The sequence below is a fragment of the Adiantum capillus-veneris genome, chromosome 24 (assembly GCF_014529385.1).
Source record: "Adiantum capillus-veneris isolate H3 chromosome 24, ASM1452938v2, whole genome shotgun sequence".
NCBI classification, from domain to species: Eukaryota; Viridiplantae; Streptophyta; class Polypodiopsida; order Polypodiales; family Pteridaceae; genus Adiantum; species Adiantum capillus-veneris.
Genome location: NC_140954.1, coordinates 29,402,565 through 29,546,743, shown reverse-complemented (window position 1 = coordinate 29,546,743; position 144,179 = coordinate 29,402,565). Strand labels below are relative to the sequence as shown.

The 144,179-nt window shown below is 42.4% G+C and overlaps 1 protein-coding gene across 7 annotated transcripts; it reads right to left on the bottom strand.

Annotated features, from left to right (window-relative positions):
• Positions 1-71,203: 71,203 nt before the first annotated feature.
• On the bottom strand, positions 71,204-135,777 carry LOC147426146 (dentin sialophosphoprotein-like protein). Of its 7 annotated transcripts, none has more exons than XM_086498491.1 (11): positions 134,657-135,777; positions 106,271-106,494; positions 106,126-106,184; positions 105,975-106,049; positions 105,562-105,881; positions 104,573-104,647; positions 101,796-104,473; positions 101,637-101,714; positions 99,986-100,100; positions 75,944-76,045; positions 71,204-71,842 (listed from the first exon to the last, which is right to left on the bottom strand). In XM_086498491.1, the coding sequence occupies exons 1-11, from the start codon at positions 134,990-134,992 to the stop codon at positions 71,741-71,743; spliced, it is 4,164 nt and encodes a 1,387-aa protein (XP_086354617.1). In that variant the 5' UTR covers positions 134,993-135,777; the 3' UTR covers positions 71,204-71,740. The 7 variants fall into 7 exon arrangements, with proteins under 7 accessions (XP_086354617.1, XP_086354618.1, XP_086354623.1 ...); XM_086498492.1 differs by having other exon boundaries at positions 75,976-76,045; XM_086498497.1 differs by lacking the exon at positions 134,657-135,777 and adding an exon at positions 106,719-107,084.
• Between the last annotated feature and the right edge of the window lie 8,402 nt (positions 135,778-144,179).

Genomic DNA, 144,179 nt, shown 5'->3' with positions numbered 1-144,179 from the left:
GCGTATATGCTATGGGAGTCAGGAGCTAAGTGTAAAGGGTTTTACAGACTCAGATTATGCAGGTGACTTAGACAACCGAAGGTCTACGTCAGGGTATGTCTTTACATTGGTTGGTGGAGCAGTATCATGGCGTTCTAGATTACAAGATTGTGTTACTCAGTCTACTACAGAGGTTGAATATGTTGCAGCATCAGAGGCATGCAAATAATCAATTTGGCTTGATCGACTAGTAACAGATTTGGGAATCAAAGAAGAGATGCCTGTGTTATATTGTGATAGTCAGAGTGCTATACAATTGGCTCGCAATCCAGTTTATCACTCAAAGACAAAGCATGTGGATGTGAAGTATCATTTCATCAGGGAAATGCTCGAGGATAAGCAAATTCAGCTTGTCAAAGTTCACACCACAGAAAATCCTACTGATCTACTTACAAAAGGACTTCCCTCAGAGAGCTTTGCGCATTTTCGCAAGTAGTTAGGTGTAGGGTAGTACATCACTTCTCTACACCTCTTGTATATTAGCTTGTATAGTAGCTTCTCTCACACTTAAAGTACCACATTGGACTTTAAGTGGGAGGTTGTTGGGTTATAAAGCCCAATGTGGTCGCCCAGGTAAGTGGGCGGGCCGCTAGGTATGTACACATATTCTTTTGTAAAAACCTAATAAGAACTCACTATGCTATACACATTACAACAGAGCGAGTTCACCATATTGTCGTGCTCTTCTTCTCGCACTCTCTCTTGCGTCGCACTTCCGCTCGTACTCCTTCACAGGAGACTAGAGCTCGTAAGGGCAAGGAAAAAGTATACGAGGGGAAAGAGAAGCCTGAAATTAGCAAAAAAAGAAGGTGTTACAGGATTAAGCAAACGGATTTCCAGCTTGGGTGCGACCATCCAGAGTATGATTTGGTGAGTGATGTCCAAAGTCAAAGAGCTAATATTACTTTTGACCATTGTTGGCATTGAACCCAACATTGAGGCGACAGTGGTTGACTAGCATTAACACCAGGCTACCAAGGGATAAGGGCAATGTGTAGGGAGTGCAAAATATGGCACTCAGTGTCGGTAGCCCGACACATGTTCTTCCTTTGGTGGATGGGTCAATGAGAAAAGGATGCAGGTTCAAGCCTATATAGATGGTGGAGCACAAGTTTGTGTCATGACGAAAGCTGCAATAAGGGAAACATGTGTTAAAGCGGTAGCCAAGTCGAATGTGCGCATGAGGATGGCTAACCATATTAAAGCTAGGTGTTTGGGTGTGGCCTAGGACGTAAGAGTGAAAGTGATGGGCATAAAGTGCCTAATCGACTTCTTTGGGATGAAAGCTGGGGATAACGCATATCTTATCATCTTGGGTAGGCTGTGGCTATTGGCAATAGGTGCCAAACAAGATTAGGAAAGTAGGGCGTTTACCTTGCCTGATAAAGAGAAAGGAAGACAGGTGGTGCTTGATTTGAAGACCAAGGAAAGCCATTTCCATACCATGGCGGCGAGAGACGAGGATGACACAACCAGCTATGAGTACGAGACTGAAATGGCCTATGATGAAGGCTATATAGATACATAGCAAGAAGAAAGCGAGGATGATATTCTCAAGATTGATGCTGACTCATTTGGGGTCACTGTGGAAGAACCTTCTGCAAAAGAGGAGGTGCAAGCATAGGTGCATGCCATAGGTACTGAAGACGTGATCAATATGGTAAGTGGAGACTTGACCAAGAAGGAGAAAGAAAGCTATGTCCAGTTGTGTGCATCCTTTTCGAACTTATTTGCAAAGGAGTATAAAGATTTGTGAGGAGTCACGGGTGTTGAGCACAAAATAATCCTCAAGGAAGGATACAAGCCTAAGACACACAAGCTAAGGAGATTGGGTGAAATTCAAAAGGAAGCCCTTTGGCAGGAGATCAATCAATTATTGGATGCAAGTATTATATACCCCGTGAAGGAATCAGAGTGGGTTTTCCCGGTGGTCATCACTCCTAAAAAGAATGGGAGATGGCAGGTGTGTGTCGATTATAAACCATTGAATGCTGCGACCAAGAGGAATCACTACCCATTGCCGTTTCATGATGAGATTTTGGATCAGGTGGCTGGCCATGAAACGTATTCCATTATGAATGGGTTTTCAAGTTACTTTCAAATAGGGATTGCTCTTGAAGACCAACTGAAGATGACATTCATATCTCCATGGGGTTGCTTTGCATATCGGCGGATGCCTTTTGGGCTAGTAAATGCCTATGCTACCTTTCAAGACTAGATGAACAAGGTTTTGGGTCCCTATCTGGGTAGGTTCATTAGGGTTTTCATGTACGACATTGGATGTTATAGCTCAAGGGCGGATCATTTGTCAAAGCTGCAAAACTGTGTTTTCAGAGGCTGGATGAAGAGGGAGGTCAGTTGAACCCCAGGAAGTGTAGATTAGCACAACCCCGAGCATCATTGTTGGGCCACGTGGTGTCACAAAATGGGATTGAAGCAGATCCAAAAAAGGTCAAGGCTCTAGTCTTGATGGAGCCTCCTCCCACTGCACAGGCTTTGGTGTCGTTCATGCACAGGCTAAAGTATCTGTCGAGGTTTTTTTGGATGTTGTCGCAGTATGTATACCCCCTTCAAAAAAGAGGGCATAGCAAGTGCATGGTTTTGAATGGGATGAAGAGGCTCAAGTAGCTTTTGAAAGAGTGAAAGAAATCTTGTGTCAACTGCCTATGGTGTGTCCTCCCAATCATGAAAATGATTTTTATGTTGCCATGATGGTAGGCACCATAGCCATTGGGGAAATACAATTGCAAAAGGTGGAAGAAGCTATAAACATCTTTATTTTGAAAGTAGGGTGGTAAGTCCCGGGGAGGCGACCTACACTGAAGTGGAACAGTGGGTCATGGACTTATTTTTTGCATGTAGGAAGTTCAAGGTGTATGTCATCGTTGTGCGAAAGTTTTTTGTGCTGACAGCCAACAATTTATTGCCAGAGGTAGTGTTGCACTTGAAGCCAGAGAAGCCGATCATGAAATGGGTGATAGAACTACAGGAGTTCAAGTTTGAATTAAAATTGACCATACAAGTCGATCTCACCTAGCGGATATTCTAGTCAACAAGTCCGTTGATTTGCCAATCTATCCCAAGGTGGTGCAGGATGAAACCAAGGAGGAGCCTGACTTAGCAAAAACTTTTACCATGTGGTTTGATGGAGCATACAAGAGGGTAATACAGAAGGCAGGTGGAGGTGTGGTGATACGAGATTCGCACGACAAGGTGATCTTTTCAAAAGCCTATGACTTGGAGGATGTTCATACCAATAATGAGGCATAGTATCTCATCCTCAATTTAGGTTTGAAACAGTGTGTTAAGCTTGGTATCTCGAGGTTGGTGGTGAAAGGTGATGCACTAGTCATCAAGCAGTTGTTGGGCCAATGGTAGGTTACACGGGATTCATTAAAGCATTGGTTCGATGCCATCAAAAAGTTGCTAAAGTTTTTTGAGGAGGTTTAGTTCAAGCATGTTAGAAGAGAGCAGATCGACTTGCAAGCAGCAAGCTACAAGTGCAAATTACAGGTATATATGTGGCCCCAGCCACCTATAATGGTCGTGAGACCTTGAAAGAAATTGAAGACTTTTTGAGCAGCGTTCAGTGCTCCGAAAGATTGTCGAAGCTACAAAAGTGGAGGATAGTACAGAAGTCTTGCAAGTTTACACTGATAGGGGAGGATCTTATGACCTATGGACGGGATGAAGTGCTGTGAAGGGTACTTTATAAGGAAGAAATCGGTATGGTGCTGCAACAATGTCATGAGGAAAGTGGGCATTAGGGTAAATACCAGGTTTTATTTCAAATCTTGAAAGTAGGTTTTTGGTGGCCATCAGTAGTACATGATGATGTGTATTATTGGTGCACAACTTGCCATGCATGCCAGACTATTGGGTGAGAGGAGCCCACGCTATGGGCACCCGTTCACTGCTCACCTTTAATTGACAAGTGTCTTGTCAGGTTCGCATCCTGCATCATTGATACCTGTGTATTCCATTCACCCGTTAATTTTCATCGATACCATTATGATTGCTTGTATGCATAGTGTGACAAGTAGCATTCCATGTATGGCAGGCATCTATATCCTGTAGACATTCATATTGTCTATTCTAACTATGTTAACTAGTATACAAAGTTTGTTAACCACCATGATCAATATGCTAACTAGCATACAAAATATGCTAACAAAGAAGTGTGAATATAGTGTGTATACTAACTAGCAAAGAATGTATGCTAATTAGCATACATATAATGTTAATTAGCAAAATTGTGTGTATGCTAATGGTATGCTTATTCCTGATGGTGTGCTAATTAGCACACATGGTATGATTATTAGCATACATAGTTGTATGCTAATTAGCATACCATGTATGCTAGCATAGATGGTATGCTAACTAGAAGATAAGTTATGCTAATTAACATAACATCTCTGCTAATTAGCATACCATCTTTGCTGGTTAGCATACTGTGCACGCTAACTGAAATACACATTATGATAACTAGCAAAGAGGTATGCTAACCAGCATACACATTATGCTAGCTAGCTCAGAATGTATGCTAACTAGCATAGAGGTATGCTAAGAAGCATACACATTATGCTAGCTAGCAAAGAAGGTATTAGTAACTAAAATTTGAATGCTTGTTAGCATGCACCAAATGCTAGCTAGCATACAAGGTATGCTAGTTAGCATACTGAGTATGCTAATGATCATATCTTATTTTCTAGTTATCATACTTGCATGCTAGCCATCATCCACAATGTTCTAATTAGCATAAAAAGTATGCTAGTTAGCATATTATATATGCTAATTAGCATACCTTGTTAGCTAGTTAGCACATAGCATATTAAATATGCTAATTAGCATACCTTGTTAGCTAATTAGAATATTTAATATGCTGTGTGCTAACTAGCTAACAAGGTATGCTAATTAGCATATATAATATGATGTGTGCTAACTAGCTAACAAGGTATGCTAATTAGCATATATAATATGCTAACTAGCATACTTTTTATGCTAATTAAAACATTGTGTATGATGGCTAGCATGCAAGTATGATAACTAGAAAATAAGGTATGCTAATTAGCATACTTTTTATGCTAGCATACTTGCATGCTAGCCATCATACACAGTGTTCTAATTAGCATAAAAAGTATGATAATTAGCATATTAAATATGCTAATTAGCATACCATGTGTTAGTTAGCACACTATGTGTGTGCTAACTAGCAAACAAGGTATGCTAATTAGCATATTAAATATGCTAATTATAAGCATACCTTGTTTGCTGGTTAGCACTCTTTGCACTAATTAGCATACTTTGTTTGTTTGTTAACTAGCATAGACGGTATGCTCATTAGCATACACAATTGCTAACTAGCATACAGAAAATGCCAACTAGTATTCACAATATGTTAGCTAGGATAACTAGCCGTGCTAACTAGCATACACAATATGCTTACCACCATAACAATGTATGCTAGTTATATCTCATAGTATGCTAACTAGCATAACTAGGTTTGCCAACTACCATACACAATATGCTAGCCACCACACCCACTAAGGTAACTAGCATACCTTCTATGCTAACTAGCATACACAGGGCTAGTGTAGGAATCGAGGTTGGATAACTGTTCCTTAACATTATCTTATGAAAACTCTGTGTGATTGGAGGTCCTTTTTTTGTGACCTTACCACACCATTCAGTCGGTATCCTCTACTAGTAGGTGGAAGCTCTACATTTGATCCCCAGGGAGCATGCATCAACAAAGCAGATTAGGTGATAGGTAAGCTCACATGGAATTTTGACCATTGCACTAATTTTGTGTATTTCTAGTGGCAAACCATAGCCAGTACACTCGTTGCTTGTTGTCCCATCGTGTACCCCTCCTATAAACTATGTAAAAGTGTCCATAGCTATCTTGCATATGGCAGTGGGGATGAAGGAGCCTTGTATCATGCTACTTATCTGCATGAGCAGATGCAATTGACTATCATAGGAGTGCACTTCCGCTTCCTGCACCTCCACATTAATCTAAAAACCAATCAAAACAGAAGCATGGTAAGTACATAGGATAGTTGTGCACATATTCAAAATATAAGGTTCAATCACAAAAACTATCAGCACTTACATGAAGATAGGTTATGTCAATATCAACAGCAGTGGGGGTGTCCTCACTGTGAGGAAACCCCAAACCATCCGGTGTCTCTTTCAGTGTCTTGATCTTTACCTTGAGCTCTATTTGTCTCCTTGCATCCACACTATCGGTGAGGCCTAAACACCGCAATTCATTCTGAGCATCATGAAGCTTTTGTCTCATAGCAAGTACTACAGGGCTGACCATATCATGGCTTGATTTCAGAACCCTCGCAGCTTCAAGCTCTTGACCCGCATTCTTGAGCTGATGTTTAGCATCCTGCAGTTGATTTTTGATATGGTCACTTGCACTCATGATGTGCTGCAAATCAGAGAGTCCAAAATATGAGAGGCTTGCTATCACTTTGTGAGAGCTGTTAATACAGAGGGGTGTTGCCTTGGTAGCAGAAACAACATTTGGATCATGGCCAACGCAATCGCCCTTTGTTTCCGTGGAGCCCTCCTCTGTTTTTTTTACTTGAGGGGTGGGTATTACGCACCCTCCACTTTTCAACATGGGCATTGTAGTATCCTTTTTCTCGAAGGTCCTGCAAATACTGGGACAACAAACTCAGCCCAATTGAATTGAATGATTGAGCCACTTGCAATTGCCACTGGACTGGATTTTTTTACAAAACCCTTCGCAAAAGCCGAATTAATTTCCATGTTGGTGGGGGCCTTTTGGTACACCCAGTAGTGCAGCTAAAGTACTTGCTTGTACATGTCACTAAGAATGCTACAGCATTTGAAGAGATATTTGCTGCGATCCTTTGCCTCTCTGAATACACTTAACCACTCCACATCTATAATCTGCTACCACTTCACCAATTTGGGGTCGACACCGTCCATGGAGAGGCCATGGACAACATTAAATCTTCTGTTGTTACACAAAATTTTTCCTGCAGTGGGATGTTTAGCTTGGGATCTTTCCATTGGCCTGCACACCACACAGGATTATAAGATTAAAACCTTACAGAACTCCACTAAAATAGGGTTGTCAAGTAATTTCTACATACGAAATTGTGCGGGCTCTCCTTAGATGCAGTAATCTAAGCATGCACCTTGAATGCCTAAGGCAATGCACAAGCACCTGACCAGTGCAAGGGAATCCACAACAAGATTGCAGCCAGGGGCTACTGCAAAAACAAGCATATAAGCTGAATGCATAGTCCTCTATGTTGATTGCAGCATATGCTTAGCAACACAATTTTCTCATGGGTGAAAGGATTCACTAACAGATTAGTAGTCGGGGACTGTTGGAGAAATGTGTCATGCTTTGCTTGATTTACAACTTCCAAATGTGGCCCCCTCATTGAAGAGAGAGAGAGAGAGAGAGAGAGAGAGAGAGAGAGAGAGAGAGAGAGAGAGAGAGAGAGAGAGAGAGAGAGAGAGAGAGAGAGAGTACTTGAGTCTTGCTTCCCCTTCTTTGCATGCATGTACTTTGACATTGGGGATCCTTGGGAATTAGAAGCCTTCAATCTTTTGCAGGGTGGATGAGAATCAACAGAACCTTTGCCCTTGACTTCCTTCTTGGTGGAGTACTGTCAAGAGAGCTATCAGAGGTGGTTGGCTCTAGTGGTGAGCTATCCTCCACTTGGGTTGACTGTTGGCCTCTGACTGCAAACTTGCGTGCCGCTCACAATCGCCTTCCTCCCTCTCTTTGACCTATGGCCCCTGTGCCATGCTTCCCTCCATGCATCATGACTACACCACTACCTCAACGTAACGACTGAGCTTAAATGTTTGAGATTTTAAATATATTACGATTCATTTTTTTGAAGTCCAATAGTCACGTTTTTTCAAGTGTGTGGGCCCCCATCATGAACTATACAAAGTGTATCATGTGTTATGCTTACAAGATGTGATTTTTGGTATACGTTAACTAGCACAAAAAGCGTGACACGTTAACATGATTTCACCCATACTTGAAATCTCACAAGAAGAGTATATTCACAAGGTATTTCAATGTTTTAATATGCAAGCGGGGAAAGCATTGAGTACCCCAATGGATACATACAAAAAAGCAAGCATGATTGTCCCAAATTGGATCTTAAAAAGGCAGAGATGAAAAAGGTGATGTATTCTTGGGTAGTTGACAGTCTCATGTTTGCCATGGTTAGCACATGGCCATACATTGCATATGAAGTGGGAGTGGTCACCAGGTATATGGAAAATCCAGATAGAAAGCATTGGGAAGCAACGAAGCACATCTTGAGATACATCAAGGGCTTAGATAGCAAGTGCTTATGCTTTGCGAATAGTGATGCATCCATAGTTGGATACATTGATTCAGATTATGCGGGTTGTATGGACACTAGGTGATCCAAATCTGGTTACATTTTCTTGTTTGTTGGAGTGGCAATTACTTGGAGATCATGTCTCCAAAATTGTACGTTGCCTTCCACCACTGAGGCAGAGTATGTTGCAGTTTCCAATTCCAGTAAGGAAGCTGTGTGGTTATCTCGTTTAATGGTAGACCTTGGTATACACTAGACTCCAATCCTACATTGCAATAGTCGGAGTGTGATTGCATTAGCAAAGAACCCCGTGTTTCACTCCAAGTCAAAACACATAGAGGTCAAGTATCATGTGGTACGGGATATTTTGGCTAGCACAAACGCATTGTGTTAGCCAAAGTTCACAGGGATGAAAACCCAACAGATGCTCTAACAAAGAGCTTAGCCTCATAGCAGTTTTCACATCTCATAGAGATGATGGGCATAGGGTGAAGCTATGGTCATGCTTCATGGTTGTACACTTGTACATAATAGTCACTTGGGCCACATTGGCCTTCAAGTGGGAGACTGTTAGATTTCAAGCTCGTGGCCGATTTGACCGGGCACCCACCCATTCATTCTATTCTTTTGGTTATAATGGAAATAAGAAGAGTGAGTACATTGGCCCACTAAGCTCCACCAAACAGGTTCTTCTTCTCCTTCCCCCTTATCTCCTTACCTCTCTTGCATCTCTCTCCACAGGGAGGGTACCCATAGTAGCCCCCCCACACCTACTTGGCAGCCTATCAACACCCCTCTTCACCTCATGGTCGGGTCCTAAAGCAACAATTCCATCCGAATCTTCTGAAATCTCAGAAATGACACGGATTTCAAAGAAAAATTATTTGTTTATGAAGCAAGCAACCTATTGCACACAAAATTTTTGACCTTTGTTTTGAGCGTCAATCAACCAAAGCGAACAAGTACACAATACCATATTATACACTAATCAAAGTGATTATTGCAAAATCAATGTGATTATTCTTGGTGAGTTCTTGGAACCAATTTAGCAAAGTGTCCATTGCTTCTAGTAATTTTGCAAGATTTCTCAGTTTTTATGCTCAAAATTGACACCGTATTTTTTGGCAAGTGTTTCAAAATTGATGAAGTAATTAACAAGTCTAATTAGGGGCTACTGTGGTGATTTTAGTAGATACGATTGGCTTTCATCTAGCATCTTTGCAACAAGGTACTCCGTCTTTTCTTGCTATCACAACACATAGTCACCATGGATTCAGATGTCAATATGTTCATTACATATTTGATTTTGAGTAGAACACACCTAACCCTCCCGATGCTTCCACGTGACCATATACTCTCATGGATGGTACAAGCATGGCTACGGGAGTGGAAGATGGTTATGAATTGCTTGATATTCAATAATTTAGAGCACTTAAAGCATGCATGTATATCATAGAGAATAATCTTGCACAATTTAATGCCAACATCATCGAATTGTCTGATATGTTTGCACACTAGAGGGCAAGACCTACAAGTGGTGGATGTCACTCAAGGAGAATGTCAGCATACCACAATCATGGGTAGCCTTCGAGGATGTGTTTAGAAAGGAGTTTTTGCCCAAAAATTAAAAGAAAAAGGTTGGTCTACATGGGATAAGTGTTCTATGAATCCGCATAAAATATTGTTGGAATATATCTCGCACTATCAGGATGTCATTATAAAGATAGATGGTTTGATGATTTCTAGCAAGTGTGTGGGTTTATTTGTGGGTTGAAACCCAAGCTTAGGAAGAATTTCAAAACCTAGGATCCCAAGACGCTTGAGGAGGCCATAGTGCAAGCTCACATCCACGATGATCTTGGCGATAAGACACATCATAGTAATCACATGTGTGACACCATACATGCTAATGCACGTGTATTTGGGTGTGAAGCATTCTCTCACGTGCCAAAAGCGCTTAGACAAAAGCTGGACCCCAAAACACACAAGTGCATCTTCATTGGATATGGTGTAGATAGAGAGATGGGGTATCGTCTCTAGCACCCGGAATCTAAGAATTTTATATGCAGCTCATAGGTGATATTCAATGAGTCTAAGATACATAGATAGCCAGTGAAAGACATTGAGTATTGCAGATTACGATTTGAGGATGCTGCCTCACCACCACTTACATAGAATGTTGGATGTGTTAGTGATGCACCCTCCACTAGTACGCACACACATGATGCTCCAGAGAGAGAGGAATCGAGCAGTTAGACACTTCAGAGATCTACTGATACATCTCATACCTTGAGCGTTTTGAGCCAAGATTGGACTATTTGCGGTGAGCCCACTTTCTACAAAGAGGCCATTCAAATGGATGATAGTGTGAAGTGCGAAGAGGCTATGCAATTTGAGTATAACTCAATCTTAGAAAATGAAACTTGAGAATTGACAGAAAGTAAATAGACATTGCCATGCAAATGGGTGTACAAGAAGAAGAATACCATAGATGATGTCGAGCCTAAGTACAAGGCTAGATTGGTTGCTAAAGGGTTCAAACAACAAACAAAAGTCATAGACTTCGATGAAATCTTTTCTCCCGTGGTCAAGATGACTGCACTACATCTTGTGCTTGGTCTAGTAGCCATCGAGGACATGGAATTGGTCCAAATGGATGTGAATGGGGATCTTGAAGAGGATGTCTACATGAAACAACCAAAAGGTTTTGTGATAAATCCTGAGAAGCCAACACGGGTATGAAAACTTGCACTTTGTGGGCATCTAGATGTATACGTGAACGCATAGAGGTTCTTATGGGTGGTCAACTCTCTTGCATTGGGTTATGCACACTTGTAGAAGATATATTGATCCCCATTTGCAAACCTATACAAGCCCTCATCAGATTAATCCATAATCACTCTCATGGATTCATTGGTTTTGATGAATCTCACGTTTGGTTTGTTGATTAGAGGATACCTCTCCAAGCTAGGTATTCTCACAATCCAACTGTTACTGGCATCAAAATATTTCTTACATTTTTCATGTGGAGTAGAAAAACCTGGTGGTGAATGATTTGTCATGGTTAAGGCTCACTTAAAACTCTCAAAATATTCTCTAAGAAGTCCTCTTTGGATTAGTGCAACTTATCCCTTTTTGCCCCTGGTTAGATCTCTCAAAAGATAGGTCTTTGTGGTCCTTGGGTCTCTGGAAACTGGTTTTGGGTACCCTAGAAGTTTAGAATTAGGAATCATGAAAAGTTTTAGCTGTAAAACCAAAAAAAATTATTAGAGCATATCATATATTTTTTGTCTTCACCAGGCCCTTACAGATAGCGTTTCCAAATGCAAATCGGAAGGGCCCAGGTAAAAGGTAGACAATGTGCAAAGCATAGGAAATGTTTCTCATTTTCACCAGCCCTTTGCATAGCGTTTCGAAACGCAAGTCGGAAGAGCCCGGGTAAAAGGCAAACAATCTTCACATTGAGGAGCTCATGATTGCAAGCCATAACTACCAGAAACTAGAGACCTTGCTGGAGGCGGCTTCAAGGTAGCTACAACTAGAGAGAATGAGAAGGCGGCTTCAGCTGGTTGAGAAGGTCTAGCAGGAGAGGGGAGGAGTTCGCCAGAGGAGACGATGTTGGGGCGGACTGGGCTGGGAACTTGAGCGAGTGATGTGGAGGTTGAGATCTAGCAAGGTGGTGATGACAAATCGGGGAGCAAATGTGCAGATCATTAGGCATCTCATTGAGTTGCAATACCGCATGTCAAGGGGGGTGGTTTCTAAGGTGAAAATAAGCATTCCGCTGCCCGCAGCAAAGCAGCTCGTGGATGGGGCGAGTCGCCATTGGGCTCGGCAGGCAGCAAGGGCACCATGGGAAATGCTAATCCGCAGGGGGAGGAGGGGGGTTTCTGAACGGTGCTGGCAAACCAGGGGCCGTTGACTTCTGAGCAGCATATAACAAATTCGTGATAGAGGAAGGCATAGAGATGAGAGAGAGAGAGAGAGAGAGAGAGAGAGAGATAGATAGATAGATAGAGAGAGAGAGAGTTTCCTCAAAACCTAGAAATTTCATTTAAAGAAGAAACAAACTTTTTGAAGGGTGGATTCAGACCACTCACGGGTAGCTGTGCATTGAGCTGGCTCTTTCCCTCTCAAATTCACAGTGCAATTTTTGGCACCTTTGGAAAAGCAAGCAACAAGAAGATCAGATGGCTGGTACGACTTGTGGTCCTAGGATAAACAACATATCCTCGCATTGCCTGTTGCAAGGCACATGGAAGCTGGCTGCATCCCGGTGTTTGAGGCCGCCCGTAGGAGAGGTGAGTTTCCCTCTTTCCAAGCAACTCATGTTTTGCCACATCCTCACAGTGCTCCTATTCCTGATGCTCAGATGATTGAACCCAACCTAATGCTTCAACATGTAGAAACAACTTGACAAGTGCTTGACGAGTGATCAAGATCTACTCCACTATTCTTGAGTCAAATCACAAGAAACATAGACAAGGACCAAGGACTCTTGAGAACAAAAAGATCAAAGAACAAGTGGAGAAACAGATGCAGCAGCCAAGTATTTTGGTGTTTTGAACATTTGTTATAATAAAAAGATACACCAAATACTTGTTCACCAAATCCTTCCACCTTTTTGCAAGGGAATTTTAATTTCAAACAAGAAAAAGGAAATAAATTTTGGTTTTGTGGAGAGAGAGAGAGAGAGAGAGAGAGAGAGAGAGAGAGAGAGAGAGAGAGAGAGAGAGAGAGAGAGAGAGAGAGAGAGAGAGCTATATCTCTCTTTAATCATCTCCTGCTTCTCTCAATTTGTTTTCGTGTACCCTCTCCTACCTCTCTCAAATTCATTGGCACTAATTACCTTATGAAGGCCATCATCAGTTCTCTCCTTATTGGCAATAATGTCACAATCGAGTGGCAAAGACAATAGAATGAACAGACCCATTTTGACAATAAAGTTGTTACATGACAAAAATATATACTAGGTAAACTTAAAAATGCTTTAGGCTATATTGTACTCTAAAAGGCTGCCATTTCAGGAATCCTCAAAGTGAATTTTTTAAAATGGTAGTAGCCTTTGAGACGGAGAGGAGAAGCTTATAAATACAATGTATAAAAAATGCAAGAGAGTGCAGAAACATTTTCATGGGGTTCAAAACAGTTGGATCATGCATAGTCCATTAAAATGGATATCTCTAGGGTTGCAATTGACTCATTCATTTTGGTTTTTTCTACCTATAAAATGTTTTCAATGACTATGAAATTTTGAGAGTGTACTTGACTTCTTACCCTTGCTCGCTTTTAGCTGCTCATACTTTGCTCATTAAATGATAGCACCATGGGCATGATGTTGTCGCTCAAATTTCATTTGTTTCTGCTCTTGTTGTTTCCTCTTTCTTACTCTCTCATATTACCTGATTACAAAAAGAGCTGGATCTTGGGAGTTGTAATTCTTTGCCTGTAGTGGCTCTCTTCTGCTTTTTCCTAAGAACTGTAGACGTGCATAATATATTACTTACTTAAAATCACTTAAATGTATAGCTTTCAACACTTGATGCTGTAATACACACATACTATGAACAAATGACCTCACAAAACTATAGATGTGACCAACAAAACCAATGAATTCATTTGGAATGGGTGGGCTACACATAAGATTTGCTTACCATCACATTACAATACGGCTCCATTTCCAACATTGGAGCTAGTGGCAATAATGTTGGTTGCTGGTTCTCCATATCTGTAGGTCTGTGTCAGAATGAGAGAAAGAGCTCAGCTTTGACAACTCATCTCTGAGGCAGGATGCCCGGCGCAAGGAACAAACGAGAGAGAGAGAGAGAGAGAGAGAGAGAGAGAGAGAGAGAGAGAGAGAGAGAGAGAGAGAGAGAGAGAGAGAGAGAGAGAGACTCCACATGTCGTCTTCAGTAATTGAATACAAAAGCACATGAGGAGGGAAAATAATTTTTTTATGGAACATTTGAAATTCAAAGGACTTGCCCATGGTAGATAAGTATGGTCGAGAGTACAAACTTGTTGATCCAATGGAGTTAGAACAATATAGATACATGGGTACTTACTTCCAGCCAAAAACGATGCCAGAGCACATATCAAAGAATATCCCACCAATATTTTCTCCAAGATGAAAGGAGAGAACAAGAGACATCTTTCCAAGAGACCACAAATTTGTTAGATTGGTGACTGGAGCACAACAGTTAAGACCATATAAACTGGCCCAATATGCCAAAAAAAAGCACAATGGGTCAAGGGATCCATATGCTCATGTCTCACTCTTCAAACAAGTTTTGAGAGCTAAACAAATTGCAAATTTTCATACTGTAGTACAAGGGATTTGGGTTGACATTGCAAGGAGCAGCCTTGACTTGGTTGTGACCACTAAACAGAGATGATTTTTTGAACATAGCAAAACTCTTGCAAGAATTTATAGAGAAGTTCTTGAAAAAGGGAATCAAGTACAACACGGTGTCACAGATATACACTTTCAAACAAAAAACAAATGAGAGATTGAAGGACACTTTGCTTTGCTTCAAATAGTACATACAGAGATGTCCTGCACGAGAGTTACCACAAGATGAGAGATTATCAGTTTTCTTTATTGAGGGCTTGAGGAACAAGACTCTAAAAAAGGACCTACATTTGAAAGGATGCATGACTTTCAAGAAAGTTGTTGCAAACCCTACAAAGAGGTGACATATGACGTAGAAAATGTGACTAGTAGTGTCTCATCTCCAAAGAGAGAATCCACAACAAAGCTACATGTTCAAAATCCTACAGAACCAAACATTGATCAAATGGGCAAGGAGGTGATTAGAATAATAAGCCAGGGCTACAGTCAGAAACTAAATGTACACAACCTCAATTGAGGAGATGTGAGACTTGTGGAGGGGATCATCCCACTCCATGGTGTAGCACTCAATTGAATCTACAACTTGTGCTAGGGAAAAAACCGCCTCTTTTGAATAATGGTAGAGTGGTAGTCTACTACACTCGCCCAACATATGTGCCACAACCCATGAAAAACCAATACTCCATGATGTATCACCAGCTATGCAACAAGAAGGTCCATGCTATGAATGTGGAGGTGACCATTGGGCATGAGGTTGCCCAAACAACGGTCAAAAAATAGAAATTGGATTTTGTGGAGAGATAATCTACTCCACCACTGTGCTAAGAATGTAGACTACAAGAGGAAAGGAACAACGAACATTGTAGGCGGGTTCCCTTAGTCAAGTAAATCCGAGGTAGAACCCACAATTCATTTAAAAGTGATGACTCAAGCTCAAGCTCAAGAAATTGCCAAATAAAAGCAATCGAGGAACCCATATTGCCACCTCAAAAAGAAATCGAGAACATATCGGTGAGAATTGGAAGAAGATCATGGAAAGCCAAAAGGGACAAAATGAAAGCAAAGAGGCTAAATGAGAAAACAACATTGGAAACAAAAATACACCAAACAAAGTAACTGCTTAGACGAGAGCAATAGAGCAAGAAAAATGCAAAGGGACCTGAAGAGTCAAAGACTGACTCAGGTGGTTTGGTCTTGGTCAAGAAAGTGAATGAGCACTTAGACGCAATATTGCAAGCATATGCTGCAAGGCTTAAAAACAACCAAAATTAGGAGAAAAGATTGTTGACCTACCCGCATCCAAAAGATGAATCTAGGAGAATGGAAGTATACAAGAGACTTGTAGAAACCGCTTAAGCCATACTCCAGTCAGAAATACCAAAAACTTCTGAACCAATAACGCAGGAATTGAGAATAGAAAACACAAGAAAAGATAAGGAAACCAACACATGTAAAGACAAAAAAATTCAGGGATTTGTGATCAATGTGGAAAATATCACTTATATGAAAATTGAACTCAAAATCCAGACAAAAAAATCAAACCCAAAACAACAAACAAATGACCACAAAGGTAGTGGCAAACACAACAGATGAAGGAAGATCTTTAGAGATGTAGCCGATTCCTAAAGTGGATGAGACATGGCCACAATAATTATGGGAGATGATCAAAAACCAAAAATATAGTAGTGCTACTTTACCTCAGCACCTATCCCTGATATCAACATGGAACATGAATTTTTCCAAGGAGATATACAATCTCTATAAGGGGATGTTGGGTCTGAGGCATCTGAAGAGAGCAAACCGCGCTCTCTACAAACTTTTCCATCTTTCGTAAGAGAACTCAAAACAAAATTTGACATTAGACATAAGAAAGCCACACCAAAATTCACGGATAAAAAGAGCTTACATAAATTGATGTCTTCTCCTATGCAATGTACACTTTCTCTCTCAAAGTTGCTGAAAGTTAGACCACATTATGGGGCCAAATGTGCAAACACCTGGAAAAGATGGGGTTGAAAACCTCTTCACATGACCAACTTGCAGATGAAAAAATGGGTAGAACTTCACCTAAGAAAACAGACAAAACTGATACCAGTGAATAAGCTGGGTGACCATTGCGAAGGAGAAGAAGGAAACACCACATTACCATTTGAGTACAAGGGAGTAAAAACGATAACCACACTTGATAGTGGGGTTGGAATAGCCATTTCTATGAAGGGAATCTAGAAGAAATGGGAAAGACTAGCTCTCAAAAACAGTGCAAGCAAGGAGAGAGGGAGTGACCTTACGGTAGAAACGAGGCGGTTGAGCAAAGGTGATGGCGGGCACCCTCTTCACGGTGATGCAAGATTCTTGCAACGACTGAAAAACAGAGGTGAGTGACACACCGTTGCATTCATGAGCTTCCTTGCACACGGGTTGCATGTTTGTAGCCTTAATGGCTCACATGCTGTTAGCAGCAAGCTAACTCGGATACCATTTTTTGGAGCTCTCATTGTAAAAACGTTTAGCTTGCTGTTAGCAGCAAGCTAACTCGGATACCATTTTTTGGAGCTCTCATTGTAAAAACGTTTAGCTTGCTGTTAGCAGCAAGCTAACTCGGATACCATTTTTTGGAGCTCTCATTGTAAAAACGTTTATTATTTTGATGAATCAGAAATATTGTAACTCCTACTTTCCAAATAAACTTTGTACTTGATGAGCCGGGACTACAAGCTTCCAGATTGTATCAACCTGTTTTTAGTTAGAGCTCCTAGATTATTAGTTTTGACCACCAAAAACCTTGGCTAAGATATAAAAGCCATTTTTTGTAAGTTTTTGGATAATAGAAACACAGTATGAGCTAACGGCGCTCACTTCTCTCCTTCTCGCACTTCCTACTCCCTCCTTGGTTGTCCATTGCAATCGCGTTTGTTGCTTTGCAACCGCAGGTAAGAGCTCTATGCATTGATGTAAGCATTTCACGGTATTTCATAGCTTTTGGCATCGTCGATCCGCGGCCTAATTTCATCATAAGTAGAATTTTACACTTCAAAATAAAAAACTAAGTATAGGCGAGGTATTGGGGTATCATTGCTAAGCATTTAGATGCATTCTGGGTCAAAAACAACTAGATAAAAAATTCACTGTTTTTAATAATCGTGATTTTTGCACTTGAACTAAAGTGAGATTTGAGACCATAAGCATGTATGCTTAGGTCTTATAAACATGTCCTAGAAGTTTTGTGACGTTTGGATGTCGTTTGATGCTATAACGGATGTGATTTGTTTGCCGATGAGCGATTAGCTTTTGGTGATTTCCGTCATCTAAGTGTAGCTTGAGTTAAATGCGAGTTGTTTGTTGTTTTCCAAGAGATTGAAAACCTCTTGTAGCCTCTATGCACTAGTCAAGTCCGCTTCGTCCCATGGATTGATAATTATATTCATGGTTCTCGCTACGTTTGCAATAAGATAGGGTGAGGTTAGACACCCGTCCCACATTTGGCGCCGCTGCTGGGGATTGAAGAGACCTAAAATAGGGAAAAACACGAGCGTCTTGTGAAGTTATCCTTTAACTTCTTTAGGATCTCTTAGAGTCAAAAATTTATTTTTAAAACCGCATAGCTTAAGATTGTCGTCTTTTGCTGTGTAGAGGTAGCTTGGAAGTAAGTAGTACTTGCTAAGTACCTTTAGGATTGTAGGATTGTAGAATTAGATTAGGATTTTGAGAATGATTGATGGACAAGACAAGTCTTAAGATCAAGGCTCGGAAAACCATAAAAAACAAGAAAATGAGTGTTTGTGGACACTTTTCACAACCCCATTGCTGTAGAATCTAGGAGTAGGGTAAGTAGAATCCGAAGTGGATTTCAAGACATTGCTCTCTCCAAAAGAATCAATTGTGATTTGTTATGTGAAGTTGCAAAATTTCAGGTCTAAGGCTAGAAATAGCACGAGAAGACTGTCAACCACTCAATCCGACTGGACAGTATGCTTTAAAAGTTGTAAGAAACAGTGGGTAAGCTCAAGGACACATTGAGGTAAAAATTTCAAGAGTTTACAAAAACTTAGATTATTTACTTATTCTTGGAGTTCAAAAAAGTGTTCATTTTAGGCTTAAAGTAAATAATCGCGATTATTAACTTTCAGCTCAAAAGTAACCAAGGTTGATACCAGAGACTCTATGCATGTGTACAAACAACTTTTGTAAAGGCCCATAGAATTTGGATCACCAAATTGACCAAAAACTAGGAAAAAACTAAATTTTGTACTGACTTTCGAGAACTTGAGTGTAAATTGAGAAAATTTTGGTTCAAACTCAATGAAACTTGACTTGTAGGCTTATATTGATGTGATAAACATGTGTACATGCTCAGTGATAAAAAAGATGCAAAATTTTGCCAGAAGTAAATATTTGTGATACTTTACTACTGTATTATTTTTCAACCTTTATGACCAAGTCAGCATACCACTAGCTTTAGCATGTTATATTAAGTCCACAATTTGGTAAGATTTGGATCATTGGATTGAAAATTGTGGCCAAAATTGCAAAGTTAGTCTGCAGATACAAAATTGATGACCATTTGAACAAAATTTATCCAAACTTGATGAAACTTGGCTAGGGAGCTTAAGTTAAGCTGCTTGACAGATCTGTGTCAAGATTTTTGCAAAAGCTTGCAAAAAACTAGTAGGAGTAAATAATCGCGATTATTTACATATGCTACAAAAATTTATATTCTTGCGCATTTGAGTATACCACAAGGTCAAGCATGTCAAGTAGACCACACAAATTAATTTTGGTGAAATTTGGATCATAAAAGTGATACTTAAGCCACATTCTTGAAAACTAACTCTGCGAACAAGAAACAGTTGATAACTTGAATAAATTTTGTTCAAACTTAGTGAAACTTGTCTAGAGATCTTAACAAGTTGCATACTTGGCAAATCAAGCCAAAAAGTGCAAAAAACTAAGAAAGGTAAATAATCGCAATTATTTACTACTGCTACACAGAGACACTATTTTTGACTTTTGAACTTGTACATTGTTAGACCAACATAATACAAGGCCACCGGGCAATTTTGGGTTCAATCGGATCCAAATTAGTACATGTTCACTCAGTTTCTAGGTTGCAGATTAGTCCTTTGGCTTTTTGCAAAAGTGGAATATGAAAGTCTCAAATGCTAACTCACTTAGCTCGATTTGAAGTGATACACATAGACCAGTCACAATAGTTAGCAAAAATTGTACAGTCTTTGTGAAAGAATAGCTAACTTGATTAAAACTGATACACGAATCAGGTTGCCGACAAGGAATTGGAAGCTTGACAGAAATTGACAACAAGTCAATTTGACGGTAAGTACTCTATCCAGGGCTTCACAAGTCTATATGAACCTTAGATCTAGTCGTATACTAGGAAATCAAGGCATATTTGGAGAGACCACTAGTAGAGTATCCACTGAAGAAAGTGTGAATCAAGGAAATCCCTTGCACACTATCCTTGAAGAAGTCTTAGACACTTTTTCAGAATCAATATATGAAATTTCTTCCTGTTCGACTCATTCAGAAACTGGAACGACAGTGCGTTATAAGCATATACTCTCTTTTGATAAGACTAATTGCCATGGAGCTCAGGTTTACCTGGATCCTAATGAAGAGTATGCTATTCGCATTGACGACCATGGCATAGAGTTTGAAGAGGAAATCAGGGCAAACAAACAAGAAAAAATGTACATGGATAAAAACGGAACTCAGTATTTATGAGTTGAAAACCCTAATGTGATAGACAAATGGGAGTTAGAGGTAAATACCATAATTCCATATATGGCAACAAAATAAGGACCACTGACTTTAGAATTCGAGGGATACGATCAAGTTGATTTGAAGCCTTTGAAATGGCTTAGTACGGATAATCCTAGGATCGGAGTCTATTGTTGGGAGGATAGAAACGTCAAAGATCTGCTATGGACTTCTCATGCCAAATCATGAAAGCTAACGCCCATGAAGATCATTTATTTTCTTCAAAATCAAAGACAAGGGATCGACAAATCTACAACCTACCTATTTAGGGATTGTTATAACAATAACTTTGTTATGATGACTCCTGAGGAGGTGGAACATACCAAATATCAAGGGTACTCCATAAGGGATTGGATATTGGGCCAAGGACCAGAAACTATTCACGAGAAGAACTCCATGAGAGATCTTTTGAGAGTAATGTTAAGAAACTAGAAACCACCTCATCACAAATAAAATTGGGTGACACTAAAGCCAGTCCAGGGATACATGAGTCACTATTTCCAACAGACTGGTTTGAAGGACCGGAATAGGACCAACTGCCAGGAGTATGGGAGTTGAATCAAATAGACATGTCAGACCAGCTGATTTTCAGAAATGGGTCAAAAAATACAGTGAATCTGGGGATCCATATGACCACTTAGCAAGCTTTAAGCAAGTGCTAAAAGCAGAACACATATTTGATTTCCATACTCAATTCAAGGGATTTGGAATGACATTAGAAGGAAAAGCACTGACATGGTTCCAAAATATTCCACCAAGGCCAATCATGGACTTGAATACATTAGGTCAAGGATTTGTCTACATGTTCCAAGACGGGGATCAAACATAATGCGGTAGCTCAAATCTATAGCTTCAAACAGAAACAAGGTGATTCTGTTAGGGATTGTGCAGCTACAATGAAACAATACATCGCAAGATGCCACGAGTTAGAGATACTTGCTGAAGAAAGACTAGTATCATTGTTTCTAGAGGGACTGCTAAACAAAGAACTTCATGCTATACTGTATAGCAAGAAGCATATGACCCTAGAGGAGTGTTTGTCAGATGCTATTGACTTAGGAGACAATTGTGATGTTTTCAGTGAAGAAGATGTCCCTAAGGATAACTAAAGCAAGAAAACGACATCCATCAAACCAGCACAAGTGGGAACGGCTGCTGCAGCACCGCTTTCAGCCATATAAGACATGCTCAACAGGATGAATGACATGATGGAGAACATACAAAAAGCACCTATGGGGGGACCAGGACAAGGGATACCTCAATAGGGACAACCAATTAGGCCGCAAAAATGGTGTGCAATCAACGAAAACTGGACCAACCATGAGACCAATGAGTGTTATTACCGACCAAAGTATGATGGGAATGTTCAATACCTGCCTATGAGGCCACAAGGACAACCCATGTACAGATATTAACCTAATAAGGCCCAAGTTCAAAGACCACCAATGGGTATGGAAAGACCTCAACCCGTGTTGGGTCAACAACCTCCATATCTTGGACATAATGCAGTGCCTATAAAGTACATGCATTCAGAGGGATTCATAGATGAACAAGCACTAGTGCATGTTACACCCTATGCTAAGCCTAGTCCATCTACCATAATGGTAGAAGGAGATTGGTATAATTCACATCCACCACTAATGGAAGAACCTGTGACTTATACTACACCAGAGCTTGCACCAATGTACTATGTAGATAATCAAGGTGTTAGACCTCCTATGGTAAGAACCATGATTAACTTTCATAAGTGTGGTGCAGATGATCATTGGAAAAATGAATGCCCAGAGCCTGATAAGAACCTTAAGCCAGTTGAAGCTTATTGCATACAATGTGCAAAAAGGGAGGACACTTCCTTGAAGACTGTCCAAAAAATCCTTTAAACAAGGGTAAAACAGTAGTGAACGTAGTCCAAGTGATACGTAGTAGCTCATCGGAGAGTGAACCGATCGTTCCAATGAAGGTAATCACCAGAGCCCATGCTAAGAAAAAGAAACATAGCTTCTCTTATGATTCGGAGAATACTAAAATTTACTCTCAAAAGACCAAGAGAAGCAGAAACAAAAGGTATGAGATGAGGAAACAAAATCAACGGGCTGAAATCGAGGAGAAAGCAAAAAAACTATTCCAGGAAAAAGTGAAACAAACTGGAAATGAAATCAAGGAAACCACTGTAAAATCTGGAGGATCAATTTTGGTAGACAAAATTTTTGAGCCAATTAATGCAACCTTGGAAGCTTACAAAGCGGGACTTAAAGCAGGCCAAAACATGGAAAACAAATGGAAAAACTATCCTTCTCCAGACATGGAAGTAGCTAAGCTTGAAGCTTATCAAAATCTGGTAAGAATTACTCAAGAGATACTGGAAAAACAAAAACCAAAGCTCGAAAGTATGGCAAAATCTGAAGAGCTTGTGGTAGGAACAATATAATGAGAAATCAAAAGAGGTGGTAGAACCCCACCTTGAAACAAAAGAGCCAGAACTTATGGTGTTGGACAACGAAGATGCCTTAGACAAAATTCCATTCATAGAAGAAGACTGACAGGACACTTATGGAAAAAAGTTAGAGAGATTAACGATGGGAGCCTAACTCTGAAGTCAGCTCCTATAGAAGAAGTTTGGTTAGACAACCTACCTCCTGATATGGACATAGATGTAAGATCCTTGTATGGGGATTGTGGCTCTGAAGCTTCAGGAATGTCTAAACCATTGACTTTAAAAACATTAACCTCTTACTTGGGAGATAATGAAGATGAATCCATAGTGTGTAAAACCACTTAGGTAAAAAGAGCGGAACAGACCCTAGAGGTAGACAACATCCATTCAATCATGTCTACACTCATTCAATGCAGTCTTACTTTCGGAGAACTGTTAAAAATTAGACCATATTTATGAAATGGTACCCAGAAAACTCTAGAGAAGGTGGGGATAACAGGGCTAATCACAAAAAATTTGGAAAAATTGAAACATGAGATGGATAACAAAGAGATATGATATGTTCCAATGAGAAAAGTCGGAGAATACTACAAAGAGGAAGAAGGAAACACAACCCTTCTAGTGAGATATAATGATATTGAAACTATGGCAATACTAGATAGTGAAGCAGGCATAGCCATAGCCATGAAAGCAGTATGGGAATCATGGGGACAACCAGCCATTAGAAAAACTCGAACAAAATTGCAATTGGCTGATGGACACATCGAAAGACCCTTAGGACTGCTTGAAAAAGTGATAGTTAATTCCTCTGGGATTGAATATCAACACATTTTTGCCATAGTAGACTTGAAAAGAAACTCAATTACGAAATCATATTGGGAAGACCTTTCATGCGATAGTTTCAACTCATCAAAGATTGGGGAAACAATTATTTGTACTTGAAGCAAGTGGGATCAATACAAGGTTTAATCTTAAAGATCACACTTCTAGAGATGTCATAAAAACACCCATACAAGAATTTGATTCAGTCTCTTTGGTTGAAACTAAGCTTCCATTTTGGTTGAACAATGACACACCTATTTGGATGTGCGGAGCCTCAAAAAACGGGAGCTTAAAAAGAGAAGAATGTATCTTAGAAAGGGATTGCACAGATGAAGCCTATGTACCTTTCCGGACCATTTGTTTGAGCCATTTGAGTGGACTCAAATTTTAGCAACAATGGATGTATGTGTAAATACGTCTATGCCTACTCAATTATGCAATTAGGACGGCTATGATATAATTCCCATACAAATGATCTCAACCCTTTACATTGAAGACAAAATTCAAGAATCCAAGGACTTAATGGAAGCTCAACAAGTCTTTTTAGACCACTACTATGATGCAACATATGAGTTAGAAGAACAATCAGCTACCTCAGATGATTCGGGGTCAGAAAAAGAACATGTGAGAGCTAAACTACTCACGAAAAGAGGGGAGGAAAAGTTTTTTGACTTTCCAAACCAGAAACCGAGAAGACAGAAATGGTATAGACAAAAAAGGGACACCAGAAACTTGAAAACTAGACTTATGCCATGAGTTTCCAGTAGAACGCAGTTCCTGATGCAGATAGATGGACATGATTATGTCAAAGATAAAATCACTGGTAGATATCCTTTAAACAAAGAGCAAAAAATATCATTTTTTTTTAGAAAAGCGAAAAAGGAAACTCAAGCAAAACCTAAATACTAGGACAAGGATTCAACCATGACACGAGTTGAACGGAGAAAGAAATATCAAGAGTTGAAAAAAGCTCTAAAGGAGATATATACAACTGAAATGGAAACCATTGAGGAGGATGGTAGAGATGTAATGAGTGTTCCATCCTATTACAAGAAATATACTCTTCAAGATCAAAACATCATAGTTGAACAACCTGTCAGGGAACTACGAAAACAGGGCAAGTCCTACAAAGAACTTGAAACGCAAAAAAGATCGATTCAGACGAACCAGTAGAAGAGCCTAGACCTACGCACATTGCAAATGACCTAACAGAAGAAGAAGAAGAGCTTTTGTTAAGCTTACTAAAAGAATACCAAGATATCTTTGCTTGGTCTTATAAGGATCTCAAGGGTGTTGATCCAAAAATCTGTCAACATACCATACGCGTGAGATATGATGCAAAACCAAGCAGACAAAGGCCATACACTTATAATGAAACATTTGCCAGGAAGATCAAAGAAGAGATAGAAAAGCTAAAGGAATACGAATTCATTTATGAAATTAAACACACAGATAGGGTGTCTCCAATTGTGGTAGTACCCAAGAAAAATGGGAAATTAAAAGTGTGTGTTAATCGCAAGAAATTGAATGCAGCTACCATTAGAGACAACTTTCCTCTTTCCATCACTGAGCATGTTTTAGAATGAGTTTCAGGAAAATAATCTTATAGCTTTTTAGATGGATTTTCGGGATACAATCAACTTTTGGTTGATCCCAAAGATCAGCGTAAACTTGCCTTTGCAACATAATGGGGTATTTTTGCCTATTGGGTTATGCCTTTTGGGTTAACTAATGCTCTTGCCACCTGTCAAAGATTAATGAGCCATGCTTTTAAAGAATATCTTCAGAATTTCTTGGAAGTATATATGGATGATCTATGTATACATTCATCAATCTGAGTTGATAATTTTGAACACCTCAAAAAGGTATTCGAAAAATGTAAACTTTATAGGATTTGCTTAAATCCTAAAAAGTGCACATTCATGGGCAGATAAGGAAAAATTCTTGGACATATAGTGTCTTAAAATGGCATAGCTATAGATATGGATAAACTTCATATTATTGTTAATTTTTCTAGACCGACAATAGTCAAAGGGATTCAAGCCTTCATGGGACATTGTGGATATTATAGGCAGTTCATTTACATGTACGTTATAATTGCAAAACCCATGTACAACTTGATTACACGCTTTGAATGGACTGATCAGTGTGAAGAATCGTTTATGAAGCTTAAGAAACCTCTCACCTCAGCTCCAATATTGAAAGCACCAGATTGGAATAAGATATTCCACATACATGTAGATGCTTCTAATTTTGCCATCGAGTGTATCCTAGCTCAACCAGGAGACGGAAAAATTGATTTTTATATTTCTTATGCTAGCCGACAGTTGAATATGGTAGAGAAAAACTACACCACCATTGAAAGGGAAGGACTAGGAATAATCTATGGTGTGAAAAAGTATAGACATTATCTATTAGCTAACAAATTTGTGTTCTGTGTGGACCACCAAGCCTTATTGTACTTGGTCAACAAGCCTGACAACACAGGAAGAATAGTGAGATGGTTCATCATTCTTTTAGAACTTGATTTCACTGCAGTTGTGAGAAAGGAAACCACTCATTAAAGAGCAGATCATTTGTCAAGGATTGCTTCAGGAGAACCACCTAAGGGAGTAGGTGATGATCTACCAAATGCGTATCTATTCTCCTTTGAAATGATACCTCGATGGTCGGAAAACATGGTATTCTTGATGACCATAGCTCAAGTGGATTTGCAAATACCGGTTTTTTTAATAGATTTCTTAATTCTTGGATTTTCATTTTGCTTTTCTAGCGCATTTTGTTATTTTCTTTGATTTTTTCAATAAACAGGTCAAAAAATAATAATAAATAGCAAATGAGCTCAGATGGAAAAACTGAAGATACGCTGATGATCAGAAAGACAAAGCGGACAGGCCTTAAAAATTTCAATCAAATCAGCAGATGGAAACGAGAAGCTAAATTAGGCGGCCAAGGCCTACTTTTGCAGAATTCTTGCAGAATGAGCTACAGGAATTTGATTGAGGAAATTTTTGAGGCTAACATAGTTTCACGGCCTAGTAGGACTAACAGGGGAATTAGGGGAAAAATGGTTCGGGAAGCCCGAGTATAGATATCCAAGGTAGTCTAAAATCACCTCATTTCCACTTGTCACCCTTGAAGAGAGAGCTTTCGACCTTCTTCGCGTGAGATTTTCGGAGTCCACAGTTGTTCGTTTACAGCGCCGTCTCACACGAGACATGAGGGGTAAGTTCTCTATGTATCAATGATCTATTATGTATGGCTAGCAGCTAGTTTAAACCCAAGGAAAAAACCCTAGAAATCGAGCAGTGTACGAAGTCGTACGACCAAAAATTGACCATAGCAGCCTGTCAGCTCAACCAAATCGGACAAGACTTGAACTGTAGCATGCCCCTATATAATAGAACATTTCTATATCACCAGCTGACCATTCGGTAGGGGTAGAGGGGGGTCCCAAGTAGAAAAGCTAGGTTTTTGGCAGATGCCAGAATTGGATTTTGACTCCACAGACAGCTTATAGACTGGGTCTATACACAAGGTATATGGTTGGTTTCATGAAAACAATCAAGGCAAGCTCTCAAAAAGAAGAAAACCGCTCGAAGGCTACAAAGCATCAAATTTGACATATGAAGTCAAACTGACTCCAAATGGGCCAAAACTGGATGAGTAGCTTCAGGACTATGTAGAGGCCATGTAAAATTGGTGATTTCAGAGTCGACAAAGCAAGAAGTAATGCTGACACGAAAAAACTTTACCAAATTCAATTTAGGACTTGTTTTAGGTGTATTGAATATGTTTAGGTCAAAATTTGTCAAGTTTAGCAAAAAGAGTTGACTGTTGTAAATAATCGTGATTATTTACTTTTGCAATTTTTTGGCTTGAAAATGGTACCATCACTTCACCTATCATTTGTACACACCTATTACATGCCCCATTTCAAGTATGAGCCAAAATGATCAATGACAACTTGGAAAATTGTCAAAAAACGACAAGAAGTCCTTCCAATCCAAATTTTGAGTTATCTGTCACATTTTTTGATCCAAATCACCCGATATCTCATACACAAGGTCTACATCATGCCTAGAACCAATTTGCAACAAAAAATGTTCATTTGATGGGAAAAAAGTAAATAATCGCCATTATTTACTTTCTTGCCAAAATGGGGGGAAATTGCAATTTTGGCCTAATGGGACCAAAGCACATGATGACCCAATGCCACTGACCAAATTTGAGCTAATTTGGATCTCAAAATCCCAAAATCCCTTTATATCTATTGTTTCAGAGATGAAAAGCGTAAATTTGGCACCATTTCCACCCTGTGGACTCAAATGAGCCCACACTTCACTTAAAGTACCCAGATGATATATATTTTGAGCCTATGATGCCAAAAATGCAAAAAGTTGGAAAAATACCTCAACTGTAAATAATCGCGATTATTTACTTTTGTTGCAAATTTTTGTTTGGATTTTATGAAGTTGATCTTTTCATGTTTTTATGCATCTATGCATGTTCAAAAATTGACTTGAAGAAAACTGGACTCAATTTGTTAGCAATTCAGTCTCAAGGGCATTTCAGAGCGGAAATTGCAAAAAAAAAAAAAACTTTGGCACTGACTTCCCCTAACAGGAGCAATGCAAGCCGTGGAGAAGGACAAGAAAAGGGTATCCCAAAAAGAGAAGCTGCAAGAGATGCCACCCTACCAACTGGTCCCAAGTTTAATAAAGAATGCCATGGCAACATACTTGTCCAGAGAACAGCTTGATGAAAACAACACCACAGTTTTCACATGCAGGTTCAAGAGTGAAGAAGGACACCAAGTAGAGCTACAATTACTGTTGGGGTATAAAGCCCAATGTGGTCGCCCAGGTAAGTGGGCGGGCCTCCAGGTATGTACACATATTCTTTTGTAAAAACCTAATAAGAACTCACTATGCTCTACACATTACAATAGAGCGAGTTCACCATATCGTCGTGCTCTTCTTCTCGCACTCTCTCTCGCGTCGCACTTCCGCTCGTACTCCTTCAACTGGTATCAGAGCTCAGATCGAGGCTCGGGGCAGCACGGCAGGAGGCTAGAGTCACCAACTCAGATTGGAGTGAAATTCGACAGCCGAAGACACGGCCCCAAATCTCGTGGGTGAGCTCGAAGGGCTCGGTGTTGTCAGAATTTCATTCTGAGGTCATCTCGGCCACTGTTCGGCTTCGACAAAGGTCTACGCAGGCCATTTTTGACTACGTGGTCTCGACGAGTGCAGATCCGACTCTGCAAATTTGGGGTTTTCGGCCTACGACTGCAGGTGCTGAGGATATCGACACTCCCAGAGTGTTGATTTGTAGCTGTCTACACATCGAAGGACGGCTCACAGTTCTTGGAGGCGTGTCACATACGACACGGGTGTATCTACACATAGACTGTAGGCGACATCCACTAGTTCATCAGGTAGCTTGTGTTTGCTGCTTGATATTCCAGATTTCATCCTGACATTGCAGGTACTTCCACATGGGATGTATTGTCAGAGATGATGTATGTCTGTTGAGGGTTTGTTGGCTGTGAGTCACGCAGCAAACAACCGCCGCAACGGTTATAGCATACAGTGGGAAATTTGTGGATGTATGACTTTGTGGGAAGTCTATGTACTGTCAGATTTACTGCAGCCTTTGTTGAGGGTCGAGTGAGGTTTTATTGAGCTGGGGGATTCTCGAATGTTGAGATCCTTTCGGTGATACAGGTCTTGGAGCGATCCCTCGAGCACCCTTAGATAGGCAGCTAGGATGTATTGACTGTGAGTTAGACATTTGGGATTGCATCTTTGCTTTACTGCCGTTGAGGCATTGTCGTAGTCTATGCTTACAGGACAGTGACAGAACATTCAGAGACAGTACAGGTGCAGGACAGGTTTACCCACAGCTTACAGTGTCAGAGAGACAGTGTTTTTGAGCTGTTTTTTTGGTCTGTTTTTTAGTACACTAGAGCCATTTTACAAAGGAGACTCTGCCAAAATTTATGCAGAATCTGAAGCTTTCTTGGTTCATTTGATAGGTTGATATTGGTTCAGAGGTCAGTTTACAGGGGAAACTCTGCCGAAATTTTCCTAGGAAAGTAAACTACTGTGAAGTGTAGCTATGGCTGGATCACAGGACACTACTCTTTACAATATCAAGAAGCTGGATGGAACCAATTTCCCATTGTGGAAGAAGCAGATTTGGCACGTGTTGGTACAAAAGAAGCAGATAAAACCTATAAAGCTCAAAGGGATAAAACCGGAAGATATGGACGAAGATGAATGGAGCGAAATGGATGAATTGGCACTTTCTACCATTATGCTGACTTTGGCAGAAAGCGTTTACTTCAATGTAGCAGACGAGATGTCGGCTTATCAAGCATGGTTAAAGCTGAGTGATCTTTATGAGAAGCAGAGTGTAGCTTCACAGGTATATTGGCTTAAGAAGCTTGTTGACTTGAAGATGAAAGAAGGGACACCTATGTCCAATCATCTGAATGAATTCAACACAATCTATAGTCAGTTGTCAGCTCAAGGTGTCAAGTTTGATGAACCTGTTAGAGCTATGTTCTTGTTGATCACATTGCCGAAAAGTTGGGACACTTTTCGCACAGCTTTGAGTAATTCTGCACCTCCAGATGGTTTGAGCATAGCAGCTCTAGAAGGCAGTCTGCTTACTGAAGAAACCAATAGAAAGACAATGGACAAAGGCAAAGGAACAGCCTTAGTTGTCAGGGGAAGGACCAAAGAAAAGTACAAAGGTGGAAAGAGGAATCAGTCTTGTAGCAAGTCCCGCAGTGCTAAAGGCAAGAGTGACATAGAATGCTACCATTGTGGCAAGAAGGGTCACATGAAAAGAGACTGCAGAGAATGGAAAGCAGAAAAAGGCAAAGAGAAAGCTGAAGACCATGGTGAGAAGAACAAGTCCTGATTGAAGATTCAAGAAATAAATGTGACAAACATTGTTGTAGAGGATGACAGTCTAGTGTCAGGAGACATCTACTTCTTGAAGAATACAATGGACTCAGCTCTTCTTACAGCATCTGATGGAAATGAACTGAGTGACTGGATTATAGACTCAGGGGCATCACTTCATGTGTCTCCAAACAAGGAGTGTTTTACTTCTTATGTGACCACTAAAGATCATGTTCGGCTAGGCAATGGACAGACATGTGAGCTCTTAGGTGTTGGAGATGTTCAATTGAAGTTTCAGAATGGCTCTTCTTTCACGCTGAAGAATGTGAGACATGCTCGCGCAATTACAAAGAGCTTGATCATCACAGGTTTACTTGATTATTCTGGCTACGTCACCACTTTTGGACAGAACATGTGGAAGATATCCAAAGGTTCTATGACAGTAGCACATGGAGTAAAGTCTGGAGGACTTTACATGATTTATGTATCAAATGTCTCTAAAAATGTAATCAATGTAACCGAGCAGTCGAACGTTTCTTTGTGGCATAGCCGGTTAGGACATATGTCCAAGAAGGGAATGGAAATCTTGTCTCGTTCTGGTTATTTGCCTGGCTTTTCATTTAATGATTTTGAATTCTGTGAACATTGTCTGTATGGTAAGCAAACACAGCAGCCACATAAGCATAGAAGCAGTAGAAGAGATACACAATTGGCACTTGTTGATAGTGATTTGTGTGGACCTATGCCTAACCTATCTCTAGGGGGAGATTCTTACTTTATGACATTTATAGATGATTACTCGAGGAAAGTATGGGTTTACTTTCTCAAGCACAAGGATGAAGCGTTTAGTGTTTTCTAAACGTTTGTGACACTTGTGGAGAATCAGAGTGGCAAGAAGCTTAAATGCTTATGCACTGACAATGGTGGAGAGTATGTTTCAAAGGCCTTTCAGGACTTTTGTGAGTCAAAAGGTATAAAACGTGAACTAACTGCTCCTTACAATCCTCCTCAAAATGGTGTTGCTGAGAGGATGAATAGGACCATACAAGAGAAGGTCAGAAGTATGTTGTCTAATGCACAACTGCCAAATGGGTTTTGGGCTGAAGCTGTATCAACAGCTGTTCATCTTGTAAATAGATCTCCTAGCAAGGTTTTGCAGAAGGATTCAGTGCCAGAGATGGTATGGTCATGCAAAATGCCCTCATACAAGCATCTTAGAGTCTTTGGCTGTGAGGCATATACTCACGTTCCAAAGGAATTTAGGAACAAACTTGAGCCAAAGAGTAGAAAGTGCATCTTTCTAGGCTATGGTAATTCTGGTGAGATGGGGTACAGACTTTGGGATCCCGAATCTAGAAAGGTTGTCTGCAGCAATGATGTTCACTTTAATGAATCCAAATATCATTCTAAACCAGAGAGGGTTGAGGAGATTAGAAGAGTTGTCGTCCAAGAAGATGGACCTGCACGTGCAAGACAAAATGTCAGGGCTCAAGAGGAGCAAGGACAGGATAGAGTGGAACCACAGGTTGTGGCTGAGCCTGAACCACCTATTGTGCATAGATCTGGACGTATCACGCGACCTCCTGATAGGTTTGTTCCATCTATGAACTATGTCATGTTGACTGATTGCAATGAGCCTTCATGTTACAAGGAAGCAGTGCAAATGAAGGACTCCGGGAATTGGCAATTGGCCATGCAGTCAGAGATGACAGATCTGCATAAAAACAAGACATGGAAGCTAGTTAAATTACCACAGGGCAAAAAGGCTCTACCTTGTAAATGCGTTTATAGGTATAAGATCACCGCTCATGATAGTCAGCCAAAGTACAAAGCAAGGCTTGTTGCCAAGGGCTTTAAGCAAGAACAAGGCATTGACTTTGATGAAGTCTTCTCTCCGGTGGTCAAGATGACTACATTGAGATGCTTTCTTGCATTGGTTGCCATATTAGATTTTGTGTTGCACCAAATGGATGTCAAGACAGTGTTCTTGCATGGTGATTTAGATGTGGAAATTTACATGCAGCAGCCAAAAGGGTTTGTTGAGAAAGGCAACGAAGATTAGGTATGCCAGTTGTTAAAGAGTCTTTATGGCTTAAAACTATCACCGAGGGCATGGTACCATAAATTCCACAAGTTTATGCTTTCTCAAGGCTACAAACTAAGTAAGTTCGATCACTGTCTATATACAAAGAAGGCTAAGGATGGTAGTTGGCTGATCCTTATTTTGTATGTGGATGACATGTTGATTGCTGGCAAGCACTTGGAAGAAATTTCAGCTTTGAAGTCAAAGATGGCAAAATTGTTTGACATGAAAGACATGGGTGAGGCAAGTCATATACTTGGTATGCGCATTAAGAGAGACAGATCAAAGAAGTTGATTTGGTTATCTCAAACAAAGTATATTGACAAGGTTTTGCAACGTTTCAATATGGAGAAGGGAAAGGCATTGAGTGTTCCATTGCCACCATATCTGAAACTTAGCAAACAAGATTGTCCTGTGTCTGAGGAAGAACAGGCTGAAATGGATAAGATTCCATATGCGTCTGCAGTGGGTTGTTTGATGTATGCAATGATTGCTACTCGCCCAGACATTGCATTTGCAGTGGGAGTAGTAAGCCGATACATGTCAAACCCAGGCAAGAAACATTGGGAGGCAGTGAAAGGAATATTGAGATACCTGAAAGCTACAAAGAGTATGCGTATATGCTATGGGAGTCAGGAGCTAAGTGTAAAGGGTTTTACAGACTCAGATTATGTAGGTGACTTAGACAACCGAAGGTCTACGTCAGGGTATGTCTTTACATTGGCTGGTGGAGCAGTATCATGGCGTTCTAGATTACAAGATTGTATTACTCAGTCTACTACAGAGGCTGAATATGTTGCAGCATCAGAGGCATGCAAAGAATCAATTTGGCTTAATTGACTAGTAACAGATTTGGGAATCAAAGAAGAGATGCCTGTGTTATATTGTGATAGTCAAAGTGCTATACAATTGGCTCGCAATCCAGTTTATCACTCAAAGACAAAGCATGTGGATGTGAAGTATCATTTCATCAGGGAAATGCTCGAGGATAAGCAACTTCAGCTTGTCAAAGTTCACACCACAGAAAATCCTGCTGATCTACTTACAAAAGGACTTCCAGTACATCACTTTTCTACATCTCTTGTATATTAGCTTGTATAGTAGCTTCTCTCACACTTAAAGTACCACATTGGACTTTAAGTGGGAGGTTGTTGGGGTATAAAGCCCAATGTGGTCGCCCAGGTAAGTGGGCGGGCCGCCAGGTATGTACACATATTATTTTGTAAAAACCTAATAAGAACTCACTATGCTCTACACATTACAGTAGAGCGAGTTCACCATATCGTCGTGCTCTTCTTCTCGCACTCTCTCTCGCGTCGCACTTCCGCTCGTACTCCTTCAATTACTACCAAAAGAGATCTATGATGTCGCAGCAAAGCCAAATACGAAGGAGGCCAACAGAAGACTCGGCCTCAAAGAATTCTACGACTAGGAACCATGTGGCGTAGATTTCCATAAAGCTAATGAGTTGTTGTCTACAAATAAAGAGGATGGATCAGCCCAAATCACCGACCAACAAGGGCAGAAAGTAGAAGTGGTCATAATAAAGGAAACCGTGACCGAGGCACTGAAGTGATCGACAGAAGGGATGACAATGAGGGCCCGAGACAGGAAGACAACATGCACCTTCACCAAGGAGAGTGCCTGCTGCAACCTTTGCCGACCTCATCCAAAAGCAAGTGGAAGAACCAGCACAGTTGTATCATCAGCACTTCCATTTTCTAGCAAAGAGACCGCCAAGGTACACAACACCTATTCATGCAGTTGAGACTACATTTACCCAAGTGTTGAAGTCGACAACCAGGCAACCGATTGACCACGCTCAATATGTGCTATCAACACTAAAGGGCACCAAGAAAGAAGGTAAAATCATGTATCTGGGCGCTCCTGAGGTATTGACAAGAATAGCATACCATGCTATTGACATGGTAGACAATTTGCCGCTTGCCCCAGATCAGAACACATGGATTGTGTCTGTCCAGCCATCTCACAGAACCACACGATTGTCAAAGAGAGTTTACAAGTCAGATGAAGAATCTATTAAAATCTCCCACGAAGCTCATAGCAGTGAGAGCTCAGACAATGAAGAGAGGAGAGCCAAAATAGAAGAGATGAAGAAAAAATCAGTGGCTGCACACCAAGGGGAACCTCAGTAGAAGAAGGAGAGGTTTGAAAGAGAGAAACACACTTACGGAGGAAGCTGCCAAGCTGGAGGTGAGGACCCGGCAAGGTGGGTGCCAAGAGATATAAGAGGACCTCGAACCAAGAATCCTACCAGGAGAGAACCAAAAGATCCCAAGGATTCTCTTGAGCGCATGTACATGGAAGCAGAAGCCTTAAGCTAAAAGAAGCTCAAGAAGCTGAAAGAAAAGCAAAGGAAGACGCGATGGAGCAGCAGAGATAAGCTGAAGCGGCCCAACAAAGTGAATCCTAGCACGAACAGGGTGAGATGTCTCCCATACCATCATCATCATATAAGGAACAAGAAGACCAACCGATGGTAAGCCCTCCACCTTCACCAACCGTTAGATCCACTGAGGGCGAGGAAGCCAAAGAAAAAGAGCCTGAACTAGAGGAGGCAGCAAATTTTGAGCAACCAAGGAAAACTAAACAAAGAGAGGCCACCCCTTCTACAACCACCCAATAGGAAACGACCGAAGCATCGATGAAGCCTCAAGAAGACAAAGTAGATGAGGCAACCGCACAGCCTCAAGGAGAGGTAGAACCCCCGCCACAACCACAAGCCACTGCAGAACCATCCAAGGAGCCACACACAAAGACTGTTGAAACATTTGGGCAGCCTACAGAGCATGAAGAATGGCACACAAATGATGAAGCCATTCTACAAGTAAACGAATATGCCAAGCAGATGCAGGTAATGACCGAGAAAATGTGAACAACAGCACTTAGCCACAGTGCTAAAGCTAGAGAGTTGGAGATGGTCATCGATGCTCTATAAGGAGACTTAGATTAAAGAATGAATGTCATCTCAGATCTGCAGAGAAATATCCAAAAGCTAAGAGCTGAAGTTGAACAACACCAGCTAGCCAAAGAGAAGCAACAAAAAGAAATGGAGGAGCTCGTCAAACTTCTCAACAAAGTTAACAGATGCCTGCAAGATCAAAGACCAACAGCTGACAGAGGTAACAAATAAAATCTCAACCACAACTCTTTCATTACAAAAGATCCAAGTGCATCTCAACGTAGAAAACGCATTTGTGCGGTATTCAGAGCAAAGGATCAATGATCAGACAGCTTTCTTGAGATAGATAAGGGAAACTCCCACAGTTGCCTCGATCAAAGGTACAGACAAAGTATATAAGGCATTGGAAAAGAAGAATAAAGATCTTGAGCTAGAGCTAAAGCTAGAGCAGTCACAACAAAGAGACCTGGCACTGATGCGGGTACAACAAGAAGAACAGCTGTTCAAGGAGATGACAGAGCTCAAGCAAATCAATCAGATGTTGCAAGAGGGACAGTCAGATACACAAGAAGAATTTGGTACCTCAGAGCAACCAAATATTGAAATTCCCTCAATCTCTTTCGCTGAGATGGAAACACAATCGGTATAAGGTCTAGGAGGAGAGGAAGATTTCCACGTACCACTAACAGATGATGAGCAGATGCCCATGGTCCAATTGTCTAAAGCTGAAGAAGATGTACTTAAGGAACAGGTTGCTCACAAGATAGATGAACATTGGAAAGCAACGATGGACTGGGAGTTGAGAGTTCTCCATTCAGTCAACGTCACTCAACTCACTCCCAACCAAATCAATGCACAATGGCATCAAAAATCATTGCCATATCCCTTGATCAAGGTAGAGCTTTTACAGGTCAAAGAAAGACTATATAAAGACATGCAGGCAGAAGGCGCAGAGGAAGTCCACCCAAGTGGAGAAAGAGCCGGCTGAACAAGAATCCATGATATTTGATTCTGTTCACAAGAGCACCTGCATCCCTTCAGAAAGACCCAACCTTTTGTCCTGTACCACGGGTAAGGACATGGCAAGCACATTGAGCACTGAATAAGAAGCGGCCTACATGGCTCAACTATCCAAGATTGCCAACTCCAGAGAGCAGGGAACACCGACAGAGGAATACATGGTGAAAACCCTAACGGGTGCCATGAAATTCTTCAAATGTCTCGCTGATCTCTCATGTGCCATGCATGCTCTACAAAATTTGCCGAATGCTGCTCACATGCATTGAAGCTTTTCACGAGCCAGAGTAAGCAGGAGCACCGTGGATGTCATTCCTTGAGGACAATAAGGGTCCTTGCTACGACCTAAGTGGCCAGCCTTTTGAAGAAGTTCTTTACGGCTTCTACGCCCGATGCATGTTCTTTCCTTCTAGCAATATGTTGGCGTTTGAGGAAATATTTTATACAGGGTTCTTGACTTGGTGAACGAAGATATTTGGGCCAGTGATAAGCAACCTAACCTCCAGATTTGTTGGCTACTCAGCCATTGAGCTCAAAAACAGAGTCATCATGCAGTTCTTGCAGGTTCTAGACAAAGAAAGAAAGATCAGATATGAGAAAGCCTTATGTACACTGAAAGACCGCTTCGCCAACCGCCAACCCGAAGATTACTTCAGCCCATAAAGCTGTGTCAAGGGACAACATAGGCGAGGAGGGGGGGGGGGGGGGGGGGGATGTTAGCAGCAAGCTAACTTGGATACCATTTTTCGGAGCTCTCATTGTAAAAACATTAATTATTTTGATGAATCGAGAATATTGTAAGTCCTACTTTCCAAATAAACTTTGTAATTGATGAGCCGGGGCTACAAGCTTCCAGATTGTATCAACCTGTCTTTAGTTAGAGCTCCCAGATTATTAGTTTTAACCACCAAAAACCTTGGCTAAGGTATAAAGCCAATTTTTGTAAGTTTTTTAGAAGTTTTTGGATAATAGAAACACATCATAAGCTAACGGCACTCACTTCTCTCCTCCTTGTGCTTCCTACTCCCTCCCCGGTTGTCACATTGCAGTTGTGTCTGTTGCGTTGCAACCGCAGGTAAGCTCTACACATTGACGTAAGCATTTTAGGTATTTTGTAGCTTTTGGCATCACCGACCCGCAGCCTGATTTTAGCATAAGTAGGAATTTACACTTCAAAATAAAAAAACTAAGTATATGCGGGGCATTGGGGTATCATTGCTAAGCATTTAGATGCATTCTGGGTTAGAAACGACTAGGTCAAAAACTCACTATTGTTAATAATCGTGATTTTTGCACTTGACCTAAAGTGAGATTTGAGACGATAAGTATGTATGCTTAGGTCTTATAAACATGTCCTAGAAGTCTCGTGACGTTTGAATGTCGTTTGATGTTGTAACGGATGTGATTTGTTTGCCGATGAGAGATTAGCTTTTGATGATTTCAGTCATTTGAGTGTAGCTTGAGTTAGATGCGAGTTGTTTGTTGTTTTCCAAGAGATTGACAACCTCTTGTAGCCTCTATGCACTAGTCGAGTCAGCTTCGTCCTATGGATTGACAATTATATTCGTGGTTCTTGCTACGTCTGCAATAAGATAGGAGTGCGGTTAGACACCCATCCCACACACGCAATGCAAGTCCACTGTGATAAGAAATTTTTGACGTCGCTATCAGGGAGGTGTTGTGCGCTTAGCTTGCACGCAACTGTTTATTGTTCTTTTTGCAATTTTTTTATTTGATGCTTTCTGCAGATGTGTTGTTTGGCTAAGGAAAGGTTGGGGTTGGGGTTAGATCTATTGTTTTTGCATCACAATTTTGCTTTTTTTTGAAATTTTCTTTGTTTTACAGTAATTTTTGTACTGTCTGTATTTCCCAGCATTTTTTAGAATGTAAAATCTTCTTTATCTGTAATTTACTGCATGGGCTACAATTATTTGTATAAAATCTTTAGCGTTATTTTTCAATTCTCTGAATTCTAGCAAAAAACAATATGAAAAAAAAAAAAAAAAAAACAAAAAAGCAATCCAAAAACAAAAATAAAATTTAAAAAACCGTGCATTAAAAGAAGGATCGGGATTGGGATCTAGATCATTACCCAAGCCTTGGTCCTTAGTCTTATGATATAGTATAGACTCAATACTATATATAAAGTCTACTTCCCCAAGAGAAATGAGGCCATGTAGAATAAGTTCTCCTCCCTCCCCTTCACACTTGCATCCTTCGACTTCTTTGAGCCTTGTGCCCAACTAGTAAAAGACTATTTCAAGGATTTTGAGGGTGTAAAGTAACCAAATCTAGGGTTGTAAAGCACGTCACATCCCTCTAACCGAGATGCTCATTTTGAGCTATCACATGCTCTATTACATGGTTTGGTAAACAAAAAGACCAAACAAATCAAAAATTTGAAAGTAAAACTGGGTTGCAAAACACCCAAAAAACTAGGTGAGCGGCCTTCACGGGCACTTACCAACACTTGTAGGGTGTCAAGGTCACATGCACCTACGCTCTGATCGGGTGCTAGAGCATGAGAATATAGAGAGTGCCTCTGCTTACATGGACATGCGTTATCCCTCCACATTAGGCTCTAGACAGTGGGAACCCAGTGCAATACTACTCAAGACCCCCACCTAGCAGCTAGTGACTCTTCCTCTGACTCAGATGTGATGGAGCAACATCGTACCCAGCTGGGGACCCAAGGATCACCCATATTCCTAACCCGATACCAACCCCCATTCCACATGCAGTCCCAAGAGCACTTGTCCCCACTATACCTGCTCAATTGGATGACTTAGAAACATTTTCTCAAGCTATCGATCGATCTATTGTTGAAAATATTTGTAACCTTGACTGATAGAGAGCCTAGAAGTAAGCCACTATAAGTGGCCAAGATCACACAAAAACAAAGTGGGGACGGGGATTCTAGAAAGCATATCAAAGTATCTGAACAAATATGCAATTCTGTAGGAGAACACAACGAACTACATAAGAGCAATGCTTTAAGCCTGACTTTGGCTGGGAAGGCTGGGGATTAGTGTAGGACCCTAAGGATGGAAGAGAAAACAATTTACCCTACTCTTAGGAGACTGTTCTTGAAAGAGTACATACAAGAGGGAGTTCTTTGGGGTGTAGCATCTCAGCTCCAAAAAGACCAACGAGGTCTGTGAGAGACTTTACTAGCCGCTTGAAGCATTTGAATTCTCATTGTAATCCAAATGAGCACTTCAATAATATCCAATTGCTCGATATATTATTTAGGGGACTACGACATGAGGATATCTACAATGGCTTAGTCATTAGAGGTATCACCACTTGGGAGGCAGTCACCACCAATGCAATCCAATTGGAGGACAATTTAATGATTCAAGGAGAAAGAGTGTCTGTTGAGCCTAAATCTACTAGCTTGCAAGCATCGGGGCATGAGCCAATGACCATAAAGCCTATTGTTAAAGAGCCAAAGATATCTAAGATGAATTTAGCAGATCTCACCAAGGCCATTCAAGAAAGTCTTAGAGATAATTGTGCCTCACAAAAAAATCATATGTATCCATGAAGGGAACAACAATGGTGCTTAGTTTGCTTTGATCCACATAGCACTAGTGAATGCCCTACATTTAGAGTAAAATTCAATGGGAACTACAATGCATATGGAAGGTATGGTCACCAAGCTAAGGATTGTATAATGTTCAAACGTGTGATGGCAAATAGACCACCCTTGGCTTGGACGGATTCACTTCAGGTTTGTACATTGATGTCTGCCCCACCTGTTGAACAACTATCACAACACATGGTTCATAGAGCCCAAAATGTTGCTCAGCTACACCACTACCACCTCCAGTGCTTGGACCACAACCCACAAATCCAAGAGTCACCCCTGCGAATCATATGGGTTGTGAGCCATCTAGTGCTTGTTTGGAAGGCTATGAGGAAGATATAGACCCTACTATTGCCTATGGGATGGATTCATTTGAAGAGTGTCCACAATAACACATGGAGGACTACTGGGGACAAGTCAAACATGTGTAACAAGTAGCTACTCTTGCAGTAAGAGACCAAAATATCAATCTCGCTGCCAAGATACCACCTCTTCAATGCTACAATTGCGGGGGCCCGTATCATGTAGTTGAGTGTCCTATTAGACTACAAAAGAATTCCACACTAGTGCATACCAATCAAGGGAGCACATCTACAATGCCAATACTCATGTGTAATCAATGTGGCATAGATCGTTTAACGATGAGTGGAATCCTTGATGGGGACACTAGGGTTAGCATTGTAACTAAAAACTGTTGTGAATCTATGTGGAGACCTCACCTTGGGACTACAAACATTGTAGTAAAGATGGTCAATGGGACCATCGTTAAACCTATTGGGATGTTAGAAGATCTCAAGATCAAGGTTCTTCGACACAAGGTAAGGCACACCTTCATTGTTAAGGATTTTTCCAAGCACACTATGTCATCTAAGATGATATTTGGACGTCCTTTCATGAAGGAAGAAAAAATTGTGCATGATTAGTCTAAAAACCATGTTTACGTACAATTCCAAGACTATGTCATTCGAGTTGACCTTGAGACTGGTCGAGCACATCCTCTACGAAACAGATTTATAATTGATCATCAATCTGACACCACAATTTACTCGGCCCCATTGTAGTATTGTTACACGTGTAAAAATGACAATGATGTTGGAGAAGATTCCCCTTATATGGATGTTTTACTTGGAATGGCTGAGTCTGACAACATGGACTGGGTCCACCTAGCAACAACCATAGACACTTGGGGAACTAGAGGGATGACTTTGGTAACACCAGAGGGGGACGAAGTGCCACAACTTGTACCTTTAAATATAATAGGAGCAATGCATATAGCTTCTAATGACCTACCAGATGAAGGCTTGACTAGCATTGGAACCAGTAGCGTCTCAGAAAACTATAGACCACACGATTTAGAGTCGGAATTATCAATTGAAATTGACTCTAAGGACAAATAATCTGAGTTAAATCTTGGTGTACATGTGCGGACAAACCATTCAAGGCCCAATGGTATTTTAGATGACAATATATCTTGGAGAGGAGAAGACACAAGTAGCGATTCATCTAGCGACTCTGCACTAGAGATCGGCCATAATAAAAAATCAGACAAGAGGAGTAAGCAATATAAGAGACGGTGATATCGAGCCAATGTACGTGCTAGGATAAATGAAAATAAATCTACCGCAGAATGTCTCAGTTATATGGGGGCATCTAATGCTCATCGGAAGTTGGTAGATAAATGGGGTGAATATTTTTAAAGCATCATGTGGTGCCGCCCACAACCCATTGACATTGCACAGTTAGGACCACAGAGAATCCAAAGTTGAGTTGTACTATAAGGAGACATCAAAATCAAGAGTTATCTCAACCATTAAGGGAAGTGGAAGAAAAATCACAGTCCACAACAGAGCAAGATCCCACAGAATTACACCCTTCACCTAATCATTTCAAATCGTACACCATGGAGGAGCGTAAGGTTGTGTATACAAAGGCCCAAAGAACACCTACTAATGGAAGTAATGGAGTCTATGATGGTCCGGTGATAGTTAAAGAAATAGAGTTAGCGGACCCATGTGAGGACTTCAAACCTCTTTTCACTTCCCAAGACCTGACAGAGACTGAGGAATATGTACTTAAGGATCTACTCAAGGAATTCAAGGATATATTTGCTTGGATATACTATAATATGAAGGGAGTTCCACCTTTCATAGTGCAACATACAATTCCAATGATTAGTGCTGCTAAACCAGTTCAACAAAGAACCTACCCAATAATCCTAAGTATGCAAAGATTTTTTTGGAAAAACTCAAAAAGCTTATCAAATATGGATTCATATATCCTATTGAGCACTCAGAATGGGTGTCTCCAATAGCTTTTATGCCAAAAAAGAATGGGAAACTCAGAGTGTGTGTGGATCTCAAGAGGGTTAATACTACCACTAGAAGGGACCATTACCCCTTGCCATAGTCGGAACATGTGCTCAAGAGAGTCACAAGAAAGGAATCTTTTGGCTTTTTGGATGGATACTCTGCTTACAATCAAACCACAATTGCGCTAGACGACCAAGATAAAACCGCTTTAATAACTGAATTTGGAGTGTTCGCATTTTGTGTTATGGCTTTTGGCTTAACTAATGCCCTGGCTACATTCCAAAGATTAATATATACTATTTTTAGGAAATAATTAAGGGAGTTTTGTAAAGCTTTTTTAATTGACCTTTGTGTTTATTCTTCGGGAAAGAACATCTATCATGTTTACGAAAAGTGTTTGAAAGGTGCAGATTGTATCGCATCTCATTGAATCCTTTCAAATGCCAATTTTGGGTTAAGCATGGAGCCATTTTACGGCATATTGTGTCCAAGAATGGGATTTCCACATATGAAGGAAAATTAAAGCCATTGCTAATTTACCACACCTACAAACTATAAAGGAGTCCAAAGATTCATGGGGCATGTTGGTTATTATCGATGGTTTATTTTAAACTTGTTGAGATAGCTCCTCCATTGTACAATCTTCTTATCGAGTTTCACTCGATCGAGGATTGTGACCATGCCTATGAATTATTAAAAAGGGCCCTGACAAGTGCTCCAATCCTGCGAATGCCCGATTGGAATGTAATTTTCCATGTGCATATTGATGCGTCAAACTTTGCTATTGGGTGTGTTTTAGCTCAAGCAGGAGAACATAAATTGGACTACTCCATTAGCTTTGCAAGTCACCAACTAAATGATGATGAGAGGAACTACACCACTACAAAGCGAGAAGGTTTAGCTATGATTTATGCAGTAAAGAAATTTTTTCTATTACCTCCTTGCCAACAAGTTTTTTTTTTATGTGGATCATCAAGCGTTGTTGTATCTAGTAAACAAACGATGATCCACAAGAAGAATTACACGATGGTTATCAATACTTCTTGAGTTTGATTTTACCATCGTGGTGAGACCCGATAAAAGACATGTCATGGCTGATCATTTGTCTTGTATACCCAATGGTGAACCCCCATTGGAATCAATAGTAAATTGCCCAATACTTTCCTCTTCCTAATCGAGACCATGTCTGAATGGAGTGAGAAGATTGTAAACTTTTTAGTTAATGATTTTTCACCCAAGGAGTTTTGTAAGGATATAGCTTGAAAGATACTAAAGGAATGTGAACCTTATTCTCTAATTGTAGATACTCTCTACATGCTAGCGAATGACAATATTCTTAGATGATCACTTATAAATGAAGTGATAAAGGAACTAACAACAAGATTCATGATATCCCATTATAAGCCAGCACCTTATTATCCACAAGCAAATGGCCAAGCTGAGAGTACTAACAAGACTTTGATTTCTATCTTGACCAAGACGGTAGAGTATCATCGCACAGATTGGGATTGAAGCTAGCATCAGCTCTATGGGCTTATCGTACTACATATAAAGTGGCTATTAATTGTACACCATTCAATATGGTATATGGCTAAGAAGTAGTTATGCCATGGGAGTTTTTCATTCCTAGTCTTCAAGTAGCTTCACATGAAGGTTGGGATGGTAACCCTTTAGTTGAGCATTTATATAACCTTGAGCGGTTAGATGAAGAGAGGCAATTGGATGTGCAAAATGCACTTGTGGAGAAGGATAGGCGAAAGAAATGGTTTGATCGTCATTTAAAGAACAAGGATATCAATGTTGGGGATAAATTTCTTATATATGGAGTGCGTAACAAGAAGAAAAAGTTGAAATATGCTGGAAAAGAACCATATAGAGTATGCAAAATCACCCCACAAGGTACCATTCGTGTGGAAACTCTTGATGGAAACCCATTGGCTTCCTCAATGGAAGTAAATTTAAAAGATTCTATGATCCTTTAGGCCAAGAGCAGCTACATGCCATTCATCAAAAGAAGACAACCAAGGCACAAGCATAATTGAAAAAGATACAAGCTCAAGCCGAGGCTCATGTGAGCGACAACAAACGTACTAGGCACCAATGAGGGGCCAAAATGGGAGTTACACATGCTTTTCAAGTTTATTCAAAGGACAATTTGGGACCCACCTCTATGCTACCCCATTGAGTTAAATAGCACCTATAAGAAAGTTCTATATAATGCTTTATTGGACACAGGAGCTAAACATAATCTGTTATCCTATCGAGTGTGGTGTCAGTTAGGAAATTCTTCTTTATCCAAGAGTACCGTTCAAGTCAAGGGTATTAACAAGAAGAAAACTAATTTCCTTTGAATCTTGCACACTCCTGTTAGTTATGACAACAAGGCCGTGGCTCAAAGCTTTTTGGTCATGCCTACGGGTGCTATGGAGGGCAACATAACCCTGAGAAGTAAGTGGATGTTTGCAACCAAGTGTACTATCGATTGGGAAATTGGAAGTATCAAAACACAGAAATAACCTCTCAGTCCTACCAATCAAGCGACAATCCCCAAGTTATTGCCACCTAAGGAAACACAGAATAGAACATTGCAAATTCAAGAGGTTGAAACATCTGTCCTTATAGCACAACCCTCTAGAGCTTTGACTTCTGTGGCTGAAACAAAGAATGAGGCACCCAAGACTCAATGTGATTTTTCAAGGGAAACATACAAATGGGTCCCTAAAGCTTCATTAACAACCACTTTTGATGCTCAATCTGGTTCAAAACAGAAGCCTTGTAAGAGATGCCCCACTCAACACATTTAGTAGAGAGAGAGAGAGAGAGAGAGAGAGAGAGAGAGAGAGAGAGAGAGAGAGAGAGAGAGAGAGAGAGAGAGAGAGAGAGAGAGAGAGAGAGAGAGCATACTAACTATCGGCCAATGGGTGCCCAAGAGTGGTTGGGACAACTCACATAAGGGCTTGTAGCCCTAACTCTTATCTCATTCTTGAAGGTATGGTTTGCTTGCTGTCTTTCTCTGCAACGTAGACTCCTATTGTGTGTAAGTATTTGAGAGTGTGTGCGTGCGAGTGAGGGTGAGCAAGCGACCTTGCGGAAATGGCAAGGTGGTTGAGCAGCAGTGATGGCAGGGTCCCTCTTCACGACGATGAAAGATTCTTGCAAAAATTGAAAAACAGAGGTGAGTGACCCACCGTTGCATTCCTGAGCTTCCCTGCACATAGGTTGCGTATTTGTAGCCTTAGTGGCTCACACATAGTGCACAGTAAGTCCCCTGTGATATGACAAAGGTGTTGAAGGAAGCTAATGAGGTTTGTGAGTATGAAGGAAGAAAAGGTGATACAACTAGATACGTCATGGAGCATGAGGTCAAAGTGCAATGTTAACCCTCATGGACACCCTATCACCTTCGACGGACGCCTTTATTATTTATTTGATGGAGTCATGGACCGTGCTTGTCGGTCCAATAGGTGTGTAGGTGATCACCGATGAGAGATGCACCACTTATCTTATTTTTATAGTAGTTTTGCAACAACCGGCCACAGTGGGCACCCATGTGTGAATGGGTCAAACTCTTATAAAAGGTCCATTTGACCTAAAAATCCTCATTCTTTGAGGTGGAAGCTAAGAAGTTCTCTTGCTCCATCTCTATCTCCTTCTCCTTTGTGTGCTCACGTGTGTGTGTGTGTGTGTGTGTGTATGCTTGAGAGAGAGAGAGAGAGAGAGAGAGAGAGAGAGAGAGAGAGAGAGAGAGAGAGAGAGAGAGAGAGAGAGAGAGAGAGAGCATTGCGGTGGCATCGGCGATGGTGAGGCGGTTGAGCGTGGCATTGGCAGCGGCTCGTTCCTCTTCGCAGCACACGATCCTTTCACGACGGAAGCATTGAGAAGTGAGTGACACACCATTGTTTCTTTGAGCTTGTTAGGACTGTCTAGTTGTGTGCTTGCAGTCTTTCGAGTCTCGCACATAGTGCACACGCAAGTTTCCAGCATTCAACACGTGCAGCAAAGCACACATTTTTGGTGCCACTGCCAGGGGCTGCCTTATACTAAGCTTGAGAAGCACTCAGTGCTACCTCTAGAAGCCTTTCTTACATTTGTTTTTAGATTTTGACTGAGTTTGTGTAGATCTGCTAAGTGGCTGTAATGTGCAGGTTTAGCAAGTTTGTTAGAATCTGCTAGTGTTGAAATGTGTAGGTTTTTTGATAGATTTGCTAAGATCTATAATGTGTATGTGTTAGTAGATCTGTTAGTTAGTGTAGACAGTGAGCTGTAGAGTAGACAGTGAGAAGGTTGACTGTATTGTGAGTGTGCAGTGTACTATGTTAGACAGTGTGTGAGCAGAGGTAATAAATAAATAAATAAATAAATAAATAAAAATGCTCAAAATATCTGAGACCAAAAAGAAAATTAAAAAATCTCATTTTAAAAAGAAGGGATCGGGATCTTCTCCCAGGACCAGGCCTAGGACCAGGACTAGGACTAGGACCAAGCCCCAGACCGAGACCAAGACCAGGAACAAGACCAGGACTCGGAACAGGAGCAAGCCCAGGACTAGGACTAGGACCTCAAGTGAAGGAAGGGTATGTGGGACAAGTTCCTCAAGTCCTCCACCATCCCCTTCACACTCACCCTTTGGACTTACTATTTCTAGCCCTCTTTCCACCTAGGACGACTACTTTTAGGACTTTGAGGGCTTTACGTAACCGAATTGGGGGCTGTAAAGCACAACACATCCCTCCATCCAAGATGCTCATTTTGAGCTATCACACATCATATTTTGTGGCTTGGTTAGAAAAAAGGACCAAAAATAACAAAAAAATTGGGTTGGAAACGCCTAAAAGACTAGGTGAGCGGTCTTCACGGGCACTCAGCAATGCTTCTAGAGTGTTGAGGTCACATGCACCTACACTCTGGTTGTGTGCTAGAGGACAATCACATAGAGAGTGTCTCTGTTTACACGGGCACTCATTATTCCTCCACCTCAGGCTCTAGGCCCTTAGCAGGAACCTAAGGTAGTACCACTCAGGATCCACATATTGTGTCTAGTGATTATTCCTTTGACTACGACGTCATGAAAGGTTATCCGATGCCTTATCTCGACAGTTCAAGCCAAGACATGCATGCCATGGGCCCATGGTCCAGATCGAGCGTGCTTAGCTGCTTGAAGAATACTTACAATAGAGTCACTCGCTCTGAACATGGAGCTAGCGATGTGAATGAAGGGGCAGGGAAGTAAATTTTCCATTCATGACCAACATAGACCGCATGCTCTCGGAGAGTGTGCATGTGGATACTCCATTCACTGCACCCCTTGACTCTTTAGAGCTATTCCCCTCCGAGGATATATTACTTGATGGTAGAAGCCTTGCCGAAGTGCAAGAGGTTGAGCGATGTATCATTGCGGCTAGGGAAAAGGAAATCAAGATCCTACACAAGGTAGAGAAATGGAGAGAGTTAACAGCGAAAGCCCCTATGTCAACATCCATGCTAGGCGAGCAATTGAGTGCTCCTAAATTAGCAACCACTAAGGGCCAACCCATAGAGAGCCACATTGCATCTAGTTCAAAGGACACCCCTAGCACCTCAATCTTAGATGGAGCATTTCTAAATGAGAGCTGGGAGTATGAACTACAAACAAAAACTCTAACCGACTTATACACAGGTCACACTATCACGTGGGTTGGTTAGATGTCCTACAATCCACAACAGGTGCTACTAGCATAGAGGATCAACAACAAAGAGTTTGTGATGTCATCCATAGGTTTATTGATCTGGAGAGGTAGAACAAGGGGATCCACATGCCTTCAATGGGTCTCATGAGACTCTTGGATACAGGGAAGGCTAAGCAACCAACCTTATCGCAAATGGAGACTTCCTCGATAAGTCTGATGGATCCTCCATATGTTGTTTCTCCAGGGGTCTCTGTACAATCTGAGCCCACAAGTGATAGCTTTACCTTTCCAAGTTTAGCTCATCTCTCTCTTGATGACACCATAGCTACCATGCATACCCCAGTGTTGGGCATGACAAAAAACATGCCATGGACCTCATTTGTTAGTAAAGCACCACTACATGGTAGCCCAATGCCTACAAGGGTATCTACAAGTGTGTTCAATCATATGCATCTATGGACCCTTGTGCTCATGTAGTTTATACCCCTCCCATTGTTTCCACAACTTATGCTCCACAACAACAACGTGCAAGCTCTTATTTCAGTGGGACCATACCGGTGTCAGGAGTTTTTTGGAGCAAGGGATTGCGCATATGTACATACCCATGCATGGTGCATCAAATAAAGTATTGCCCATTTTCCTTAGCCAGGTGGTTACGTGGGGCCCACATGTGTACAGGTAGGACACCATGTACATAGTGCATCGATTTTCATTGTTACTAGTACCATTGTGTTTTTCTACAATAAGGAGGAGTTGGTAGCGCGTAAAACTTCTCGAGGAAGCTATCCGCGGGCCGACGACGTGAGGTCAGCAGGTGCGTCAGATGGCATCTAGTGGCGTCAGGAGGGCGAACGAGGTCAATATTTGCACGCAGATGAGGACGGACACAACGTGGGTGTTTGCTTGTGAGAATTATGCAGAAAGGTCATCATGAGGACCTTTTTTTGGGGCCACTTCACGTGGTGGCGAGATGCATTATTGGAAAAAAGCTGAGTGCCAGGTGTGCGAATGATGCAAAAAGGTGACAACTATGCACTGCGAGGTCAGTTTTTGGCCTGTTCGGGGTCCGTTTGAGGTCATCTAAAAGGCCAAGGGTGCCCAACTAATAAAGCTAAGTGTGGGAACTGAAAAAACAGAGAGAAGACCAGAAAAAACGTGGAGAAGAGAGGAGGAACAGCCGCAGGTGTGTTTTTGCCCATTTTGGAGCCTGTTTTGGCCGTAAACTGCTCATCCGAGGTCGGATTTGAGCACTTTGACATTGTAGACTGGGGTTTTGGGCCGTTCCGGACGCGATGGCGCTGTCCATTTTGCCAAATTCCTCACTCTTTTTCTGCTGTTTTTCTGTGTAATCTTCTCCGGTGAGTGAAGCTTCTTCTCCAATTTGTGATTGTATCTGGTATCTTTTACCCATATTGTGTGAGCTGTTTGCCCCATTGGTGTTGGCCCAAGCTCATTTGTATCTAAACATCAGAAGTTCTCCTCTTTTGAGCTGAGTTTTTGTGTGTGTGTGTGTGTCTCTGTGTGGAGTGGGCAAGTGGATAGTCTCTCTCCTCTCACTCCAGAGGTGTGTTCCCTGTCTCGGCCAGGTGTGTTGTGTAAGCCGAGTGGTGCCCCCTAGTGTGTGTGTGTATATTCCCAAGAGTGTGTGTCGGGTCGTTATAGAGGCGCTGTGTGTGTTTTCATCCCGCTCACATTCTTTTGGTGCCCCCACTGAGGATCTTCTTCGAGTACCTTCTGCTTCGAGCTTCGAGCTTCGAGCTTCGGGATTACGGATTACAGGTTATAGGTTACAGGTTACAGGAACAGGGACAGGTACAGGTGATTCACACAGGTACAGGTAGCTGGAGTACAGTGATATACTAGCAGTGATGTCACTTGCAGTTGTTGTGGGAATGCATCACTTGGCGCCTATTTGAGCGCATTGTCTGCTGGATTGTACGTTACTTGTGGAAACTGCCATTGTACGCCTTTGTGGAGCCATATATGGTTTTATTTGGCAGTCCCAGCCATTTCTGAGACTTGGTCTGGAAGATAGTCATTTCTGAGACTTGACTATACGCGATTTGCATTAGCTTTCGTGTGAGGGTCGATAGCGTGAGGTTTTTATTGAGCTGGGGGATTCTCAAATGTGGAGATCCTTTCGGTGATACAGGTAGCTGGAGCACCCTTTTCGTGACCTCGCCATAGGCTATGTACTAGTGAGTCCTACTTGATGCTCGGGTTCTATTGTTGACAGTTTATGCATACATAGACAGTCTATATTTTGGGTTCCTACTGCTCTACTTCTGGGGAAACTCTGTCGAAATTTTCCCAAGTTATGATGGCTGGTTTTTTGGTATTTTGAGCCATTTATGCTGTTATGCTGCTGAAATTTTGGCAAAATCAGAGGTTGAGTCAGGTGTGCCTTCTTGGGAGCTTCATGGTTGGCTTTAATGGATGATCAAAATGGCCCTCAGTTCACTCCTTTTCATTTAACGCAAAGAATTCAGATTAATGTTCATGTGTCCAGGAAGATCTTTTTCCAGCAGCGCATAGTCTTTATGTTTGGGCCAAGAAGATTGAGAGAGATCCTGGAATGTCCTTTGCCTGTTGTCATTCCGATGATCAACTATGAAAACTCATTTGATGTGCATGTGTTTGTTCTCATCTAAAGCTGAGCTCCATTGAAGTTTCTGGGGATTGGGTAGTGAAAAGTTTTGGGTTCTTGCACGTGTGTTTGAAGGGGTTCTCTAGCCATGGCTTTCTCTTATCCCGAGTTTCATGGAAGAAGTGATGAAGATGTGGAAGAATTTTTGGAAAAGATGGAGGTTGCCTGCATTAGCAACCAGATTCATGACCCTACGCAAATGTTACGACTTCTCCAAATTTGTTTGAAGAGTGATGCACGAGCTTGGTCCAAAGCATTTGAAGAGGAGTTGTGTATGGCTGATCCACCTATAAGATTGAGTTGGGACAATCTAAGGCATGGATTGGAAGTGGAGTTTGTGAAGATAGAAGACCCTGACAAAGTGTGGCAAGAAGTACAGGCTTTGGTGCAAAAGGAAGGTGAGCCAGTAGATGCGTACATACGTAAGTTTTCATTGGCATGGGAGCGAATGTGCAAGGCTTTAGCACCACAGGTACCCCCGCCTGACATGATGAAGAAGGACAGGTTCTTGGCTGGTCTTTGGGAGAATATACGTTGGAGAGTAGAGCTAAAGAAGCCTAGGACATATGAAGATGCACTAGAGGTAGCAAGGAACAAAGAGTGGAAGCTGAGGAAAATGAGCCAGTTAGGGGTGGAGTCTTTGCCAATGAGGTCTGAATTTCAGCCTATGGACTCTTTACAAGGTCGTATGTCAGGGGTTCATCATGAACCAGTGGTTCCTGTTACTACTCAGGTTATGCCAGCAGTGGTCACTACAGCAGTGCAAGATGATGGCCTAAGGCAAGACATGAGGCAAGTGGTTGATCTGATGAAGAATCTCAGCCTAAACATGCTAGGTCAAGTGGGAAATAATCGAGGTCGAGGGCGGTTTGCAAATCAGCCAGGAGGTGAAGAAAGACCTAGGAATGGTGCTGGACAAAGTAATAGTAGGTTTTGGAGGCAGACGCCCACATGTTATAATTGTGGAGAGTTGGGTCACATCAGCCCGCAATGTGATAAGCCACCAAGGATGGGGGGAGACATGTATCCATTGCCAAGACAGGTGCTAACTAGATCAAATGATTATGGCATCGAAATTAAGGGAGACGAAGGAACCAGTGGACTGACCCAGGAGGAAAAAGGAAAGACAAAAGTGCTAAGTGTAGTCACCTTGGAGAAGGCATCAAAGCTAGAGGATACATTAGTGATGCCTATTGGGAAGAGGACCACAGAGGATAAGGAAGGAAGAAGTGCCTCAGGTCCTAGTAAGAAGAAAGGAAAGAGCCATGAAGGCGAGGATGTCAAGGCCAAGAGGAAAAGGAGAGCTCGTCGAAAGTTTCATGTTTCAGATTTTCCACTAGGGGATGGGCAATTAAGCTATGACTTGAAGGAGGATTTGACGAGCAGGAAGGCAGATGTTACTTTTGGGCAGCTCATAGAAATGGTTCCTAAACTAAAGCGACAGTGGAAGAGGATGGCTAACCCAATGGAGAAAGAGCCAGAGAGAGGTTCAGTAAAGGTGTTGGCAATGGATGAGCTACCAGACATTTGTCCAATAGTAGATGTGTGGCATAAAAGGAAAAATTTGGGACAAGGTTATGTGGATGGCGGAGCCCAAATATGCGTCATAACACACTCATGCGTTGAGAAGATGGGTCTCACAGTGGCTGGGGTGTCAGGTTTTCGGATCAGATTGGCAAACCATCAAAAAGTAAAATGCTTGGGTGTTGTAAAGAGCTTAGAAGTGGAGGCATATGATGCAAAGGCAGTGGTTGATTTTCATGTGATGCCAGCAGGGTTGGGAGCATATCCTATTATACTGGGCAGACCATGGTTACGTGCAGTGGGAGCTGTTCAAGATTGGCGACATGGTACAATTAGCCTCTATGGAAAGACAGGTACCAAGAAGCTTTATAATATGGACACAAGGAAACGATTAGAGGAGCTTTATGAAGATGAGGATGAGTCTAGTGATGAAGACTCTTCCACGGTGACAGATGAGGACAGTGATAGCACTACCAGCAGTGATGAGGATGCTGATGTTGCATTTCTTTTGATGGATAAAGAAATCCAGGAGTGTGGTTTAGTTGCATTTGCGAATGAAGTTGAAGATGAAAGTGAAGGACCTTATGAAGTGATTGAAGGGCTGATGCAAACCAAGGTTGAGTTGTCAAAAAAGCAGGAATTAATGACGCAAATGATTAGTGGAGACCTCTCAGCTATGGAGAAGGATATATTTTTGCATATGCTGGCTAGTTTTCCTGATTTGTTCATTACTTCATATGAAGAGATCAGAGGGTTCAAGGGCGAAGAGATGCATATAGAGCTGAAAGAAGGTTCTAAGCCAGTGCGGCAAAGGCTAAGAAGGATGGGTCAAGAGCAAATGGAAGCCTTGCGGGAAGAGGTGGACAAGTTATTGAAGGCAGGGTTCATAGTCCCTGTGGAGACCACAGAATGGGTGAGTCCAGTAGTAGTCAGTCCAAAGAAGGATGGGAAGTGGAGGATTTGTGTAGATTTTAAGCCCTTAAACGCAGCTACTAAGAAGAACCCATATCCTCTTCCATTCATCGATCAGATCTTGGATTCAGTGGCAGGTTATGAGAGGTACAGTGTGTGTGATGGTTTTTCAGGCTATTTTCAATTGAAGATTGCTCTTAAAGACCGCACAAAGACAACTTTTATTACGCCATGGGGCTGCTATTGCTACACAGTGTTGCCGTTTGGGTTGTCAAATGGACCATCTTTCTATCAAGAAAGAGCAAATTGGGTGCTGGAACCATTCATTGGTAGTTGTGTTAAGGCTTTTATGGACGACTTCTGTGTCTATAGCAGTAGGGCTGAGCATCATGAGAAGTTGCAGATGGTATTGGCTCGATATGATGAATGTGGAGGACAACTAAATCCAAAGAAATGTCATCTAGCACAGCCAAGGGTGAAGTTATTGGGCCATATGGTGTCAGAAAATGGCATTGAGGCTGATCCAGATAAGGTGAAGTCTATTATTCTTCTTCCATCACCTATGAGTACGAAGCAATTGGCAACCTTTATACACAAAGTGAAGTACATGGCACGGTTTATTCCATTGTCTTCGCAGCTTCTTTATCCATTACAACAAGTGGCAAAGCATGATCCATTGCAATGGGATGACAAGTGTGAAGAAGTGTTTCAAGAGGTGAAAGAGGTGTTAGGGGGGTTGTCAGCCATGCAGGCTCCTGATTGGGAGAAAGTTTTTTATGTAAATCCATCAGTAGGGGATGATGCCATTGGAGCCATGCTATTGCAAAAGGGGAAGGGCAGCCATTATATGAGGCCAGTGTATTGTGCAAGCCGAGTGAAGTTGGTAGCGGAGAGAAAGTTATCGGAAGTAGAGCTAGTGATGGCTAGTGTAATATTTGCTTGTCGACGATTTCGTCATTACTTGCTACCACGGCCTTTTGTTTTCTTGACGAGTTATGCCTTTTTGCCACAGTTAATTAATGGTATTAACATGTCAAATGTGGTGAAGAAATGGGTAATTGAGCTGCAAGAGTTTGAGTTCTCTTTTCTAGTGGAAGATAGTACAAGGGCTACCCTAGCTGATTTGTTGACCTACAAGGAGAATCCCCTTATTGTTAAGGAAGAGGTGGTGAGAAAGGTAGTTGAAGAAGTGCCACAGATCAGCAATGCACATGTGTTGTTCTTTGATGGTTCATACAGAAAGAGCCATGATGCAGCTTCAGGGGGTATAGCACTTTATGATCCAGAGGGGAAGCTAGTATGCAAGAGAGGGTTCAAATTGGATGCTCATAGTAACAATGAGGCTGAATATGCTACATTGGAAGCCGGATTACACATTTGTTTGAAGCATGGGGTTCGAAGGTTGAGCATAAAAGGTGATGCCTTGTTAGTGGTGAAGCAAGTGTTGGGTGTGTGGAAGAGCAAGAACACCTCATTGAAGGAAATGTGCTTCAGAATTAAAGGCCTGTTAAAAAAGTTTGAAGCATGGAGTATCAGACACATTGAACGTGCTCTAAATGGAGAGGCACATGAAGCAGCTCAAGGCATGATTGGGGAGCTATTTGTGTTGAGGACCACTTTACCTCTTTATCATGGCCGGGAAAGTTTGGCTCAAGAAGAGGAGTTTTTGCTAACAGGAATCATTCCAAAGGAGATTCAGAAGTCTAAGAAGTATGGCTTTGTGCGTAGAGCATACAGGTACAAATTGATTGGTGATGTCTTATACATGAAAGGGGCTGATCTCGTGTTGAGACGTGTACCTTGGCGGGAGGAGCTTTACAGAGTGTTGGAAGAGAATCACGAAGGCGCATGTGGTGGCCATTTTGCTCTAAAGATCACCTTGCATAAGATTTTGCAAGAGGGGTATGTATGGCCTAGTTTGCACAAGGATGTTCACCATTGGTGTAGGTCTTGCAATAGGTGTCAAGCATTTGGGAAGAGAGTGTTGAAGCCAGAGCTACGAAAAACCATTATGGCGTTTGATGTGTTTGAAAAGTGGGGGATTGATGCAATAGGCCCGTTACCTATCACAAGCAGGGGCAAAAGCTATATCTTGACGGCAGTGGACTATCTTTCTAGATGGGCAGAGGCTATAGCAGTAAAACAGATCACTGCAAAGGATGTGGCAAAATTTGTGTATGATGAAATATGTTGCAAGTTTGGGGTGCCATTAGAGCTACTTTCAGATAAGGGGCCAGGATTTAGAGCTAAACTGCTAGACTTCTTATGCACAAAGATGAAGATTAGGCACCAGCATACCACTCCTTATTACCCGCAGTGTAATGGCTTGAATGAAAGATTCAATGGTGAGTTGGTACAGATTCTTTCGAAAGTGACAGAGCACCAAGGAAAGAATTGGGATTTGGAATTGCCTAGTGCATTATGGGCTTACCGTACTTCGGTGAAGACAGGTACAGGGTTTACTCCATTTCATTTGGTGTATGGAAAGGAAGCACTATTGCCTGTGGAGGTAGAGTTGCCTGCGGTCAAGATGTTAGAGAAGTTGCTTGGGCCGCCTAGTGATGCATTCAAAGAGAGGCTCTTGCAATTACAAGAGGTCCAGTTGGATAGGATGAGCGCATTGGAGCATTATGGGCAGATGCAGGATAAGGCTTTGACAAAGCTAAATGAAAAGGTCAAAAGTAAGGGTATCAAGCAACATGACTTGGTTTTGCGCTACAACAGTAAGCTGGACAACACCTTCCAAAAGAAGTTTCAAATTATGTGGGAAGGCCCTTTCAAGGTAGTAGAGTGTTTTCCAAATGGCACATATCAGCTGGCTAACCTGGATGGTGTTCTACATAAGTCAAGGGTAAATGGATTGCGTCTTAAATTGTATCATGCCAGGTTGATGATGGTGGAGCAAGATGAGTTTTCTGAAGAGCGAGTGATGTCTGTGAGGGATGAGGAGACCTGTGATGCGGCGAGTCTCATATCTCTCTTTGCTGCTGCTGATCATGAATGATCTAGCAGGCTAGGGGATGGGCAAATTATGTCAGGAGTTTTTTGGAGCAAGGGATTGCGCATATGTACATACCCATGCATGGTGCATCAAATAAAGTATTGCCCATTTTCCTTAGCCAGGTGGTTACGTGGGGCCCACATGTGTACAGGTAGGACACCATGTACATAGTGCATCGATTTTCATTGTTACTAGTACCATTGTGTTTTTCTACAATAAGGAGGAGTTGGTAGCGCGTAAAACTTCTCGAGGAAGCTATCCGCGGGCCGACGACGTGAGGTCAGCAGGTGCGTCAGATGGCATCTAGTGGCGTCAGGAGGGCGAACGAGGTCAATATTTGCACGCAGATGAGGACGGACACAACGTGGGTGTTTGCTTGTGAGAATTATGCAGAAAGGTCATCATGAGGACCTTTTTTTGGGGCCACTTCACGTGGTGGCGAGATGCATTATTGGAAAAAAGCTGAGTGCCAGGTGTGCGAATGATGCAAAAAGGTGACAACTATGCACTGCGAGGTCAGTTTTTGGCATGTTCGGGGTCCGTTTGAGGTCATCTAAAAGGCCAAGGGTGCCCAACTAATAAAGCTAAGTGTGGGAACTGAAAAAACAGAGAGAAGACCAGAAAAAACGTGGAGAAGAGAGGAGGAACAGCCGCAGGTGTGTTTTTGCCCATTTTGGAGCCTGTTTTGGCCGTAAACTGCTCATCCGAGGTCGGATTTGAGCACTTTGACATTGTAGACTGGGGTTTTGGGCCGTTCCGGACGCGATGGCGCTGTCCATTTTGCCAAATTCCTCACTCTTTTTCTGCTGTTTTTCTGTGTAATCTTCTCCGGTGAGTGAAGCTTCTTCTCCAATTTGTGATTGTATCTGGTATCTTTTACCCATATTGTGTGAGCTGTTTGCCCCATTGGTGTTGGCCCAAGCTCATTTGTATCTAAACATCAGAAGTTCTCCTCTTTTGAGCTGAGTTTTTGTGTGTGTGTGTGTGTGTCTCTGTGTGGAGTGGGCAAGTGGATAGTCTCTCTCCTCTCACTCCAGAGGTGTGTTCCCTGTCTCGGCCAGGTGTGTTGTGTAAGCCGAGTGGTGCCCCCTAGTGTGTGTGTGTATCTTCCCAAGAGTGTGTGTCGGGTCGTTATAGAGGCGCTGTGTGTGTTTTCATCCCGCTCACACCGGCTAGCATTAGCATATCACATCCAATGTCTGCTATGCCTAGGGCCACACATATGAACTTTGAGCCACCACATGGCACAACATCGTATCCAACTTGGAACCCAAGGGTTGCATATACACCAAACACAATGCCAACCCCCATTCCACATGCAAACCCGAGAGCGTCTGTCCCCACTATACCTGCTCACTTAGGTGACTTGGCAACATTTGCTCAAGTTGTTGGTCTGCCGGATAGAGAGCCTAGAAGTAAGGCAGTGCAAATACCCAAGCTCACACAAAAATTTAGTGGAGATGGGGACGTGAGAAAGCATATCGAAGTATTTGAACAAATATGCGATTCCCTAGGAGAACACAATGACCTACATAAGAGTAATGCTTTAAGCTTGACCTTGAGTGGGAAGGCTGGGGATTGGTATAGAACCCTAAGGGTGGAAGAGAAAACAATTTACCCTACTCTTAGGAGACTGTTCTTGAAAGAGTACATTCGAGAGGGAGTTCTTTGGGGTGTAGCATCTCAGCTCCAGAAAGCCCAACGAGAGGAAGGAGAGTACGTGAGAGACTTTATTAGTCGCTTGAATCATTTGAATTCTTGTTGTAATCCAAATGAGCGCTTCAATAATGACCATAGATTCATTAGGGGACTATGACATGAGTATATCTACAAAGGCCTAGTCATTAGAGGAATCACCACTTGAGAAGCAATCACCACCAATGCGATCCAATTGGAGGATAACTTAATGATTCAAGGAGAAAGAGTGTCTGTTGAGCCTAAATCTACTAGCTCGCAAGCATCGGGGCATCAGCCAATGACCCTAAAACCTATTGCTAAGGAGCCAAAGATATCTGAGATGACTTTAGCAGATCTCACCAAGGCCATTCAAGAAAGTCTTAGAGACAATTGTGCTCCACAAAACAATCATATATATCCAAGAAGGGAGCAACAATGATGCTCAGTTTGCTATGATCCGCATAGTACCAGTGAATGCCCTTCTTTTAGAGTAAAATTTAATGGGAATTGAAATGCCTGTGGTGGGAGGTATGGTCATCAAGCCAAGGATTGCATAGTGTTTAAACGCGCGATGGCCAATAGACCAACCTTAGCATGGACGGACACACCTTGAGTGCCTGCATTGATGCCGGCCCCACCTCTTGAACAAACATCACAACACATGGTCCCTAGGGCCCAAAATGTTGTTCAAACAACACCCATACCACCTCCAGTTTTAGGACCGGAACCACCACATTCGAGAATCACTTTTGTGAATCAAGTGGGTTGTGAGTCATCTATTGCTTTTTTGGAAGGCTAAAGGAAGATATAGACCCTAATATTTCTTATGGGATTTATGCACTTGAAGAAAGTCCACAATACTACATAGAGGACTATTGGGGACAAGTCATACATGTCTATCAAGTAGCTACTCTTGTGGCATTACGCTTCCAAGAGACCACCTCTTCAAGGCTACGAGTGTGGGGGTCCATATCATGTAGCCGAGTGTCCTATTAGATTACAAAACAATGCCACACTGATGCAAACCAATCAAGCAAGCACATCCACAATGTTGATACTCATGTGTAATCGATGTGGCATAGATCATTTTATTGCCCACTATCCCAATAATCCAAATGCACCAAGATAACACCATTGAATTTAATTGAGGTTACTGAAGAGCCAACACAAAGTACGCATGTGGTACCAATAAATGTACTCAAGCGATCGATGCTCCAAAACCAAAATTATATTCTTGAAGAAAGAGATAGAGCATCAATTGCCCAATCTGAAAAGAAGAAGAAAACACGAAGGAAGAGATCGCAAAAAGCAGCGAAGTCAGACCCCAGTTCAAAGACCAACATAGGGACTGGTGACGACCCCGTATATATGAACGACGCTGAAGAGGATTTCGATTCAAGTGAAACCATGGAGACCAGAACGACCATTAGAAAAGAAAAAAACAAGGGAGATAATCATGAGACCCAAAGGGATTTAGAGCCAGCACCTATGCAGATCCAAATTACCAACACACTGTTCCCTACGTAGAATCAACCTCACAAAGTCCATAGACCACTAGCCATACCTAGTGTCATCCAAGAAGAATGTGACTAAGTCATGGGAAAGTGTACGTTCTCCCTTCTTGTTGGAGAGAGTGTTTACAGAGGGATTACTTGACCCTATCAAAGAAATGGATATGCCATCTTTCCCATGTCAAGGGACTGACGCCCAAAAGGTGTCATTAAATATTTCCAAATTGATGGATTTCATGGCTTCAGAAGTTAGAACCACCATCATGTCCAAACTATATGAAGACCATGAGCTATTCTTAGCTCTTTGAGCTTTCCTCCATGGAGAACTTACCGCAATTTGCACAGATGGATGGAGCTAGGGAGGTGCCAATAGAGGAGGAACACCCCTGGGGATTCACTCTATATACAAAATGAGATGCCACTTGCGAGCAATTTTTTTTGATAAAACCCCTATATATGACTCATATTAGGAAATATGAACCCCCTTTTCTACGCTTATACAGTAATCAATGCTGAAAAATAGCATACCCCTATCTTACATATAAAATTTAGGTCTCACATGATCTAACTGAGTAAAACTAGGAGGGAAGCAAAAATGGTGCATGATTGGTCTAAAAACCATGTCTACTTGCAGTTCCAAGATTCTGTCATTCGAGTTTATCTTGTAACTGGTCGGGCACATCCTCTAGGAAATAGATTTATAATTGATCATAGATATGACACCAAAGTTCACCATTGCAAAATTGTTACACATGTAAGATGGACATTGATGTTGGGAAAGATTCTCCTTATATGGATGTTCTACATGGGATGAATGAGTCTGAAAATGAAGATTGGGTCCACCTAGCAGCAACCATAGACACTTGGGGAAATAGGGGGATGACCTGGGTAACACCTGAGGGAGATGAAATGCCACAACTCGTACCTTTAAATATGATAGGAGCAATGCATATAGATTCTGACAAAACCCATCCTAATATAGCAAATAAAACATACAAATGGGTCCCTAAAGCTTCTTTAGCGACAATCTCTGATGCTGAAAAATAGAAGCCTTGTAAGAAACGTCTCACTCGCTCAAAAAATGTAAGAAAATGTTGTGTTGGATTTTTAAAAGACTATTGGAAGCCCAATGCTACTATGAAGGAAATGATAAAATATGGGTGTCAAAATGTAAATTGTGTTCTTACCTGTCACCTGACCCATGTGACTCAAATCCTGTACGATAAAGCCGATTGAAGATCGTGGGAAGGAAAAGATCACAGAACACTATACACCGGATCCGGAGCTGGTATGGGTACCAAGCGAGAAAGGCTTGTTTTGCTCAGCTCAAAAATAGAAAAAACAAATTAAGCTTCTTGCTCTTCATGTAGTTCATGTACGAAAATAGAAGCTTCGACACAACCTCCACCTACCATTGTACGTATCCATATAAACGAGAAAGAATTTTCACCTCCCATTGTAAGTTCACCACCTACAACAATGTTGCAAATAAAATCATGGGAGAATACCTTACCACCCTTGCAACTAGATGAAATGCCTAGGGCGGTCAAAAACTATTGGTCAAAGTCTTCACCCATAAAAACTTGTAACAATCAGTTTCAAAGGGTGATGACATCGTTCCAAAAGGTATGATCTACCCAAGGAAGGGGGAAGTGTTTTTTGAATCCATCATTCACTTGCTCCCCTCTTACCCTTCCTCCCTAACCTCTCAATATCCCAATCTCCCAATCTCAAGGAATGTATATATATAGCCCTATACTCAAGAAAACAAAAATTAAAAAGTAAAAGAGCAAGAGCCACCAAACAAAAAGCTAGAAACCTACAAGTTCTAGTACCTGACCCAAAATCATAAAAACACATTATGCACAAGAACCAACCTTTTGACATGACCCTTATAATATTTGCACACTAACCATCATCTATCTATGTGTACAAATATGGCTAGTACGCTAGAGTCCTTGGGTGAGAGGTACCCTCTTTTCACAACTGTTTCACATAGTCTACCCCATGCTTGCCTGTGAATGGGATTTGGTAGATACGCTAGTATGTGAGAATAATTTTGATGAATTATAATGGCTGATACGTCTCTTCACCACCCATGATTGACCCATACTTAGTAGAGGATTTCTCTCTGATTGCACAAGCTTACCCTCTTGACCAAGATGACTATAGACGTCTAGTGACGTTCTTAGTGAACATTTGTACCTCTAATGATGAGAAAGAGCTACATGATTACATGGATGGCACGTATGGTCTCACGGTTGATGACTTTGATTTTCTCGATGATGGTGAGGATAGGGGTTTAGACCTAGGGCTACTTGTCCATCTATTCAATATCTTGTTCCCTTGACTCTCTAAGGGGTGCAAATAATTAGGTTAGGGTTCCTTATGTTTTTTGATTGTGTTCAATAAAGGTTGGTGCCTCTTCCCAGTGATGTGCCTCCTAGAGGTATTCCTTATGTTTTCTAGTGTGTACAGGAACGTGTTGCCATTGTTAGGATTTTGAAATTCATGGAATCTTTCTCTCGTTTACTCTTCGAATCAAGCGTGATCATTAACACGAACAGGTGTTTCTTGACCAATAGCATTGCCTCTTGTTTTTTTTAGCATCCATGATTGTCTACTTTAAATGTGATTGGTAGCATTATATTCAGCATATTTGCTTAGATTAAACATTGTATTCAATATAATTTTCTGTCATAGTCTCTTGTCTATGTTGAAGAATCAAGCAGTCACTAAGCTAGTTTGACCAAGTTCGGCATTGGAGATCTTCTTTTAATACCATGGGGAATTCCTTCCTAATAATCAATGCTTACTTTAGGTTCTTAATCCAATTTAGGCAGCATTATGTGCAATATACTAGAGCTTTCTAGTGGGCTTAGTTCCTATTGACCTTTAGCTTAAGTATTATTTAGAGAGTTTACTAGTATGATGAGCTTGGGGAGGCTAACAGTGTCATATGGCCCCCCAAGTTACAAAATTGAAATGGTGAAAACGAACAAACAAAAAAAAATCAAAAGTGCCACAATATAAAATCTTAAGCTGGAAGAGAAATCCTAGCTTGATTTGATACTTCACTCACATGTATTGCCTATGGTACTAGAGCCCTAGAGGTTCCCAATGTGGACTCTTTTCCTTGAAAATAAAAAAGCCCAAGGCATACAAAATAAGCACACACATCAAAATTGAATCAATGTGAACAACTTTGGGGGGTCAAAGAAAAGAGAATAAATCAGGCGATGATTTCATGAGCAATTTCTTTTATCGTAGCTTAACTACAAGGTCTTCTAGGTATAGCCTCTATTCAGCCCTCGGACATGAAATACTTTGCTCTCACGATTAAACAATTTAATTGATCAGAGAGAATTAAGAAGATTGCCCATGGTATTAATAATTGACCTCTAGTGCCTTTCGATCGTTAAATTAGCGCCCCCATACTTGTTTATTTTTTGACATTTACAACTGCTTATGCGTTTGATTATATTACAGTTTAATGTTTTACTACTAACAAATTGTTTAATATTCTATTATCAATCAATTTGTGTGCCTACAACTGTATATGCTTTTTAGTATATGAGAAAGAAATTACTGTGCCAATTTTGGTTGACTTTGCAGTGATTGAAGAAAGGTAAGGACATTCAATCTTGGATGCTCTTCCACCTCGACAAACGAGCTTCATCTCAATAGCTTTCGAGCATGGAATCTACATCAGGAAGAAATGCATGTTAACCCTCACGGACACCCTATCACCTTTGACGAATGCCTTATTATTTCTTTGATTTGAGTCATGGACCGGGCTTGTCGGTCCAATAGGTGTGTAGGTGATCGTCGATGAGAGGCGCACCACTTATCTTATTTTTACAGTAGTTTTGCAATGACTGGCCACTATGGGTACCCATGTGTGAATGGGTCTAACTCTTATAAAAGGTCCATTTGACCTAAAAATCCTCATTCTTTGAGGTGGAAGCTAAGAAGTGCTCTTGCTCCATCTTTGTCTCCTTCTCCTTCGTGTGCTCACGTGTGTATGTGTGTGTATGCTTGAGAGAGAGAGAGAGAGAGAGAGAGAGAGAGAGAGAGAGAGTGTAGTTGTGATCGAGCATTGCGACGACATCGGCGATGGCCAGGCGGTTGAGTGTGACATCGGCGACAGCTCTTTCTTCTTCGTAGCAGTACAAGGTCCCTCACGATGGAAGCATTGAACGGTGAGTGACAACCATTGTTTCTTTGAGCTTGCTAGGACTATCTAGTTGTGTGCTTGCAACCTTTTAATGCTTGCACACAGTGCACAGGCAAGTTCCTAGCCTTCGATACATGTGGCAAAGCGCACATGCAAACAAAGAAAGCACAACAACCACAAGAATATATCATCATTGAGATACCTGAAGAATCAACAAAAGTTGTTTCAAAGAATCCGACGCCAAAAAAAGCACAAATGAATAAACAAAGTTTTCAAGTTTAACCTCAAATGTTCAACAAATGCAAGATCAAGAGAAAGACAAGGATATGACAAAAGATCGAGTGTCTCCAACAGTGATCAAATTTATGCATAGAAACAAGACTTAAAATCATATGTTCACATGTGATACATCTAGAAGCGACAAAGAATCTAATGTCTTATGGAACGTAGATAATGATGGAAAAGTTGCCAATCATCGACCTAGAGGAGATAGTGTACACAAGTTCAAAAAAGCCGATTCCTAGCTTTGGTGTGGCAGAAGCCATACTCAAGTTGAGTACTTGGGAGTACAAGGATACTTTCCACATAATTGACTCCCATCACATCAAGGAGAGTCTAGTCAGGATAAAAATCTAGAGGAACATCCTCTTAACCAAAAGCTTCGACAACAACAACAGTAAGACTCCATGAAGCTTCTCAAATCCATGCGAAGAAAAAATTGACAACCATCGCCGAAAAAGGTGAGATCAACCTTGCAAAATGACGTTACCTTCAAGGAGCCTCCATCAAACTTCCCGCATAGCCTCTATATCAAAAGCCACACTATCGACAATGCAATGGAAACCAAAGAAAAAATTTTATCAACCAAATGTTTTATCACAAAAATATCTTCCAGAAGAAGCCAAAGAGAATCAATCAAATGTTGGTATCCAAAGAACACATCAAATGCAAAGACCCAGTTTCGATACATGAAGCACAAGATCAACTTCAACAACAAAAGGTTATAGGGTGGGTAGCATGAAATGAGTCGATCACGGCTCAAGGCTACTTCCAAGGAAACACCAGTGTTTGGGCCAAAAAGCCTAAAGTAACATCTGGATCTACTCACCTCAAGCAATAGGTTCTACAAAGAGAAAACGGAGCTATTAACGAAGGATAAACAACTCAAACAGGAGAAAGAACAACCACAACAGGCAAAAGAAAAGATCAAAGCAACAAGCAATGCAACAAGTATGGGTGCTAAAGTAAGACTTCAACCTAGCTACCCAATACAAACAAGTGTGACATTGGATGATTCCATTGAAGCTACTTGAAGCACATGGATTGTACAAAGGTAACACTCAAATATGGTTACCCAAAGTTGTACTCTACCTGGAACAAAGAATATCAATCAAGGAACAGAGGGCTCCACCCAAAGTCAAGTGAGGACAACCAAAAGCCAACAAATGTCAATCACGGTCATACAACCTCTAGATGGATACCTCATTTCTAGCTACAAAAGAAATGCTTCTACAACGAAAACAATCAAATATGGATATTGAAGCCTAGTCTCCATCAAACCAAATTAGAAGAGAAAATTCCAAAGACGACACACAGCAACCAACAACAAGGTGGGATCCAAAATCGATCGTGGAAACTCAATCACAAAGAATCCATGCACATCTACAACTGCTTCTAAAAGTGAAGGCTCCAAAAGGTCCTGCTACTACCGTAGAACATGCTTCACAAAGCTATGTCGACATACAACAAGCAAGTCAAGAAGCACCAAAGTCCATAGACCAACACAAGGAAAGAAGCCTAAATCTCCAAGACCTATGGAATTCTGGCCTTGAATAGATACGTCCAAGTCGCCATTAAAAACACATGGCATAATAGTCAAAGTGGAGAAGCTAAGCCACCAAATGAGCAAGGGGTTAGTCCCAAATCTTCAAGTAATATTCTCTATGGTCTATTAGAGCCAATTTGGAAATCACCAATGTTTTGAATATTTGGCCATATAGACAAATATCAAAGTGTTTTTCAAGGCCAAATCCTTCCACAAGGTAGTACTTGAAAAGATCTTTTAAGCCGTGGTCTCAAAAAAATTTGGCTAATATTTGACAATGTAGTCTAATCTTAAGCTCTTTTTGAAAGTGGGAATTGGTAAATTCCAAAATTCTTTAATATGGTGTTATTGAATGGTTGGAGCTTGAATGTAAGTCCCAACAAGACACATGTGCAAGCTATGTAGGTTTAAAGTGACATTACAAAGTAGGCATTTGTCACTGTTGCAAAGTTACACGATGTAATTTTTGAGTATAGGGATGAAAATTACCATATTAGTGGTATGCTAAGATGGCTGATGCAAACCTTGTGTGATAAAAAATTGGATTCACTTTTGTCTAGTTGTACTCATTTAGGTTTTCAACATGCCTTTTATGTATCAAATTGTTATGTTTCAGATGTGTTATGTATGCTAAATAAGATCCTTTGTCAATTGTTGAAGCACATAATTCAAAAATATGGTTGGTTGCAATGCAATTTGAGTACGATGCTATTGTGAAGAATGACACATGTTCTTTGTGTGACTGCCTCCTGAAAAAAATTACATTGGCATCAAGTGGCTTTTCAAGTTGAAACATAATCCTGATGCTAGTGGTGAATTCTATAAGGCTACACTTATGGAAAAAGTGTATGCCCAAGAGAAGGAAATTTTAATGAGACTTTTTCTTCCACTTCTAACTACCATTCGTAGCATTGGTGCATTGGCAGCTTATAATGGTTAATATATACATCATTTAGACATAAATACTATGCTTTTTAGTGGTGAATTTCATGAGGAAGTATATATATCGCAGTCTCATGATTTTGTTCAAAAAGGCCAAGTAAACAAGGTGATGCAGGCTTAAGAAGGCATTGTATGGTTTGAAGGAAGCTCCACGTGCTGGATATGAAGAGATTCATTCTTATGTGGCTGCACATGGTTTTTAGAATAATCTACTTGAGAGTAATTTGTATGCCAAGGATGCAGATGATGTACTTCTAGTCATTGTGCTCTATGTGGATAGATTTTGCTCACTGGACTCCAAATGAGGTGGCTGATTTGAATCCCTCTTTTGAGATATCAAGTTTGGGCCTTTTGCATGATTGTTTGGGCATATAATTTAGGAAGGTTTATGGAGCCTTTTTTTTTGTTAGAAAAAGTATATTGAAATATTGTTGCATAGATTTAGCCTTACGGATTGTAAGCCTATTTCTATTCCTATGGAGACAGTTTCAAGCTTAGTCTTTGTGATGTTGGAGATTACTTTGATGTCACACTCTACGAGAAGGTTGTTGGTTGCCTAATTTATGTACAAATTACAAGGCTAGATGCTCAATACGTTTTCTCATAGGTGAGCACATGCATGCATAGCCTAGGGTCTATGCATTGAAAGCCAATCTTAGTGAGTAAAACATAATTTTCTAACGTTTAAAGGGCTTGATGAAAACATTGGTAATTTTGAGGTTGGTATAATGAAAGACCCTTTGTGAGACCTTTGAGAAATGTTTTTCTAAATCAACATAGTTTGTGGGGATGCAGTTCCTTGAGCGTAACATCCTTGTTCTCTAAAATTCATCTTTGAGGACAAGAGCTCATGATTGGGGTGGCCTTGTATTCCATTAAGATTACTATCTTGATGAGATGACCTCTTTTTCATGTGAGGTGTTCTTGTAGTATCATGTATATGAATTTTTATCCTACAGTGTGAAGCTTAACCTACTTATAGATTATTTCAGACATAATGCTTTGTCTTGATTTACTAGCCTGTATACGTCTCTCCTCTTTTTAAGATAATTATCAATCTAATATGTGCTTATTCATGCAAGAAAGGAGAGAAGAAGGCATATATACATATTCTTGAGCTAGATTACATGATAATTTCCCTATCTTTCTTAAATACACGCAAGAAAGGAGAGAAGAAGGCATATATACAAGAATACAAGTTTGGATTGATTTAAATGACCTCAATCCTCTAAACATAAACCTTAAATGAGAACATTTACAAATGGATTTTGACGTAAAAGCAAATATCTTGATTAATCATAAGTATTTTTTCTTGTTTCAGTGACCATATTGTTGACCCATCATCATGTTGGAGTAGAGAGAATGAATAGTCCTTCTTGTCCAATGATTCTTCACTTCCTTAAAATGGACAATAGACAATGCTTGGGGAGCTCTTAATATGAGATAAGAATTTATGAATTTGATTTACATTCTCATGAGCCTCGTCATAGGAGATAGATTCATGTATGTTTACATTTGGGGCTTGAAACATCCCTTTTTTTGGTCTTAAATCAACTTTTCTTAAAACATTGTTCCCTTATGATGAGAAACAGACACTTGTATTCTTGATTGTATGTGGCTTGTTTGAGGAAGATATTTGGATAGCCCATCCACTTTAAAATTCTCCATGCCGGTTGGATTTTCTCCAATTATCCAATTCTATGCCAAAAAAGGATACTTTCCTCTCCTTCAACTTCATTGATTGGAGTCCCTAAAAAAGTCCTCTTCTTATGCATTTCTATATTCTCGAATCCATCTTTGAATAGTCTTTACATGGGTCAATCGTTGAGGTGAATCTTCATAGAAATCAAAATGCATCTTTGCATGTGAGGCTATTAAATAGATTTTTTTAATTCTCATATGAGAGTTTGTACTAACAATCAACACATGCAAAAGACTGTAAATACAAAAAAGAAAAAACATTCCATTCTTCTTATGCAATCGTTGAATGCCTTTTCTTCGCCTTATGAAAATTTAATTACTACCTTCCCCATACCATAACTTGCCAAATTTTGACACATGAGAATTATAAATTTTCCCCGTGGTTTAAATATTCTTAGTTAAACAAAATAAAGAGAAGAGTGATAGCTATGTGTGCATTGAATCCATGAATTTTTTGGGCCAATGTAGCCCAGTTTGGTCTTATGCACATTTCTCTTTAATAGTTACAAGTAGTTAATGTTTATATAAGTAAAGTTTCGAATGTATAAAACACAATTATTTAGCAATCAACACATTGTTGATGGTTTAGAGTTTTTAAGGTCGACCTCCCTTGAAAGGAGTTCTTCGTTAAACTAGGAATATGCTTACATGCAATGATAAATGGAATTTTGTAGAGACTTTTGTCAATTACATTGAAATGTGAAGGTTTAGAGATTCATGAATTGTGTAATTCGTAGCTCAAATTTGTCAAAATTAACCTTGCTATCTTACAATTTCTATCTCTCTCACAGGCATATCCGACTGTGCGAATCCAATAGCCCCATTGAGAGTGAAAAAGATTAGGTTGAAAAGATAACATATAATTGAACTATGAGACTTTAACAAAGAAGTGTTTACGTTACAAAAACCCTTTTCTTCATCATCATTGTAAGAACAAAATAGAGAGATGAAGCTCCGAGAGAGCTTCCAGATGCACTCCATGAGAGCCATGGGAAATACCTTGTTGCACACTTTTTTTTTTGGCATGCGTGCACACAGCAATTAGGTAGGAGCACTAAAAATCAATGCAAAATAGTAGATTAGCTGCTTTCAGTAGGTGATACTCATACATGCCTAGCTTGTGGCCCAAGTTAATCCACTTTTGCTCAATTTTGGGGTTGATCCTTGCTTTTTGTAACTTGAGTTAGTGATGGAGGGTCACCTTCAGCCTTCTCCTCCTCGGCCTTCTTTCATATGCACGTCATTTTATGCATTTCTCATAGTGCTCTCAAGCACGAAAACCATGATTCTAGAGCCATTTTGAACCTATTTTGATCCCATAATATTATGATGAGATGCTAAAATGACTTTTCACATTGTTCACAATGTAATGAAGATTCCTTGAGAGTTTGTCACCTTTTCCATTTTCTCTGCTCATAAGAGCTTCTTAAAAGCAGTTAAAATGCCGTGTTATCTTTAGCACATTTTGTTTTGGACAAAAACTATTAAAAGAAACCCTTGCAGTTTGTGAATTTTTCAATGCTCTTTGAACATTTATACCGGTGGCTTTTTCACTCTCGGTAGCCCATTGCAAGGTAGATACAATGAGAATGGCTAGTCATGCTTGTAATGACATGAATGTTCCAATATTCTTCAAGTTTAATAGAGTTTGGCCTAGCCATTCTCATTACCTTACTGCTCCAATTTAGGCTTTACAAAGTACTCTCTCTCTCTCTCTCTCTCTCTCTCTCTCTCTCTCTCTCTCTAACTTAGAGAGAGAAAAACCATCTTTTTAGCCACATCTCTCTTTAACTTCCTCAATATTTTTTAGAGAAACAAAAAATGAATTTTAATAGATAAAATCCATTAGGGCTTTTACCAAAATATATTTTAGTGACATAACTTGATGCTATCAATGGAGTGGGCAAAATGCATCATCCACGTTCTCCATGAAACAAAGTCAAATTCATAATATCCAATTCGCAAAAGAAAAAATAAAAAGCTTGCTACACATCAAGGATGCCTACTTTTAAACAAATCAAATAGCTGAAAGAAAAGGAGGCCTGCTTTTTTACAAACAATAATTAGAACAAGAACGTTAAGTCGAGCACAATTAGCCTGCACAGGGGGGGGGGGGGGGGGGGGGGGGGGGGGGGGGGGGGGGGGGGGGGGGAGAAACTATCCCGAGAGAGAGAGAGAGAGAGAGAGAGAGAGAGAGAGATTATACCATTTTCAGCTCTCTTACTCTGAAGGTACCTACACTCCTCCATTGAGTACTTCTCTGCCAATATTCATCAAATGCAGGAACTGCATGCATCACCAATTTCAACTTTGAGGTGTGCTCTTGATGCGATCAACCATACCACACAATTGTTAAAAGTCCATCAATCTTCCATGAGACACTACAAACTAAGCATAATACATGTTTGCATTCTGAAGGTATAAACGATTGAAAATGCGTCTTTATAGCTTTGGGATTTCACCTAAAGCTATATCAACATTACTCAACATGCAAACTTAGCTTAAAAGGTTCTTTTGTAAAAGATGCCTCAAATTCTATGAATGTAAGCAATATCGTAGAGAAAGCAGTTGTTACAATCAAGATTTTGCTCGTCACAAAATGCCATCATGCGTGTGTGCACACACATACCCATCTTTTAAAGAGAACCAAGTATGGCATGTTCATTTGCATAGATTTCTTGTGCATTGTGATCCACATAGGTTCCCAATGCGTGGAAAAACCTTATCAAAACATTACGTTCATCACCAAAACACACATTACTCTGGAGTATGCGCATATAAGGATATGTCCATGCAGTAAATCTAAAGGATCCACAAATATTCATCTTTCAATAATATCCACAATTACATTAAATCGACCACAATAAAGAAGCCTCCAAATACAGCCATAGAATCTAGGGCTCCCTTGACTTTTCTTACCTTTCAAACTTGTGATATAGCCATAAAAGGGACATTCTTTTCAGCAACCCACTAGTGAAAATTTGATATTTACAACAAATCTGCACCATACAACCAATATCTCATGTATTGCTCCTTCAAGGCAACAAGACTTGTGCCCAAACAGAAATTGTACAAAAGAGCTAGTTTGCTTAAGATTTTGGAGGTATGCTTTCAAACCCCTTTCATCACTAAACTGGATGTGTACAATTGGAAAAAATCAAGTTGCAAAAAAATCGTCTCGACAAAAGACTGTAACATGTGTCACAACTAACACTGAGCTTGCTTTTACTCGAACTCGAACTATATCAAAGAGATGAGAAAAAAAGAAAAGAAGACGAAAAGAACCGCATTATACACTCAATAGCCAAACTTAATTGAATGCTTGGCAATGTTCCCATCCTCCTTGCTAATTAGCTGGAAGGGAAGGAAGGCAAAAGGGAGAAAAGAAAAAAGGGAAAAAAGGAGAATTTGCTAGAATGATTAGTATAGTATTCCTCAAATGGACCAATAGCATGCTACTTACGGCCAGTCCCTGCTTTCTCAACCTTATAAAGGCAAACTGGAAGAGGTACAGCTTTCCAATAAATCCACTCTTTACACTCAACCTTGCCCCATTTTCTCTGCGTACTCCTTGCATCTGGTCTTGATTGCCTTGAGTTCCTCATGCAGTATCCGAAATGTATGAAGCATACGATTTCGCTTCTGCAGAGAAAACATATGAAGTCTTGATCAAAAGAATGCACTAATCATGTGAAATGAGGCTGCTACCTGAAACAAGTAGATTGACCACATGACCATGCATACACAAACATTCTTATACGTTTTGATGTAAGTACTTCAGGGTGATCATCCATATAGCAGGTATGCTACAAAGACTGTACACAGTGATTCATTTACCGGGGGGTGGGGTGGGGGGGGGGGGGGGGGGGGGGGGGGGGGGGGTTATGTTGCAAAGGAATATCACCTATGACCCAACAGGAGACAAATGAAATGTTATATTAAACGTCTTCAAAAGGCCAAAATGACTTGTGAGGCCAAACTGATACAATCCTCATGGATCTAATACAATGTCTAGGTACAAATAAAATGAAGTAAAATAAAAGCTAAAAGCTAAAATGAATATCAGTGTCCGAGGATGGCTGGCATCGGGCGCTGTCCGAGGATGTACTGCATCGGTCGCTAAAGAATATCGTCAATGTCTGTGCTGGTAAACAGTTGTACTGGACGTCTCCCATGCAGTGCTAGGGTAGTCCTAATCCTTTGATGGAGCCTCCATCGATGTCGTGGTGGCCCTCATATACGTGGGCGTCTAGCTCTCCCAAGCTCAAAGGCTCTATCAGTCAATATACCTTTGGTATAGGTGGACTTTGAAGTCTATTGTGAAGCTTGCTCATCTGATTGCTAAGTCTCTGCTCTAAAGAAATCAGTGAATTTCCTCTATGAATGTCCCCACTATCTAATCTCATGAGGAGACTCCATATGATTGCGCAGCTCTAGCAAAAACAACCCGAGGCATCTCTGATCCTGATATCTCATGACTCTAGCCAGTGGTCCAAAGCCCTCTCTGAATAGGCAGTGAAAGCGGCCTCATATCTCATGGTACACTAGACAATCACACATGTGATGTAATTCTCATCTCTGGCTCTATATGACACAACTGGCAAATCCTGGCCTTTGCTGGTACTCTCCTAAATCTACCAATCTCAATCTCTAGCTGCTGTGATGATGTGCCCATCTGACCAATAGCACATCGTATCTCATGGGATAAATGAGTGTCCATATAGGCAGACCATAAATCCATCCTCTGTGAGCTGGAGAAGATGCTCTCTATAGAAAGCCATCTTCGAGCCAAGCTCTCGTGTCGGCTATGTCCATGTCCTCTTGGTGTCTAGCTGCAAATCTTTTCTGGTGAGATAGATTATTTTTTTTGAGACACTACTTATACAGCAAAAAACCCTTCACTTTGCATGTTCTAAAAAAAAAACACATCGTTCTTTGCCCTAGCCATGTTGGGTGTATCATGACAGGTTCAAAGGTATACAGGTGTTTCGGACAGGTGGAGTTGTCCATAGAGTTACTCGTGTAGGAGTGACCTCGATTGCCATGCTTATGGTACATGTATGCCGTATATGGATCTGTGATTAAGACAGACTGGTCTCGGATAGGTTTATGCGCTTTTGATTACGACCCACACGTTTTTTCTTGCATCTTGAGCAAAGTTCAACAATCACTTCCGCTGCACCTAACATTGGTATCAGAGCTTTGGCAGTGTTCTCTCTCTCTCTCTCTCTCTCTCTCTCTCTCTCTCTCTCAGCACCTTCATTCACAGTGTCATTCACTTTGTTTGTGATCATTGCACTCTCTCACTAAAGGAACGGAAGGCTCTCCCTTCCGTAAGTAAAAGGAACCCTTGAGCACAGTTCGGAGCACTCATCTTGAGCAAAGTTCAACATTCACTTCTGATGCACCTTACATTGGTATCAGAGCTTTGGCAGTGTTCTGTATCACTCAAGGAAAGAACCAGAAGGATTTTTTTTGCTTGTTGCGATCGCACGTAACCCAAGTCCACTTGGGCGTGTTGATTCCTAATCGTGTTTTTGAAGAGTGATAGGTAACCCAAGAAAGAAGGGCGTGTCCGTCCTCCCCTAGTTCCTCTTTTCACTCATTGAGAGCGGACCGTGCACTTAGCGGCCGGCCAATCGACGTGAGGTGGGAAAAAGCAACTTTGGTGTGAGCGCAAGGCCGCCAAGGGGTACGCCCGCAGGGAAGAGTCGTGCTCGGGTAACAGAAAGGCCCTCTCAAACACCGATTGCAAGCTAAGGAACTCAAGAACCTCAAGAACTCAAGAAACTCAAGAACCCAAGTTCCTCGCGAACTTAAGTACCCAAGATCTCAGCGTATGTTCATCACCCAAAGCGGAATGGATACTTTGCATGAAGGTGATGAGCATGGAGGTGGTGAAGAAAAATTTTCCCCACCAGGAGGTTTTTCCGACCCTCCCCCTTCCCCATCTACTCCACAGTTTGCACCAAATCCTATGGAGACTTTGGTCAAGTCAATGATGGACATGATGCTACAACAAGAGGTGCAATGCGCCACCTTTGATCGCGAGCGCGAGCAAGCCCGCTTGGCGGCCGAAGAAAGAAGGGTAGCCTTGGAGCGTGAGCATGGGCACGCGCGCATGGCGGCTGAAGAAAGACGAGCGGCCTTGGAAATAGAACGTGAGGCGCAGAGAGATCAACGCATGCAAGAGTTGGTCCTACAAGTTCTCACCTCGAAGTCTGAGCCACTCAAGGATGTGGGCGAATCATCAGGTAGCACAAGTCGAGAAGCGGATTCCAACAACCACGTCACGGAGAAGTTGACATTCAGTAAGTATGACAGTAAGATGGATGCTAATGTTATTCATTCTTGGTTGCATCAATTTAATGCTTATGTTGCGACAACTAAGAAAACAGGGAATAGCAAAGTTTTGATGACAACCATGTATCATGCCGGTGATGCCATCAATTGGTATCAAGAGTGGAAAGAGCCATCAATTGGTATCAAGAGTGGAAAGAGGCACAGTTGGTCGCGCACCTAGAGGAAGCCGAGGAAGGCGTGCCCCTTTCTTTCAATTGGGCCGACTTCCAAGACAAGATCAAGGTGCGGTTCTTGCCACCTCAATACCTAGCGCGGTAAAAGGAAGATTGGCGCAATCTCAAGCAAAATGGTACCCCAATCATGTCTTTTTCTAACCCTGTTTTGCAACTTGGCACCCAATTACGCAAATCGGATGCAAAGCGCAAAGAGGCTTTTATTTTTGGTTGGATGAGTATATCAAGTTTGATGTCAAAGTCTTCGACCCCGTCAATCTCAACAAGGCGGTAGCAATTGCTCTCGCACAAGAGATGAAGCACAACAAAGGAAAGCCTAAGGAGAACAAGTCTTCTCACAGTACCTCTCAGACTCCTCAAAATCCACAGAACGATAAGAATGGTAACTCTTCTAGCCAATCTTCCTCTAATCCTTCGGAAAAGAACTCTCAAAATGAATCTAAGGGTAAAGCTGACACACTTGCTAAACCTAAGCTCACCCAAGATGAAAAAGATGCACGAGGAATTCGAGGAGGACTAGTAAAACAGCGTCGCCTTCGGCAGCGGCATCGCTCTCTCTCTCTCTCTCTCTCTCTCTCTCTCTCTCTCTCTCTCTCTCTCTCTCTCTCTCTCTCTCTCTCTCGTGCACACACACACACAAAACCAAGCTTTGTTCCACTAATGAGGATGACACGACAAGTCATTTTCCATCCTAGCAACTGCTCCACTATCACCCCTGTCCCGTGCTCTCCTCATCCCAAACCTAAATATAATCTCTCTCTGTGTGTGTGTGTGTGTGTGTGTGTGTGTGTGTGTGTGTGTGTGTGTGTGTGTGTGTGTGTGTGTGTGTGTGTGTGTTGAGTGTCCATGCTCCCATCGTATGTGCTGCTCAACTTGCTGGCGAAGCTCTCCTCCTCTTATAAGGATGATAATCATCACGTCGATGAGGTCTCCTGAAGTCCAGCTACTCATGTAGTCGAGCTGCCCTTGTCCCCTACTCTCCTCAACCTGAACTTGAAGAGCATCTCTAACTTGACATGTTGTGAGTCAGTACTGCCATTGTTTTGCTAAGCTTGCTCATTATCCTAGTGACCAAGCTCGCCTCTTCTCATGATGAGGATGATGATGATCATATTCTCTCTCTCTCTCTCTCTCTCTCTCTCTCTCTCTCTCTCTCTCTCTCTCTCTCTCTCTCTCTCTCTCTCTCTCTCTCTCTCTGTTCGTGCACCTTGGCTCGTTGCCACTGAGTTGCTGGCCTACCTTGGTTCACCACGCCGTAGCTAGCGCCCCCACAACCTGCTACAGCACCACGACGGTTGACCTCAGCAACCTGGACCCAATGTTAAAAAAAAAACTATTTTTCGAAACATACAAAATTCCCTTTCTTATATTTGTGAAGAGGAAATTTTTAAAAATCATGTTCTCAATTTTTTACACTATTTTTCTCTATTTTGGGGTGGAATTTCTCCTTTTTCCCTTGCCCGGGCCCAGTGTTCAAGAAAAACCATTTTCCCAAACATACAAAATTCCCTTTCTTGAATTTGCGAAGAGGAAATTTTAAAAATTAGGTTATTTTTCTCTATTTTGGGATGGAATTTCTCCTTTTCCCCTTGCCCTCAACATGCATTTTTGGAATCGAAAACAACACGATATTAAGCTGAGACATATTTTTTCCAAACACTAATACAAAATTACCTTTCTTGAATTTGCAAAGAGGAAATTTAAAAATTAGGTTATTTTTCTTTATTTTGGGGTGGAATTTCTCCTTTTCCCCTTGCCCCCCAACATGCATTTTTGGAATTGAAAACAACACGATATTAAGCTGAGACACAATTTTCCCAAACACTGCCCAGGCATGAGGCCACGCGATTGTCTTGACCCGTCACAATTTTTCTCTATTTTGGGGTGGAATTTCTCCTTTCCCCCTTGCCCGATCCATGCATCCTTGGGCATTCATGATAACGATGATAATGATTTTAGTTTTCACTTTACTTCATTTTTATTTTGTAATTAGACATTCCACCAAGATTGTATGAGTGTGGTCTCATAGACCATGAGTGTGGTCTCATAGACCCTTGGCCCTTTGAAGACGTTTAATATGACATTTCATTTCATCTCCCTCCTCTCCACGTGAGACTGTGAGTGCTCTCTCTCTCTCTCTCTCTCTCTCTCTCTCTCTCTCTCTCTCTCTCTCTCTCTCTCTCCCTCCGAACTCCGATTTAGGTGATCTATAGCCTCAATCGAAGAGCACGAAGCCCTCTACGCATTGATATAAAGACAGAATTTTTCTGTGTCATGGAAGGCTTTGCTGTAACAGCATCTCAGAACTGAAAAAACTGTCAAAACTTTGCGTTTTTGTTGCCGACTTGAAGGCAATGTCAGACAAAACTCGCAAGGGTGGAAAAGCCACACTCGCCATGGAGAATGATGCAAAATCTCCAAGGAATTTGGATGCTAATCCAACCACATCATCTACAACAACGGAAGCAATGATCATGGCTTACTTGATCTCGTTACAAGAAACCGTCAACAAACAAGGTGAAGAGTTGCGCGCACTTGCAATGGAGAATGGTACTTTAAGAGTTCTCGTAGTGAAGAATGAGCACCTCAAGAAGGTTCTTGAAATGCAAACAACACGCTTGATGCATCTTGAGACTGAAGTTCAAGAATGTAAACGCTCTCTTGTTGACATGAATGTATTGAAAGAGCGCTTGAGCAAAGTTGAGAGTGATCATGTATTGAAAGAGGAAACAATAGATACAATACGACATGATGTATGTGAGATGAGAAATGCATCCAAATCATGGGCTGATATATGTAAGGATAATGTGGTTTCTACATCTCCTATCACGCAAGCCGTTGTCCAAGCAAAGAATGTAGAGAATGTGGACACTCAAGAATTGCACGAACGACAAAAACGCTCAAAGAACATCGTCATTCGTGGAATCGAGGAAAGCATGGAAACACCCCAATCTCTTGCAGTTGCTATTGAAGAGTTTTTTGCTACACACTTTGGCATGTCAGGAATCATGGCTTATGGTGCACATCGAGTTGGAAAACAAGGAGTCCCTCGCTCGGGAGAAAGACCTATTGTATGTACCATGGCTAATGAGGTAAAGAGAAAGATCATCCTTGACAATGGTTGGATCTACCTCAAAGGAACAGGTTGTAATGTATATGAGGATCGCACTCTTATGCAACAAAATGTACGTCGCAAAGCATATGAGGAAAGAAGCAAGAAGGTTAAGGTATCACCTCAAGAAGAAAAGCCACTTAAGGAGGATGCAAGTCCACCCAACAAATAGGGACACATGATCTATGAGACCAACTCACGCTTGCGAATAAGCTTTTGGAATTGTAACGGGTATCCATGGAATGCGGGAATTGGCATTGATGAGCTTACCAATGACTCCGATGTGATACTTCTTGTCGAAACATGGGAGCATGATGCGCAACGAATTCTTGGATTTGACAAATACGATGTGCATTCTTTGATGTGGGCCAAAAATGCAAAGCAACGAAGAGGCCAAGGAGGCGTAGCATGTATGACCAAAAAGGGTTTGAAAGATGTTTCCATTGTCAAAGAAGATAAGTATAAACGCTACTTATGGCTGAAAATCAGCCCACCAAATGGTCAAGTCATGTTTGTGGCCGGTTGCTACATTCCTCACTATGACTCCAACTTTTATGCTTGCTTGAATATGGATAGAGATCAGCCCTTTGTTGAACTAGAGGAAGACATTGCTCATTACAAGGATCAAGGTGAAGTCATTGTTTTTGGAGACATGAATGCTCGCACAAATATGCTACGACACGACACACAACAAGTAGACATGCCGCATGTCTCAAGAAGAATGGATGACTCATACATGTATAATCGAAGTTCTAATGATGCAAAAGAAGTGGATCACTATGGAAAGTCACTTCTACATATGTGCAATAGTACCTGAATGCTCATTGCAAATGGTGTATCTCTATGGCAAGGCACCAATGACTTTACATGTAGAAAGCACAACGGTGCTAGCGTGATTGACTATATGTTGTTCTCGGAAGCCAATCTAGAATGCATACAAAGCTTTACACTTGGTGAATGGAATCCGGAATCGGATCATAGGATGTTATGTATTGACCTCAAGTGTGGTAAACGGCCCGAGCATGTAGCCTCCAATCATGATGTGAATCATTTGTACCTACGTCTAGACTTCAAACGAGCACTTATATATGCTGATATGGTGGACCAAATGTTAAGCATGATAGAGCATCAAGAGAGCCCAACATTAGAATACAATTGGAAAGTTTTTAAAGAAGTAATTTTCTCTTGTGCGAAGGAATGCTTTTCGGTGAAACACATGTCTTGCAAAAGGTCTAAGAAGGGTAGCACCAAGAAGAAATGGTTTGACATGGAATGTAGTCAAGCCCGAAAACACTTGCTAAGATTGGATGCAATCAAAGACAAGGAAGTTTACTTGGAATGTTCACACACATACAAAGCACTTGTTCAAAAGAAGAGGAGAAGGTGGGAAGTCGAAAAACAACTTCTTTTAGCACAAGAGAAAGCACATGCATGTGGCAAGTTTTGGCAAAATCTAAAAGGCAAGCGCGTTGAGAGCTTTGGTGACTTGACTCTTGAGGATATGTATATGCATTGTAAGAATCTCTATGAGCAACCCAATGTTGATAAGATGGAGTGTTGTAGCTCCCTTCCGTTTATGTCTCCCTTCTTTACCATTGAAGATGTATGCCGCGCGCTTGAGAAACTTGCTACTCGTAAGGCAGGTGACCTTCAAGGTGTCAAGGCTGAAATGATTAAATGGACAAGCAAGAAAACACGATATTGGATATGCGATATGTTTAACCTTGCACTTCAGTATGGCATGCCTCATGATTGGAGTGCAAATTGGATCAAACCTTTGCACAAAGGAGGAGATGTAAACAATGTGAACAACTATCGCACTATAATAGTTGGTTCTTTAATGGCAAAGTTATTTGGATGTATCATGGAGATGAAGATAAGTGAATGGGCTGAAAAGAATGGCAAACGTGCACTTGGCCAAGCAGGTTTTCGAAAGCATCATAGCACTATCGATCACCTTGTCACTCTTCGAGTTCTTATGGAAGCGTCTCGATTGAAAGGAAAAAAGTTGTATTGTTGCTTTGTGGATTTCAAGAAAGCTTTTGACATGGTACCGCGAGGAAATCTTTGGAGACGTATGCAAAGCCTTCAAGTGCCGAGAGAATTTATGCATGCAGTCTTTCGCATCTACCAAAAAGTGATATGTTGATTACGTACGGGAGATGGAATTTCAGAATTTTTTGCAAGCACTATTGGTGTCAAACAAGGATGCCCACTTTCCCCAACCCTCTTTGGGCTACTCATTGATGAATTGGAATGCATGGTTCTTGACTTTATGCAGCAAGAAGGCATAGAAGAGGTTAAGATTAGAAATGCGGTGATCATGCTTTTGCTTTATGCCGATGATGTAGTGCTCTTGGCACATAGCTTAGAAGATGCACAAAAGCTTATGAGTGTCTTGGAACGCTTTTGCCTACATAGCGGGCTGATCGTGAATGGATCCAAAACCAAGGTTATGCTTGTAAAGACCCTCAATGATGAAAATCCATGCATTGTATGTAACAATGAGAAACTTGAAGTGGTAGATCACTTCAAGTACCTTGGCCTTGAGGTTCCATCCAATCATAAATGGAAGGATTGTGCAATGCGTCGCTTGGAAGCCGGAAAGAGGGCCTATTATGCATTTGAGAACATGTGCAATGCAGGAGATATCAAGTGTTGGGCTCTCAAAAAGTACCTCTTTGACACATTGGTGACACCGGTGCTTCTTTATGGAGTGGAGGTGTGGGGTGGAAGCATCGGGAAGTCTACTTGGAAAGAGTTTGAGAATGTCCAAAAGCGTTTTCTCACCAACTTTCTCCAAGTCAAGACACAAACACCCTACATGCTCTTACTTCTTGAGTCCGGATTGCTTCCCATTGAGGTCTTGGGCATGCAAAGGGTTGTGGAGTACATGCGTAAGACACAACGTAGCCCTTTGCATCGACTTCCTAGAATCGCATATGAAACAAGTCAAATGGTTCAAAAGACATGCAAGAGCAAAATACTAAGTTCGGGGTGGATGCTTGATATCAAGAAATGGTTTGGAAGATGGGATGCATGTCACTTGGTCAAGGATGCGTCGATCGACTCCCAAGTTAATGAGGCCTTCTTACAACACCAATGTATCACGGCTTGGGAGAAATCCGGAGGTTCTCGCTTCAGCCATTACACCACACACGTTGCCCCAAACTACAAATCTCTCTTCTTCTCGGAACGAGGTAACCGAACCCATTCCTACATCCTTGAGCCCATCCCGTTGAGTGCGATCCGCACCATTGCCTCCATTCGTCTTAGCTCCCATTCTCTACGCTGCGAGACAGGACGTTGGGGCACTGGCGAGGAGTGTCATCGACTTTGCACCTTATGCCCTCGTCAAGTGCGAGAGAGTGAGTACCACACACTACTTGAGTGCTCAGCTTTTGACCACATTAGGTCCTCTTTTCCCCATATATTCAGCCATGATCTCTCCCTACATACCTTCCTCTCCCAACCACGATGTGGACTCTCTATTGCGACGCTCATTTCAGCCATTTTTGAGCATCGAGAGTCACTTATGAACTCCACTCACACCACGTGACATGTTCATTTGGTCCCATAGGTCATATTTGACCTCCCAGGACGATAATAGAACTATCTATCTATCTATCTATCTATCTCTCTCTCTCTCTCTCTCTCTCTCTCTCTCTCTCTCTCTCTCTCTCTCTCTCTCTCTCTCTCTTCCAGTCTGTTGCGCTGACAGCATTCTCTCTTTTCCCCTTCCACGTGCGATAAGGTGGGCGAGCGCTCCTAAGTCATCACGCTGCTTGACAGGCCCCACGTGCGAGAGGCATGCAGACCCGCAGCAGACTCTCTCTCTCTCTCTTTCTCGCTCTGAGCGCACTCGCTGAGTCGTCGAGCTGCAGAAGAAACAGGCCGGAGGAAGGAGGTCGCGCCATGTGGCAGGGGGGGGCGAAATCCCTTCCCCTTTTATACTAGTATAGATACATAACGGCAGAAGAACAAGTCATTTATTCTAGAAAAGGTCGTTGTTATCAATGTCACATCAAGGGTCATATAAAGAGCACATGTCCTAAGAACCCATCTAACGAATCGAAAGAACCCACACAACCCACATCCTCTGTTAAATTTTAATGCCATAAATGAAAATACTAGTGCGTCCCAAGTTTCCCATGATCCTCTCATTGATGAGTCTCTCATGAAGTGTTATGGTCATGTGAATGGTCAACACATGGTGGTCTTGTTTGATTCAGGCAGTATGCATGATGTGATTGGTACCTCTCTTGTCGAAAGAGCCCGCTTGGAGGTTAGCAAGACATCTCCTCTCGAGGTGTCGGGCTTCGCTCCCGGTATGGACTCTCTCATTACACGAGAGTGCCTTGATGTGTTGTTCACTATTCAACAAGCGTCCTTCTGCAGAAAATTTGTAATGTCTCCTCTTTCAAGATGTGATATGATTCTAGGCATTCGATAATTTCGTGAGCATAACCCTCTCATTGATTGGGCAAACAATACTCTCACTTTCAATGCCAAAAGTGACTCTCCCATTATCATTCGTGGGGAGGAAGTTATTCATTCTTCACCTCTCATTTCTAATGTGCAGGCGAAGCTTGACAAGAAACAAAAGAAGGAGACTCTCTCAGTCCTTTCTTCTCCAAAGCACGACACAAATGTTTTGCATGATAGAGATGTGATTGTTCACAAGGATGATGGTTTGCATGATGCTTTTTCTAGTGAAGCTAACCTCATTGCAGATACAATCAATCACGAAGGGCTCTCTAGCCGAGGTCCAAGGAGCCCACTCAGGAAGTATTGTGTGCTCGCATGATTAGTCAGCACGCATTATTCGAGTGTTTCATTTGTGACGGTTTCTTGTATTTTCGTCACCGTCGTTATGTGTTCCCTTTCCACAGGCATGCCATATTGTACGATGCACATGATTCACTCATGGATGAGCACGGATGTATGTGGATTTCTCTCGATAAGAAAAAAAGTTTGCATTCAAAAAATTCACATTCCATGTCTCTTCCTTGGCACGACACAATTTCAGTAAGAGCACAAGAAAGATTGTCCATCAAGCATCGGCATTTCCATTGTGCTTTGCCACAGTTGATAGGTTTAGGTCGAAAAGTCAAAAATTCAATCTCACTTTTTGCGTGTGTTTGGTGAACGGTTTGGCACTCCGTCACTTTGTTCATCTGCATTGCATACACAGTCATTTCAAAAGAATAGTATTTTTCCAATCACTCTACATGGAATCGGTATGTTCATGATTTTGTGTTGGAAGTGGTCTCAAGATTTTTCCTCCTCAGAGATTCTTGAAAAAAGTGGACCTACGTCCATAGCCGAAGTTGGAGCATTGAAGCAGCCACAGATCACTTTGTGCCGCTTTCGGCGCGGCCCAGAGAAGCAAGCATTCCAGACCTTCATGAAGTTCAAGTATTGCACGACCCACGCCTCAGAGTGGCCAGCGAAGCGTTCTTCGCAGGATTCCCGGAATTGTTGACGCATTTCCTCGACGCCATACAGTTCGGTACAAGTACCTCACTTTGAAAAGGAGGGGATGTCACGTGCACATCTAACCCTATGTGCATGTGGACAAGCTACTTCAGGTCTAGGGGTCAGGTCAGCTTAGGAAGTGTTCTGTCACCTTTGTGAGCCTGTGCGCAGGACGTGCATGTCCAAGCACTTAGAGTAGTTTCATATCCTCTGGTTGCACACAGCATGATCATCAGCATGATCATCAGTACCCATCATGAGCATATTACAGTGCACACAATCCATTTTTCCCATTTTATCCATTTTTCACTTATTATTAATAAGTGTCTTTGTTGGGAAACTGGGTAGGGCAAATTTGCTAAGTTTTATAAAAGAAACCTAGCACTAGCACTATCTGGCAGAAGAGGCAACAGAAGTCCACCAACTTATAGTGCACCTTCTCAGCAAGATCGGCAGGTGACCTAGCGTTTCCAGCCAACAGCAGATTAAGACCAGTGTTTGGTTTCACTTTCAACCTAGCATTTTCAGAAGTACCAGATCAGCGATGGCGTTTGCAAGATCCCAGATCAGGCCTAGAGTTTCTATAAATTGCAGATAGTATCGACGTTTTGCAGATTCCCGGCAACAGATCAGCCCCTAGCATCAACGTTTTCAGTTTTCGCACTTAGACACCGCAAGATCAACCCCTAGCCTCACAGATCTCACCTACCCGTAGCAGATCCTAGCCGCACCGTCAGATCAGCCAGCGTTTTCAGATTCAACCCGCTGTCCACAAATTTCAGCATTTGGGTTTTCAGTGCATCGTCGTCGCGTCGTTGCCATCGCCGTCCTCGCTGACACAGTGTCAGTATTCAGCAGAAATCAACGTTTTGCAGATTTCAACCCGAGCGTTTTCAGAAGTGCTGTTAAACAACATTAATGTATGGTTGTTTATGCATATAGCAAGGCTATGAGTTGTTAATAAAAAGGTTTTATTGTTTATACCTAGAAGTAATTTATATTTCACCTTCTATTATGGTTCAAACATTTCAGTAAGGCTTGCAAATGATTGCAATATATAGTATTTAGTTCTTTCTTGAACTATTTACACTCCTTTTTCATGTGTGCTACGAGCATCACATTCGCCATAAGTATTGGAAAGTATGATCATGGCGAAAGTATGATCATGGGTATGTAGGTTCAGATCTGTTTTTGCTAAATGCATGCACACTAGGTGCTACGAGCCCTAGTATTTAGCAAAGGCTGATTTAGAGCGGCAGGCATATCCATCACATTAGTTGCTTATGAAGCATTTTGCACTCTATGTGCAGTATCTCTATGAGATTATTTTTGGATCTAGCGATCACCAACAAAGGTCATGGCTCGGTTTGGGTGCTTGTGGATCTTTCAAGTTAACCAAGATGGCTATTCAGGACATTGTTGATTCCTCGGCAATGTTGTACGACGTTGTGATCCCCGTTTACCAATCATTTGGGAAGACTGTATGTAAACTGTGGGGAAACACACCTCAGTACTGCCAGTTATCCAAAGAGGATAGCCAAATTACAAAGTGTAATCTTGTGCTAAAGGATATGCGAAGTGCGTACGTTAGCACCAAGCAATTCAATTAAAAAGCATGTATTTCTCTAGTTGGAGTTTGCTTACCATAAGTTAAAGCATGTTTGTGTTAGGTAAAGGCGGTGTGCCTCACCGTGCTTTGCCCGTGTCTGTCGGCCAATGTTCGGCCGTCCACATTTATCTCCTTATTCTTTATACATACAAAAAATAAGGAGCTCTCACTCATTCTCACATGGTGCTCATACACTCAGATTTGGGAGCTCCACCCACATTCTCTCTCTCTCTCTCTCTCTCTCTCTCTCTCTCTCTCTCTCTCTCTCTCTCTCTCTCTCTCTCTCTCTCTCTCCATCACACGCACCGCATTCGGGCACTCACAATTGGTATCAGAGCTTTGGGGACGCGTACGACGGCTTCCCGACGAGACAGAAGCGACGGAGATCGGCTATGGCGGCTTGAGCTCAGCGGAGGTGGATACAGCTCGACGATGTCAGATCTCAAATTAGGAATGTATATTCAGCTTGTATAGAGCTTGTGTAGCAAGCCATTGCTGAATTTTGCAGAAAAAGAGCAGGAACAAGAAGTGTTACAGCTCGTTTTTGCTGTTTTTGACTCCCGAAACAGTGTTTCGGATGGATGTGATCCAGCAGTCTAGGTTTGGGTTTTGGCACATTCCAGACGTGATGGTGATGTCCATTTCCTAAAATTCTGCTCTAAATTATAGCAGGTGCAATAGCAGCAAGTTTATGATGCGTTTTTGGGCTGAAAAAGGAGGTTTTTGGCATATCTCTCACACCCGGACTCAGATACATGTGATCCAGGAGTCTACCTTGAGGTTTCATTCCGGACGCGCTGGTCATAACAGAATTTTGAAATTCTGAGCGCTGAATTTTCTGCAACAACATGTCAACAATCTCGACATATCGAGGTTTTGCAGTTTGATTCCTACAATGTGGAGAGTGATGCGATTTGCATCTTTGGCTATGTATGGCACACTGTGGTGCTATTTGAGAGAGAATTCACCTTGTTTTTGCATATGCAAGTGATGCTTTGGGATGTGACTTTCGGATCGTTACACATCCGGATGCGGTTTCATGCGCATTTTTTATTGTGTGGGGCATTTCAGAGAGCTTTTTCAGCACGATTTTGTGCATTTTTTATTGTGTGGGGCATTTCAGAGAGCTTTTTTAGCACGATTTTGTGCTGTTTCATGCTATGTATGCATTATGCGGATACAGTTTGAGCTAGCCATAGCTCGCAGATAGCAGGTTTACAGGTTTGCAGTGTTTTTTGGATAGGTACACGTCCATAGAGCTACTCAGTCAGGAGTGAGCCAGTTTGCCAGGCTTTTGGCATTGCATGTAGACCATTTGTGGATTTTTCTACTAAGACAATGTCTATTGTCATGCGTATTTGGTGAGATTTTTTTGAGTTTTTACTCAGTTTCCAAGTTTCCAAGGGAAACTCTGCCGGATTATTTCCAAGATTTCTCGCCATGGTTTATGCGTATTCGCAGTTTGCTCTCTGATGGTTTAGAGGTCAAGTTGACTCCCACTGTGACAGTTATCTGCAGTTTTTTGGCTCGCGGTTTGCGTTGAGTTTTGACTCATTTTGCAAAGGAAATTCTATTCGTTTTCCCCGTCTTCTCACCATTAAAGTTTGCAGTGTTATGCCATCTTGTACAGTGGTCGATATATTCCCACTTTGATAGTGATCGAGTGTTTACTCTCACTTTGACAGGTCTTGTCAGTTTGGACACAGTTTGGTATTCTTGTACCCACTCTCGCAGGAGTGAGGAGTTTGTATGCTATGGTTTTTTGGCACATTGTTCATTCATTGACACATTCTGGCAGCAGTTTTTCACTCACATATCTATGTCATTTGTGGCGTCGTTGAGTGATACTCCGGCTAGAGCAGTTTGGCTCTGTGTATGACTTTGTGAGGTGATTGTATGCCTATTGCAGAGGCTAGTGAGCTTGACTGTTTGCTCACATTCTTTGCTTGAGACAGTGGTTTGTTCTCGGCTGGGAGAATCTTGTGATGTCGACTATTGTTTGCCATAGTTTTGGCATGGATATGGAGACACTTCAGGTTAGAGGTGATTCTCGCTCACGATCGCGACTGACATGTTGGCACTGCGGCCACGATGGGCATATTAGGCGTCGTTGCTTCAGACGTATGAGGCAACACAAGAGGCAGATGCATGGTGCTACTATGAGGACAGATGCTAGAGAGTATGCATGTGACGGGCATGTCACTTTTGAGTCTAGCTTGCCTTCAAACTACTTTGTGTCTTGGCATAGCACATTGTCTACGCGTTTTCTAATAGACGAGCATGTAGTTTTTCACGTGACGCCACGTCGTTATTTGTTTTGCTCTTTCTCTAGAGGGAGACTTGGTTGTGTGCAGTTTGCTGATGGTTCAGCATATGACACAGAGGGTGCTGGAGATGTATGCATGTTTTTACCTAGCGGTGCATTGCTTACGCTACAAGATATACGTTATGTACCAGGACTCAGCCAGAGTCTCATTTCATTGCGTCAGTTGCAGAGTAGTGGACATTGTGTACTGCTTGGAGAGCGGTCATTTTAGATGCATAGGGGATCACTGGTGATAGCCAGAAGTGCTAAAAGTGGTCTGGTATACCTTTGCATATTTCTGACACACGAGGCGGTGTAGTCTCTGTGTATTTGCAGCCATGTTTGGAGCGAGAGACGAGGCGTGTCTCTTTTGCGGATGTGCTGCATGGAGAGCAGGTTGTGCATTTGTCTTGTGGTGACGTTCACACAGACAGTGGTATCTCTGGGGATGCACAGCTTGGTCACTCATCAGTTGAGGTGACATTAGTTGAGCCAGAGACCGATGCATTGTTCTATGATGCGTTTGATACATTTGAGGGCGACAGTGTCCTTCAGACAGCTGTGTGTGATTACAGTGGTGCTGATTTTTCGGTTTTGTAGTCATTCTCATTAGATATGCCTTTGCCAGACGATGTTGACATGGTGATGCATAGTCAGGTGGTTTCTGATGAGGATGCATATGGCACTGAAGATGCTGACAGGGATAGGTTGGCACACATAGTGCATGTTTCATCAGCTTTCGGGTCTCTCATGTCTGACCTTTTGGTCTCGAGACCTGATCTTGATTATGCGGTTGGTGCATTTGCAGTGGGAGTTGTCAGTTGTGCGATGACTGACATTGGCATTGTGCATTGTGGAGCCATGTAGGTCGTCACTGGATACCTGCATCAGGAGTGTCATCGTAGCTCTAGCCCTAGTGGTATGCATGTTGCATCTACACTAGAGCGGTTACAGAGTGAGCCAGTGGGCATAGGTTGAGAGCCGTCTTCTAGCACCTCTTATATATACTAATCGTAGGCACACAACCTTTAGTGGAAGAATGTTAGGTAAAGGCTGTTAGGTAAAGGCAGTGTGCCTCACCGTGCTTTGCCCGTGTCTGTCGGCCAGTGTTCGGCCGCCCATATTTATCTCCTTATTCTTTATACATACAAAGAATAAGGAGCTCTCACTCATTCTCACGTGGTGCTCATATAGTGAGATTTGGGAGCTCCATCCACATTCTGTATACTCTCTCTCTCTCTCTCTCTCTCTCTCTCTCTCTCTCTCTCTCTCTCCGCGCACACGCACCGCATTCGCGCACTCACAGTTTACGACTAGGTTTAGTCTCTTCATGTATAATTCAAGTTCTCAACCTTGAACACTAGTTATGGTGGGGTTGTTTACTGATGAAAATTGAGAACAAGTTGCTACTAAGTTACGTCAGCCAATTACTTTCATGGAAAGTGAAAAGAGGTACTCTTTTGGGTACATCTTTGTTGTGATAACTCATTTAGCATGCTCGTATGTGTTCTAAATGGAGTCTACACACTATGTTGGATAGGAGTTGTAACACATGACGGTTGCAAATGGACAACAATGTGGCTAATCAAGATGTTACTCTTGGTTTCATTGAACCTCCTACTTAACCGTATACCAGTCAAGCGAATAGTTGGATACATGAAGGATGCCACGGTGGAAAACATTAGTGTATCACCACTCTTGTTTTCGAGGACGAAAATGCTTCTCCAAGGGGGGAGTAATGTCAGGACAAGGATCCTAAGGATCAAGGCTCGACCTAGGGGGTCAGGGACCTGAGCCAGGGGCTCGGACTGGACCAATGTGGACTAGGGGTCCTAAGGAGCAAGGCTCGACCTAGGGGGTCAAGGACCTGAGTCAGTCGGCCTATATATAGGGTGGTAGGGCGGTGGATCCGACATCTCAGTCTCCTAGGTCTTATAGTATATTTGGGTAAGCTCCTATAATGGGTGTCCCAGCTCCTCTGTGGCCAAGCGTTTGTAAATACTATCCATGTAGACAGAGTCAATCTCCAATGTAAAAGTGTATCGAGTATGCATAGGTGTCTGGGCCAACAGAGCTGTACTAACCTGGAATGAAACTGTAAGTGTGAAGACGGCGGGATCTACTACTACTCCAACAGGCCTAGGGCCGACTGTAAAATCTTGAGTAGTACAGAGATCCAAGACTACTGCCTGGAACAAAAGTCAAATTCTATTCAAGAATTGATGGGTCATATGAAACGGGGTTTCTCGATACATTCGGGAAATTTGACTTACCCATTGATGGATCTTGACTCAAAGAACACGACAGACCTCTAACAATGAAAGTCCTCTAACAATGAAAGTAGAAAGAGAAAGAGTTCCTAAGAAAAGAAAGATAAGGATAAACGACCCCGGCTCACTCTTCGAGAGAGGGCCAATTACATCAAAGAAAGGAAGTGCTTTGGTTGTGGGGAACATGGACACATCTCCGCAAAGTGCCCCAAAAAGACACAGCAAGAACAAACTGAAGACAAGCCAGAGAGTTCAAGAGCAGTAGAGGGAACATGGCAGAAAATGCAAGATGAAAGCACGACTAGTACCAGATTGCATGGGTACTGACCTAAGCCTGATTGATGAAAGTACAGAACTTTGCCGAGCTTGGGGCAAAGTGAAAGATCATACAGCTCTGATTTTCTTCGATGGAGGAACCAAGGCCAACTTCATTTTGCCTGAATCGGCGGCGCGGCTCGAGATTGCACCCGACATGATGGGACCACCAGCAGAGGCAATTTTAGCAACACCCGGACGGGACATAGCCATTACAACTGTCATTGACAAACTTCGGTTGCATTGTCAGGGGTACTTGGGGCACGAGAACTTTTACATAATGCCCTTGGAAGGTTGTGACGCCCTTCCCTTAGTACCATAAGAACAACGCCATGGTCGATTATCGCGCAAAGAAAGCAACGTTGACGAATGAAAAGGGCCGAAAAATTGTACTTGATGTAAAACTGAAGGGCGAGTCTACCCCTATTGTATCGGCTTCGGCCATTTCCAAATTAATGAGATCCACTCTCTTTGTTTACTCGATCAAGCGAGTTGCCCCCATCTCGTCCTGAGGATCACACCATTGATATGATTCTTGGAAACACACCACCGAACCGGCCACCTTACCGAGTTAGCCGAACCCAGAATGAAGAGATTATGAACCAAGTGAAAGACCTTCTTGAAAAGGGCCTTATCCAGTCGAGTACTTCACCCTACTGCTCTCCGGTGGTGTTGGTTTTAAGCAGCGTAACCGCGAAACGTTTCAAGGCCGAAACGTTTCACCCTGAAACGAAGTCATTTCACCACGAAATGTTCCAGTCCAAAATTAGAGCACAATGAAACGTGCGACCGAAACGTGAGTTTAGCGACTTTGAAACTAAAACTATGGTACTTTGTTGTTAGTGAAACGGCTTGTGTTTCACTTGGTGAGCGAAACATTTCAAGGCTCAAAACATTTCACCTGTCTCGACCTGTCAAAACGCGTTTCATGGTGACGTTTTAAAGAAAGACGATCTTGGAGAATGTGCATTGATTACAGAGATTTCAATAAAATCACCATCAAGAACAGATTTCCAATTCCAAGGATTGATGGTATTCTTGACCGACTTCAGGGATCCTCTTGTTTTAGCAGGATTGATTTGAAAAGCGGATATCATCAAATCCGAATCGCGTCGGGAGATGTCTACAAGACAGCCTTTCGGACGAGCTTCAGTTTGTATGAATTTTTGGTGATGACTTTTGGCCTTACCAATGCTCTAGCGACTTTCAACCGAACGATGATAGGATTTTCAAAGAGTATAGATCATTTGTCGGCACTTTCTGTGATGACATTATAGTCTTCTCCAAGGATGAAGCAGAACATAGACACCATCCGCTACATGTCTTTCAGGCATTGCGAGATCACAAGTTAGTTATCAATGCCAAAAAGAGTGAATTTTTCTTGCCGAAGATACACTTCTTGGGACACATCGTCTCAGCAGCAGGAGTACAAATGGACCCGGCCAAGATTGAGACTATACGTGATTGGCCCAATTTGAAGAATGTTCATGAAGTTAGAAGCTTCTTCGGTTTGTGTTCTTACTACCAGCACTTCATTTGAAAGTTTGCAGAGGTAGCTTCCCCTTTGCACATTCTAACACAGAAAGGAGTCCCTTTCTCGTGGGGACCCACACAGGTGATTGCCTTTCCGACACTGAAAGAGAAATTGACTATTGGACCAATATTGACTTTGCCGGATTTGCAAGTGTCATTTGAAGTATATTGTGATGCTTGTGGTCGTAGTCTGGGAGCGGTCTTAATGCAAGAAGGCCATGTGATTGCCTATGAAAGCCAATTATTTTCAAGGCCAGAATTGATAGCACAGATCTATGAGAAAGAGCTTTTGGCAGTGATCCATGCTCTTACTCAGTGGCGACATTACTTACTAGGAGCCGATTTTACGGTCTTCACTAATCATGAGAGTTTACGCTACTTCTTGTCACAGAAGCAGCTTTCAGAAAAGCAGATACGATGGGCTAACATCTTGTCACAGTTTCACTTCCAGATTGTCCATGTTCATGGACAGAAGAGCTTGGTGGCACATGCTTTGTCTCGGGAGCCGCTAGTCTTGGCTATTTCCGCAATTCATCATAGAAGCTTCGAGGACATAGTACGCCACAGATCTGGATTTTTCGGATGTATTCACTCGAATACAGAATGGGGAGGTAGTAGCGGGATATTCCATACGGGATGGCTACTTGATGAAGAAAACAATGTTGTGCCTTACACAGCCGTTGAGGGAAAAGCTTTTGACAGAGTGTCATTGTCCACCTTTTACGGGTCACCGCGGCATTGACACCACCTTGAAAGCATTACTTCTTTTGGCAGAGACTCAAGAAGAATGTGGACGACTTTGTACACAATTGTTTAGTATGCCAGAAGGTCAAGTTTGACAGGCATAAAGCACAGGGATTGTTACAGCCTTTACCCATTCCCACCCGCCCCTGGGAAAGTATTGCTATGGATTTCATTTTTTATCTCCCGAAGACACAAAGTCGACATGATGGCATTTGGACTCTCATTGACAGATTTAGCAAGCAAGCTCATTTCATTCCAATGAAGAAAACAATCAAGCTGGATCATTTAGCGAGACAGTTCGTTGCACAGATTTTCAGAATACATGGCATGCTTGAGACAATAGTCTCTGATAGAGATCCCCAATTCACGAGTTTGTTTTGGAGGGCTATTTGGGAGAGCATTGGCACACGGTTGCAGTTCTCGTCCTCTTTCCACCCGCAGACAGATGGGCAATCTGAGATTGCAAATTCAGTTGTACTGGATTTATTGAAGTCTTACATTTCTGACCGAAAGACTCAATGGAAAAAAAAATTGCCCTTGGTGAAATTTGTCTACAATAACACAATCCACTCTTCGACAGGGAAGGCGCCCATTTGAGATCATTGAAGGTGCACAGAAGGTTCCACTTTCCTTAGCACTAAAAATAAGATTGTTGAATCCGACCAGTACACGAGGGACTTGGGCACTGCCTTTGCCAAGGTTCGGGAGGCTTTAGCGAAATCTCAAGAACGACATAAAAAGGAAGCAGATCGATATCGACAAGATTTGAAATTAAAGGAAGACGATTGGGTGCTCTTATGTTTTGAGAAGGCACACCTAAGAAAGAAAAAGGGAAAGGAGCGGCTTTTTCCAAAGCTTAACATGAGGTATTACGGCCCTTTCCAGATGAAAGAAAAGATAAATGATGTCTCCTTTAGACTCAAGCTACCTGATACTTGGAAGATTCACAATGCATTTCATGTGAGTCTATTGAAGCCTTTTAAAGGCGATGTGCCCGATGATGGGGAGCTTGATGAGCAACCCGAAGTGGAGGAAAGCGAGGAGATACTCGTTCCAAACAGATTTTGTCACACAAAGACAGAAAGATAAAAGGTAAAGTGATTAGGCGGTTCTTGGTTAAATTCAAGAACTATCCTGCATTGGATGCGAAGTGGATGGAGGAGAAAGACCAGCAGATACTCCTCAGATTTTGGAACTTTACCTTGAAGCATTCAGTTTAGCTTAGTCTACTACGATAGAACCCCGACTTGGGCAAGGGTGAATCTAGTGCAGTGGGTTTGCACAAGAGGGGAGTCACTCCGCTCCTTTGTCAATGGATTACCCCGATTTTGAATAGAGTCGTTGATGTCCCTTTTGGGTTTCAGGGATACTAAAGGGCTGAATAGTATTCTGCTGTATGCTGAAAATGAATATGATTGATTTGTACTTCACTTGTTTGAGTGCACGAACTGAAAGACCAAATGATTGCAGCATTTCGGTCTCATATATCTCTATCGACATGATTGCAATAAGGATCACTTAAACGGGCATCCATGAGATCCCAACTGGATCTAGATGCAATCACTAATTACGTTGCCAATTAATCATGTGGTCTGAGATTTGAAATGAATTTGTATGTGATTTGTCATGTGATGTCCTATGATGTCAAGTGATGTACTGTGATGTTCAGTGATGTGACTGTCGTTTTGTACAAGTACTAGATGTGTTGTGTCTAATGCGTCGGTACTAACAATCAGTGTCTACTAAGACAGTTTATGGCCTCTGTTTGTTTTGCAGGCGTTATCGAGGGCGATTACAATTCAAGAGGGGGGTGTGCCACAAACTATTGATGTGGCAGGCCCCCGGATACACACACACACACACACACACACACATCCTGTTGACGTGGCAAACAATACGGACCCCCGCAAATTGTGCTCCGAATTGTGCTCAAGGATTCCTTTTACTTGCGGAAGGGAGAGCCTTCCGTTCCTTTGGTGAGAGAGTGCAAATGATCACAAACAAAGTGGGTAAACATTGTGCATGAAAGTATTGAGACTGAGAGATAGAGAGAGAAGAATACGACACAAGAATGTTGTCAAACCCTCCTCCGAAGGCCCCACTCTCTATGGCGAGAGCGGTCTACTATTAATTGCACAAATCTCTACAATGCAATGAAGTTTTAAGTCGGTGACGACGGCGATGACGAGGGCGGCAATAACGAGGACAACGGCTGGCTGAAAACGCTGGTTTCAGGGGCTGAAAACATTGGTTTTGTCTGCTGGAAACGCTGGACAACAGGGCTGAAAATCGCAATTCCAGCAAGTCAGCAAGCTGAAAATCGAAAGGTCAGCAGGCTGAAAAACGCAATTTCAGCAGGCTGAAAACGCTGCTATACTGATCTGCTGAAAACGCTGGCACTGGAACTGCTGTAATTGCTGAAAAACGCCAGGGCTTGCAGGGGGTTCTTGCTTGAGAAGGTTGCTAGAGGGCCTGCTGCAAAAGGTTGCCTGTGCTCTCTTTGCTTCTTCTGCTCTACTGAGTGACTACCAGTTTTCTTTTATATTAACTTAGCAAATTTGCCCTACCCAGTTTCCCAACAAAGTCACTTATTAATAATAAGTGAAAAATGGCTAAAATAGGGAAAATAGGTTCTGCGCACTCTAAAATGCTCATGATGGATATGCATCTACTCTAAGTGCCTGGACATGCACGGTCTGCGAACAGACTCACAAAAGTGCCAGAACACTTCCTAAGCTAATTGAACTGAACCCATGTCATGAAGTAGCTTGTCCACATACACATAGGATTAGATGTGCACATGACATTTGGAGTTTGAGATTTTGGGGCTCTGCTTTTGGGCATCCCTTGTTACAATAAATTAGTTTGTGGGGGCCTCATTACTCAGAGCATCTGGACGCAGAGTCTGAGTGTGAGTTCCCGTAGACTCCCTTGTTCTTTGCACACATACTGATATAAAAAGAAATACCGAAAGGGGTGCCGGTCTTTGGTGCCAATACCTCTTTGCACGGAACTATGGCGGGCCGTGTCGTCTTTTCTGAACTGTTTTAAAGTGAATCTCTGCTGTGTCGCGGTAGAATCTAGACTTGGGGTGTCCAAGTTTGTTAACCTGGCCAATCCCAAATTACTGGCATCCAGCCTTCTCAACATTTCCTCTGAGCTATCATAGAAGGTTGTTTGAGAATGGCCCTCCTGGCATTAAAGTCCCCTTGGAGGATGACATCCCCATCCCTAGAGAACTCCCGTATGTCCTTATCTAAAATCATCGGGGAAGTGGCATATTGCAATATAAAGTGGCCCACCTGTCTCTGCTCTCACCTTGACCCACATATATCTAGCATGCTCATCTCTCCAAAAATATGAACGAGAGGGTGCAACTCTTCCTTGAAGAGAGAGAGAGAGAGAGAGAGAGAGAGAGAGAGAGAGAGAGAGAGAGAGAGAGATTTTTAACAAAGCAAGTATACATGTGTGTAAGTCCTCTGTCTATCGGAAAAGACAAAATAGTTCAGACTCGTACAAAATAAAAGAGAGAAGGACGTTTGGTGGGTGATGAGATCTATGGGGATGGGTGGAGCTCTAGTACAAGGATATGTGCATGTCTATATGCTGAGGGTAGTACAACCATCTAAATGCGTCAATCTAGTTAGCTCCATCCTGTGCTAATGGGGGAGGGTGTAAAATGTAGTACATGGGAGGGTCGGGAGCAAGGGCTACCCTAATGAATGCCTCGGGGTGAGCAGGGAGCCATCATCTGGGCTTGTCTCTCCTCAACAGCTCGATGTGCTTGAGTCCGGATCTCCTCGATTTGTCTGCGGTGGAGTTGTGGGGCCTGGCCCTGGCAGCCCGCGGGCGTCGTATGGCCCTCGACTCGCGTCAACCTACTAAAGAGTCACATATTCCGCTGGAGGGGAGATGTGATCCAAGTCTGTCTGATATAGACTTGCAAGAGGTCCTGTCGGGTCACTATGTTTCTCTCACTGGAGCTGGGGGAAGTCGACGTCGTACTGGAAAGGTGGCAAATTCTCCACGTCAAGGCCGTGTGCTCCAAACCATGTGTGTACCATGCTCTATCGTATCGAGCTTCTGATATCTGTACAGCTGACTCAAATGCTCGTCTTGTGAGTCTATCGATTGGGAGCTCTCTCACTCTCTGTATGAAGCAAACCGTCTGGAAGAGTGCCTCCACTACCATGGGAGGGGGGGGGGGGGGGGGGGGGGGGGGGGGGGGGGGGGGGGGTGGCAAGCTCTGCCCTGATGATGTCCGGTGTACTGTGTGCTTGCCTCGAAACAGGCGAGAAATCATATAGATATGTGGTCTCTGTGCCCATTGGCTAACATCATGGGGGAAGTGGCATATTGCAATATAAAGTGGCCCACCTGTCTCTACTCTCACCTTGACCCACATATATCTAGCATGCTCATCTCTCCAAAAATATGAACGAGGGTGCAACTCTTCCTTGAAGAGAGAGAGAGAGAGAGAGAGAGAGAGAGAGAGAGAGAGAGAGAGAGATTTTTAACAAAGCAAGTATACATGTGTGTAAGTCCTCTGTCTATCGGAAAAGACAAAATAGTTCAGACTCGTACAAAATAAAAGAGAGAAGGATGTTTGGTGGGTGATGAGATCTATGGGGATGGGTGGAGCTCTAGTACTAGGGATATGTGCATGTCTATATGCTGAGGGTAGTACAACCATGCAAATGTGTCAATCTAATTAGCTCCATCCTGTGCTAATGGGGGAAGGTGTAAAATGTAGTACATGGGAGGGTCGGAAGTAGGGGCTGCCCTAATGAATGCCTCGGGGTGAGCGGCGAGCCATCATTTGGGCTTGTCTCTCCTCAACAGCTTGATGTGCTCGAGTCCGGATCTCCTCGATCTGTCTGCGGTGGAGTCGTGGGGCCTGGCCCTAGTAGCCCGCGGGCATCGTCTGGCCCGGCTCGCCTCAACCTACTGAAGGGTCACTCCCCTCAGTGGGTCTGGTAGTGGAAGGGATAGGGGTGTAGCTCTCTAAAATAAATTTGTAAGTTGTGACTCTCTCCCTCCCCTCCCAAGGTTCTCTGGCTGCACAAGTGTGTGCATGTGCTTTTGTATCTCTAGCAAGTAGTACCCCAGTTGTCTCTAATCTCAAGAGTGCATGATATCTCGGAAGGTAGGCTATCCTCTGAATAGGGGCTCGTATCGGTCTCTAATATCCGCATAAGATTTGCATCTACAAACAAAATGCTCCTCGCTCTCCACTTCCTCTCTGCATACTCTACACACTCTCTCCTCCCTAGAAACGTCATGAGCTCGCCCCACCTCGATCTCTAGTCTGTGTGATGACACTCTGAGCTGACCGATTGCCACCCGTGTGTTGTGGCATGTAGGTGTCCATATAGTGTGGTTGGTGTATGAACCCATCCTCCAGTATGGTAAGAAAATGGTCTCTGTAGTGTGACATCTTCCACTGCAAGGGAGATGTGATCCAAGTCTGTCTGATATAGAGCTGCCAGAGGTCCTGTTGGATCACAATGTTTCTCTCACTACGTGAGAGATGGAGCTGGGGGGAATCGAGGTCGTACTGGAAAGGTGGAAAATTCTCCACGTCAGGCCATGTGCTCCAAACCATGCTCTAATCTGTGTGTACCATGCTCTATCCTATCCAGCTTCTGATATCTGTATAGCTGACACAAATGCTCATCTTGTGAGTCTATCAATCGGGAGCTCTCTCACTCTCTAAATGAAGCAGACCGTCTCGAAGAGTGCCTCCACTAACAACAAGTTACCACAGTCTTAGTTTCAAAGTCGCTAAACGCACGTTTCGGTCTCACACGAGACACGTCTCACTGTGCTCTTACTTTGGATTGAAATGTTTCGTGGTGAAACGTTTCCGCCTTGAAACATTTCGCGGTTATGCTACAAGTCTCAATATGTGCCCATTGGCTATCTGCCAATCTGGGTGCCCACACTTTTGTTGCATACATCAGGGCTGGAGTGACTAATGTGTCGAATAACCACCCCTTCACTCGGGGTTCCTAAAAGCCTGATGGCATCTCTGCTCTAGCATAGCCAATGTTGCATATCCTCTGGTAAGTCTATCAGTGGCAGCTTGTGCCATGGAGAAGGCCCCTCTTTGCTGGTGAATGTGACTCCCAGGTAGATGTAGGAGGTGACCACCTCTATTGGTCCTCCAGCTGCTGTAAATGTAGCTGCTCGTCAAACTGCTCTGGAGATGTGGAAGACATGATCTTGGTTTTCCCAAGATTCACTGTGAATCCCCTGTCATTACAAAACTCATCCAAAGCTCTCAGATGGCTCTGTAGGTCCTGTGGTGACAGTGTCATCAGCATATAGCATAATGTGGACTGTGGTACCTCCTACCCCTGCCGCTCGTAGGATGTAGTCGGAGACCTCGCCGATGTAGAGTCCGAAGATGGTTGGGGAGAGGGGGCATCCTTGCTTAACACCAATGGTGCTAGCAATAGACTCTGACATACCGCCTGGGCAGCAGACTCTCCCAGTCACTCTCTCATAGAGAGCATAGATGGCCCATATCATCTCCGAAGGTATCCCTGGACTCTAGAGTCGTTGAATAACGCCTCTTCTTCCGCACCTTTGCCCCATCAATGAGGCAGCGCGAAGATGTGGTCGATAGTAGAGAAGGTCTACCTGAACCCTGCCTACCAGGAGCCCGTAAGCCCTCGGCCTCCCCGTAAGAACTAAGCTCAGCCTCAAGAACTGCTCCATATAGTTTTTCCATTGTATGGCCAATAATGATAGTCCTGTAATCCCCTGGGTCCAGGGTGTCTCTAGACTTGTGGATCGGCACAATGGTGTGTCTAGTCCACTCCTCTGGGGAGCCCTCCCCTATAGCCCGGTTGAATGCATGTGCGATCAAGGGGGCTATAGTGGCAGCTGCATAAATGAGGTGCTCACTCTGTACACCTATATGATCTAATGATCGGCGGTGTTGTAGTCGGTGGATGGCCTTCTTGACCATCTCCGTTGTGCAGCAGGAGGAGCTCATGGGTCAAGGCCCAGGAGGTGGTGGAATCGGAGGCTGGTTCGGTACTTCATAAAGCTTCTCTGCATAGTCGTGCTATACCTGTGGATCCTCAACGGGGGTAGTCGGTCATAGATCCGGGAGGGTGTGCCATGCTGTGGCACTGTTCATACTCATGAATAGATGGTATAGCTCTAGCTCTTGTGCCTCCTCGAAAGCTCGCTGCTTTCGGCGTGTGAGTGTCTTCATCTGGCGTCTGGCCTCCAAGAGTCCGCTGAGAGAGAGAGAGAGAGAGAGAGAGAGAGAGAGAGAGAGAGAGAGAGCCCAACGTGATGATATGGCTGACTGTATGGACATGCAGAGTCCATCATAAATCGCGGCCTGAGACGTGGCAGCAAGCATTTTTAGCAGCTATGCTTTTGACGGTCATGCTTTTGGGCCACATTGCCTCTATGTAGACACAATGGCCTACATAAGATGATGCCTAGTTAATGCTCCCTTAAACACAAAAAACAGAGAAAAAAGGTTTTATCATTAACTTTGCCATGTAGCACTAGTCGACAAGCTTAATCCAATGGTCCACAGTTACTCCCAAGAGAGCACCAAATTTACTAAGGCCTTACGTAGGCCAAAAATACATAGACGGGGACACGCAGACCCAGGAGAGGACATGGGAGAACACACAAATACCAACACCTAAAACATACGAGTGTGCATATGCTTAGGAGAACACACATGTACACATGCATGCACCTATGTGTGTGTGTGTACCACACACACACACAAAAAAAAAAAGTTAAAAATTGAGAAAAGAAAGATGATGAGAAAAAATTGGGCTGCTCAAAATGAGAATTGCTATTTCGTTTCTAATGTGGCTAAACCTGACTACAGCACTGCTTTTTACCTTGTGGTGCAGAGCATATTCTCGCCTTACTTTTGCACAGGTGTGAGCAATCTTCTTCTCATCATCCTTACATCTAGCCCGCTCCATGTCCTTCCTGAGAGATTCAAAAGGCTTCCTGCAAAATAACACGTTTATGAGAGAGTGTTTACAGAAACATCACAGCAAACAGGAAAAAGAAATACTTTTAAAAGCATTTTTTATGTGATTTTCAAAACACAGTGGCTTAGAACATCTAGGTTAACAACACAGCAGAGTCTAAAACAGTTGAGAACTTGTCAGAAGACAGCTTGGATAACTGATGTGTGAGCGCTTAAACAAATCATTTTGTACCCAGGACTAGATTACTCAAGTTATCAAGGCCCTGATCATGTGCTACATAATGTAAAGCCTTCTAAAAGCCATCTAAAACAAGAACTTTCTATCAAGGTCCAGACCAGCTGCATTTTCTAGAACTTGTACACATGAAGCCTTCAAAAGCAAAACGTTTCTGAGGTTACTAATCTTCAGAGCTCTTCAGCATGTTCTACCTGTTGTAAATCTCGAGCTTTTCCACAGTCTAGCACCATGAAACCTATATGTTCTTGCGAGATTTTGAGATGGGCTACTGCAAAGTGTCCTCGTGGTGCAAGGAATGGCTAATCATAAAATCTTAAACAACAAGCAAGTTGAGGTTTCCTTCCCAATACATTAAGCAATAAGCAGGTTGAGGTTTCCTGGGTCAATGCTCATACAGAATTTATGTATTGATATTCTAAGTTTAGAGTTGTCGAACGAAATTCTCCAAATATCTAGTGACAGAAGTTTTACAAGCCAAGGTTGTCAGTCAAGGGATTTATCACTAAAAAAATGTGGTTGCGTTACTCCCAAGTTACTTCTTTGTAGTAGTTGTTTAGTTTTGCAGCACAACAGTGGCTAGAAAGAAGAGCGATACATTGGGGTACTAAAGGTTGAAATGTGTTTGCGTTTAGGTAAGTGTAGTGAAGGCATAAAATTGTGTGTGAAGTATCAAGCCAATCTCACTGATCAAGTGATCATATTGTTTCTGAATGATGCTTCATTAAGCGATTTGACTCAAATTTGTTTCTGGCAGCCCTTTCTTAGCTCTCAAAAACCTACATACCAATCAAAGGTAAGAAAACTCTTGTGACTACAGGCCCCAATCCCTGCAACTAATCATTGTAAACTGTTGCTGCCAACCACAACCTTCTGCTAAGCTCAGGCAAGCACCCAGCATGGCCATGCTTACTCCTAGAAGCCATGCTTCGACACTAAACAATAATGTCTACTTTTCATGGAAGACCACAAATGGCCTTGAGGCCTGCCTTGAAAGGCTAAACGACAGCTGTTTCCTGCCGGTTGGGCAGGGCACTGGCAATGAACGAGCACGTAGACAAAGTGCTCAAAGTAGAATCAGCAATACAGCATAAGTAGTCATGCTTCTGAAGTCCCTGAAGCAAGAGAAAAAATCAAGCTAGGGGAAAATTAGCCTTATTATAACATCTTGTAGTCAATTGAACTTGCTCTGTATTTCTTTGATCTGAAAATGCATTGAATAATGTTACCTATAGCATGCTACCCAAAGTGGCTCTATAAACATCACAAAAATGACAATCCTTCAAAAATATAAAGCCAAAATCCAGGTAGAGCTTACTTATTATGTTCAATAACTCCATTGAGTTTAATATATACAGGGTACTTTTCGCGGTACTCCTTGCAATACTCCTTGTACCTGAGAGAGAGAAAAAACGTGTCATTTGCGTACGGCTAAGTTGTCACAGTTAAAAACCTTCTCAAATCCAAAAACACTTACTCGTGGAACGTATTGATTAATCCTCGCAGATCTGCCTCCTTTTTCTCGTAAGGCGCAAAAAACTCAGATCCGTCTATCTCATCTGCAGAATGAGGAGATAGTCTCTTGGAATTATCCAAGGAATCTCCGGCTTTGAGATTGTCCCTGCGCAGGTCACTGGATGCAGCACGCGTATGGCTTGCCCTTTGCTGTCTATACGATTCATCCAGCTCCTCGTCCGACCTAACACTGTTTTCCAGTGCAGAGAACTTGCTGGTCCCAGCATATTCTTGAGAATCAGAAGCACTAAACCTCCCCTTCTCTATGTGATTTTTCTTGACTGGACCTCCTTGAAACCATTCCTCTTTGTGGTGTGGCTGCTTGACTTGACCTGCACCTCCCCTTCTCTTTGATCTTTCCATCTCTGTATTTTCACTCTCTTCATGTCTCCTCTTTGCACTCCTCGAGTCATACGCATGGTACCTGGAATCGTCAAAAGTTCTAACAGGGGATAGCTTTGGCAGTTCTAGAGCCCTTCTATCTAGAGGTTGCAAGTCGTCCTGATCTGGACTCGAACTTCCTTTATAAGGCAGTCTATTTATGGTACTGGAGGTTGCCTTACTCCTGGAGTCCTCCATAGGAGTGAGCCACTTCCTTGAGTCTAATGTGCCATTTTCAAACGGTGGATCTCTCAATTCAGCTGGTTGTGAAACTGTCCTGCAGTTCTCTCGTACATTACTTCGCCCATGACTTTGGCCACTCTCTCCAAAACGTGCTGTCTCCTTAGCTACTACATTGGAAGGTTCTACACTAGAAAGTCTTCCACCTGGCTCTGCTTCTTTAAGGGCACCCTTTCCATACACATCCTTCCCTCTTCTTGTAGAATCTGAATCTTCTATTGGCCTTTCCGCCAGCTCTACAACCAGTCCAGCCCTATCCAGTGACTCGCCTTTTTGTCTGCTATGTTTCGTTACCTTGGACTTGTGCAAATGTGGTGAGTCTCTATCATGCGCACCACTGAGATGATTCGAGTCCCTGGAGACACGATGCGCGCTGCCTTTGCTTGGAGCAGCAACATCCTTCTGCTGCAAATGCTGTGTTTCAAAGTCACGGCTCTGTCTCCCAGAAATGTCACCAGTTTTTGTTGCATCCACCATGTTGTCCTCCAGAACCTTACCTTTCCTCTGTTTCATCTCCAGAAAATCAGATGTCTCTGCGCCCCCTCTATCAGAGAGTCTGCCAATCCTCTCATCATCCAGCTTCCAAGCAGCTTCAAAAGCATTAGAAGATCCTTGAGTCGAGCGCGCCACGTTGCTTGGACTCCTTCCTTTCACTACTTCAGGGGCCTTTGCCCTCTCAAATCTCTCACGAGTTTCTTTCGTAGCCGATTTCTTTGAGCCAGTCTTTCTCGCTTCAGCACCTGCTTGAGAAAGCCTTTCAGATGAAGCTATGTTCTGCAAGCGCTCTTCCATGTCCATAGGTGAACCTTCATGAAGCGAGCTATGCACCTCTAAACTGCGATTCTTCAATGCTGACCTTCCATCACTAGAAGGATAAGCACCACGTTCTTTTCTATCCAAATTTGAAGAGCCTATATACTCAGTATCAGCTCTTCTCTTGTCATTGTCTTTGCCAGGACCAGGGCCACCTGATTTCAGAAGTGGCTTATGATGTTCTTGCTGAGAACTAAATAAACCTCCTCTGTTGCCCCCGCCAACCTCCATATTTGCCTCAGATATCTTCTCTACAAGGATATCTAATTTCTCTTCTATTCCTAAAGCCTTGTTATCTTGAGCAGAGTTTTCCTGAGGCTCCTCAAAATTGCATCTATCTCTGGAGTCTTTACTAATATGAGCTTTTGCAGGAGCTTTTCTTTCCCCATACTGTGATTTTGCTGCTTTTTCTTGTCTGGAGTATTCACCTCTGGTATGCTCTCCTGAATCTTCTCCAAAATTGTTTGGTTCATCTGTTCCAAACACAGCCTCAATAATGTTGTCTGACGCTTTAGCCAACGTGTCTGGCCTGGTAGCGTTTGCTTGATCCAAGGTTGCCACTGGATTATCCTGATTGAAATTGCGGCCCTCTTCAAGTATATTATTTTCATGAGTTCTAATATCCTCCTTTGTCAGTGGCTTAGACTCTCTCCCTTTCACCTTCTGTTTAGCATCCAACTTCCCCTTTTCAACATCATCATCGCTCATAATATCCACGTCTTCATCCATGCTTGCTGCACTGCTACTGCTACTAGAATCACTATCACTCCCACTTCCACTTCCACTTCCACTGTCAGTGCCACTACCACTACCACTGCTATCAGAATCACTATCACTTCCACTGCCACTTCCACTAGAGCTGCTGGACTCACTACCTGCATTACTTGGATCCTTTGTTGCATGAGCTGCTTCCTGCTTGGTTAAGTCTTCATTGCTGACATTTGAATTTCCTTTGTGTTTTGGAGAAGCTTCTTTGATATCATAATGAGAAACAACACTTAACGGCCTGTCGTACGATGAAGGCTCTTCCTTGTCCTTAGCAGCTTCTTTCTCTACAATACCATTTAAAGGATCGGCCTCGTGTGTGGTAGGCCTCACAGCTTCTTGAGCCCTTCCAGAGCTTGTGGGTGGCACTGGCTCAAGATAGCTTCCTTTCTCCACTCCAGCATTCAAGAGATATTTTCCAGGTGCATGGAATGATGCTATCTGTTCAAGTTTAATATTAGATACAGATGAGCAGAACAGATGTTAAGATTAAAACACTGACATTGATGGGGTAAACAACTCTTGACACAAACCACTCACCGACTTCATCACTTTATCAAGCGCCCTTTTATCTGCAACTCCAGAAAGACTTTCTGCCACTGCCTTCTCAATCGCCTGAACCACCATGAGGAGAAACAAGTCACATACGTACACTATAAGAGTCGAAACCATTGCAATTGAGCAAAGGTGTGCATCATTAAAGATAGAATGAACTAGCTTCCTTCCTTTTCTCCTTTTGTCAAACTAGAAGCATAGTTATGGGAACACAGTTACAAGGAAACTCGGTTCCGGAGTTTATTGTATCGGAAACAGAGTTTCCAAATTCGCACGTTTCTTGTTTGCGTTCTGCCATTTCTTCAGAAAGTTCCAAACATTGGATACAAAATATACCTACAAAAGGCCTTTTCTAAACCATCTCAGTGAAAAGAGCAAGCCGTTTCTGTCTTTGATGGCCTTACGGGCTCTTGTTCCTATGTGAATGTATGGGAAACAAGGAAACAGGAACAATGGCGGAAATGGGAACAAAAACAAAAACAAAGAAAATTTAAAGTTTTTGGGAGTTTCCAGTAACTATAGGGAGTGAGGGGAGTGGCAACGGAAATGAAAACAAGAACAGAAACTGAAATGGGGAAACAAGAAAAAATACGGAGTTTCAGGGAGTTCTAGGTAGCTAGGAGTAGAAGAGCTTGTTAAAAATAACAAAGTTTCCTCCAGGCAGGTGCAATCTTCTAAGAGAGTTAATCTTCAACTGTTTAGTACGTAAAGAAGCTTAAACATCATTAGGAATCAACAGAGCTTAAACATCATTAGGGATCAACAGAGCTTGTTAAAGACAACAAACACGCTCTTCAAAAAGCCCAAGTCCTCAAGGTGAGTGAATTCTTCTAAAAGAGTAAACTTAAATAATTTAGTACGAAAAGAAGCTTGTTACATGGGATGGAAAGAAAATAGAGAAAAATAATCTTTTGACACATGTTTTGGACCTCCAAAATCTTCCTCTGCAGCAGTCAAAGAGAAGAAAAACTTACTTTAATAGAGACTCCTTTTGGATTCTCTTGCAGAAGACCAATCAGAAAATTGCGAAGATCTGTTAAATTGGTAGCAGAACCACTCTTTGCAGTCTCAGGAACAGCAGATGCAGCAGAAGTTCTAGGCTTTTCTTTCGGTATAGAAGGTGAGGGACCCACCACCCTCTCAGATCCAGCACGTCCCTTGGAAAGATGGGAGTCACTCATTTGGTTCATTTGATTTCCCCTCACACTTGCGACAGGAGGATCGAAAGAGGGAGAAGCTGGGGAAGCAAACTGACGATTTCCAGGGACAGTAGTGATCTGAGGTCTTGGTTTGGCTGATATCCAAATAAATCATTCAATCATGATGAGAGAAAGAGCAGACACAGACTTAGCATTATATAATTTATAACTTGTCAAACAATCCTTACTTGGGCTCGCGGTAACCCTCCGCTTTTTGGGGGGTGGTTCTTTGGACACTTTGGGTGCAGGTTTTCGGCCGTTGGCTGCCAAAACAAAGCATTAACTGATCAAGGATGTGCAGGAGAAGCTTTCAAAACAGCCAGTTTAGAGAGTACTTACCGTCTGCTGTGCCAGCTTGTGGAATGATCATTTGTGTGCTTGGATCCACCAGAATAGACCTACATAAATTTAGCTTCCAATTGGTCATAACAAGCCTGCATATAATCTATGCTTAAAAGCACAAAGATAAGAAACCAAGAACAACTTGCGCTGTTTCTGTCGATGTTCTGCTTCAGCTGTCCTTTTCTTAACTCGGTCCTTCTCAGTGGCACTTAAAATTCGCTGCACAGACAACTTTCGCCATGCAGATCCAGACTCAACAAGAACAGCTTCTCCAGACTCCCCTTGTTTTTGCTCGTAGATGTCACATAGGTCCCCAGGTTCCGGAGCAGATGAAAACTTGAAACTTTTGGAGCCTACTTGTATTACCTGCAAGTGAATACAAAAGAAAATAGATAGAAGTATCTGAAAAGTTATGAATAGAAAACCACCTTTCTCATTGATTGAAAATGTGCAACAGATGCAACTGCTGCTTGTGGAATGTACACCAAATCCAACTTTGAAATGCATTTATCAAGCCAGCATAAACAACAAAAGCTAGAAAAAGATACTAAAGAACTTTCTATCACTATGCGATCACATGACCAGATTACCTGGCCAGCAGCTGGTAGAAAAGCTCTTCTCTCACAGCTCCAGGCTCCAGGCTCCAGCCAGGATGATCATGTACCCTCGCATCCAGGTTGCATGCACAAAATGCCAAGGCACTTGGCCTCTTGACTCACTTGCCGACTTCCAGCTGATAGCGTGTCGCAAGTTAGTGACGTGGCAAGACACAAGGGATTAGGTTTTTGATCCCTAATCCCTACGAACTCTGAAGAACTTGGCCAACGGGCCTAAAACCCTTTAAAAAAAGGAGAACTGCAAATCTCTTGGCGTGGCATGCGTACGGAGTCCGGACTATCAAAGTCGACGATGCCGAAGCGTAGAGCAATGGGGAGAGAACACGAGAGAGAGAGAGAGAGAGAGAGAGAGAGAGAGAGAGAGAGAGAGAGAGATAGATTTTATTATCGTCCTCGGAGGTCAAATATGACCTATGGGACCAAAGTTACATGTGATGTAGTATGTGTATGGCTGATGAGTGACTCTCGATGCTCCAAAATTGTAGTGATGAGAGTCGCAATGGAGAGCCCACACTTTGGCTGGGAGAGGAAAGTGTGTAGGTCTAAGTTATGGCTGAAAATGTGAGAGAAGCAAGTTCGGATGTGATCAAAAGCTGAGCACTCTAGTAGTGTGTGGTACTCAGACTCTTGAACTTGCAGTGAGCATAATGTGCACAATCGATTTGACTCTTCTCCATTTCCCCAACGCCCTATCTCGCATCGAAGGAAATGGGAGCTAAGCCGAATTGCTGCGATAGTGCATATCGCGGACAAGGGAATAGGCTCAAGCATGTAAGTGTGAGTACAGTTTCCTCTCTCAGCGAAGAACATGGTTTTGTAGTTGGGGGCAATATAGGTGGTGTAATGTATGAAGCGTGACCCACCGGATTTCTCCCAAGCCGTAATACATTGGCGTTGTAGAAAAGCTTCATTCACTTGAGAGTCAATTGAAGCATCATGTAGCAAGTGTAATGCATCCCATCTCCCAAACCACTTCTTTATGTCTTGCATCCATCCTGTGCTCAAGATCTTGCTTTTATGCGTCTTTTGAACTTTTTTGCTTGCTTCCCATGCAATTGTAGGAAGTCGATGTGAGGGGTTTTGACGCATCTTTATCATGTACTCCACAACCCTTTCCATGCCCATAACCTCAATTGGAAGAGATCCCGACTCAAGAAGTAGGAGCATATATGGTGTTTGTGTCTTAACTTGGAGAAAGTTTGTAAGAAAACGCTTTTGGACATTCTCAAACTCTTTCCAAGTAGACGTTGAGATGCTCCCGCCCCACACTTCAACTCCATAAAGAAGAACCGGTGTCACCAATGCATCAAAAAGATACTTCTTGAGAACCCAACACTTGATGTTTCCTGCATTACACATGTTCTCAAATGCATAATATGCTCTCTTTCCCGCTTCCAAACGACGCATAGCACATTCATGCCACTTGTGATTGGATGGAACCTCAAGGCCAAGGTACTTAAAGCTCTCAACAACTTCAAGTGTCTCGTTGTTGTACACAATGCATGGCTTCTCCTTATGGTTGGTTTTCACAAGCATAACCTTTGTTTTGGATTCATTTACAATCAGCCCACTATGCAAGCAAAAGTTCTCAAGGACAACCATAAGCTTTTGTGCATCTTCTAAAGTGTGTGCTAGAAGCACTACATCATCCGCATACAACAAAAGCATGATTACCGCATTGCAAATAGTGACCTCTTCAATGCCTTCTTCTTGCATAAAGTCAAGTACCATTTGTTCCAATTGATCGATGCATAGACCAAAGAGAGTTGGTGACAATGGACATCCTTGTTTAACCCCAATAGTGCTTACAAAAATTTCTGAAATTTCTCTTCCCATGTGCAATTGACAAATCACCTTCTCATAGATTCGAGAAACCGCAAGCATAAACTCACTTGGCACTTGGAGTTCTTCCATCCTTCTCCACAAATTGTTACGTGGAATCATATCAAAGGCTTTCTTAAAGTCCACAAAACAACAATACAATCGCTTGCCTTTCAACCGACTTTCCTCCATGAGAACACGAAGAGTGACAAGATGATCAATGGTGCTATGGCATCGACGAAAACCCGCTTGTCCCTTTGCACGCTTGTCATTCTCTTCAGCCCAATCACTCAATTTCATCTCCATTATGCACCCAAACAACTTTGCCATAAGAGACCCAATCATTATAGTCCGGTAGTTGCTTACATTCTTTACATCCCCTCCTTTATGCAAAGGCTTAACCCAATTAGTACTCCAATCATAAGGCATACCATGTTGAAGTGCAAGGTTGAACATATCACACATCCACTCATGGGTAAAATCTCCCGTCCATTTGATCATCTCCGGCTTAATACCTTGAAGATCTCCCGCTTTGCGAGTGGCCAACTTTTCAAGCCCACCGCATACATCCTCAATAGTAAAAAAAGACGGCATACATGAGAGTGAACCATAAATGGCATTTTTTCAATATTTGATTGCTCATATAATTGCCTACAATGTGTGTACATATCCACTAGACTCAAGTTACCAAAATTCTCAACCCGCTTGCCTCTCAAGTTTCTCCAAAATCTTCCACATGCATGTGCCTTTTCTTGGACTTGAAATTCTTGTTGCTTTACTTCCCATCTTCTTCTCTTCTTTTGAATCAATGCCTTGTATGTATGCAAATGACTTTGATAGTTGTCTTTGTCCATAGTTGCATCAAGCTTTATCAAGGACTTTCGAGCATCTTGACATTCTTTATCAAACCACCTTTTGCGTGATCTATCTTTGTTGATACCATGGAGATGCTTTATGGCAAAGCATTCTTCCGCACAAGAACAAATAGCTTTCTTGAGAGAGAGAGAGAGAGAGAGAGAGAGAGAGAGCAAATTGATACAATTTTGGTGGATCTTATACAATGTCTGAGTAGAAAATAAAATGAAATAAAGTAAAACTAAAACTAAAATCATCATCATCAATGTCCGAGAATGCCCGGCATCAGGCGCTGTCCGAGAATGTATAGCATTGATGGTTGAGGAGCATCGTCAATGTCCACCTCTATGAATAGTCGTACTGGATGTCTCCCATGTCGTGCTAGAATAGTCCTGATCCTCTGATGGAGCCTCCGTCGATGTCATGGTGGCCCTCGTAGACGTGGGCATCTAGCTCTCCCAAGCTCAATGAGAGAGAGAGAGAGAGAGAGAGAGAGAGAGAGAGAGAGAGAGAGAGAAATGAAATGAAATGATATATTAACGTCTTCAAAAGGCCAAAATGACCTATGAGACCATCAGATACAAAGTGGTGAATCTAATACAATGTCTGAAGTACAAGTATAGAAAAAGAGAGAGAGAGAGAGAGAGAGAGAGAGAGAAATGAAATGAAATGAAATGTTATATTAACATCTTCAAAAGGCCAAAGTGACCTATGAGACCAGAGTGGATCCGATACAAAGTCAAAGAGTAACAAAATGACAAAATGACAAAATAAAAATACTATGGAATCCTAAACTAGTACGTGTGAACTAAGCAGCTAGCTGGGATAGCTAAATCACAAGAGATCCAGCATCGGTCGCTGGCGGATCTCATCAATCTCCTCCATGGTCAGCAGTCTGACCGGGTGTCATGCATGTCGGGCCAAAGTGATCCGAATCCTCTGATGTAGCCTCCCTCGATGCTGTGTAGTCCTCCGCAGTCGTGGGCGTCTCGATCTCTCCAACTCAGTCGCTCGGTCGATCAGTGTGCCTCTGGTGTGAGACAACAAGCTCTGCTGTGGTAGTAGCTCCTCCGGGTGTCCAATGTCTGCTCTAAAGAAGTCTGCGATGTGTCTTTGAGACTGGCTAGCCTCTCCTCTCATCATGCTCTCTCTGTGTCTACGCAGCTCGAGCAGAAACAAACCCAAGCATCTCTGATCTCGTACCTCATGACTTTGGAGAGTGGTCCAAGCCCTCTCTGAACAAGCAGTGGAAGCGGCCTCGTATCTCGTAGTAGACGGGGCAGTGGCATGTGTAGTGCAACTCTGTCTCAGGCTCCATGTCACACAGGGGGCCTCTGCTAGTACTCTGCTGTAACTCCCAGTCTCGATGCGCAGCTGGTGTGAAGATGTGCATATCTAGCCAATAGCACATCGTATCCCATGAGACAAGTGGGTGTCCATGTAATTGGGCCTCGTCACAAAACCGTCCTCTGTAAGCTGGAGAAAATGCTCTCTGTAGAAAGCCATCTTCGTGCCCAGCTCCTGTGCTGACTATATCCATGTTCTCCTGGTGTCTAGCTGAGTCAGGTCCTGGCGGATGAGCCTAGTGATCTCGCAAAGAGGACTCGAGTGCAAGGCGGGGGAAATCTGTCTATGTTGAACCCTTGCGCCTGAAACCATGATATCATCTCCCTGCATGGCTAACTGTCGAGAGGACTCGAGTGCAAGGCGGGCGTATCTGTCTCTGGGAAGTTCCCACATGCGGTGTATGAAGGAGACAGATCTGGTGAGCGCCTCAACCACTAGTGGGGAGGCAGCTACCTCTATTCGGATAATGGCGCGTGGTACTGAAGCCTTGGCTCTAATGAGCCGTGAGATCATAGAGAGAGAGAGAGAGAGAGAGAGAGAGAGAGAGAGAGAGAGAGAGAGAGAGAGAGGGGAAGAATAAGAAGAAGAGAGGAGAATTTTAACGTCATAGAAAACTATCCCAAGAGACCTTAAAGATCTATCTAACGAGGAGAGAGTTCTTTATTATTATGCTCGCAAAGTGCAACTCCCGAGGGTCCAACTCTTTCCGAGACTCTGCACCCGGATGCTCTCCAAAGAGTGACCCTAGGGGTACTTATAAACACACAAGGGATGCCCAAAAGCAGAGCCCCAAAAGCACTTAATTCACTAAACCCCAAAAGTATCTGCTAGCAAAAGCTCACATAAAATTGCCAAATCTGCCAGCAACGCAAAACGTGAAAATCCGTACAGCCTGCCACGTCAACACCTACAGCGCAAAATCCGAAAATCCGTATAGCCTGCCGCGTGTCATGTCAACGCGATTACAAACAGTTGGGCCAGAGATCAAGCTTTTGGTTTTTAGGGTTTTAGGCCCCCTCGGCCAATGCTCTATAAGTTGGGTAAGTTGGTGGGTTAAGTTGTAAAAATCATAACCCCCTAGTTAGGCCCCTCAGTCCCAACTTCTTCAGGGTTCTTCTAGATTCAGTTTCTCTTGTCCATCGACCATTTCTTTTCCAGTTGGACACACCACATCATCACTTTGTGACATTCCCCTCTATTGAAAGAATTGTTATCGCCCTCCATTACGCCTGCAAAAACAACCACAGGGCAAAAACTTTCTTCAGTAAACACTAACTCAATGAAACCATGCACCAGACTCCATCAATCTAGCACTTCTACAAAGACATCAGTCACATTTCTGTTGAAGGTTTCAGATACAAATCATGATCATTGTAATCTATTCAGCAATCACATCTAGACCGCCCTCATCTTTTCACGGATGCCTTGATCTACTAAATCTTGTCAGTATCAGATTCATATACTTTCTTTTCACATCTCAATCAAGCAAACCATGCCTATGACCATCCACATAGCATGCAATTCATAAAATCACACACGTAGTTCACACTCAAACACCCTGTTTCAATCATTCAATCTAGCCATCTCATTTCGTCCAGAACTCTTGATGCACTTAGATCATTGTGGAGCCATCTCATCCTTACGGAACTCTTGATGCACTCACACCAATATCCAGTCATCTTATCCAGATAGACATCTTGATGCACTAGAATCTCATTCAGTTCTCGTTCACTTCTCATTCACTTAGCGAGCATATCCAAATCTCGCTGATCTCTAACAAATGTCTAGATGCACTAAGTTCAAATCATTCATCAAACAAAGTGTTGCAAACATTTCATCTTTCTGTACATGTCTTTAACAATACACACATGAAAGAGCACATGTCTTCAGTTCAATTAAGGAAATTTCCAATTCAATATACATCTATTCATAAAGTCATTCCACAAAATATTGTCTATCTGTTAGTATCCCTAAAATCTCAAAGAGAAATTAGTGACTTTATTCAATCTAGGCAATCTATGACAAAAGGAGTGGAGTGGCTCCCCTCTTGTGCAGTCGGCACCGCACCAGATTCAACATGTTGATCGATAACTTTTGGCATAGATTGCTAATATTCCAAAATCTTTAAGGTATAGCTCTCTCTGAAGAAAATTTGTGATCTTCTCCTCCATCCACTTTGCATCGAGGGCCAAAAAGTACCCTTGACCAAATTATCCAGTGGACCTAGCTTACCTTTCTCTTTTTCTGTTTTGTGCCCTGTGAGCTAATGGTAGCCCTGCTGACCTTCCCTATCCTTGGCACCTCAATCTAGATCTTTGGAATTCTTTGATCTACCAGCTAATTACCTTTATATTATTTTCTTGTACCCTAAGACTTGTTGGTAGCCTCGCTCGCCTCCCCTGTCCTTCGGCACTTCAATCTCAATTATCGTAATGCTCCGATGAATCATCAGCTGCCTCGTCGGAACCCTCAGATGCACTATCATCTGATTTCCTTTCTTCTTCGGAATCCTCTTATCAACTTGCATTTGGTTCCCTTAGTCGGAACCCTCGGATGCACTACCATCTGATTCCCATCCTTCATCCTCTGATGAACTTTCATCCACTTCCCCTGGTTCATTCTCTTCACTGAAAGACTCTTGCCATGTTGAGGTGAACACTAGCCTGTCCGTAGGATAAGTCAATATGCCGGCATGCATTCCACAACCTTGCTTGGCATGTCCCATAAGTCTCTAAATAGAATCAGACTTCTATTGCAGACAATACTGTCGAATCTCTTTTGGCAAACAACAGTCGAACCACTCAATTTGGTCCCTCAAAGTGACCCTCCGAAACAAGGACACTAGCAAAAAGGTATCCCAAGATTCCCAAAACCTCTAACAGTAGTCATCCAATTGAGAGAGAGAGAGAGAGAGAGAGAGAGAGAGAGAGAGAGTTCCTCTTCTTCGGTTACCATTGTTCGAATTCTGTTCGGACCTTGCTGTCAAGAGCTGATCAGTGGGATACGTAAGAGTACCGGCGTGCATTGCAAACCCTTGTTTGGCATGCCCCATTAGGTGGTCGTATGGACTCGAACTTCTACAGCAAACAGTAGTCCCGTATCTCTTTAGGTAGACCATAGCAAAATCACTCAATCTACTGCTTAAAGGTGATCCTTTTGAAAGAAGAGGCCGAAAGAAAAGTATCCCAAAATCTCTAGCAGTAAATGTCCAATGTGTCTTCCTTCGTCATCCGCAGATGATTCCAAGTGGTGATCACATCACGTTCGTACTCTTGAGTGAGCCAAAAAGAGGTAAAAATCCACTTGAACTGTAGCCACTTCGTCGGTGCATTCCTTTGTAACAGTAAGGCAGACTACCATGTTTGCGTGTTTCCCTTAAAATAAGATGTTGCCCTCCTAACCTTGGAGTGCTCTGAGTCGCGTCCTCCGGAGTAGGCTATGTCGAATTGTTGGATGAAAGCGAGGGCCTTATGGGTATCTCAAAAACTCGAAAAAGTATCAAATTTTAGCGCTTTCCCACCCTCCTTGAAATCTTCCGGCTTCTTGCCCGTATCCTCGAGAAAATCATATTGGTTGGCTCTATAAAAATGCTTCCTCTTGGTATAAAACGTTTGCTCATCAAAGTCTGAACTTTCAGAGGAAGATGAGTCCTCATCCGGACTGTCTGAATACTTCCAAGATCTCCAGTGGAATCTGCTCTTCTTTGCTTTCTTCTTGCTTTGGTTGTGCATCTGAGTCTTTCTTCTTTTCCTGTTCTTTATATACTCATCACTAGAGTCAGAGGAGGAAGAATTGTCTGAGCTGTCAGAAGTGGATGAGGATAAACTCGAAACACCCTCAAAGCGCACACGCTTCTTTGTCTTTCGTGCATTCTCAAAAGTAGATTTCCGACCGAAGTAGCCAAGATAGTTTGTTGCTCGACTCTGTCTCCTTGGTTGCTTCTTGGCTTTAAGATCCCATCATCTTAGCATCTAGATCCTTTGTATCAGTATTTGTGCACTCTAAAGCAAACACCTCTCTAGCAGTAGAGGGGGCCCTTGGAGGGGAGTTGCATACACAGGCAATTCCCAGAATTGCCCTACCTAGCTTGAAACCCCACGATCTTGATAATGGCCTGAAAATGCTAATAAATATGTAAGCTCAATTAAATTGACCTGGAATGCATATTTAGTAGCAGAATTGTAGAACGCTCGAGAGTTTGACCTCGGGAAACCCTAGGAACGGGGGTCCCGTCTCATGCCAGCCTACCGAGTGGGCTGCACCATGGAATGCAACGCCGAGAAAAGGTATGTCTACCTTAGATATGGCCGGGCACAGCCACAAAATAGCCCGCACTCCCTAATCTGTAGCCACAAAATAGCCCTCATACTAGAGCCACTAGCGGACACGAATCTGAACTCTAAGAGCAAGATGCATCAAGTTCCCAAGGCTTGAGCTCTACATATAGCTGCTGAAGAAAACAAGGTAGCTTTGGAGCTAGAGCATGAGGCTGAGAGCGACCTAGGCATACAAGAGTTGGTCTACCAGTTCCTCTCCTCGTCAAAGGGCGATCTTCCAAAAGAAGCTGGCGAGTCATCACATAGAGCGGGTAGAGATGACAAACTCCCACAATCGAATTGTAACATTTAATGCACTAGTAACTTGTGTGTAGCGGAAAATGATAACATAGTGAGCATTTCATTAAGAATAAGTTCATGTCGTCAATAAAAACATCTTGGAATCCCTTGAGGAAATTGGATAACTCTAATTTCTTTTGATTGCTTATATCTTCTTTTGCTAAAACATTAGGTTCATTTTGAGAATCTTTGACAAAAATCGTGTACACGGAAATAGAGCTCTTTATTTACTTTTTCAAAGCTTGCTTATGTACAATGGGTATGGTGCTACCCAACTCCTTAGCATCTATGTACATATCTTTTTCCCTATACCTAAAATAGATTTGTCTTTCACGGAATTTAACACTGGCAGCCATGCGATCAAACCATGGTGCCCCTAGAATTACATCCTCATGTTTGAGAGGAGAGATGAATCTCAATGTGGAAGGTCCAACAGTCGGTACTGGACAGCAATGGAGAACTCAAGGTGCCAAGGATAGTTTAGATCCGACAGGGAAGAGGCAAATCGTTGATGGGTACAAAACTGACAATGCAAGGTGTGTGTGGCGACCCCTCTACTACAAAAACGCCATGCCGGCCAAAAAACTCAAGGCAAAAAAAACGCTAGCAGAGTAGGAGGTGGAGGAGGAGGCGCTAGAGAGGAGCGCAGTAGAATATCCCATATCCACAAAAACACTGGCCTGAAGTAAAACCGTTGGCAACCAGAAAACGTTGGTGAAAGGGGAGAGTATTCTTCGCGATGAAACTCTCCCAAAGGTCCTCCAGAGGAAGGGCAATGAAGGGAAAACGCTGGAGTTGAAGCAACACCACAAGAAGCGCAGATCTGAATGCTGAAAACGCTGCCCAGATAGGGAAAAACGCTAGAGATTCAAATGCGAAAGTGGGTTCGATAAGGCACATCCGCTCGAACCTCCTCATGAAGGGTCACAATCACCGATACGCCTTCACACACAACTGCATCTCTGTCCTTTATGTAGATAATTGGAACTGGATAAATTTAAGTTACCTCATACGCGTAGTAGAAGTACACCATCTTTCCTCTGCGGCCATACAACACACGAGGTGAGTGTTGCGGGTAGGGTCAGCAACGGCGAGGCTAGGTAGACGCAAAATCCAAAGGCCCGGGAAAAAAAATTTGCTCTGATACCACTGTAAGGATTCTAGGTGCTAATCCTTAATTAAGTACTTAAACTCATGATTAAGACTTAAGAAACTTGAACTGAACTCAGAAATAAGACTTAGAAGACTCTGTGTTGATTGATTGAATGTGTGATACAAGGGCTCCTTATATAGGAGACGAAGAGACATAAATGAAAAGACACGTTTCCTGGTGAAGAGACGTGTCTTTAGACGTAAAGACACATCCTTTCGGCGAAGAGCTGCAACCATTAGGCGAAGAGTCGCACCCGTAGAGCGAAGGGGTGTGACCATCCGTTGAAGGAGTGTGGCTTTTGGCGAAGAGGCACGTCTCTTGGGTGAAGGGGTGTGACCATCCAAGCGCATGGGTCCTCCTTGGCATGGCACTTCGCGTATCTGCAACTAAGAGTAGATGTATTGTTGTTAACATAGTCACAATCGTGACACTCACAGAACCCACATCTTCTATCAGTGTCATGAATGAGCAAAATAATGTGCCCCAAGTTTTTAATGAACATCCTGATGCATCCCTTATTAAGTATTATGGTCATATGAATGGCCAACGCATTGTGATCTTGTTGGATTTTGGCAGTATGCATGATGTGATTAGTGATTCTCTTGTGAAGAGTGAACATTTAGAAGCTATTCTAGCGGATCCCATTGTGGTTTGGGATTTTACACCGGCATGCACTCTTCAATCATGCATGAATGTCGTAGTGTACGAGTCTCAGTTCAAAATGTAGCTTTTCATCGTAAGTTTATTGTGTGCCCTCTCTCTGATTGTGATATGATTTTAGGCATGAAAAGTTTCGTGAGCTTGAGCCACTAGTTAATTGGAAAGGTAATACACTCACTCTCTCTTGAGGGTGCCTCTCGTGTGGTCATTCATGGTGAGCAGAGCATTCCTTCTTTATCACTAATCTCTAAGGCACGCAATACAGTTGCATTTTTCAGTATAAAGTTAAACAGTTCATAAAAGAATCACTCAGTGCGCGATAAGGAACCTCTCTCTGTCATTCATTCTCTAAAACATGAGAAGCATATTATAAGTTGTTCAACTTATGGGATCCCGTCAGATGGGGGCCCAAGGGACACTAGGAATTAAAAAAGAGCGTATTTCCGTGATTTGCGGCAGAAGTGTTGACGTGGCAAAGCGTACCGATTTTCGTGTTTTGCAGCAGCAATGCTTGCTGTTTTTGGGACCATTTGCTCATACAACTTGGAGCTTTTCATGTCCTGCTTTTGGGCCAAGGGCCTTTAAAAGAATTGCCAGGGCCTCTCTCTCTCTCTCTCTCTCTCTCTCTCTCTCTCTCTCTCTCTCTCTCTCTCTCTCTCTCTCGTCTGACCTTTATATCATCCAAGTGTGGTAGAGTGATTATTCCATTTCCCTCTTGAATAACAGGTCTTGAGTTCAACTCTCCTCGTCGGATAGACCTTTAAGGTCTCTTGGGATAGATCATAGTTTCCTACAACGTTACATACTCTTCTTCTCGGGTGTGTGTGTGTGTGGGTGTGCTAATAAAAAGAGGAAATTGGTATAACCTTTCTATCACCCAAGTGTGGTAGATTGGTTATACCATTTCCCTCTTGAATAACAGGTCTTGAGTTCAACTCTCCTCGACGGATAGATCTTTAAGGTCTCTTGGGATAGTTTCCTACGACGTTAAAATACTCTTCTTCTCGGATGTGTGTGTGTGTGTGTGTGTGTGTGGGTGTGCTAATAAAAAAAGGAAATTGGTATAACCTTTCTATCACTCAAGTGTGGTAGATTGGTTATGCCATTTCCCTCTTGAATTACAGGTCTTGAGTTCAACTCTCCTTATCGGATAGATCTTAAAGGTCTCTTAGGATAGTTTCCAACGACGTTAAAATACTCTTCTTCTTCTTCTTCTCCCACAGATTGGCTTGCCAAGCATTAATAATAAAGAAATACCGAAAGGGGCGCCAGACTTTGGGGACAATCTCTCTCGATGCGGAACTTTGTCGCGTCGTGTCGTCTCTCTCTCAGTTTTGTTCACGTATGTTAAGTTGTTTTCAGTTTCTCTCACGTGTGTTACATTGGATTCTCGACTTGGCGTGCCCAAGTCTATTACAGTGGTATCAGAGCTCAGTCGATTCTTCCCTCTATGGAGGATCCGATCCCTTTTATTGCGACATACATGGATTTAGTTTTGACGAATCCCGTCAACAAGAAACTGTTGCACCTGACCACTCCGCTTCGGGTGAAAACACAAAAGATTCAAATGGACGACAATCACCTTCTATTGATTCGAAAGGAGAGTACGAGCAACTTCCACCCACGGAGTATGAATGAATGGAGATGCAGCATCAACAGTAGGTTGATGTCTGTGCCCAACAGATGCTCCAGTATTCAAAAGATCCTCAGTATGCGAAATTTTTTATCAAGCACCCAATTGACGAAATGCATTCTCGATGGCGTACGGCCATCAATTCACCTCTGAAGCCAGCGCTGAAGAAAACACCTACGTTGGTTACACCCACTCAGAGGGTGTACTCGGAGAATGAATTGATGAAGCAGTAGAAAGGCGAGTCAATCGACTTCTAGAGGTAGATGCTTCAATCTGAGAGGCTAAGGACTAAAAATGGAAAACGCTAGATTGACTAGCTGGATCTGTGACGGTATGGCAACATTATGGCTAAAATCTGAGAACGTTGATATTCTTGGGCTGAATTCTACAAAACGCTGGTGCTTGTAATAGGCATGGACACTCCCAAGCGTGAAATATGTAGCAACGTACTTGAAAAAACTGCAAACAATTGTATTGAGCTTGAGTAGAGAGAGAGAGAGAGAGAGAGAGAGAGAGAGAGAGAGAGAGAGAGAGAGAGTCCAACGGAGTTCCGCTCCTAGATGCAAATATTGGCGGACCACCTCACCTTTCACTTTCCTTTCCTTATGTGTTAGGACCTGTTTTGGGACAAGAATCTCTTCCGTCTCTTCCACTTCTAGTTGGTTGTATGGCTCTGTCACAAACGGTGACGTGGCTGCCCAGTATACCACACACCCCCTTTTGGCCAGGACAATGATGAAATGGCTGCCTTGTGGAAACCCCAAAAATGATCTGAAAAGCTGACGTGGCTGGCTGTACGGCAGCTCCGAAAACTGCATAAACTTGCCACATGGCAGCTGTACAGACATCCGCAAATCGCGGTGCTTCTTGCAAAATTTTCAGTAGATTTTGGCCAACTTTTACATGGCTTCTTTTCTACGCAAGAGGAGAAAGGGAGAGAGCTTTTATTTTTAAAGCTTACTTTATAATTTTACCAAGCCTTGTGAGAGGTGGTGCATTATTTTTAAATGCTTTTTTATTGGCCAGCTTTTAGGACAGCTTTTGGGACTCTGCTTTTGGCATCCCTTGTAACCTCTTTATAAGAGTTGTTGGGCTCTCACTTCTCAGAGCATCTGGACGCAAAGTCTGAGAGTCAGTCCCAGGCGACTTACTTGTACTTTGAGTTGCAGATTACTACAAAAAGAAATACCGAAAGGGGCGCCAGTCTTTGGGGCCAATATCTCTAAGCACGGAACTCCGTCGGGCCAGTGTCGAATTGATTGTGAACTATGAATTGTTTTGAAGTGGTTATTTGTGGTGTCACGGTAGATTCTTGACTTGGAGTGTCCAAGTCTGTTACAGTGGTATCAAAGCACGGCCGATTTCTCTTCTACGGGAAATCCCCGATCCCTTTTACGTGGCACTTATGGCTTCAGGCAAAGACCAATCTACTTCCTCTGCATCCGGAGATGCGGGAAGAGACCACAACGAAGATTCACGCGAGGAGTATGGCCCGCCTCAGCCAACTCAGGCGGAGCTCGAAGAGATGGGAGCGTCGACGATTGATCGGCGATGCAACAAAGATGATGCTCAATTTTGCGAAGGACCCAAAATTTGCAAAATATATGAGTGAGACCTCTTTCGATGAGGTGCACTCACAGTGGCGGCGGACCACAGAACCACCCCTCAAACCGGCTATCAAGAAACCTCCTACTCCCAGGATGTACACAGAGCAAGAATTAGATAAGGTGGTTGATGCACGAATTGCTCAGCTTTTTGACACGCAGAACAAAGCTAAAAAGCACGACAAAAAGCATAAGAAAGGTGCTCCCTTCCCGGGTTATTTGGGTCGTCAGTCTACCTTCCTTTGGAAGGTTGTGATGTTCTCTTGGGAATTCCCTTGTACCACAAGAACAACGCCGTGGTCGACTATCGAGCGAGGAAAGCGACATTGACCACAGAGAAGGGAAGAACCATTGTACTCAATGTAAAACTTAAGGGCAATTCTGTCCCTATTGTATCGGCTTCGGCCATTTCTAAATTAATGAAATCCAGTCTGTTTGTTTACTCGATCTTTTTGAAAGAGTTGAGTGATGAGGATAGGACCAATATGTCTGAACTTGATAAAGAATGCCAAAATTTTCTCCACTCTCATGCCGATTGCTTCTCAGAGGGCCTGCGTTACCACTCGCTTGATGTGATACCTGGAAGCACACCACCGAACCGGCCACCTTACCGTGTGAGCCGAGCCCAGAACGAAGAGATTATGAACCAAGTGAAAGACCTCTTGGAAAAGGGTCTTGTCCAGCCTAGTGCTTCACAGTACTGCTCTTCTGTGTTGTTGGTTTTGAAGAAAGACGGATCTTGGAGAATGTGCATCGATTATAGAGCTCTCAACAAAATCACCATCAAGAACAAATTTCCAATTCCTAGAATCAATGATATACTTGACCGACTTCAGGGATCCTCGTGCATTAGCAAGATTGACTTGAAAAGTGGATATCATCAGATCCGAATCGCGCCGGGAGACGTCTACAAGACAGCCTTTTGGACGACTTTTGGGTTATTTGAGTTTTTGGTGATGCCTTTTGGCTTAACCAATGCTCCTGCGATTAACCGGATGATGAATAGGATTTTTCGAGATGATAGACTATTTGTTGGCACTTTCTTTGACGACATCATTGTTTTCTCCAAGGATGAGGCAGAACATAGAGACCATCTGCTTCAAGTCTTTCAGGCATTACGAGATCACAAGTTAGTGATTAATGCGAAGAAAAGTGAATTTTTCCTACTAGAGATACACTTTTTGGGACATATTGTGTCAGCAACAGGAGTGCAGATGGATCCGGCCAAAATAGAGACTATCCGTGATTGGCCCGATTTGAAGAATGTCCATGAAGTTCGAAGCTTCTTGGGATTGTGTTCGTACTACAAGCGGTTCATTAGAAAGTTTGCAGAGGTTGCTTCCCCTTTGCATGTTTTGACACAGAAAGGAGTCCCTTTCTCGTGGGGACCCACAAAGGTGACTGACTGCCTTTCAGACAGTGAAAGAGAAATTAACTACGGGACCAGTTTTAACTTTACGGGATTTGCAGAAGTCATTTGAAGTATATTGTGATGCTTGTGGTCGTAGTCTGAGTGCGGTCTTAACGCAAGAAGGCCATCTCATTGCCTACGAGAGCCGATTGTTCTCAAGGCCAGAATTGACAACACAAATTTATGAGAAAGAGCTTTTGGCGGTTATCCATGCTCTTACTCAGTGGTAGCATTACCTACTTGGAGTGAATTTTATTGTCTTTACAGACTTCCAGATTGTCCATGTGCAAGGACATAAAAATTTGGTGGCAGATGCTTTGTCTCGAAAGCCGTCGGTTCTGGCTATTTCTGCAATTAATCATAGGAGCTTCGAGGATATGGTCGATCAGTATTGCCAAGGATAAAGATTTTGCAGACATTTTCACACGAATATGGGATGGGAGACAGTAACGCGATATTCTATTCGGGATGGCTACTTGATGAGAAAAACCATGTTGTGCGTTACACAACCGTTGAGGGAAAAGGTTATGATTGAATGCCACTGTCCACCGTTTACGGGTCACCGTGGCATTGCTACCACCTTGAAAGGGGTAGAGAGATACTTCTTTTGGCCGAGACTCAAGAAGGATGTGGACGAGTTTGTGCGCAGTTGCTTGGTATGCCAGAAGGTCAAGTTTGACACGCATAAAACACAGGGATTGTTACAACCTTTGCCCATACCCAACCGCCCATGGGAAAGTATTGCAATGGATTTCATTTTTAATCTCCCGAGAACACAGAGTGGTCACGATGGTATTGGACTGTTATTGACGGATTTAGCAAGCAGGTTCATTTCATTCCAGTGAAGAAAACAATCAAGCCAGATCACTTACCGAAACAGTTTGTGGCCCAGATTTTCAGATTACATGGAATGTCTGAGACGATCGTCTCCGACAGGGACCCTAGATTTACGAGTTTGTTTTGGAAGGCAATTTGGGAGAACATTGGCATGCGGTTGCAGGTCTCGTCATCTTTCCACCCACAGACTGACGGGCAATCTGAGATTGCCAATTCAGTGGTTTTAGATTTATTGAAGTCTTATACCTCGGATCAGAAGACTCAATAGGAAAAGTATCTACCTTTGGTGGAATTTGCCTACAACAACACGATACACTCTTCCACGGGGAAGGCGCGATTCGAGATTATTGAAGGTGCTGCGAAGGTTCCACCCTTCCTAAGCACGAAAGATAAGATTTTTGAAGCCGATGAGTACACGCGAGACTTGGACACGGCTTTTGCCAAGGTCCGCGAGGCTTTGCAGAAATCTCAGGAAAGACAGAAAAAGGCAACAGATCGCCATCGTCGCGATTTGAAATTGAAGGAGGATGATTGGGTGCTCTTAAGTTTTGAGAAGGCATGCCTGAGAAATAAGAAGGGAAAGGAGAGGCTTTTTCCAAAGCTTAGTATGAGATACTACGGACCTTTCCAGATCTCCGAAAAGATCAATGATGTCTCCTTCCGACTGAAACTACCTGACACTTGGAGGATTCACAATGCATTTCATGTAAATCTCTTAAAACCTTTTAAAGGTGATGTGCCCAAAGATGGGGAGCCTGATGAGCAACCCGAAGTGGAGGAAAACGAGGAGATCCTTGTTCTTGAACAGATATTTGTCACAATTGTGACTATGTTAACAGCAATACATCTACTCCTAGTTGCAGATACGCGAAGTGCCATGCCAAGGAGGACCCCTGCGCTTAGATGGTCACACCCCTTCGCCCAAGAGACGTGCCTCTTTGCCAAAAGCCACACTCCTTCGACGACTGGTCACACCCCTTCACTCTACGGGGGCGACTCTTCGCCCAATGGTTGTAGCTCTTCGCCGAAAGGATGTGTCTTTACGTGTAAAGTCATGTCTCTTCACCAAGAGACATGTCTTTTCATTTGTGTCTCTTCGTCTCGTATATAAGGAGCCTATTGTACTCAGTTTGAATCAATCAAACACAAAATCTTCTGAGTCTTGTTTCTGAGTTCAGTTCAAGTTTCTTAAGTCTTAATCATGAGTTTAAGTACTTAATTAAGGATTAGCACCTACAATCCTTACAATGGTATCAGAGCAAAAAAAAAATTGGGACCCGAAGCCTGTGAGCCTCTCACCCTCGCCGCTACCCTCTTCCTGCAGTTGTATGGAAGCAGAAGAAATGTGGGCTTTCCTGATGGATACTAGCTGGCGTACTTAACCTCGCCCGCTCCCGAAGCAAACATTGCCTTGCAGAAAGATGACGTGCATCTCTTACCCGAAGCTTGGGCTCACGTGCTTGCTGATTCTCTACAGGCGTGGCCCGACAGCAGGTGCTCATTCTGCGCATGCCTCTTCATGGTGTTGCCTTCCTTGGTGAAGGGACACACCCTCTCACCTCTTGGCACCTCTACCCGCTGGTGGCTGCCCAAAGTCTCGCACCCCCTGCAGAAGATCGCACCCTCTCGGACCTCTTCGCTGGTGATTGCTGGTGATTGCACCTTCTGCATACACCTTTTCGGTCCAGATTTCTGGATTGTTGATCGCTGGTGTTTTGTTTGCTGAAGTCTATGTGCGCTTTGGGATTGCCTTTCGCTGGTGATTTTCCTACGCTACACTTCACATGGTGAGTGGCCGGGCAGGTTAAAAGAGCAAGACCAAATTTTTAAACAAGTTTGGCCATTGGTTCATTTGGGCAGCCAGTGCATATTTTAATAAAGAAACCCACGAATTCAGCCCTTCCAGTGTACATAATTCAGCATCATCATGTGGGTTCAATATTTTCACCAACCCCACCCTTTGCTCTTGTCGATTGACCACCTATGGTGTACAAAATGGCTTCATCATCATCTGTACCGCTGGTTCGCAGACAAGCAGAGCCCAACAATGGTTCAGCACACTCTCTTCTCCCAGTAGCTATTGCTACATAATCAACGATGGAGACAAGATGGCGACAATAATATATCACCGAAGATCCAATAGCAGTTTTCAAAAAGGAGATGGCAGCAATTTCATCAAGCCTCGCATCGATTCACACTCGCTTGGATCAAATGCAGATGCAAAACTCTTCTCGGAGTCAACCAACAACTTCTCGGACAATACATGCATCTTCTTCCGACGCTTCAGTGGTCGACCAGGAAGAACCACTCAAACAAAAGCCTTCGGAACTCAAATTTTTTCACTCAGAGCATGGTTTCTCAGAGACAACTAGACACAAAGTATCTTCGTACGAGCAGCAAAAGTCTTCGCATGAATATTCTTGGAACTGTTACAATTCTAAGCATCAAACTTCTTATTGGAATCATTTGCAACAAAAGCAGCAACATGAAGCTTCCAAAAGATCATCAACGATATCAAGATGGGCTTACTTAGTGGCACATATATCCGACCGTAGTCGAGTACTCGGTCGTGAACACCGCGACGCTGGACAAGTTCCCCCTTGCGAGCCATGCCCTACATTTAAGTCTTTCTTATCTGATGGTGGTCAAGTCAAAGATTTATTGATCCTTTCCTTGTGCAAGAGGATCCTTCAGAGGTCTAAGAGGCAACAACTTCCTCAACCTCCCCCTTGTCAATTAAAAGCCTTAAAACTTGCTGAGAAAACTTTGGATGCAGAAGCACTACAAAAATATATGTCCTTCTCCTGGAGTTTTCTTCAACTACCCTGGGTTTTATTTAAAGAGGGAGGGATGTTATAAGCAATACATCTACTCCTAGTTGCAGATACACGAAGTGCCATGCCAAGGAGGACCCTACGCTTGGATGGTCACACCCCTTCCCCCAAGAGACATGCCTCTTCGCCAAAAGCCACACTCCTTCGACGACTGGTCACACCCCTTCGCTCTACGGGTGCGACTCTTCGCCCAATGATTGTAGCTCTTCGCCGAAAGGACGTGTCTTTACGTCTAAAGTCATGTCTCTTCACCAAGAGACATGTCTTTTCCTTTGTGTCTCTTCGTCTCCTATATAAGGAGCCTATTGTACTCAGTTTCAGTCAGTCATTCAATCAATCAAACACAGAGTCTTCTGAGTCTTGTTTCTGAGTTGAGTTCAAGTTTCTTAAGTCTTAATCATGAGTTCAAGTACTTAATTAAGGATTAGCACCTAGAATCCTTACAATATTGGCACATAAGGACAGAAAGAATAAGGGTAAAGTCAGAAGGCAGTTCTTGGTTAAATTCAAGAACTATCTTGCATTGGATGCGAAGTGGATGGAGGAGGAGGACCTAGCAAATACTCCTCAGATTGTGAAACTTTACCTTGAAGCTTTTGGTTTACAATAGTCTACTCCAAATGGAACCCCGAATTCAGCTTGGCCGGAGATCTGGTGCAGTGGGTTTGCACAACAGCGGAGTTACTCCACTTTTTTGTCAACAGATGCCTCGATTTTTGAATACTAGAGTCACTGATGTCTCTTTGAGCTTCACGGATACTGAGAGCTGACAGTATTCTGCTGTATGACTTTATGAAATGGAATTCCGGATAATATGAAACTGATTTGTTCTTGACTTGTTTAAGTGAGGAACTGATAGACGAAATGACTGCAGCATTTTGGTCTGAACGATCTCGAATAGACATGGTTGCAATAGGGATTAGTCAATTGGGCATCTATGAGGTCCTAAGTGGATCTAGATGCGATTGCTAATCGCATTGCCTATAAATCATGGTCTGAGATCCGAATGAATTTTGAATGTGATTTGTCATGTGATGTCCTGTGATGTGACTGTCGATTGGTACATGTGCTAGATGTGTGTTCCTAGTGCGTCGGTACTAACAGTCAGTGACTGTCGATTGGTACATGTGCTAGATGTGTGTTCCTAGTGCGTCGGTACTAACAATCAGTGTCTGCTAAGACAGTTTATGGCTTTTCTGTCTGTTTTGCAGGCGTAATCGAGGGCGATTACAATGCTTTCAAGAGGGGGGTATGTCACAAACAGTGACGTGGATGCCCACTATACCACACACACCCAATTTTGGCCAGGACAGTGATGAAATGGCTGCCCTGTGGGATCCCCCGAAAATGATATGAAAAGCTAACGTGGCAAGCTGTACGGCAGCTCCAAAAACTGCCGAAACTTGCCACATGGCAGCTGCACGGACGTCCGCAAATCGCGGCGCTTTTTGCGGCAGAATTTTCGATAGATTTTGGCCAGCTTTTGCATGGCTGCTTTTCTACGCAAGAGGAGAAAGGGAGAGAGCTTTTATTTTTAAAGCTTACCTTATATTTTTAACAAGCCTTGTGAGAGGTGGTGCATTATTTTTAAATGCTTTTTTATTGGCCAACTTTTAGAACAGCTTTTGGGACTCTGCTTTTGGCATCCCTTGTAACCTCTTTATAAGAGTTGTTGGGCTCTCACTTCTCAGAGCATCTGGACGCAAAGTCTGAGAGTGAGTCCCGGGCGACTTACTTGTACTTTGAGTTGCAGATAATACAAAAAGAAATATCGAAAGGGGCGCCAGTCTTTGGGGCCAATATCTCTAGGCACGGAACTCCGACGGGCCAGTGTCGAATCAATTGTGAACTGTGAACTATTTTGAAGTGATTATTTGTGGTGTCGCGGTAGATTCTTGACTTGGAGTGTCCAAGTCTGTTACAAGCTCCCTGTTCACTGGCACTTCTCCTTTAAAAGATCTCAATAAACTCACATGGAATGCATTGTGAATCTTCCAAGCATCTAGGAACTTCAGTCGAAAAGATGCATCATCGATCTTTTCTTGTACCTGGAAGGGCCCATAGTATTGCATACTAAACTCTGGCAAAAGGCTCTCCTTACCCTTCCGCTTTCGTAGGCGTGTTTTTTCAAACTGGAGTAGCACCCAATCATCCTTCTTCGACTACAATTCATGTCGATGCTTGTATGTTGCCTTCTTACGCCGTGGTTGAGACTTCTACAAAGCCTTCCTTACCTTCACAAAATCAGTATCTAGATCTTGCGTGTAGAGATCTACTTCAAAAATCTTGTCCTTAATGCTTAGAATTGATAGAACCTTTCTAACACCCTCCACGATCTCAAATAGTGCCTTCCCTATGGAGATGTGAACAGTGTTGTTGTAAGAAAACTCCACCAAAGGCAAATACTTCTCAAACTGAGTCTTATGATCAGAGATATGGGACTTCAACAAGTCCAAAACCATCAGGTTGGCTATCTCTAATTGCCCATCTGTCTATGGATGAAACAAGGACGAGAATTTAAGCCAAGTGCCTATATTCTCCCACATTGTTCTCCAAAACAAGCTCGTGAATCTAGGGTCTCTATCTGACTCTATAGATATAGGCATGCCATGTAATCCGAAAATTTGTGAGAAACAATTTGGCCAAGTGAACGGTTTTAACTATCTTCTTTACCGATATGAAGTGAGCCTGCTTGTTGAATCCATCAATGAATGTCCAAATGTCATCATGTCCACTTTGAGTCTTCGGAAGATCGAAGATGAAATCCATTGCTATACTCACCCAAGGTCGGTCTCGAATAGGTAAAGGTTGTACGAGTCCTGGGGTTTTATGTGTTATAGGCTTGGACACTCCAAGCGAGAAATAAATAGAAAAACACAAACAAAATATGTTTGTGGTTGGCTACAAACCAATGAAGGGAAGACTAGAATTTATAATTGACAACCAACCAGCAACTACACAGATTCCAGAATCGTCGACCACAACGTACAAATTCGCAAGATTCTCATGACACTACTACACCTGCACGACCTTGCTTGACCACCCGCCAACGAGATACTCTTTCACAAGAAGGCAGGTGCTTCCAATGCTTCCAGACGGGGCACACTTCCTATGTTTGTCCCCACAAAGGTGAAAAAACTCCAAAAATACCCCTTGCCAAGAAAGCCAAAACCTTGGGACTTGTTCCAGAGATTTATGCAATTTATGCTTCCAAGAAATTATGCAGAGCCTATGGAAAGATTGGTGGCTGCAAAGCACTTATCTTATTCTATTCAAGAACCACCGAAAACTTCATCCACCCAGAGTTCCTCAAGCAGATGGACTTCGAGTACAACCGGTTTGTTGGAGGCATTGAGGCCAAGCTGGCTACAAGAGATACTAGCACACTTGTCCCACTTATGCAATTTATGTTCATGATGCTTCCAAGAAATTATGCAGAGCCTATGGAAAGATCCGTGGCTGCAAACACTGCAAAGCACTTATCTTATTCTATTCAAGAACCACCGAAAACTTCATCCACCCAGAGTTCCTCAAGCAGATGGACTTCGAGTACAACCAGTTTGCTGGAGGCATTGAGGCCAAGCTGGCTACAAGAGATACCAGCACACTTGTCCCACTTATGCAATTTATGTTCATGATGCTTCCAAGAAATTATGCAGAGCCTATGGAAAGATCCGTGGCTGCAAACCATTTTAAAAAATGTAATAATGTTTTCTGAATTGTCCACCTTTTGTTGGAGGCATTGAGTCCGAGCTGGCTACAGGAGATACCAACACACTTGTCCCGCTTATTGGTGCCATGCCTGTTACCATTAAAGGGTCACACTTCAAGGCAAAGTTTCACATTATGAAGTTATGGCATTGCGACGCTCTTTTAAGCATGCCTTGGCACGACAAGAACGATACTACCATTCACATCCGCAACAAAACCATCACTTTGAACCAGATGACAAGATAGTTGTCCTTCGAGTTCAATAGACAAAACCAACCCCGAACGATTTAAGTTCTGCTTCGTATTTAAATACTTTTGGAGCACTATTTGAAAACTGTTTGATTTCTGCTTTGAACTTATTTTAGTGCCGATTGAATTCGTTTGATCCTGGTTTCAATGCTCGTTTCAATGTTGTTTGATAACCTCTAAACAATGCAGTCTACGTACTAGGGAGCGTTTAGTTGTACTTGGGACCTCTAAACAACGCACGCAATGATACAGGGAGTGTTTAGTTGTAGATGGAAACCTCTGAGCAACGCAGATTGCCGTCATGGGCACATTTAGTTGTAGATGGAAACCTTTGATTAACACATATTGCGGTCTGGGGAGCATTTGGTTGTTTATGGAACCCTCTGAACGACGCAAACCTCGACCTAAGGAACGTTTGGTTGTATTTGGATGTCTTTATGTTCTGTGTTTGCACAATTAAATATATGTCATTTGTAAAGCATTTTGTGAAGCGTATGAATAAGGTGCATCACTAATTCCAATTTGGATGAGGTTGTCTAAATATGTGGTCTTAGCCCATCAAGACATCTACTAGAGATTGGTGAGATCTGGATGTGCTGTCTAATTTTGCTACATCGGAATACAAAGAGCTCCGAGATGGATGAGATGACTGGATGAAAATTTGATTCTGGAACGATAAAATGTATGCATGTTGGTAATGATGGTCATTGGCATATATGCGTAAAGGCAGTGTATACTAAAGAATCGGATTGTGTTTTGCAAGTGTAACCGCAAGGGATTACTCTTCTTCAACAAAAGGGTATGTCACAAAGTGCTGAGTCTGCTTACCTGGCAACTCCACTGAAGGAGACCCTTTTAAAGGGCACGAGGTGACCTAACTTTGAAGACGGCATTAAAACCCTAAAAACATACTAATGTGGCAATTGTGCGGACGCCCCAATTTCCTACCACAAATCACGAAACTGTACGGACAGACCCGGATTTTGCGGTGCCAACTTTTGGGCATCAGCTTTTGCTACCTAACGCTCTTAGAGACCAGGAACCTTTAAATACAAGCATCAGGGGCTCTCTCTAGTATTCTTGTGTGTGCATAAGCAAAGGCAGAGCTTCCTGGCGGTTGTACCTTTTCTCAAGCAATATAAAAGAAATACCTGAAGGGGCACCAAGTTCGGGGGCCAATAACCTATGAGTGTTTACCGTGTGGATCTCTCTCTCTCTCTCTCTCTCTCTCTCTCTCTCTCTCTCTCTCTCTCTCTCTCTCTCTCTCTCTCTCTCTCTCTCTCTCTCTCTCTCTAATTGATTTGAAGTGCTAAAAGTTTGTTCCAGTCTATTCTTCCAGTTGGCACGTGGTGCCCTTTCGAGCTTTGAAGGCTATTCAGATTGAGAGATTCACTATTGCAAGTAAATCCCAAGTGGAGATTAATGCACCATGCCTAGACTCATCCACACCACATACAAAAAAGAGTCCTCGACAAGGCCTTCTAGGTAAGATGCAGTCACTGACTGAATTTATGCATTGTCCCATTCATAGGATTGCTTCATTTCTCCATCCTCTCTATAAGACCCAAGACTTAAATTCAAAGATTCTAAACATCACATATGCCGAGGATAAAACAACTAGCTATAGACTCCAAGTTGAGCAACTACATGAACAACCTAGGATCATCTTCTCGCGGATTGTTGCCTTGAGAAAGGAAGCTTGCAAGCTTCCTTTGACATGGTGGCAATGTATCGTAGAGGGCAAAAGAATAGAATTGGAACAGACTTTAGCACTTCAAAAACAAGTAAACAGCGAGAGAGAGAGAGAGAGAGAGAGAGAGAGAGAGAGAGAGAGAAAATCCACACAGTAGACACGGAGTGGGCAGGGTTCCACTCCCAGATGCACTTGCCCAAACCCTGGCACTCCTTCCGATATTTATTTTATATTGCTCTAATAAAAGGTACAACTAGTCGCTACAATTTGCGCAAGCTAGACTGCCAGAGAGCTCCCTCAAGGCACATTTAAAGGCCCCACGCTTTGAAAAGCATCAGTTACAAAATCTGGCACTGAAAGCACCTGCTACTTGCGAGTGGATCGCCACGTCAGCATCTCGTAAATTGCAACGTGAAATCCGAAATTCCATACAGCTGCCACGTCATCACTTTCAGGCAGTGCTTAGAACAAGTCCTCTTCACTAACATGCCACGTCATCACTATTGTGACAAGCAAAATTATGGACCTGGGTATTCCTTCCTTATGCCATCTAGCTCTATCAATGTGCTCTCAGATGATCATAATTGTCAATACCTACTACCTAAAGTTGTCTGCAGAGAGCAATGAATAGAGAGCTTAGAGCTTTCATGGTTGCAGGATTACTCAGCTGGTACATGCGAGCATAATCAAAGCATGTATTCAGGAATCCATACCAAGATCCACAATCCCTAAGCACCACCCAGCTAGAGAAAATAATTTATTATTGAGCAAAGAAGTTCTTTATACATAAATGTTATGCCTTGGGGACACCCAAGCACGTGATAAATAACACATCTTCACATGTCTTTAGCATAAATAACGGTGCCTTTGTGATAAGTGTGGATCTTTTTTCTACCTATTTCAACAATAGAACCGACGAAAGTGAAGATGGTAGCCAATTAGTGCCGTGGAGGTCGAGGCTTGGATCATAAACAAGGGGAAGTCCTTAGAGAGTGTGGATCGTGTGACAAGTCAGTGGCATGGCATGGCCACAGTATGAGAGCATACGAGATTTTGAGAGAGAGAGAGAGAGAGAGATTCAAAATCTGTTGTAGCAGCCCTGCTAATCCCGTCACAAATCGCACGACTATATAGAAATGTTGATGTGGCGGCACTACTGACTTGATGATAAGGTACCAATTTCATCACAAACTTTGAGCAAATTTCCAAAGTGGAAAATTTAGCAAATGCTTTTAACCGTTTTTGAGACTAAGGGCTTATGATATGATGCCCAGTGTGTCACTTGTCACCTCAGAATGTGGTGAGTGGTCCCACTCGACATTGTAAAACTTTGATGATCAATAAAGAAGAGATCGCCATGAGCACCCGACTTGGGGACCAATACTCTTTGTGTTAAAAGTGTCAAGTTTTCTCTATGTGCTTTTAGTTACTTCCAGTTGCACGTGGTGCTCATCGATTATAATGTCAGAGCTCAATATTTCTCTTGTTCTCACAAGAAGAACGATAACCTATGATGGAGGTAAGACCTCATCCAGCTACTACAGAGGGCACTAAAAGCAATTCTCACCATCTTCTCACTTACAATATTCCTACAACTTCTAGGGGCCAAGATTATTTAGTCCATTTGGTTCGATAATAACACATTGTTAGCACTTCTGAACAATATGCACAGTGTGTGAAGGCAAAATTTTCCACAATCTCTATGATATCTCGGTTTGTACTTTACCATGATACCCGAATAATTTTCCACATAAGAATTCTACTTCTACTACTCTTCCGACTATTCCCCATCTATTCCACCGATTCCCATCGGTCACTTGACGATTCAAATGCCTTATTATACAATCAGATCCAAAATTCCCCAAATGTCAAAGACAAAATGATCGAGTCCATCTCGATCTTCTGTTGATCTCTGACAAAGAAGTGAAGTGGCTCCTCTCTTGTGCGACACATACTGCACCAGCCTCGACTCGCTCAATCGATGTGCACTAATGGAATAGCCGTGGAGAAACCAAAAGCCTCAAGGTAAAGCTCTAACAAATAAGGGGCATCTAGCCAGTCCTCCATCTCCATCTACTTCGCATCAAGAGCAGGGTGGTTTGTAAACTTGACCAAGTATTTATAAACTAGCTTACCCTTCACTTTGCTTAGGCATTGAAGCGCACTTGCTAAAAGTCGGAAGTTTTGGTGGCCATTCAAAGAAATAAACATGGAGGCTGATGCTTACAAGAGACGATTCGATATGGAAATTTTAGAGGTGTCATGGCAATCTCGCTTGGGATGCATGTGTCACAACCCAATGAGTAAGTAAACTCTCTTGTACCCTTTTGTTACAAAGCGATTTTATTGTTCTTGACATTTCCAAAGTTTTTCTTTAGATAAAATAATGCTACATGGAATTTAATCCAACTAAATTATAACGCAATATGTAAGCTACCTCTTTGGGTGGCCACAAAGTAATGGCAAACCAACACACTGGATTGGATAAATAATAGTTCACAATTCCTCCTAGATGTGCCAATTCCCCATTGGTGCTCTCACACAAGCTAGATACAACTATGTTATTTTGAAAATTTGAGGATGTTGTGGGATCAAGAAGACTTGTTAGATACAAGGTACCTTGCCCGAGCAGCTTATCTCTATGCTTCTATTAGAAAGCATGAAAAATTGGACTTGACCGATACTGGTAGTTAACTACAAGTTGACGGATCATGCATGGTACCTTGGGGGCCACTCTTCAAGAAAGCATGCACATGGATGAGGGTCATTGGAGAGTAAACGGGATGAGGGCCCTAAGTATCTTCGCTCCAACGCTATGCAACGAGTATAAGTGTTACAAACACGTCAATATATGCTTGTGGGGTCCGGATGAGAGGACTCTTGCATTCCTCCAAAGAAGGGTAGGGGTCAAGATTAATGCTTGAGCCACAAATTATCAATTATAAATCTGTTCATGTTAAATGGCTTGGCAAACTATTCGCAAATACTCATTGGAGCTCTCATTGCTATCAAGAATGGAGACTGGAAGACGACCTTGTAACATTGAACATCCATCGCTATCCGTTCATGCTTTGAATGGCTTGGCAAACTATTCACAATACTCACTGGATCTCTCATTGGTATCAAGAATGGAGACTACCAGACGACCTTGTAACATTGCACAACCACCGCATTGCACCCACATTCAGAATGTGAGGGGGGATGTCAGCGGGTTCATCTACTGTATGTCGGTCATGGTGAGTGTGTAAACAATATAAATTCATCAATATTCTAACGTTTACGGAACCTTGAAGTGTTCTGTAGCAAATAATTAACCCTCAAGCTATTGCAGCATGTACAAAAGAGGCAGGAAAGCTGGACTATGTGTTCACCCTGTTTTACTGCTTTCATTATCACAAAAAGAAGGGATCATGCCACCATAGAGAAAGAAAAAATCAAGCTGATCAACTGCACTCTCAAAGGAGAGAAAAATGACAGAGGGACTTACATGTCCAGTCGCATTTGCTCCAAATTTCATCGATGCCTGAATGCCGTCTGCTTCTGCCTGCTTCAGCTCCTCCAGGATCTCAGGTTGCAGTCGTATGAGCATAGCAAATGGCCGACCCATAGTACTTGGGTGAGCGAGGAGTTGAAATGACTCCTCCCGGGCACTTCCACTACCTCCATTACCTGCACAAAGGGATCCAATAGCATCCCTTCCTTGACCTAGAGAAGTCTTTTTACTTGAGGCTGGCCCATGCCGCAAAGGCAGAAGCCCTCGATTTTGAGGAGGACGAAACTGTCCACGACCTGTCCCCCTAGGGAACTTACTGCCTGAGGACATGGTGAGGAGGCCTCTGAAGCACTAAAATATTAAACACATTCTGCTCAATCGAACTGAAACTGATGTATGCAAGGAATTTAGCACCACAGATACTGTCTGCAAAAAACCTTCACACTCATCATCCTGCGACTGGCTCATCCTTGGCCAATTCTTTAGATGATGTTACTTTGATTGAGCATATGATCATGCTCCACAAGGTGCTTTCCAGCTGACAGTATCCGGTGGCAATTAGCGAGGACACCCAAGGTGTCCAAAATCAGTTACTAATTTCTTATTTCTTCCAGAGGCAGGGTGCCAGGTTCTACAAGCAATGCGATGATACAAAAAATTGGCCCGCCAATGCTGCTGGATTGATTGAAAAATCAAAATTTTGGTGTTGACATACTCCTTGCAAATTCATACGAAGCAGGAAATAAGGCGATCCACGGGAAAGATTGGCATTTCATCTGATTGCAAAAGTAAAGACCCATCATGCCGATGATAATCCAGTGAATTTTTAAACACCTGAGAAGCAGCGATGGAGTATTGAAGAGACGAGAAAGTGATGGCTCCTTCGAGAAGAGCAAACGAGCTCCACTCCTGTTGGGAAAACGCATCAGCTGCCCATCTCCATCGTCACTGTCTCTAAAGAAGAACGCAAACGCAGGTGGAGAGACCCATCTTCGCCTCTCGCGTCTTCTGTTTTAACTGAACAAGAAAACAGCCCCGCATTCCTCTCTCCCTCTCTCTTCCCTTTCTCAATTCTCCTACTCCTCCTCCTTCCAGCTCTACCTCGGCCAGGTTAAGTTGACCTCCTGCCTTCTAACCCCGGTTAGTTTTACCCCGCCACGTGGGCAGTCTTCGTTTACACCTAGGCTAATGCAATTGGGTGTACGCTACAATATAAAGGCTTTTTGCCTTTGCATAACCTTATCATCATAAAAGTTCGACACACAGATGTTGACACTCCATATACTCTAAATACAACTATATAATCTTCCTTATTCATGGCAATTTTGAGTAGGCTACCCTACAAGGAGGAGTCCTTATCTACACCTAGCTATTTTAGAATCAATACATCATTATGTCTTCACCTATTCAAACCTGTTTTTTGTAGCTTGCTCAAAGGAATCGAGGAGGGAAGGAGCGCATGTGTGTGTGTGTGTGTGTGTGTGTGTGTGTGTGTGAGAGAGAGAGAGAGAGAGATGTGTGGGGTGTGCGTGCACTTGTATATGTGCTTGAGCATAAATCTATCCACATTTGAGTGTGTCTTCGTGATCAAAAAGATCCAAAACTGGAGGAAAATTAAAATTGCAGATGAACTCTTCATTTGTTATTTTGACGAATTAAAACAAAAAAAAAATCTCTTACCATTGAAAAAGTCAAGAAATTTGCCTTGCCCAACAATCCACTACTGCCTTCTCTAGAATAGACCGAAATACTTGATATATCTTACTCCTATCTCAAACCTATGAAGATAGGGAATCCATGGCATGTAATTGCCATATATTCCTTACAGAAATCACAAGTTCTTCTTTGATTGGCAAGATTACTTGTAGGCAAGAAGAGATCGCCAATGTTTATTAGTAAGTTGCTCAACACATGTTGTCACAACACACCGAAAAACGTTGATATGCCCCATACCTATCTCACCCATTGTGAGGACGAAAGAATCCATGGCATTTGAGCACCAGAGATTCCACACATCACATTTGCAATTGATAAGTACATAAATATACATATTGTTCAAGTGATTGGCCGTGTTTTTAGACATAGCCCTTTTGGGCCTACCTACTAGTGACATCATTTATGCACCAATAGATTGGTTGAAGTATATGAGAGGAAAAGAGCAAGCTATGTGTTTAAAACCCACTTGAACCATTAGTTTAGCTTAGATTTATTTTAGGATTATTTTGGATTTTGTGCACTCAACTAATTGCCTTGCATACACTCACAGTGCAGTGATTGTGATGGGGGATGCTTGTGGCTTGGTTGACTCGATTCGGGGGAGAGTTGAATGAGAAAAATTTGATGCTCCATGAAGTGAAAAAAATAACCCAAACTTTTTTTTTTTGCCCTTTTTTTTAGAGAAGGCTTTTGTTGGTGAAAGAAGGAGTAAAAGGGCATTATTAAGTGTCTTTTGTTGGTGAGGAAAAAGGAGAGAGTGAGCTTGCAAAGGCAGAGGGGAGAACTCTCCTTTTTGCAGCCTCAAGTTGAAATTTCAAAGTTGAGAAACATTGTAGCTAAAAGGGAAACATCCATTTGCATTGGAGAGATTTTTCTTTTGGATCAAGACAATTTCCAATGAATTTGACTTCATCTTCTTGAACTCTTCTTAATGAAGGGAAGTGGTGAAGGAATCAAGAAAAAACTAGAGGCTTTGGTTGATAACATTGCTTATCAAGTGTATGGATCTTGAGAGCAGTTTAGATGGAACTTAACAACAGCTTAGGGTGATCTTTCAAGGTGTACATTGACCAAGATTTTCAGTATACAACTGAATAGATTGATTTGGTTGTTTGGCTTGGATTTTGGATTGAGCTCTTCTTAATGAAGGGAAGTGGTGAAGGAATCAAGGAAAAACTAGAGGCTTTGGTTGATAACATTGCTTATCAAGTGTATGGATCTTGAGAGCAGTTTAGATGGAACTTAACAACAACTTAGGGTGATCTTTCAAGGTGTACATTGACCAAGATTTTGAGTATACAGCTGAATAGATTGATTTGGTTGTTTGGCTTGGATTTTGGATTGATTTATAGATAGTTGATTCCCTATTTATCTCTATTTGTGCTCTATCCGGGGAAGATAGGGCACAAATTTACTAAAGAGACACTACAGGAAGTGAAGATTGGAGATGAGGTCTTTTGTGTTAGAGTGTTGACATCTCTTTGAATTCGTTCGGTCGGTCCCAATTTCTCTCAAGAACAAGTGTTAGGGAGTGAGGGTTGTTTTATGGTTGTGCCCGGTTGTAGGGAGGTTGTTTTCTCATGCCATGATGTGTTTATCCATGTTTAGCTTAGGCATTTGGCTTGATTCCATGTCCATTAGGCTCCTACAGGCTAGGAATATTTTTCTTAGCCTTGCCAAATTTTCCAATGGCCCTATTGGGTCACTAGTTCTTGTTCTCAACATCCCCCCCCCCCCCATTTATGAGGTCGTGATTGGTGGATAGCTAGTCGACCAGCATGCTAGGGATTACTTATGTGTAGGTCGGGGCACTAGAGGGAGAATAGTGTGCATAGTGCCTTTGGGTGCAAGGAGCCCCTAGGGAGCAGCCTTAGGGTGGGCGATGGGAAGAGAGCAGATCAGGTTGCTGTCGTTTTTGGCTCAGCCTAGCGTTTTGCTAAGCCCTGACAATTTCCCCTCCCATTAGTGGGGCAACACCATGGTCAGGTGGTGGGTAGTAGGGATACCTCCCTTGCATTTTTCTCTAGTAACCTACAGGTGGACGATCGCATGAGGAGGCGGAGCATCTTTGATGTAGGCCTAGGAGAGCGGAGGAATCCTTTCCCTCAAGATGGCAACCATACAACGACAACCTTGAGCCTCCTTCTCTCTCTCTCTCTCTCTCTCTCTCTCTCTCTCTCTCTCTCTCTCTCTCTCTCTCTCTCTCTCTCTCTCTCATTCTCAAATGTCATGTCTCTTTCTACCTCCATGATCTCCCTTCTCCACAAGTGCCTTGTTCATGTATGTGGGATTGTAGGTGTTCTATATCGGATTCAATGTGTCCACCAGATTTGCGAGCCGATTCTTACCTTCATTGCATCTTTCGATGCGTACTTTGACATGGTATTAGAGCCCAAGGTGATAGACCACCTTGGATGCTTGGATTTCTAATCTCTAGAACCACTTCTTGTATGATCATCCGACCAGTGGATGAGGTTTAGAGGTGGAGCATGTGATGCTAGATGCTTAGTCGACAATGACAACAAAGGAGTGGTAGATGTTTGGTTTGATCTCATGGAGTTTACTTAGGTAGCTAGGTCCTGTTGAATCCTGGCGTGTTCTTTGGCAAACATGATCCTCAGGTGACAACCTCTCAGATCTTCCTATTCTTAGTAGTTTGAGTTTACCAATGGTGTGATCCTCTATGAGTCTCAATTTTTATGAGATTGAGGATTTTCTATCGAGCTACATAGGAAGTAGTCCTACTCGAGGTTGTCTCACATTTCTTTGTGATGGTACTTATTCTCTTTTCCCAAGACTGAGCGGTCCTACTTGAGGGGCCCTTGGCTTTAGCTCTTGAGATTTTAGTGACAGTGTTAGCTGTGTTTTGAGGTGGAGTTGAGTCAATTGTTACCTCAGGGTGTACTTTTGAGGATACTTCTCTTTCAGAGGGGGCTTTGAGCTTATTATCTTTTATCGACTATCGGTGCTCCATTCAATAGAGTTCCATGCATGGTGTCTTCAAGTCCTTGCTTTCCTTACTCATTCCTTATGGATTCAATGGTGTGCTTTATCCCACAATGCAGTTAGTATCTTGGTAGATGTTTTTCTTCTTGGTGGCTACTTTATCTTTCAGATTGGTGGTGTGATGGTTGCTCTTTTCTAGTGCATCCAAGCAGTAGTTCCTATGTTTTGTCTTCCAGATCCTTGGAAACTGTACCATCGATGACATACGTACTTCCCTTATCCTTAGACTGGCATGTCATTTTGTACAGGTGGATAGTGGTCCTTCTTGGACTAGGACCACTTAAAGTTAGCTTGCACATTCTTTAAAGTGGGGAGATGTTCTTCTCTTTCTCCCATATTTGGTTCCAAGATCCACAAGTATATTTTATTTTGGGCTCACCTACCCTTGGTGGTCCAATTACACAAGCAAAGACTATTGGAGAGTTGTGGTATTCATCCATGGTTTGAGTGTTCTCCCTTCAAAGGGGGATGGGGAGCTAGCTTGGGAGTCAGTTTCAATGGACTACTTTTTTTTTGTTTTAGTGGTTCCATGTGTAAGCAAACAAGATCGATAGTCTATTTGGTGGCCTTTTTATAGCACTTTGTTATTCTCTTGCAAAGCTTGAATGCATGGTCTCTTGATCTTGTCGTATTAATTGCAGTCTTAGTGTTGATGTGTGGTCCTTTCTGTTGGATGTTTGATCGGTCACGAATCACTTTAAGAATGGGGTGATATCGTCTTGGGATGTGTTCCAGATAGATGAAGATCAGTAGCACTTTTCACTCTTAGTCTCGATGATGTTTCTCCAAATAAAGTTTGTACTTTATCATTCTATATAGTGGTTGGTGTAGTTTCTTGGTTCTTCATCATGAGACATTTAATCTCTCATTAGCCTCAATTGTCAACATTCTATGAACTTCTCGTAGCAGCTTGGAGATTATGGCATGTGGTATGTGACAGGGGTGCAAGTTTTGGACTCTTTCTTTGATGATGGAGCAATTGAGGGTTGGGAAATGATATGGATACCAATAAATCATGCCTTTACTGTCATTTTTGATGCATTCTCTTAGAGCGGTCAGTAGCAATACCTTCTACAGATGGTTGGTTGTGCAACTTGTGAGTCAATTGAGTTGAGGGGATTCTTGATAGAGCTCAACTTACTTTCAATAAATAGCATTTTACTTCGCGGACATCTTTTGGGGGTAGCAGTTGGATATACTACGACGCCTTGTATTGTTCGACCTCAAAGTTCTGAAGGAGATACCCTCACCCACAAAAATATCTCTGTACAGTTGCAAGTTGCTCACTCCATCTTCCTGGTCTATCTTCGTTTCCAAGAGCTAAGAGGGGATTTTAGAGTTTTGGCATCTCTCAAGATTCGTCTAGTTGGTCAGTTTCTCCTTGGAATAGGTTTTAGGGAGTGAGGGTTGTTTTCTGGTTGTGCCCAATCATAAGGAGGTTGTTTTCTCATGTCAGGATGTGTTTAGCCATGTTTAGCTTAGGGTTTTGGCTTGGTTCATTAGGCTCCTGCAGGCTAGGAATATTTTTTCCAACCTTGCCTGATTTTCCACATGGCCCTACTGGGCCACTGGTACTTGTTCTCCACATTACCCCCTATTTATGAGGTTGTGGCTGGTAGACATTTGGTTGCCAACTAGCATGCTAGGGGTTACTTATGTGTGGGGAGAGGCACTAGAGGGAGCAGAGTGTGCACAATGCCTTTGAGTGTAGGGTGCCCCTAGGGGTATCCCTAGGGTGGGCGATGGAACAATTGTAGTTGTGTGTACCTCAGGTCTATCCATTGGCGCATGTCAGTTCTATGCCAGACCACCCTTGGTCACTTATTAGAGCAGCTTGTTATCAGCATGGAGAGCCTTTCCCAGATCTCTCTCTCTCTCTCTCTCTCTCTCTCTCTCTCTCTCTCTCTCTCTCTCTCTCTCTCTCTCTCTCTCTCTCTCTCTCTCTCTCTCTCTCTCTCTCTCTCTCTCTCAACTCCCTTCTCCATAGGTGCCTTGTTTATGTATGTGGCATTGTAGGTGTTCTAGATCGGAGTCAAGGTGTCCACCAGATCAGAGACAGTTCTTGACTTCATTGCATCTTCCATTGACTACTTTGACATTTTGGTTACAAGAGGAGATAAAGTGTTTCTACGACATGTTGCAAAGACGTTGGAAGGATTTTGGTTTCCAACCAGATGATATTGGGTAAATCCTAATATTATAGCATGAATGATTATCATCAATGTTCCACAAATGCCTCAAAATTTACGATCTATACCGGTTCCAAAAGCTCGTCTTCAAAAGTTTATTGATTTCCTTAATGAAAAGATTAGGATGGAAGAACCATCTTGTGTACCTTATCCAAACACGTGGATTACAATTCCCAAAAAGAATGGTGTATTGATATCATTTTAGGATATGCAAATGTTGAACTAGGTAGCAATCAAGAATGTGAAAATAGGTCCAATTTTTGATGATTTTGGAGAGGATTTGATAGGAAGAGCCACTTACTATGTGGAGAATCTATGTATAGGATATGATCAATTTCAATTTGAAAGGTTATGGTGAATAGGTTAATGTAGCATTCATCATGTAATTTTAATGATTATATAGAGATATTAACTAGAGATTAACTCAATGCTCAATGGACTAGAGTGTAGACAAACATGATTATTCAACTCACTAACAAGTGTTTACATGGACTCTTACTTAGGGCAAGTAGATCTTCCAACTCTCCAAGCGGCAAGTTACCTTTTGACCCTTTGACTCTACTCATCATGACCCTTCACATAGTCTATAGGGAATCACATGGTACACATGGCTTCACATGGGTAATAGCTTACATGGCTAACACATTGGATAGGGGGAGTTCTTACGATGCAAAAAACCCCCCTTCTCAAAAACCCTCTCCGTGTGGGTTTTGTTGCACAATAGGTTGATGATGATAAGTAGCATTCACATAAACTACCTCCCCTCAAAACACACAAAGGGTGAGGATAACAAATTGTCTCCCCTGACACAAAGGGTGTAGACACACAATCCTCCCCTAGAACACAAATAGGTAGAAGCAAAAAAAAAAAAAAACTCCCCTACACACAAACTAGGGTTGAGGACCACACTCCTCCCCTACACAAAGAGGGTAGCACACAATTGAGGCTACACATTTTTTTACAAAGTGTCTGATTGGTACTTTGAGGGATACTTTTTTCCCTCACACAGATATTCAGATTTTTGTCGTTGTTTGTTGAAAATTTTTCCATGTTTTTGTTGATCATTGTCCTTGTTGTTGTTTTGGTTGTGTGTGCTTGACTAGCCATATGTGGTGCGTCACATGTGATGACAGATACCTCGACAGATGTGACATACATTTCAGGTGAGGATGATCTTACCATTATTAAAATGGTAATGTCTATTCCCCTCACAACCAATTGCAATGTATGTATACATCTCTGGTCACTTGCAATCATGCCGTGTTGTTGAGGTCAAATTGGTGCTCCAAGATATGGTACATGTGATGAGAGATATCGCATATATTGCCAATACAAGTGTGTGCGAGCTCATGATGTACAAAGCAATGTGAAGGATTCTACAAAACAAGCCCTTTGTCCTTATAGCTTTTGTGTGAATGGTTTTTGTGGGAACTATCGCTTGCCTTGATGAAGTGTTGGAGGTATGGCATAACATGTAGCATTTGACTTTGTGGAAATGGTAGCACATTGATCGCAAACCTATGAGCTTATGGCAGAGCCTACATATGCAATGGTTGTGTGTGATTAGCAATATTGCAAGAGCAAGGATGGAAGATGCTGAGGGTTGCATAGCTTTGATGGCCAGCAACAGACTTAGGCAGCATGTGCATGCAAGTACTCGCAATGGATGGTTGGATCTTCCAGATTTTAGTGCATGGGAAGATATAGAGATGGGCTACAACAAGCAGGACCAAAGGTATGAGGCAACATGCAAGTATGAGGGTTGAAGAGCTGATAGCTGAGAGATGACTCAGGTAACAAACTGGCATGGGTGATTGATTGATCCTTTGTGAGTGTGTCATGGGCTACTAGTTGGATAGAGTGAGGACGAACAAGATGATGATGACTCGTGGACCCGTGGTAGGTTTTGGACCACGTGCAATAGGGTTTGAATAGTGGAATTTTCTTTGCCTGGGTTGGAGTCGGAAAATGGGGAGTTGACACTGTTGAATGAGGCACTTTGACGGGTTGGGGCTAGAAGTAGATGTCGAAAGTGATGGGGTGTGACCAACGACACAGTGGGGACAAGAGCAGAGGACGCTATAAGGCAATAGGTGGGCAGTGTGAGAAGATGTATAGGCCCGGGGGGTCCACCTCAACTAGTAATACTTAAAACCAATGATTAAGAGTGCAATTCAAAGTTAGTAATAAAGAGATTGTAATCACTCAATTAAAGCACCAAAGTTTTCTGTGTGTGTGTGTGTGTGTGCATGCGCGCGCGTGTTTTGTAGAATAACCATCCCAATCAACTTTTGCATTGGTTTATGTGAGCTTAATTTGCACCAAAAGCATACTTTTAATCGAGCCATTCCTTCTTGCGTCATTCGGATTGTGTTGTGTGACATATGGGTTCAAATATCAAGAAATCCATTCTATAGAGTCCTCATGTGCTAATAACCAAGTTCCTAATTAGCCCTAATTACCTCATGAGGGTAGTGACCCATGGACATGCCCTCAATGGGAGAAATGGGATAACAATTTTATTGGCCAAGAGGGCATGTGCCAATCAATCTAGCAGAAAAGATTATGTATAGGACCTAATGCAATTAGAAGATGCTAATCACTTT

Coding starts and splice junctions, on each gene's coding strand:
- LOC147426146 (XM_086498491.1), bottom strand. CDS start 134,992: ATGTCCTCAGGCAGTAAGTTCCCTAGGGGGACAGGTCGTGGACAGTTT. Junction 106,185..106,270: donor CATCGACAGAAACAGCGCAA/GTTGTTCTTGGT, acceptor AAATTTATGTAG/GTCTATTCTGGTGGATCCAA. Junction 100,101..101,636: donor GGAGTTATTGAACATAATAA/GTAAGCTCTACC, acceptor GTTATTTTGCAG/GAAGCCTTTTGAATCTCTCA.